The following is a 143873-nucleotide window of genomic DNA, read 5'->3' as shown; positions in this document are numbered from 1 at the left end:
GGTATCATTTTGGTCCAATTTGTGTTTTTAGACCTACTTTGTTCTTTGGCTGTGTGTCCAAAGGTAACTTTTCTGATGATTTCTGTCCCGGGGCATTCGCTTTCCTCGTAGAGCTGCTGGTGGCATTTTTATTCGTTGCTCCCCTTCTTAGCTTGACACCTAGAGACACATGTAGGAACAACAACAAAAACACCTTTGCAAAAAACGGGTCCACCCACAGTTTTAGATCTTTCCCTTCATGAGTGCTTTGCTCCCATTACCAAGGAGTCTACGAAATACTTCCCTGGTTTCGATAGTAGAGGGATATCAAGCCATATGTACTCCTGGTTCTTTGGCATTCACCCAGAGAGATGTTCTTACCACACCACCTTGGACCTGACGTGGTGAGAGCCCCTCCTGCGTTACATTTCTCTAACGGGTGGAAGTCAGCAGGCTTACTCTGTTTGCGGGCATATTCTGCTGCTTTGGGTGCTGTTAACACGGCAAAAGGGTGCAGGGAGAGGCGGAAAGGTGGAGCTCGGGGAACCTGAAAGGAAAACAGTCCTCCTTGGACACGCTGCACACACTGTGCTGTTAACACCTGCCGCTGTGGCACTCGGCCTGCTTACCCCACCCACCATCCCCAGACATTCCTAAGGGCCCCCTGTGCAGCTCGGGTTTCATTTCATGCGCGTTCACACATTGTCTTCTACTCCCACGCTTGGTTCCTCCTGCCTAGAATACCTCTTCACACACTGCTGCTCCCCAGAGAGTTCCCTTTACCTGGAAGGGCTGCTTCCTTCCTTTCTGCCCAGGGGCTCTTTTCCTGAAGGCCCCGACTTTTCCTCTGAGATGGGGCTCCCATATCACCTTTTCTGAGAAACGTGCCCAATGTCTCCACACCTTCACTCCCCTGTACTGGCCTTCCGCCCACTCCCCCACGCCAAGGCAGAATGACCGACTCTCAGCTGTGAACTCCAAGCGTGTTGTCACATAGAACAAACCCAGTGTGTTGTGATTGTAACCCGCTGTCTGCTGCACGGCGCTGGAAACGTATTCAAGGCTAGAACTGTCCAATTCATTCATTCAACAAGTTTTCAGTGAGCACCTCCTGTGGTCCAGGCTCTGCTTTTGGAGCTGGGTGAGGAGAGACACTAACCTATTAGGCAACCAGGGTAATTATACATCATGATAAGTTTAACAAATAAACTAAACAGATGATGTGCTAGCGAGTAACTGGACAGCCACCACGTCAGACAGAAGGGACAGAGGCAGCGAGGGAAGCCATTGAAATATTTTTCAGCAGTAGGGTTACAAGGTCTGGCTCAGGTTTTTAAAAAGATCAGTCTGGCCCAGCTGTGTGGCTTAGTGGTTGAGTGTTGACACATGAACCAGAGGTCACGGTTCGATTCCCTGTCAGCGCACATGCCCAGGTTGTGGGCTTGATCCCCAGTAGGGGTTGTGCAGGAGGCAGCTAATCAATGATTCTCTCTCATCATTGAGTTTTTATCTCCCTCTCCCTTCCTCTCTCTGAAATCAATAATCCTACCTTATAATAGACAAATATGCAAATTGACTGCACCTTTGCTACACCCAAGCCACGCCCACCAAACAAGCCACGCCCACCAACCAATCAGGACGAGTATGCAAATTACCCCAACAAAGATGGCGGCTAATTTGCATATCAAGACAGCGTAGAAAGAAGCCAAGAGATGCTGACGGGAGCAAAGCTGCGGAGAAGCAAGCAAGCCGGGGGGAGGAGAAGGGAGGAGCAGAGGCGGGGCGGGCTGGTGGAGAAGGCAGGCCGGGGGACAAGGGAGGAGCGGAGGCGGGGCGGGGTAGAGTGCAGCAGGAAACCCTATTGCAGGATTTTTCCTGCAACGGGAACACTAGTAATAATAATAATTTTATATATACATAAAAGATCACTCTGGCTGCTTTGTGGAAAATGGATTAAAGTATGGAAGGAGAGAGGCTGATAAACTAATTTAACCTTTTATCTCTAGTGCCTTAGAGAGTGCCTAGCACATAGTAGGCACTCAAATGTTATTGACTAGTTGAACTATAATTCTAGGCAAGACAATAAGTGGTTGACAGCATGGACTTTGATGTCCAAGTGGATGTATCAGAATGCAGGCTGAACCGTGTATAAGACATGTGACCTTGGGCATGTCTTTTAACTTCTCTGTGCCTGTTTCTTCATGTGATAATAATGATACTGGTACCTACCTTATAGAATTGTGGTAGGGATGAAAGCGTTAGTGTATCTAAAGTATTTAGAGTAGTGTTTGGCACATAGTACAATACTATATAGTAGCTTTAAAATTAATAATAATAATAATAAATATTTATATTTATCAGCATCATCATTTCTCTCCCTGACTCAGTTCTCTTTTTTTGTGTAGAACTACCCATGGCAACAGCTTGGCCACCAATTCCTTTAGGGAATCCTGCCTCATCTACCAGAAAAAGGTTGAGTAATTGCTGACAAATGACGTATCAGAGCCAGGAGGCCTGAAATGATTAACACCCCCCGCAAGATCAACAACTTTCTGCTTTCTCACTGATAGAGATTCGGGTTTTAGGTTTACAGGAGTAAATCTAAGGAGTAAAAGATGATGACACAAGTCTTTTTACGCACGTCAACAAAGATGCCATCTCATCAACAAGACACCCTTGCATGATGTATGACCGAGGCAAAAACAAAAAGACAAGGACAACAAAACAAATAATCGGTTTTAGATTTCCAGGTCAGTGGAAAATATTCTGCTCTATCTTTGTCATCCAAAACTCTTAATGACCACACCCTAATGAGCAAGTTCCCACATAATTGGTATCATCTTCGAAGTAGGTAGAAATTTGAACTCCAAGATAATTGTGTGGTTTATATATAGGTGGGGTAGTCTTTTTTTTTTTTTTTTTAAAGAAAGGGACTACATTTATATATTATTTTGTCCTTTTCAACAGGAATGACTGAGCAGAGAGCTGGAAGAAGCCTGCTTCCTGACCATTGGGTGGAACTGTGGTACCAGCCCCTCCAGACTCCGTTCACCTGAGAAGTAAACTTCTGTTTTTCACTATTATTATGGGCTTTTGGTTTCCCACAGGAAACCAGTATTAAACAATAAAAGAGGACGCGTTCTCTTTACCGACGGAACAGTTTAGAGCCACCTCAGCAGGGGCACTTTTATTTTTGACCTCAGTCTTCTATTCAAATGGCAAAAATATTGATTGAGAGTTCACTTCATATCCAGCATTGTAAAGAATTAAACATAAATTATGGTCTCTAACCTCAGAAGCAAATCATCTATTCAGAAAGGTGACCCTAAAACAGTGGTCGGCAAACTCATTAGTCAACAGTACAACGATTGAAATTTCTTTTGGGCCACGAAGTTTCAGTCGCACTGTACGTGCGCGCCCACACGTGGTATTTTGTGGAAGAGCCACACTCAAGGGGCCAAAGAGCTGCATGTGGCTCACGAGCCGCGGTTTGCCGACCACTGCCCTAAAACACTGAAAGTAATTGAGAGGAGGCTTTATATAAGTATGGGGCAATTGCAACTATAATAGCAATAGCCCTTCAGGTTAACGTATGCCAGGCACAAAAAAAAAGAGAGAGAGAGAGAGAGAGAGAGAGGGGGAGAAAGATTGGCTCATGTTTGTTTGTTTTTAGTGGTTAGACACCTATATAACTTATGAAGTGATCCCCTTGACAAGTTTAGCCATACATCACTCTTTTAAAAAATATATTTTTTTATTGGTTTCAGAGAAGAAGGGAGAGGGAGAGAGAGATAGAAACATCAATGATGAGAGAGAATCCTTGACTGGCTGCCTCCTGCATGCCCCCTACTGGGGATCCAGCCCACAACCCGGGCATGTGCCCTTGACCGGAATCGAACCTGGACCCTTTAGTCTGCAGGCTGATGCTCTATCCACTGAGCAAAACTGGCTAGGGCAGTGGTCGGCGAACTCATTACTCAACAGAGCCAAATATCAACAGTACAACGATTGAAATTTCTTTTGAGAGCCAAATTTTTTAAACTTAAACTTCTTCTAACGCCACTTCTTCAAAATAGATTCGCCCAGGCCGTGGTATTTCTGTGGAAGAGCCACACTCAAGGGGCCAAAGAGCCGCATGTGGCTCGCGAGCCAGTTTGCTGACCACGGGGCTAGGGCAAGACATAAATCATTCTTGGTGCACTTAGAAGATACAAGACGGATGCTTTTCAAGCTCCAGTTGCCCTATTTACTGGGGCAGATCGAACCTGATGATTTTAAAGGTCACTTCCAGCTCAGATATTCTCTGAGTCCCGATAATCTGATGACTCATGGAAGCAGTTAATGTAGCTTTTAAATATAGAATGAAATTCAAATCCTAAATCTAGAGTTAATCATATCTTTTTTACTTTAATGCTACTTACTAATAGTTTCATTGTGGCATAGTAACAGTATTATTATGATTGTTATTTCTCGATTCAAGTACTTCTTGAGTGCCAAATTATGTCCAAAGCACATTCAACAAAAATTTCTTCCAATAGAAAGGAGTAGGGGGAGGAAAAGAAGGCAGATGTGTGTAAAGGCCTCTCTTTTCTTTTTCCCCCTTTCTCCATCAAATAGAGTTGAAGAATATTTGTATTGCTTGCTTTATTTGTTGAAGGAAGACCTGTGCTCCTTTTTCTCCAGTTTAAACTTGAGCAGGACAGTTTGTATTTGTCTGAAGCTATTTCTGTAACCCTCACTTACTTGGCCCTTGGTTGACTTCTCTGGGTCCAAGGTCCTGAGCAGAAAAATGGTTCCCTATCAGCAAAAACAGTTCCCTATCAGGAGTAAAACCTGAAGCTATTAAAATTGGCGGGCCCATGATGCCTTTCTGTCACCAGGTGGCAGCAAAGAGTCCTGGAGAAAGCCATCCGGCCTGTGCACAGTACTCACATTGTATCATGTGGGCAGTTCTGGTGGCTGGAAATTCGACATAATCTGATTAGTATTCAGCAGGGCTTTAAAAGCTCTTGCTTGGGAAGGATTTTAGTTGTTGCTTAGGTCCTAAGCAACAGGAGATATTTTATCTGAAGGAATCAAAGGTCATTCAGATGTATGCAGCAATTAGAGAGGAACTTTTGGCAATAACTTTTTTTTTTATAGCAACCCATCTCCTAGTTAAATTTTTTGAAATTATTAAGCCCCAAGGAGCGTTTTAAAATAGCTCCTACAATTTTACTATATTTGAAGTGCTATATGTCCATTGGGAAGTTCTGCTAATTCCTTATTTAAGATGCGGAGGGAGTCCTCACGGCAGCTGACCTGCCCACAAGAGAAAGGCCTGAGCAGGGAAGAGCTTCGGAGGCCCACAGGGGGTAGGCGATCCTCAGAATCTTGTATTTGCAGCTCAAAGCATATCATACCTTTTGTGACATCTCATGGTTTGAAATAGGCACAGTGTTGCCCAGCCAGTGTGGCTCAGTGGTTGAGGGTCTACCTCTGAGCCTCCATGTCAGGAAAGCATTATACAAACATTTATTACCCAAGTAAGATATGGCTACATCTGGTTTTGTACATTTTGATATAAAACTGTTATTTGATGCCTAAAAGTACAACATTAAAAATGTGTCAAATAAATTTTTTCTTAAAATCCCCCGAATTGATAGACTCAGGTCACCCCTACCTTGGTAGCACCAGAATTGGCAGAAGAATCCGCCCCATAAATTTTAAAGACTTCCTCGATTGGGGTGCTGTTCTGTGAAACAACAACAAAATGTATTATCGTATCATGGCTTTTGTTTGGGCACAAGACAAAGCTGTTATAGCTCCAGGATGCCCAGCACTGTGCCTGTGTGGCACGGGCACTAAATAAGCAACTTCTGAATAAGTTGATAAATCAGAATATGCTGAATCCAATTAGTTATGCATTTCATTCTGGGGTCTTTTGCCCCTTAAATAAATGTTTTCGCAATACAATATAGAAGCCAAAATCTTTTTATTATAACTTAAAAAATGAAACATTTAATAGCAGTACATCTTACACATTTATAAGCATTGGTTAAAGAGAAAGTAAATATGCATTAATATCAAAATGTGCATAGAAAATATAGCATCTTCATGTATACAAATAGTGTTCTTTTCCTTACCATTAAGATTCCAGCATAAGATGATAAGATCATTGCTTCTCTTTCTCTATGGTTTGGGTATATGGGTCGGCCACGAAAGGGCCTTTTCCTAAGGGGGAACATGAATAAATAGAATGGAGGGTTTATTCTTTTTGTTTTTGACACCTGCTAAGGTTGTGATAATAATCCATAAGTCATCTCCAATGGCCACGTGCTATCTGCTATGCACTTGTTCACAAAACTGATATGATGAACCCACCATCTCTGAATTTTGAATCTTCCAGCAGTGGTGATGAATTTGCCCTCATCTATCCAAGTTTTCACAGCTATCAAACATGGGCTGACTGGTCACTATGGTGGACAATTATGGATTTGCCAACCAGGATCTTTTCCCTTCTTGTGGCAGTTTGCTTGGGGGAACTGCCTTACTCCACTGTAAGCCTAAGTGCTTCAAGGGGAGGTGAAAATACCCCCGGACTCCAAAGATTGGAAAACACACTGTGGACTAAGCTAGTCACGGTCTTCCATCCCCCACTCCACCCCCAAGACAAGTCAGAGCTATTGAGACACAATTCTGTGACTTTTAGGAATGCATTTTTCCCTGGACTGAATTTTGCAATAAAGTAGAGTGAAACTAAGAACAGTGTCTAGCCAGAGGAAATAGTCAAGAGGTAGGTCTTGATGACATGGTTTCAGTTTGAATTAAGTCCTGCCTCAGACAGAACTACTCATGGATATTCAAATACAGAAGCAATAAATCTCCTCCCCCCCCCCCCTCCTTTTCTCTCTCTCTCTCTCTCTTTTTTTTTTTTTTTTTGCTTAAGTCTGCTCAAACTGGATTTTCTGCTTATTATAACTGCACGCTAACTGATACAGCCATCCAGGGCCAGGTGTGTGTTCTAAGGCCATGGAACGGAGAAAAATAACGCCTCTGGAATAAGCTGTTCAATTCTGGTCTCATTAGTTCCACGTTCTTGCCAATTGAGTGTGTCTGCCTGGCACACAGGGAGAAAATGCTGATAATCCTGGAAAGAAAATTATTCTACAATTCAAACAGCTCAACTCAGGTACCTATCTGGTCAAATGCTTAAGAAGTTGCGTTTGACAGTCCTTATGAAAAGATCACAGCCTTTGCCCACAGAATTGGCCCTCTGAACAATCCTGGCCTGTGCACAATAAAGCACCATCTTATTCTAAGGAGAACATTCTATGCAAGAAAGATTTTCATGTGATAGAAACCAATTAGGCCCTAGCCGGTTTGGCTCAGTGGATAGAGCGTCAGCCTGTGGACTAAAGGGTCCTGAGTTTGATTAAGGTCAAGGGCACATGCCCGGGTTGCGGGCTCCATCCCATGTGGGGTGTTCAAGAGGCAGCTGATCAATGATTCTCTTTCATCATTGATGTTTCTATCTCTCTCTGCCTCTTCCTTCCTCTCTGAAATCAATAAATATATATATATTTTTTTAAAAAGGAAACTGATTAGCAGAGATGTAACAAATGTAAACACTATGTGACTTCCCCAAGTTGACAGCTGTGGGGTTTCTTCAGATTTCTGGTTGCAGAGGGATACTCCCCTGCAGTGCTTTCACATCAGAGCTCATGGTGGAAGACACCAGTTAGAACTTCCTCTTTCGTTTCTCATAGTCACACATTAAAAAAACAATAACTATTTCAACTTACACTTTCTCCCACTCCAGCCAAGTTAAGTCTTCTGAGCGATCCAGCCACTGCAAAGCAACACTGATGGCCAAGTCATAGTGTGCCTGGAAGCAGGAAGCACAGAGAGCAAAGGAATCGGCTTAGACATTGGCCAAAGCCCTCCCTGGGCCCAATGACAATGGCTCTGCTAAACCTGTTCTACTATTTTGTCCGCAATGCTGAGGATCATTAGCTCTGTCCAGTAACCTGATGCTCAGACAGAAATCATAGAGATCTTCAGGCATTGCCTTCACCTCCCACTAGAGGAGGGGTTTTTGTTTATTTTATTTTATTGTCTTTTTGTTTTGTTTTGTTTTGTTTTGTTTTGGCTTCTGTGGATCAAAAGAGAAAAGAGAGATTATTGGAAAGAATATTACACTGGGAATCAGCGAATCTGGACTCACATCTATGTATGGCCAATAATTGGTAGTGTATCCTTAGGTGAGCAATTGGTGTTCTGTGGGCCTCAGTTTTAAGTTTTGTTGGTTGTTTTTTGTGGTTTTTGTTGTTTTTTTTACTTTTTAAAAAAATTATTTTCATTACCATTTATCCCCCCCCATACCTTCTTCCACCTCCACCCACTCCCCTCCTCCCTTCACAATCACCATACTCTTGTCCCTGCTCATGAGTTCTCTTTTTTCCCCTTTTTGTCTCAATCCCACCACCCCCTAGCCCTCACCCCTTAAAATTTTGAAATAGAGAAAGTTGCAGGTGGAGGAAGAGGGACCCAGAGAACAGTTTCTAATTCTGTAAGTAGAGTGACAGAAATGTGCTCCCGGGACACAGGGCAACTGATATGTCCACTGGGAAATCCTGGGAGGCTTCAGAGAGGAGGCTGTGGTGGAACTGGGGCTTGGAGGGGAGGGTTTATGGAGGTGGGGAAGGACCTCCAGGTGAAGGGGTGAGCATGAGCAAAGGGCTGAGGTAGACCTGATTAAGTGACCTGCTAAGAGACTCATACAGAAAGCTGAGGACCAATTCCAGTGAAGGTCAGTTTGACTTGGGCATTTTCAGATGGGTTCTAAGGTTCTATCTCGCTCCCATATTTTCTAAAACAATGTGATTATTTCTATTTCTTCCAGGGGCTGAACCAGACTGAAAGTGAATTTAAAGAAGAAGAAGAAGAAGAAGAAAAAAAAAAGAAAGGAAAGAAATGGACCGTGATCAGTTGTTGAAACTTAATCCAAAGACTGAAGCGTGGACTGGTAACACTGGCATCATTTATTAGAAATGCAAATTCCCAGCCCCACCCCCGACTTCCTGAATCACCACGGCCTTGTAATAAGACCTCATTAAAGTTTGAGAAGCAATTATCTAATTGACTTAATTTCTCCATCTAATAAGTGCACTGAGAAGCACTTACTAGTAAGAAAACCAAGGCCTGACCGCTTCTTCAGCCCCAGGGAAGTCAGATAGAGAGAAGGGGAGGAGGGAGGGATCCTTTCTTCCCTACTAGTGCAAGGACAGTAAATGGGAGGATAAAAAAGCTGAGGGTTTACTAGTTTCTTTTGAATTAGATCTTCACACAGTTTCTTTCTTAACTTATGGGAAGTGAACTTTTATTACATAACATGAACCCAAGGTTCAACACGAATAATAATAGAAAGGATTTTAGGATTATCCAATTTTTTGTTTTCTCCATTAATGCACATGGTAAAAAACAAAACAAATAAACAAACAACAACAACAAAACACACCCAGTATTGCCCTAGCTGGTATGGCTCAATGGATAGAGCATCAGCCTGTGGTGAAGGGTCCCAGGTTTGATTCCGGCCAAGGGCACATCCCCAGTGGGGGGGGGGGGGGGGGGGGAGCGTGCAGGAGGCAGCCAATCAATGTTTCTCTCACATCATTGATATTTCTATCTCTTTCTTCCTCTCTAAAATCAATAAAATATATATATTTTAAAACCACCCATTATATTTGAGAACTACATGATAGCTAATTTTGTCCAAAAAATGTTAACATCATATGTAATATTTGCCCTTGCACCCATTTTGCTTTTTAATCTTTTCTAATGCAAATAGCAAAAGTCACATGACTTTTACTTTCTCATTTTTTTTTTCTTTCAGTTTACTCTCTCATTCTTTTTGCTTTCATTTTCATGAGTTGAGAAGACCATGTGGAGAATGCTAGGATGAGATGAGAAAGAGGCCATTCTAGAGGACCAGGGTCAGTGTTGTTTATTATATACATTATATACATTCTGTCCCCTTCATTAACATGTAACACAGATGTGACTTCCACCCGCATGCCTTTCTTTACCATATCATCTAGAAAGGTGAGTTGCCTTCTTCCTTTTGGGTCAAATTCCTTTTCTCGAAGTCTGATGCCAATATAATCTCCCCTTAAAAGCAAGAGAGCAGGATTGAACCACTGGGAATGACACGGGAGTTCCATCTGCAGATGGGGGTTCCTGCCCAGCCCCTCCCTCCCGCCCAACACAAGAGCAGTCACTGACAGCTGTGGGAGCCGGGTTCATAATTCCTCCTTTTTATCTGGAGGATTATTTGGCTGCTTTATTACCCAAATAACACTATTTTGATTTAAAAGGCAATTCTGCAATGCTGTAGGCTTAAAATGTCTCACCATAGTGAAATTAAACCACATTTATCTAAAAACTAAACGCACATAGCGGACACAGAATTTATAGGAAAGCAGGGAGTGTGATAAATCCCCACATGCAGAAGAGGTTCACAAAAATGAAAGGATTGAGACCCACGGTTTACAATAAAGATTCCCTTGCTAACCATGTTAAATTCGGGCAAAATGTCAAAGAGGTTGATACATTTCGGTCCAGATGTATTCTTTGCTTTTCCTCGTGGAATGCAAATACCCTCAGGAGGAGTTAGACATAAAAATGTATTAGTAAGTCCAGATCCTTCCAGAGGACAGAATGAGGGCCCTGGAAGGAGAACAGAGGGGCTGCTGTTCTGAGAAGTCAGGAAGAGGACTGGATGCAGGGTAAGGGGCCCTGGGGTCCATCTCCACACACCTCTGGTCTTCCCAAGAGGCCACACTTCCGGTCGTCAAGGTCTTTGGCACACACTTTGGGCAAGTAACCTTGCGAGGGGTCAGTCTGTTTCTGCCTTCTCAAACTCTTCTGGTTTATTACACTTAGATTGATAAAAATCCTCCATTTTTTTCTCTTTGTAATTCCAAGGTGCTTTATTTAGAGTGCCCTAAATGTATTCTTTGGCTATAACTTTATGTTTACATCCCTTTTGAAATTCCAGTTCTAGGTGGAGGAATTGGCATTCCTGATTTTGGTTTGTTCTTTATTACAGTTTGGCCTCCAAACACGTACCTGTAAACATCTGTGAATTCACACATAGTTTACTCCAGCTTTCCTTAGGACTTCTCCCAAGATCATTATCTTAGCAGCTGAGAGAGCACATTGGATGGGGATTGTGACAAAGTCTTTGATGAAAAGGGTATTATCATTGTGCCTATAATACAGATGAGATAGGACATAGCTGCCCTGCCCCCCGGCCTTTTTATATCGTCTGTTCTTTTCACCAACCTCTTAACAAAATACCAAGCCAAAGAAAAGCTAGCACAGAAGGAAAACATTTTTTCCATGGGGAGACTTAATATTTGCTTTTGTTTGTTTAAAAATAAAAGTTCCGATGGCAAGAAACAGGAGATGAATTATTGAGTTGATCGGGCTGACCATAAAGAGAGGCAGAGGCTGCAATTTCAATGCTGGGCCCTTGGGCACATTTTTCAGAAATCTCCCCTCTATCTTTTCCAGCAGAGCCCTCTCCAAGGCACACCCTGCCCAGCACAGCTGGCAGGGCTGCGGTCCCAGATCTTAGGCTCCGGAACAGGGATGCCTCGGATGAGCATGCTGCTGGCAGACACAACCTCCCAAGAGATTCAGCATCGGGCTTTGCACCACGTGTGAGGCCTCTGGTGCCGGAGGCAGAGGCCAGATTGTCTGGCTTTTTTTCGATGGTGCAGGAATAAAATTTTCCTGAGATTTTTTACCCTCCTGCCAATGTCAGACCATCCATGACAGGAAACCCACCCAATGCTGAGTGTGGTAAGTGAAAGTGATTCTCAGTCTTACTTACAGGAGCCTTTTCATTTCCTTCTTTAGGAGCCTTCTTTCCATGATGAAAGGCTGACCCAGCTGCGCAGGTATCTGCAGCCTGCACTGCACCTGGTGTCTGTTAGGAAGATGCAGTCTCTCTGAGCCTAGGAGCTACAGCAGCAAATCAGAGAGAATTGGAGTTAGGGACGCTATCACTCCAAATACCAGTCATGGAGTCCCAGGCTCTGGAAGGGATCCGAGAATGTGCAGGGCTCAGGCCTCTGATCCGGCAGGTTCCCGGGCAGAGAGCTGTCTGGCGGCCGGTGCACTGTACCTTGAGTGTACCCGGCACTTCTCATTCCCTGCGAGTTTTTTCAGCATTCAACATTTACCTACCCGTGCAATAAACTAGCAAGTAAACAGGCAAGGCTTGTGTAATAGTGGATGAGACTATTTGGGGAGAACCATCCAAATGGGGATGGTTTGTGTTCTGAGTATGTTTGAGCTCTGAGCACATTCGACCTACCGACTCCCAGTGAATTCGCCCTGGTGCAATGGCTCGTGATAGAGTTTTCTATAGAATCCATGCACAACTTCTTTTTTTTTTCTCCATGCACAACTTCTATGGCCAGAAGGTCCTTGAAAGAACATGTGGTTATGGCAAATGTGAGACCATGTCTTCAGTTCCTACCCCAACACTGAACCGGAAATTGGAGTTTAGGTGATAGGGTCAAAAGGGTTCTGAAGTCACAAAAAAAGTTTACAAAAAAAATTATCAGTGTCAATTGATAATAGCTAAGATTTGGAAACAGCCTAAGTGCCCGTCAGCAGATGAGTGGATTAAAAAACTGTGGTACATCTACACAATGGAATACTACGCTGCTGTAAAAAGGAAGTAACTCCTACCATTTGCAACAGCATGGATGGAACTGGAGAGCATTATGCTAAGCGAAATAAATCAGTCAGAGAAAGATAAATATCACATGATCTCACTCATTTGTGGAATATAATGAACAACATAAACTGATGAATAAAAAACAGATCCAGAGACAGAGAAGCATCGATCAGACCATCAAACCTCAGAGGGAAGGCAGGGGAGGGTGGGGAGAGACCAACCAAAGGACTTGTAACCAATGGACACAGACACTAGGGATGAGGGCAGGAGTGGGGGGGAGGGGCATGGAAGGATAAAGACCTTAATAAAGAAAAATACATATTAAAAAAAAATCAGTGTTGAATGGGTGCCCAGGGAACAGTATAAATGGCATATCAACTCTCTGCACCTGATATCTGTTAGGAAGATGCAGTCTTCAGTTTTATTTCTTAGTTTTATTTCTTAAACAAGATTTAAAGCAAATTGTGATGATCAATTTAATATAGCAACCTGGCTGGGCCATTGTGCTCAGATATTCGATCAAACATTATTCTGGGTGTTTCTATGAAGGTGCTTTATGGATATTAACATTTAAGTCAGTGGACTTGAGTGACACAAATTACTCTCCATTATGTGGGTGGGCCGAATTCAATCAGTTGAAGGCCTTAAAAAAACAAAGACTGACCTCTCCCAAGCAAGAAGGAATTTTGCCAGCAGACAGCCTTTGGACTTGAATTGCAACTCCTCCCTAGTCTTCAGCCTGCTAGCCTCCCCATCAGATTTTGGACTGGCCAGGCTACCACAGTCATGTGAGCCACTTCCTTAAACTAAAACTCTATGTATATTTGCTGTTGGTTTTGTTTCTCTGGAGAGCTAAGACTAGTAATAAAAATGTTAATCTTGGTTGATTATAGGTTTATGGATATTTATTACGTTACATTCTGTACTTTTGAAATCATGCACATGTTTTTAAATCACTACTATAAAAATGGTGGGGAAAAAACTTTAGAAACCTTTTTAAAAAAAATTGTAGCATGCCCTAACCGGTTGGCTCAGTGGTTGGAGTGTCAGCCCATGGATTGAAAGCTCCCAGGTTTGATTCCAATTAAGGGCACATACCTCGGTTGCAGGGTCAAGCCTCAGCCCCAGTCAGGGCATGGATGGGAGGCAACCAATCGTTGTATCTCTCTCATATCGATTTTTCTCTCTTTCTGTCTCCCCTCCTTCCTCCCTTCCACTCTGTCTAAAAATCAATGAGAAAAATATCCTCTGTGATGATTAACAAAACAACAAAATTGTAGTATATAAATGTGGTAGGCAGTTAGACAGACATGACCAGAGCAAGGACGATGGGCCAGGTACAGAACATCACCAGGGCGGAAAGCCATGGGTGCCTAGCAATGGTCAAAACTGGGAAAACAAGGACCTTACCCCCAGGGTAACCCTTCCTTCCCTAGCATATCACTGGTCATGCGGTTCAGACCCCCGGACCTTTCAAATCACTGGTCATACGGTTCAGACCTTCCCCTGACCCTCCTGGCATGTTGCTAGTCATACGGGTTAGACCCCCTTGGAGAGGAACATACAATGGGGCCAGAGAACAGCCCTTCACCATTAAGCCTCCAGGACAATGAGATTCTGACCTGCACCAACTACATGTGGTCCTCAGTTGTATTTCAGCTCCAGAAGAGGTGCCTTCTTTTGCCTCTGTAACTTGTTTCCTGGGCCCATTTCTTCTACAGCTCACTTATTCTACCTCTGTTACTTTCTAAATAAACTTTCTCTTATAGTTTGAGTCTTGGCTCTGAATTCTTTCTTAACTAGTTCTCAAGTACCGAGATCTCGCTGAAGCGAGATCGAGATCAAACTGCCGATGACATTCTGGTGCGGTTTGGCTGCTAGCATAAACATTAAGCTTCATTGGACTCAGCTTTTCGGCAACAAGCAGAAAGGAAACAGGATGCCCCTGGCTTAAATGAGTTCTTCACCAGACCAATTCAATTCTTTCGGACCATTCTTGCTGCTGCTACACCTGCCTTGGATGAGCTGTGGAGAAGGTGAAAGGGGTGAAGAAAGGAGCAGTCCATTGGAGATGAATTAATGATGAAGACAGTAATGTCATCTCTGCAGGAGAGTACATCCAGAGAGGACGCTGCAAGCCGAAGAGGTGGCCTCAGGGCCTGGAGAAAGGAAAGCTCTGGACCTGGGCCGGCCAGACGCTGGGATGTAGTATCTCCTGCACCACCGACTGGTGTGGCCATGGCCAAGCTTCTTGGCTCTCCAGCACCCCAGGCTCAGGTGTTGTCTGAAAAAATGAGGAGCCTGGTTAACATCACCAAGAGCGCCTTTTGCCCTATGTTGTACAACTCCACAAAGGCTAGCATTCTTCTAATTCAATAAGTTGTGAAAACACTGTCCTACCTCAGTTCCTTGAGTGTGTGTGTGTGTGTGTGTGTGTGTGTGTGGTATAGGAGGTACGGATGGGGTGGGTAGGGTGGGATGACTTAGCTTCCACGACTTTTTAAAAAATATATATATATTTCTTTATTGATTTCAGAGAGGAAGGGAGAAGGTGAGAGAGAGATAGAAACATCAATGAATCATTGATTGGCTGCCTCCTGCACACCCCCTACTGGGGATTAAGCCTGCAACCCGGGCATGTGCCCTTGACCAGAATCGAACCTGGGACTCTTCAGTCCTCAGGCCGAGGCTCTATTCACTGAGCCAAACCAGCCAGGGCTGTGCCTTTTTAAAAAGCAAAAGACTTAGCATTTGTTTTAACCTGTTTTGTTTTGTCATTCTGAGCCAGTCCTTTGAATTTCAGACTTACAAATTATAGATTTGCATCTCTTAGTTGCTGTGACAGCTTTCCCTTAGACCTACCTTCCACTGCCATTCAGTGTGGCATACTATGCAAAGGTATAAATCTTTAAAATATGAGCATCTTCCACAGCGGAGACCTGGGAGGCCTCCAGCTAACTGTGTCACCTTGGGTTCGTGGACTCTCCTCCCTGTGTCTGAGCTTCCTCCTCCGTAAGAGAAGCAGGAATGGCCAGAGAGGGTCCTTCCAGCTGCAGAGTCCAGTGACTGACGTGCGTGGAGCAGCTACGCCTGGTTGAAAGAGGGACATTTGTAGAGACCCTATTCAGTTCAGATTTGAATTCACCCTTCTTATCTGTCCATAGAGCTTTAACAAAAATAACGCTGGAAACACACAGAAGAGCTACTGGAAAGATGTCAGGGGTCTCAGGCGTTAGCTGCTTCATTAAAACCCCCGAAGGCACAGCCCCCATATTCTCTAGAAATATCATGCCCCGAAGAACATCTGCACACTCCCTTCAGGCCCCCCCTCTGCACCCTTACAGCGATGGTGCGGGTCTCTCAGAGTGCGTTCTATGAGATGCTGGGCTCTTAACAAAGTCCCCTTTCAGAGTCTCTCACTGAAGGAGACGGATTCCTTTGCTTTTGTTCTCTCCCTGCTTCAGGGGGCATCTGCTCAGACTGGTGCACTCCCATGCAGGAAAGCAGATTTTTTTTTGTGTGTGTGTGTGGTTGCTAGGAAACGGTGACTGAATGAAAATAATTTTTTTTTTAAAATACATCCCCAATGCCCCAACCAGGAGGGGGAAAAGTCATATATTTGGGACAAGATTGTGATTCTGACCTGGAGTTCACTTTTTTTTTTTTTAAACCTGAGTAGGATTCAGTTTCCCATCTAAATGATTAATCAGAAAGCAGAGAGGATATGAGAAATCCACCTCCCTCGGGGTTTTCATAGCACTTGGCTGCAGACCTAGGGGTCAACTGGCCAAGCAAGGATTTCTGGGGAAGCCAGGGAACCTCTGACCCCTTACACACTTAGGGTGATTCTACTTGACGTCTGTGGACACAGTGGAAATCCCGAAGGACCATCACCTCGGTGAAAGCAACCCCCGTTCAGGCACTGGCCTTCTAATCATAGTAGTCAACGCTTCCTCTTTTGCTTAAAGCTTGCTGGTGGTTTCCAGTTGCTCTTAGAAAAACGTCTAGACTCCTAACCATAGCCTGTAAGTGGGTCTCCTCCATGCCCCTGTACAGAGGCAGTTTGTTATTCTGGCCCATCTAGGCCTGGGTATCTGTTATCAATACCACTTTGGCTTCATTTCCCCTCCTTTCCATCCACCAAATCTCTTGGGGACTTGATGTCTCAGCTGGTCTATGAGTGACAGCAAAACTCTAGATTTGGATTTTTATAGATGAGTTGTTCCCTCCACATTGAATTTATATTGCACCCAGGAGGTTCCATCAGGTTTTGTTGAGCCTGAAATTTATAAAAATTGAATTTTATAAAATTTAAGAAAAAGAATGCAACATTGTGAATGCAGGATTAAGTGTTTGCTTAGAACCATTAATCACCACAAGTGATTGGAGTGATGTATCTATAAGCCATGGAAACTGCCCACGTCCAGGATCACTGCTGGCCTACTCTCTCTTTTCACCCTCTATTCCCTTGGCTAAGTCCTGTTTGCCAAGGACTTAATCAAATAACATCTGCATAGTTGGATGGATCTAAAGGGCATTTTGTGTAGTGAAAAAAAGCCAATCTCAAAAGGTTACATACTATGTATGACTCTGTTTATATAACATTCTAGAAATAATAAAATATAGAGATGGAGAACAGGTCAGTGGTTGTCAGGGGACAGGCATGGGGGTAGGGAAGGTGGGTGTCACTATTAAAGGGTAGCACAAGGGAGTCACTTTATGGGACAGTTTTGTCTGATGATTGTGGGGGTGATTACATGCATCTTAACATGGAATCAAATTGCATAGAATACACACACACAAATGAGTGCGTGTAAAACCCCGTAAAACAGAGTAAGTTCATAGTGTAGTTACCAGTGTTATGCAAATGTCAATTCCTGGTATGATATTGGTCTACAGTTATGTTGATCTCACCATTGGGAGAAGCTGAGTGAAGGGTTCTATTTCTATATTAGCAACTTCCTGTAAGTCTATAATGAACTTGAAGTGAAATTTGTTTCGTTTTTTAAAAGGTGATACAGCTTTTACCTGTTCCTGGGATGCCTGCTTGTGGAGTCCAGCTGTGATTCAATGAAGTCCAGGCCACATGGAGAGGTCATGTGTGGGGTTCTGGGTGACAGTGCCACGTGGGGCCCCAGCCAGCTGATATATGAGTGAGGAAACATTCAAGATGACTCCAGCCATAGCCATGATCTGACTGTGAGAATCACCATGTGAGAACTGCCTAGATGAGCCCAATGTCAAGAACCATAAAGTAATTATTGCTGTTTGAAGTCCTTAAGCCATTAAGCAACAACCAATGACCAGAGCACCATCAGTGTGATCTGGGTACCTCTGTTCCCCACTTCATGTATGACATGAAAGAAATAATGGAACTGTCAACAAATCAACAAACGACAAGTGTTGGCGAGGATGCGGAGAAAAAGGAACCCTCGTGCACTGCTGGTGGGAATGCAGACTGGTGCAGCCACTGTGGAGAACAGTATGGAGTTTCCTCAAAAAACTGAAAATGGAACTCCCATTTGACCCAGTAATCCCACTCCTAGGAATATATCCTAAGAAACTGGGAACACCAATCAGAAAGGATATATGCACTCCTATGTTCATAGCAGCACAATTTACAATAGCTAAGATCTGGAAACAGCCTAGGTGCCCGTCAGCAGATGAGTGGATCAGAAAACTATGGTACATCTACACAATGGAATATTATGCTGCCATAAAAAAGAAGGAATTCTTACCATTTGCAGCAACCTGGATGGAATTGGAGAACATTATGCTGAGTGAAATAAGCCAGTCAATGAAAGAAAAATACCACATGATCTCCTCATTTATGGATAATAAAGAACATTATAAACTTGAACAAAAAGATAGATACAGAGGCAGTAAAGCATCAAACAGTCTGTCAAATTACAGCAGAAAGGTTAGGGAGAGGTGGGGGAAGATAAGAGATCAACTAAAGGACTTGTATGCATGCATATAAACATAACCAATGGACGCAAAACTCTGGGGGGTGAGGGCATATATGGGAGTGGGGTGGGGGGGGCAATGGTAAGATATGTACACATATAATACCTTAATAAAAAAAATTGAAAAAAAAAAAAGAAATAATGGAACTGGCACCCCAAGGTGCAAGCATGAAGTAAGCAATCAAGTAAAAAATCTAGGTCAGTGTTTATATGAGGCTAATAAACGTTAGCTACACTTATTATTATTGATTTTTTTTTTTTTTTTTTAGAGAGAGAGAGAGAGAAACACCGATTGGTTGCCTCCCGCACGCACCCTGACCAGGAATCGAACCTGAAACTTTTTGGTGTATGGGATGATGCTTCAACCAACTGAGCCACATCAGCCAGGGCAGCTGAATTATTATTATTGTGTATCTAAACTATAATCAAAGGACAAACAAGATATGGAATAGCCCATTTAGCTCTGGGTCAATTCCAAAATGTCACTAAGTGACTCATCTCTTCTTATCCCCAGACACTGGGAGTGAGCACTAGAACTTGGCAATAGAGTGACTTCTATATTGAGCACATCCTTGGGTGACCTCTGTCCTCTGGTTTGCCCGTGGGGTAAATGTACATTCTAAATATAAATGATGGTTCTACTAAGTTATCCCCTCCCTCTCAACCCCAGAGGGAGTAACTGTTTTCTCCTGTGTGGGTAAAAGCCTTCAGAGCTAAAGGTATCTGTGGGTACTAATCTGCTGCTTGCAGTCAAAGAACATTCTTTTATGGGAAACATCTGTTGTTCAAACAACACTTGAGCTTTTTTGGAAGTCTATTGTGTAATACATAGCTTTATAAAAGACATTATTTTTTTTTCTAGTGTTAGCACAAAGTGCACTAAATCAAATTAAGGCCCCCTTTTTACTATACCAGTTATTTATATATTTTAAATTATCCTTTATCACCCTACTCTTTTTTCAAATATATTTTTATTGATTTCAGAGAGGAACGGAGAGGAGAGAGAGATAGAAACATCAATGATGAGAGAGAATCATTGATCGACTGCCTCCTGCACGCCCCACACTGGGGATCGAGCCCACAACCCAGGCACGTGCCCTGACTGGGAATAGATCCGTGACCTCCCTGTTCATAGATCAATGCTCAACCACTGAGCCATGCTGGCCCGACTATCACCCTACTCTTAACCTCTGGACCACATAGTTATTGTCAGCGTCCCTATGGGTTGGGCCAGCAGACCATCTTTGGAAGGAAGAATCTGCGGGAGGAAAGCAGAATTGCTGAGGAGGAGCCTGGGGTCCTGAGACCACCCCCAGGGGGTCTGAATTTCCCTCAAGGATCAGTGCCTCATCAGAGCCAGGGGGAGGTGCTCAGTGTGGCTGCCTGGCTGCCTGGTAGGGCAGGGATGTGCTGCTGCAATAGAAGCCCCCAGGCAGTGCTGGAAAAACACTTAGAACTTCAGACGTTGGAAGATGCCCAATCATTAACCCTTAGGTTCCAGTTCTTGCCCGGATCTGTATGTTTCCTTTGGAGGTTGCCTTGGAATCTGGATTCACAATGGCTAACTCAGCACAGTCAACCTTGTCTGCAATAATCCCTAGACAAAAAGAAACGAGAGAAAATTGATGTGTGGGATGGGGGTGGGGATGCTGAGGGAAAAAGCAAAGGCCTAAACACACACACACACACACACACACACACACACACACACACACACGATGAAACAATTTCTGCATCATCAATGTGAACTCTGAGTTATCACAAAAAAAAACATTAAAACATAACCTGGCTCACTACATCTTCCAGCTGCTGCTGTGATAATATTATGATGGCATATTTCCTGATGGCCTTTATTATTAAGGTCTTCACATCCAAAGTGGCTTTGAGTGCAAATATGCATTTTATCCAATAGATTCTGGGGAAAATATCATGGAGTTGCCTGAAAACTAGGACAAATATTGCAGCAGCTAGAGAATCAAGAATTCCTGCCTTGCAAATGACCCCAGTTTACAAAGGGACACAGCTGGCCTTGCCCCTCTCCTGACCCCACTACTGCAGTGTCTAAAGAATGACAGCAACAACAAGCCACTTTTAAGTATTTGAGAGAGTCTATGGGTTCAGAATTGGGAGGAAGAATGTTGAAAAACACACACACATTCTTGCATATAGATTCAACTAAGTGTTTCTGGGCTATTCTATCCCCAACCTCTCCTCCCCACCCCACCCCCCGTCTTGCCTAGAAATATGAATATATCATCCCACTGCTTCATGGACTCCATGGTTTCTGATGAGATATCAGCAGTTAATTTTATTGAGGATCTCTTATACATGATAAGTAGCTTCTCTCTTGCTGCTTTCAGGATTTTCTTCTCATCACTGGCTTTTTAAAAAAATATATTTTTTAATTGATTTTACAGAGAAGAAGGGAGAGAGATAGAGACTTAGAAACATCAATGAGAAAGAAACATTGATCAGCTGCCTCCTGCATGCCCCCTACTGGGGATATGCCTGCAACCAAGGTACATGCCCTTGACCGGAATCAAACCTGGGACCCTTCAGTCCGCAGGCCGATGCTCTATCCACTGAACCAAACCAGTTAGGGCTCATCACTGGCTTTGGAAAGATTTTTCTTAGTAGTGTATGATAACATCTATTGCAAGATCAGATTACCTCATGGTTAAAGCAATGGCTTCATAGTTTTATTCCATGGCTTTGAACCCAGTGAAGTTTATCAAAGAAAACACATGATATTAACTACATAAAAGATAAACCCATTGACTTGATTTCTACTATGCCATTTATAGGCAAAACTAGAGGCCCGTTGCATGAAATTCGTGCACTGGGGGGTGAGGGTAGGGGCGGGGAGGATTTCCTCGGCCCAGCCTGCGCCCTCTCGCAGTCCAGGAGCCCTCGGGGGATGTCCGACTGATGTTTGATGTCCGGGGAGCGGGCCTAAGCCATCAGTTGGATATCCTTAGTGCTGCCATGGAGGCAGGAGAGGCTCCCACCACCACCGCTGCGCTCGCCAGCCGTGAACCTGGCTTCTGGCTGAGCAGTGCTCTCCCTGTGGGAGCACACTGACCACCAGGGGGCAGCTCCTGCATTGAGTGGGATCAGGCCAAAATCAGCTCTCCAACATCCCCAGAGGGGTCCCGGATTGCGAGAGGGTGCAGGTTAGGCCGAAGGACCCCACAGATGCACGATTGGGGCCGGGGAGGGACACGGGAGGTTGGCCATCTGGGGAGGGACTGTGGGAGGGCTCCAGGGCATGTCCAGCCCATCTCACTCAGTCCCAATTGGTCAGACCCCAGCAGCAAGCTAACCTACCAGTCGGAGTGTCTGCCCCCTGCTGATCAGAGCAAGCGGTTGAGCGGCCTTAGTATATCATTAGCATATTACGCTTTGATTGATTGAACGAAAGACCGGATGACTGGACACTTAGCATATTGGCTTTTATTATATAGGATAGTGGCCTGCCATATCTTGAAGGTTTCTGACACTTTATGCAATTAAAATAACCACCTGCAAACTACTTCAAGTGTAAAGGCTTATATCTTCTTGACTCTGAGAAGGTATCATAAGCATGTCTTTGTTTCTTATGGGAAGCTTTGAAAACATTCCAAATGCAACTGAGAATCTAAATGGGTTAATGCTTCTTGTACAATGCAAATGATAAAATTTGCATACACAATCACTAGTGAATCCATTGCTGGAGAAAAACAAAGTTGTGAGCTCAAACTACTTCCCCAAATGGAGAATTGGACTGGGGAAAAAATATGTGACTAGGAAAATTCCATCCTCTAATTTATCTTAAATTTCCTCCTGTGCTTTGCTGGGAGTTTGTGAAGCAGTCACACCAGACTTGATACTTTTCCAGCAACTATCTGAGGGCAGGGATTAAAGTACTCATTGTACAGATAAAGATGTTGCTTATCTTGCTATAGCTGTAGACATTTGAAGAATGTATTCATGCCCTAACTGGTTTGGCTCAGTGGATAGAGCATTGGCCTATGGATTCAAGGGTCCTGGGTTCGATTCCAGTCAAGGGCACATGCCCAGGTTGCGGGCTCAATCCCCAGTAGGGGGTGTGCAGGAGGCAGCCAATCAATGATTCTCTCTCATCATTGATGTTTCTATCTCTCTCCCCCTTTCCCTTTCTTTCTGATATCAATAAAAAATATATTTAAAAAAATAAAAACATTAAAAAAAAAAGAATGTATTCATGGCCTGGCTAGTGTTGCTCAGTGGTTGAGCATTGACCTATGTAGCAGGAGGTCATGGTTCGATTCCTGGTCAGAGTACATTTCTGGATTGGGGGCTCAATCCCCAGCGGGGGTGGAGTGCAGGAGGCAGCTGATCAGTGATTCCCTCTCATTATTTGAGGTTTCTATCTCTCTCCCCCTTTCCCGTCCTCTCTGAAATTAATAAAAATATTTTTTCCAAAAAAATATTTTTTCCAAAAAAAAAAATAATTTTTTAAAAAAAGAATGTGTTCATGGAAAATGAGACCCAAGCTAACTCCAAAGGAATTCTGAAAGGCATTTCCATCATAATAGTAAAGAATCTTATAGAACACTGTAACAGACCCAATGACTCAGAACCCAAGCCGTCTGGCTCTTAGGACTGGTACAATTCCAGTTCCTGGTGTAGCTGACTTGTAAGGGAAGCATCCGCATCTAGAGGTTGTGGGTCTTATGGAACACTGATATCCCCAAGAAGTGTCAGGATTAGAGGACATGCTCAAATCTATTTATTGGGCAAAGTATATTCAAAGTTATAAGAAAAAGTCCCCTCATATAAAGAATTTGATCCAGCTGGAAAAAACAGATTAAAAACTGTGGCTAAGATCCAAGTTGTAGGTTTTCATGGAATAGTACCATGTGTGGTAATTAATTTGCAGGAAAAAAACAAGTCACCAACTATTTCAAACAATAAAAATAGAAACATGTTTGGAAAAAAAAACTTCATTGAGTAATTCTAGTAAATGGAGTAACTATAACTAGAAAATATGGAAATTTTAAAATATGTGAGAGTAACTCTAAAATATTAGAATAAAAATTCAAAGTTTTCAATTTCTATCAATTAAACACTTTTCTTGGGAAAATTTCAGTATCAAAACCTTGTAGGGAAATGCTCCTGAAGTAAAAAAAAAAAAAAAAATTTGTGGCTTGAAAAGAGGAAAATGTGATTCAGTTAGAAAATATCTTGAAGCATAGTCTCTGGACATATAAAACATGCACAAGGCAAAACAAAGCAAGGCCAACTAGGAATAGAATAAGTCCCAGGCAAAAATCAAATGAAAGCTTTAAACAACCCAAATTCTCCTAAAGTGTCATGGGTTCATCAAGTGAGAGAGGAAGGTCCCAAAAGCTAACTAGGGCATCTCTACTCATAATTGTGTACAATCCAGGTGAAACCACAGGAACATTTCAGAGAGACACTTTCTCGCTTGTATTTGAAAAAGTGAAAGACCACGTGACTGGAATTGGGTCCCTCTCTCCGAGGTAAACCACAAGGCTTTCAGGAGAGTAGGCCAACGGTGGAGAGAAGTTCCTTGGATTTCATCCAGAAGAATGTGATTGGCCCAAAGGATTCAAAACAGATTTCCTAATATATTTTTAACCTTTTTATTATAAAGTAACATGGATACAGTAAACTAGACAAAACCAGAGGTAGATCTATTCATCTCTCCAAGGGATCAGTAACTGGTGATCCGAACACTCCAGAACCTTCATTGGCTTCTAACTCAGAACTGTCCTTGAAGGCCAGCATTGCCTTGTTACATAAGGCCCCAGTCTCTTATGGCATCCTCCAGCACTTTCTGCTGAGCCACCTGGGGTCTAATCTGGAAAGGAAGGCAAGCAGGAATTTGTTGTATTGGTAGAAAAGGAAGACTGAGCGTAAAGCTCCTTCTCAGAGGAAACCTCACTTAAAAATTGTCTTGCTACTAGGCAGCCTAATATACAAGATAGTATCTCTCTTTACCCAATTAACTGCTTGCAAAATACTCATGTTTCGATGCTGACAGGACCCAGCTTGATGGCTTCCCACTGGTGAAATTTGAGGCAATTTGAGCATCCAAATGCATGATAGCATAATTCATTGAATAAAGCAAGAAACCTTAAATCCATACTAACGTAAATGAGTAAATAAATGCAGAGATGGGAAAGTGGTTCTCTACAACTAGGAAGAGAATAATTCCCACTCAGAAATTAAATGAAAGCTTTAAATCCAATACATCTAAAAATAGACGATAAATACATAATATACTTAAATATAAATATATGTATATAATAACTATAGAAGGCATGATGGAATTATAAAATCACCAATGAATGTTAAAACTATGGGTGAATTTTGGTGACTGTACAGTATATTTTTACAGCATCCCCCCACGTTACTTAAGTTTACAGACGGGAAAATAGTAAATGCGCAGTGGAGAAGCAAGGCAGCTACTATCTCAACCAAAGGAGCAAAGATTGAGACAAACCATCCTTCTAGGACCTTGCCTCTTCCCACTATTATACACTGAGGACACAGTATCACTTCATAGTATTCCTGCCAAAAAATGCGAAACTTGAAATATAATTGCAAGGAAACACCAGACAAACCCAAGTTGAGGGACTTCTACAAAATAACCAGCCTGCATTCTTCAAAAATACCAAGGTCTAGAAAGACAAAGAAAGGCTTGGGAACTGTATCAGACACAAGAAGACTTCAGAGATATAGACAATGAAATGCAGCATATGACTCTAGATTGGGTCTTGGAGGAGAAGCTGTAGAGATGATTGGAGCAGCTGTCATGTGAATAGGAACTGTATTGGAGTGTATGGATTCAGTTTCCTCATTTTGGTAACTATGTTATGGTCATATAAGAGAATGTCATTGTTCTTCTTGGGAAATACACACTGGATTATCTAGGGGTAAAGGGTACACTGTCTTCAAATTACTCTGAAATGGTTCAGGGAAGAGAGGAAAACAGAAAAGAATATAGCAATGGTGTAAAAGTTTAAAAAAATGATAAAGGATTTTTCCATACTATTCTTACAATTTTTCTATAAATTTAAAATATCAAATTTAATGTTACAGACAATGCTGCAATGTTTGCAAAATTCACCTCTTTCACAGTCTGAGATACCATCCAAATTCAGTTGTTCAAGTTTCTTGTGCCAGAGCAACTAACAACTTGAAAGCTACATTCTCCCTAATATTAAAAATAGGAACTATGAAATAAAACCTCTAATAGGGACGTGATAAAAGTACAAATTTTAAATTAATATCTATCTAAATACTAACTTCCTTGGTATTTTTCTATTAGTTCCTCATCTCCTTCTTAACAGGAAGAGACAAGACCCTTAATTTGGGGGAAACTCTTATTATAGAAATATTCAAATGGAAGATGGGAAATCACTTGTCAGGAGCACCTCAGAAGGATTGTATGTATTAGGCAAAGTACAGCAAAGCTGTGACTCTAACTGCTAGGATGAAATTTTAAATATTCTGTTAAAAATTCCACTTAAGGAAGAGTGCTGGCAATTGAGAGAATTTCAAAGTCTAGAACTCTCATCTTCTCTGTCCCCAGATCCTGCTGTCTTCAGGGATGTGCTGAGCATCAGTCATTTTCCGGGTCAACAGCTCTGATCCTGAAGCTGTTACAAAATAAACCATCCGTCTCTGGGTGCATTGGTCAGCACCTGTTCATTTGCTGATCATTTCAGAACATTGGTTGTTGGGAAAATTCTGAATCCGATATTGGAGCAGGGCTCTGCTGCCACAAAAACGCATGTGATCAACTCCCAGGGCATTTGTGATCCTACTGAAGGATCACCCAATCCAATGCAGTCATTCTGTTTCATGTGATCCTTTCTTCTTCCAATACCACCTGAAAATGTGCAGGTGCAGTAGAAGAGCCCTAGCTCAGCTATCAGAATCCCTGGGTTCTAGGCCAGGACTCGTGTGTTGTGGAAGCTGGACCAGAGCCTCTCAATGCCTCCACTTCCTTCCCCAGAATACACCAATACCGCTGGGTGCGGACCAGCCTTTCTCCAGGCCTGCAGCTGGACAGGGGAAGCCAGACTTGTCCCCTTCTCTGCATCCCATCTCTGGGGACCCACCAATCCCACTGAGTCAATTTTCTTTTCTCAGGATCTACCCCATTCTCTCCATTCTCAGGGCCACTGTGAGTTCAGTTCGGATCTTCATCATTTCCCACCAGAAATACTACAATAGCCTCTCATTAACTGGTCTTCCTTCCCCAACCACTCCCCTCTCCCTCCCTCCACTACTGTTCTTCTTAAAAGCTGCCCAGAGGGCTATTTTTCAAAATGAAAATCTGATCACGGCCCTCCCTTCTTAAGCCTTCCCTGGCTCCCTATTAACTTACACAATAATGATGCCATAATACCTTAGCATGTGCACAGGTTTGACGCCCTCATATTCCAGTTACCCCTTTTGTCCTAGCTTTGATCTTCTTTCCTTTTCACTGTAGGATCCACATCTTACTGTCTGTTTACTTATCCCTTTTCCCCCACAGTAAGGGCAGAGATTTTTCAAAATCAAATTCCTATGGCTAGTACCTGGCATGGTGCCTGGCAACTAAAAGTACACTGGAGAAATAGAAACCCGATTAGTCATTAGCATTTAATTTTAATTAACAGTTCAGAGGAAGAACAGACTAGAATAGTGTTTACAATCAACTTCTGAAAAATCACATTTACATAAAGGAAATAAAAAAAGGCCAGAAATCCCCAAAAGGTGCAGCTCGTATTATTGCACTTGAATAAAAGGCGCTGTTCTGGGCAGCATAACGAGTAGGCCCCGAAGGCCAGGAGGAGGAGACAAGCACAGAGGACAAGCCCCCGGGGAGTATTTATGCTGGATTCTGAACTCTCTATCGGCCTCAAAAACATTCAACATTTCGAAACATTCCGTTGGAGCTCTTTACACAAGTGACTGCTATGTCTTCAACACGCGTTAGCTGCACCCACGCTCTTCGTTACAATTCTTGCGCAAGTTTGAAAGTTTGAGGTACGGCTGGACCTCACATGCTGGGACACCTGTTATACCAACAGCACCCGGAGCCCAGGCCGTGGAGAGTGGGGTAGGGAGAGAATTTCCACTTTACACACTTTTAGGGACCAAAACTGTGGCTCTCGTTTAATTCCAGCACTCTTCATTTTGGTCATTTATTTCGGAACACGAGAAAAAGTGATGGGGTACGAATCAATGCTAAAGTAATTCCTAAGCTATTAGTAGAAAATAAATTTTAAATTTAAAAAGTCCCAGCCACATTCTTGAAGTGGCATAACTGGATGTGTAAGAAAAAGGCTGTAAACTTATAGAAAAGATAAACTCTGACTTCTAAACAAATTACAAAATTGATTTTGCCCTTCCCTTGAGTGTTATACGGAAAAATGTAAACCAGTGGACCTAGTTACCAAAAAAAAAAAACAACACTTGTCCTCCTACGCCGAGGAACAACCTTAAAGTTTGGCCTGAGCTAGTTTTATCTTCAGGTTTTCTCCGAGTTTGTCCATGAACTCAAATGTATTCAAGTAGTCAGAACGCTGCACGCTGATAGAGGGAGAAAAAGAAAAGACAATTTAGTCTCTGATCTGTAGCAGGCAGAGGAAACATCCTAGGAATGCTAAAGTAGCATTCTGTTTACTTCTAGAAGAAAACGGATTAACACTAACAAGCTACAAGTTTGGGGCTGATGACTGTAACCCAGGCTACAGGCAGCTGGAGTCTGGGCCACACATACATTCTCAGGAGACTCCTGCCATGTGGCTTTGAGGGGAAACGATCACAGTGCTTTAGCTCAGACTAATGCCTTCATGCCTGGGAGAATGAAGCCATTCGGGGCATTGCCATGCTTTCACCCACATCCCCACAAGCTGTCGTATGTCCTTTAAAAGAAGTTTTAATGATCTTATTTCTGTGTCTTACTTAAAAACAAAAATAGAGCCTGGCTGGTGTGGCTCAGTGGTTGAGTGTCAACCTATGAACCAGGGGGTCACAGTTTGATTCCCGGTCAGGACACATGCCCGGGTTGTGGGCTTGATCCCCAGTGGGGGGCATGCAGGAGGCAGTCAATCAATGGTACACTCTCATCATTGATGTTTCTCTTTCTTTCTCCCTCTCCCTTCCTCTCTCTGAAATCAATAAAAACATTAAAAAAAACAAAAAACCACACCCAAAAATAAACACAAAAAGACAACAAAATCCTGCTGATAGGTGCCTATTCAAATAGGCTACAAAGGTACCATACTAATAAGGACATGTCAAGCGCTGTACTTTTGCTGCAACTTTAAGGTAAGAAAGATGTAGTGACTAAGTAAATCCTGGGGCATACTGACCCTAACTGAGATCTCCGAAGACACACATAGTTGGGAGATGGGATTGATGTTAAACTTAGTGTTTCTGGAGGTGAATCAGAGTAGACAACTCTGACTTTGAGGACAAAGTCTCTGATGAGCAGCTAATCCGGCTGGGATACGGGTTACCATGATCTCAGACAAATACATGGGCCCTCGACCATGGGACTGCTGGTTACAGATACCTAAGGAAGAGACTCTGACCAACTCAGCATCTAACGCCTGTGCTGCTTACTGTTCTCATCTGTAAAGTGAGAAAACAGAGGGTGGACTAACATAGCCTCAGGGGTCCCTTTGTTTCTGTCTGTAATTTTCTGGTTACACTAAATGGAACCTTGCCCCCGATGGCTGTCCACTGGATCAGGGGTCAGCAAACTACACTGGCCCCTGGACCCAATCCAGGCTGCAGCCTAGGTTTGTACATAGTCTGATTGAAACGTTGCCACACCCATTCTAGAGGCTAATTGTCTTCGACTGCTCTCAGGCCACAGAGGCAAAGTTCAATAGCTGCGTAGCTTTGAAAAGGCTGAATATTCACAAAGCCTGAAATGTTTATTGTCTGACAATTTAGATAGTGTCTGCTGACGCCTGAACTAGATGATAAGTAATGAACTCATCTACCTCCAAAACGCACTGCTGTTTTGAGCCCAGCGGGGATAAGCGGTCATCTGACCACGGAGCCCATGGCGTCTTATACCTACTTGGGTAAACCTTTAATACAAGCAGCCAGGTCCTTGGTCATGAAGCCAGCCTCGATGGTCTCAACACAGACGTCTTCCAAAGCCTTTGCGAAGAAGCCGAGCTCTTTGTTGTTATCAAGCTTAGCTCTGTGGGCTAACCCTCTGGTCCAGGCAAAAATGGAAGCTGAGAGAGAAAAAAGCACACACACACGCTTCAGTCATACCAGCTAGACATATCCCCAAATGTTTCAGTTCCCAAAGATAGAATTGTTTTTTGTTTTTGTTTTTTTAAATTTAGGTGACTGACTTCATCAGATGCTCTCCTCAGGCACTCTAAATTTTAGGAGAGTTAGAAATATTTTACTGAACAGAAACTTTTAAAAATCTGCATGTTTGTAGGAGAAATGCTTTGGGTTTTGTTAGAGCTGCAAGGAAGCACATTTTCTTTGTGTAGAAGTAGCTTGAAGCTTAAAGGCACTTACTAATTTGCAGAAGGTCACAATCTCTTCCATCTCTTGTCTATATTGGTCTCCCCTCCCCTTTCCCTTTTCCTATCTCTCTCTCTCTCTCTCTCTCTCTCTCTTACCCTCACCCGAGGATATGTTTAGAGAGAGGAAGGGAGAGAGAGAGAAACATTGACTGGTTGCCTCCTGTACGTGCCCTGACTTGGGATCTAACCCCCAACCTGTAATCTCTTTTGAATGTGTGCTATCCTTGAAGCTGGGTTAGAAGGATCTATTTGTGTGGCTCCTAGATTCTCAGCCACGTGTGACATTCCAATGCACCAGAGGAAAAGGAAAATGCTGTTGATAGCATTCTCCTCTATGTGTACCATCCCTCCAGATGAAAAAGCATGTGTTGCGTGTATTTTAAGAAGCACATTAAAGCAGCTCTCGTCAGGGGAACAAGTCAGCCGTGTGGTGGTGGTTTTACACACAAAGCATCTGGCGGCCAAAGGAACACGTACGTCGGAGTCCCTTTTGGATCTCCACTCTCTGGCTGTCAGTGCAGCCGTGAATCACTGTCTTACCAATGGGATTGGTAGACGTCTCCTGCCCCTTCTGGTGCATGCGGTAGTGACGTGTCACAGTCCCGTGGGCAGCCTCTGCTTCCACCGTCTTGCCATCTGGACAAATCAGCACGCTGGTCATCATGCCGAGAGAGCCATAACCTGTAAGTGGCAGAGCATGAAGTACTGGCTTCAACTGCACGGAGAGCCCTGGGTCGCTCAGGGACGAGAGCAAATGACCTCATCTTCACAGGTCCCGGTAAGCCACACAAACATCATAGTCCTTCTCCCTCACTTACTGATCTCGGAGGCACCTGCTCCAGGGCTCAGGGTCTGACTGCCTGCCTTCCACCCTAGTTCTGTGACTTTCTAGCTACTGTGGCTCAGTTTTCTAACCTATAAAACGGGAATAATACAACACCGACTTAATTGGCTTATTGTACGAATTAGATAAATACACCTATGTGCAGGAATAAACATGAAATTTATTTATTCCTGAGGATGGCACCTGCCACAGAGTAAGAACCCAGCACCTTACTGCTATTCTTACATGCAGATGCCGCCCTGTGCTGGGAGAATAAACACCAGTGAGCCGTCTTGTGCCATCAAGCTGCTCACAGACTCACTGGGTTTGGTAAGAAAAGGCAGGTAAAGAGAGGATGGGATGGATCCAAGAGCATTCCTCTCATCCTTACTCTCTCTAGCAGCCCCACCAAAATAATTATACTCTGTGGTTTCCTATTCTGGGAACCATATTATAACTTTTAAGTCCATGCAACTGATTTTCCTCCTTTTATCACTCTTTTACACTTGATTTCAAAGAACACATTTCTCCACTTTTGCTATTTCCCCAAAGCACCTGAGAAGTTAATGCAAATTTATAATGGGCCGTTACTTTATTTTTTCTAAATCTGAGAATAAGTAAACAAACGTAAATAATTCCTTAAGCTCATCTTTGACGCAGTTAGGAATTCCTGTGTTTGGGGTTATGAGTTCCTTTCATGTCCCTGTGTTGGTCTGAGGCTTCAGCAAATTCTCAAACACTGACTGACTGGAGAAGTGGAGGACACTTCACTCTCCACGGTGAGTTTGCCTCTGAGCACGGCTAGGAGACACCAGTTGGTATCACTGTCAAAATAGAAGCTGTCTAAGTGAAATGTCTGGTGTGAGGCCAAAGTAGTTCATTCCCCCAGAGGAGAGTAACGTGAAGACAGCCCGGCTGCCTTTTAATCTGTTTAGCTGCCTTGAGGTCACACTTATCTAGGGCCTCTGCCCAGACAGCCTTGGTTCCAGGCATCCTATCAGTGTGCTCCTGGCCACTGCCCTTCACAACTCCTATTTCGGCCTTTTGAGCCTCTGTAACTGACATTTACCGTTGAAATTTCACCCTCAATACGCTCTCCTGGTTGCCAGGAAGGCTACGTAGAAACGATGGAATGATCTGGGTCCCTAAGGAGAACGCCGAGGACAAGGACGTTCCCCTTACCCACCATGGAGGCATCACAAAGCACCACTCCTCCCTCTCCTGCAGCCCGAGGATTGGAGCTACAGGGGAGCAAAGGGTGTGCAACTCACTCATCTGACGTCACAGTGGCCTTTAACTGCGTTGACCTACTGATTTTAAAACTGATAGGAGGTGTTTAACTTTTTCACAAGGGAAAGGAAAAGTAGTACTTCCTGGGAAAAGCAAACATAATTCAAGTCGACACAAACACTCACCAGGGGAGTGTCAAGCTGACACTGGAAGGGAAAGGCAACGTGGTTTGAGGAAATCAAGGGAAGGAGGGTCTGCTGGTTACACCCGACACGTTTCTGAATTTCTATGAACCTGACTTCGCTGCTCAGTTCCTCTGTGTGTCAAGCTAAGCAGCGAAGGCGCAGAGCAGCCTTCAGGGCTGGCTGGAAGGGCCTGAGTGGCTCCTGTTGCCGGAAGAGTGAGCCCTTGGATTCCTTTTCAACCCTCTGTTCCCTGCTGTGCTAGCGGATGCCAATCCACTGTCGAGAAATGAGGAATGGTGGCTAGATTCTGTCTCCCCTCTAGTGGTCTTACGCACCCTCAATACCTTCACCTTAATAACAGTTGTTATTGCAGCAAGACCACGGTGGTTCAAGCTCAGCGAGTGCAGTGAACAGGGAAGGGTCCTAGAAAAGCAACGGGAAGACCTGGATCTCGCACCCGGCTGTTTCTCACGGGATGTGTGCCTACAATGACTTCACCTCCGGCCTCAGGTTCTTCATTTGTGAAAGGAGGAAGAGAAAGAGAAGAAGAAAGAAGAGGAAGAAATAAAGAGGAAGGGAGGGAAGGAAATAGAAAGGGAGAAAAAGAAAGAGAGAAAGCGGTTGGACTAGGTAAAAGATTTCAAAATTCCCTTCTAGCTTCCAGCTTCATGTATTTCGAGGCTATGTTTTTAGGGGAATAAACATTTAGGATTGTTTAAAAAAATTAAAAAAGAACAGTGAGCTCTTGGAGAGACCCTCCCCCCTTGGTTATTAGACAGCCCAGGCCCCTCACTTTACTCCTCCTTGCCAAGTGGCCTAGCTTTTCACGTTCTCAGAGGGGAAATAAAGGCAGGAAAGGGAGTGATAACTTCAAGTGGGGAAACTGTGTTAACACATCCAAGGCTGGAGCCCAGGGTCTCAACCACTGAGCTACTTCCAGGGCGACCCTGCAGAGTAGCTTCCCCAGTCGGAGCCCAACTTCCTCTTTGGTCGGCGGAGCAGAGGAGCCTGGATGCCGGGCAGCACTCACATGTCATGGTTTTTACAGACAAGGGCTACAGAACCCTTCTTCCTAAACGGGAAGACGACCGTGGCATCGCCCACCTGCCGCAGGACTCGCTCCACCTCTCCGTGGTGCCCCCGCTCCTTACCTTGGGCCACGGAGTCGGACTGCACGTCGCCATCGTAGTTTTTACAGGCCCAGATGAAGCCTCCCTCCGACTTCATGGCTTGGGCCACCATGTCATCGATGAGCCTGTGCTCATACCAGATCTTCTGGGCCTCAAACTGGGATTTGTACTGCCTGAGAAAGAAGAGAGACAAGAACACAAAAGGAGGAAAATTGGTTTTGTGAAGGACGTCAGGTGCTTCTCCGAAGGGGGGCTGAGGGGTGGGGCTGGAAGCAGCATTTTCGGTGGCAGCAGCACAAGCGTAGGAACCTGACACAAGGGCTCAAACCCCTGCCCAACCATTGTCAAGCTGTGCAACCACTCTGGAGAGATGTGAGAATTAAGCAAGACAGGGGTTTCCCCAGCACTACTTTCACAGTTTTCAATACACGGCTGGTCAGATTCTTGGGATTCGGCTTACTTTAAGAATGTAAGGGGGGTGGGGGGGCGGGGGGAAGACCATTCTACTGCTTGATATCATTCAGGAAACTAGGACAGCTTCCAGGCGTAGGACATGGGCAGCAGGAAGAGGGATTAAAACGTCTCATGAGGAGATGTCCAGTCTGTGCCCTGGCCTGAACACCTGCACCTAAAAGGGAGTTGAAATTTAACCCATGCTCACATGCTGTTGAATCTACAGCTGTTATAAATGTAGACGTCAGCCCACGAGGCTACACTAAAGCAGAGTTTTCAATCACGGCAATGGGTTTCAGACAGAATAGAAATGGGCCCAACTCAGAAACTCATGCTCAAAAAATCAGAACTCTCTATCAGGAGCAGGGCACCTTTCTTCAAACAATACATAATTCTGGCTCTGAAAAAAAATGTGGGACCCGGATTTGAGAACATATTTATCTTCGAAAAGCAATTTATAGAGTGATTTTGTTTCACTCCTATTAAATCTGTTTCACTCTTGTCTTTAAGGGATAGTGATGGTTTTCACTCAATTTTCCCCAGAACCAAAAGGACAAGCATGCAAATTCTATACTACAGATGCCAGCTTGAGAAAAAGGAAGGAAAAAAGAATGGTAGTTACTTGTCGTAGATCTCCTGAAAGATGTCTTTAAAACGCCCATCATATTTCTTCAGAATAGTGTTTTTGGTGCTCAGGTACAAAGGCCAACTCTTGGATAAAGCCATCTGGAAAGAACTGTGTGCAAACTCTTTGATTGACTTATCTTGATTGTACATCCCCATGGCAACACCACCACCCTCTGTTGGGGTTCACCAAGGAGAGAAAAAAAGAGAAATGGGGTACAGTTGTAACAAGTTTAAATCCACCCACAACCACAAATCACCCAATTCCCAGCTCCCATGTCTAAGCCCAGGCTTCAAAAAGTCCCAGCCAGGCTCCCAACTTGAATATCCCATGAGCTCCTGAGGCACAGAATAGGCGGGAAATCAGGCATAGTTATGGACATTCTAAGTTATTTTAAAAGGGCAATAGAGATGATATAAAGAGATACGGTTTTTAGGATGCTGAAGATACTGAAATACGAAAATCCACTATGAACCAGAGCTATACTCAGAAAGGATGAATAATTTTTAAACTGTCCTTTCATACTTTTAAATTTTCAAACCTGTATTTTAAACTCTAAGTGTGCATTCAATCCTCAGCCAGAGAATGAAAATTCTAGTAATTCCCTGGACGATACGGACAGTTCACACCGTCATTGGTAGAAAAAGTTAGGCTACATGTAATCACTGGTGTTTCACAACTCTTGTTAGTTGAACTTTGTTATTGCTGAAAGACAGAACTTGAATTCATTCCACTGTCCACAGCCAACATGGGCACAGACTGTGAAAGGTGCTGAAAGCAGCAGAGCTAGATCCCATGAAAATGACAAGACCCATGGATACAGAGAACAGACTGACAGCTGTTGGAGGGCAGGGGGTTGGGGGCTGAGTGAAGGGATTAAGCAAAGAAAAAAAAGAAAAACTCATGGACACAGACAACAGTATGGTTATTGCCAGAAGGAAGGGGGCAGGTAGAAGAAAGTAAAGTGGGGGATGAATAGTGATGGAAGGAGACTTGACTTGGGGTGGTAAACACACAACATACAGATAATGTATTGTTAAATTGTACACCTGAAATCTGTATAATTTTATTAACCAATGTCACCTCAATAAATTCAATTAAAAAGGATTATTATTTAGAGGAAGCAAGGAAAACAAAAGCTAGGTAACTTTTGCACTTTTGTTTGTGTGATAGCTTTTAATAACTTCAATAATGGAGAAAGAGGGTCCCCTGTTTTTAGTGGAATTCACCATAATAGACCTTTTGAGGCAGGAGAATGTTGGGCAAGAAAAGGCAAAAATCAAATGTTCTACTCCCATAGAATAAATACGCAGATGGGCAAGAAGAACATTTCAACAATATATAACATAACCATTTTTTAATACAAACCCTACCAGAGCAAATGGTAGGATTACTTGACAGGTGAGTTGGAGATATTCACATATTTTTGTCTTTTTTTTTTTTTCCAGAGAGGAAGGAGGAGAGAGAGAGATAGAAACATCATTGATGAGAGAGAATCATTGATCGGCTGCCTCCTGCACACCCCTCCTGGGAATCAAGCCCACAACCCAGGCATGTGCCCTTGACCGGAATCGAACCTGGGACTTTGGTCCGCAGGCCGACGCTTTATCCGCTGAGCCAAACCAGCTAGGGCTATTCACGTTTAATTTATATAATTCGTGAACAACAGACTCCTTCGTGATTTCAGAGAAATGCCTATTTATCAACCTGTCTTTGCCTATAAGCATTTCCAATTGGGTGGCTCATCCCTTTTGTGCCCTTATCCAGGCCACAAGAAGGCGTGGAAGCCAATTACTTTTTCATTCAGATTTTAGGTCCCGTAGTCATGTTGTAGATTCAGGTTGCACTTTTAGGCAGCCACACAACAAACTTTAAACAACCAGAAATAATGCTTGCTGCCTAAACGATCTGTGAAAATATGACCATGATGAACTTTAATGGCATACCTTCAAAGTTATGCACCACGTATGTCTTTTTTTGGGATCCATCACTTGGCGTGTAGGTTATCTCTACTTTTCCAGGCCCGGGAACAACAAAATCAGTTGCTCTGTACTGTGTAGGGGGCAGAGAGGGAGAGGTATTAAAACAACGACAACTATTCCAACAAGTGTTACAAAGAATAGGGAAAAAAATCAGAGGACAGAGCTGGAAGACACCTGGACAAATAGCACAGTGCAGCTCAACCTTCTTTTTATTTTAGAGATGGGGACGAGGAGGTCCAGAGAGTCCCTGAAGCTAAACAGTGGTAGCACACGTTAAAGATCAGTATTTATTGGGTGCCTACCAGGCACAGGGCAGTTTTCTGAGCACTGGTATGGAGAGGAGTGAGAATTAGCCTTAAGTATTTTCCCTTACCAAAGTGGGCATACACCAAGAGTGCTATAGGATGGCAGAGGAAGAGAAATGACATGACCTGGAGGTTAGGGAAGTCTTCCTATAGGGGGTGATGTATACTAGTTGTGGTACTGAAGATGATCAAGAGCGAATGCCTTGTCCTCGCTATAGGACAGATGCTTTAAGTGAGGAACCAGTTCACATTATTATCTCATTTGATTCTTCCATCACTCTTACAAGGAAGGGACTGTGGTGTTGGGGAAATACGCATCTAGGGTCAAAAGACTTGGGATCTGGTCCTTCAGAGCTGTCTCTTCATGATTAACGTCACTGCTAATGCCTAGCCCAGAACTTGTCCATATGAAGCAACCTCCTGGAAGCAGATGCGAAGGTTGGTGGTCCTTAGAAAAGGGCCGTCTGAGGAAAGCCATCTCTCTCATGGGCATGAAGCTACGCTAGTGGGAAAATGTGCGCAGCCTGCACTAGGCACCTGTTAAATCTTGGCTGCATTGTGCCTTCTTCAATGACAGAGACTAGTTTCAGAGTCAGGTGTCAGCATCCTTTGGTTGTTTGCAGAGAGCGATACTAGTGACAGCTGGTAAAAATGGTCAGGTAACGATGCAGGCTCACTATCTGGAACACTCTGACATATAAAATCCTCTACTGTGGTCCTTTATTCCGTTCTCAAAAGGAAGAAACCAAGGCTCCAAAGCACCATACATGCTTTGTAGATGTTTATGCACATTCACACGATCAGGGAATCGACCAGAGGTTTAGAGTTTTCAATCTGGACTTTAACAAATAGGATGACCAATCATTCTTCCACGTGATTGATACCAAAGTAGTAGTAATAAGAACAACAGACAAAAATGACATCACTGGACTCAAAAGAGCTTAGAGGGGTGTTCCCAGAATTAGGACATGTGTAGCACTCCCATCTACACGCCCTCTCCTGGCCTCTGGGAGGTCCCTGTGATGGGACAGGCCAGGCTGGAGGCACAGTATGAGCCACAAGATAGAATAAAGGGAACGACCCGTCAAGGAGTGGCCTGGTGACCATGTCCCAGGAACAGATGGAGGTCTGCCCTGGCCAGACTGCTTTCAAGGACAGCTGTATACACCAAAGCCTCTGGATTTCAGAATTAGGGACGCTTGTTTTCAGGGTCTTTTAAGACACACATGACTTTCTATGAAACTCGGCATACCTCAGTTTCAACATGAAATTTTGATTTTGTTTGGTTGGCTGGTTTTCTGTGTAATTTGGCAGCCAGCCTACTTGTACAGAAGTACAGAAATGAAACTTTCTTTTCCAAGTAGGAAAAAAACTGTTTTAAAGGGACTGTTTTCAACTACTGGGTCAGTTTTTTCCTTTTATGTATGAGATGACCACGTTTCATATAATCTCTGGTGGTTCCCAACCCTGCCTGCACTTAGGATCACTTGGGGAGCTTAAAATGCCTGAATCCCATCGGATTCAGATTCATCGGATCTCAAGTATTGGAATTAAAACAGAACAACACATTTTTTTAATGCAAAATAAAACAAACACCAAGAAAACCTATAAAAGGATCATTTTAGAGCCAAGGTTGAGGATTACTGATTTTGTTGAAGCACAGGAAATTATCCATACAAAAAATGTCAATATTATGTGGTTTAAATTAACAAAAAGATAAAGAAAAAAATACTTCTGGAAAAAAACCATGTTGAGACGGATGCCTGTGAGTCTTTCTGTATTTACTTCTACCTAAATGTGTAGACAGATATACATATATGCACTTCTCAATTGTGCGCTTTGTTTAATGGAAGTAGTCACCAAAAGATAAGCATAAAACACATGTAATTCAGAACTGCTGGGCAGCCAAAGGCCATGAGGAAAGAATGGAAAATCAAATTATGCCACATGACTTACCTGATCCCCATACGCATGACGACCTATGATGATGGGTTTCACCCATCCGCTCACGAGCCGGGGGATGTTTTTGCAGATAATAGCTTCCCTGAAGACAGTGCCACCCAGAATATTTCGGATGGTGCCATTGGGCGACTTCCACATTTGTTTCAACTTGAACTCCTCAACCCTCTTCTCATCGGGGGTGATGGTGGCACACTTGACGCCAACGTTGTACTTCTTTATAGCTTCTGCGGCATCCTTGGTGACCTGGTCATCGGTGGCATCACGATTCTCTATGCCTAAATCATAGCTGGAAGGAAAAAACCCAGACAGAGTGATGGGTGACGGAGGGTGCTACCATTCTGTCTGTCTCTGCATGGTGCTGGCACGCAGAGCTTGCCCTGCAGAAAGTGAAGGCTCTCAGTATACCTACACCTGCCACGTTTCACCATTAATGTACCCTTGACACGGAAGATGGTGCCAACTGAACACAGCACTGAGAGGCTGCACTGCTGGGCCCTGGCTCCCTGTGCTGCAGTGGGAAGCTGTCTGGAAGGAAACTGAATGGAAACCATTGTGCTTTGCACCTTTGCTAGCTTTCACCGTATAGAGGCAATAACAGCGCGGGAGCAACCCTTGGGCAGACTTCCATATAATTAACATAAAAATGCAACACTAGCCCTGGCCGGCTTGGCTCAGTGGATAGAGCGTCAGCCTGCGGACTGAGGGGTCCCGGGTTCGATTCCGGCCAAGGGCACATGCCTGGGTTGCGGGCTCCATCCCCAGTGGGGGGTGTGCAGGAGGCAGCCGGTCAATGATTCTCTCTCATCATTGATGTTTCTCTCTCTCTCTCCTTCTCCCTTCCTCTCTGAAATCAATAAAGAAATATATTTTTTTAAAAAAATGCAACACGAAGCACCACCTTAGCACTTTTTTCCTTAGTAAATATTGTGTTCTAAAAATAAAGGGGTCAGAGGGTTAAAATTTTTGTTTCTTGTATTTGATATTCAAGTAGTGGGATTTATAAATGTGACATTTAGTGACAAAAATCGAATGAATCCTTCATTAATGCCAGGTAATTATAGGATGGACCTTTCCCTAATTCTTGGGTAAGTTTCTCTGTTCTGGACACAAGCCTGCAGTTTATTGGATAAGCAATGGAATCAAGCAATGGTTTTATGTACCCCAGAGAGCTAGAGTTTGGTACCCCAACACCCAGACTGCCACTGATTCAGAGCTGAAAAGGATTGGTTGTTCACAGAGTGTTATCTAAAGTTTTATCTAAAGTATGGAATAGTTTGTCCAACATAGGAAAAACAAAACAGCAGTGCGATTATTTTGTTCTCCAAGGTTTTAAAGTTCTTTAGCTTTCATAACATGCTGAACCAAGAAGCCTCTAGATTTCGTTTTAGTTCTTTTTTAAAATTTATTTTTATTTATGTACTGTCTAAAGTTTTACATATGTCTCCTTTTCCCCCCAATTGTCCCCTCCCCCCCAGCCATTCCCACCCCGGGCAAGCCCCCACCACCCCAGTGTCTGTGTCCACTGGTTATGCTCATATGCATGCACACAAGTCCTTTGGTTGCTCTCTAACCACCCCCCTCCCCTGCCATTTGTCTCTAGATTGATCTATTCTTGTTCATCAAATGATGTTGATCATTATATCCCACATATGAGTGAGATCGTGTGATATTTATCTTTCTCCGACTGGCTTATTTCACTTAGCATAAAGCTCTCCAGTTCCATCCATGCTACTGCAAATGGTAAAAGTTCCTTCCTTTTTACAGCAGCATAGTATTCCATTGTGTAGATGTGCCACAGTTTTTTAATCCACTCATCTGCTGATGGGCACTTAGGTTGTTTCCAAATCTTAGCTATGGTAAATTGTGCTGCTATGAACATAGGGATGCATATATCCTTTCTGATTGGTCTTTTTAGTTCTTGTATTTCCTTTCCTTAGTTATCCCAACTCATGATGCAAATGCAGAGGCAACAATCTTAAATTGCCAAATAAAAACAATTCCAGCTCTGGCTGGTGCTGCTCAGTGGTTAGAGTGTTGGCCTGTGCATCGAAGGGTCTCAGGTTCAATTTCTGGTCAAGGGCATGTACCCCTGGGTTTTGGGCTCACTCCCTGCTCTGGGTCAGGTGCGTGTGGGAGGCAACCAATAGCTGTGTCACATTGATGTTTCTCTCTCTCTCTCCCCCACTTCCCCTCTCCCTTCCATCCTCTGAAAAGCAATGGAAAAAAATATCCTTGGGTGAGGATTAACAACAACAACAAAAACTCCAGGCTGCTTTGACCTTAGCTAATTCATATAAATGTAACAACAGAGCAAAACTTTCTTATCTCCTGGCACAGGAAGTGCTGAGTATGTGCAAACATCTACTCCTAACTCAAACAAGAAATGCAGTCAGCAGTGCCCATGTTCAGAGGAACCCCAAGAGAGACTAGCAGTACATGCCTGCAATTTTTGTTTCTCTTCTTAACATTTCTGTGTGTGTGTGTGTGTGTGTGTGTGTGTGTGTGAGAGAGAGAGAGAGAGAGAGAAAGAGACATAGAGAGAGAGACAGAGAGAGAGAGAAAAGAATGGCCTGAACCACAGTCCAGCCTGCAGAAAACAAAACAAATTCCTCCACTCCCTTCAAAAAAGAACCAGTCGTGTAATAATAGCAATTTTAGAACAACTTACAACTTGTTTGAGCCTCTAACCCTTCTTTGGTCGATAGCCAGTGACAGTTTTTTCTGGGCCTAAGGACTATCCTTCAAAACGCCTTATGTCTCTAGGCTAAAGAGGCTCAAAGCATCTTTGTAACTATTCTACTGGCAAGAGCTCTGCACACTCACCCATTGGCTTGTAAAGCTCTGAAACTGGAGAGTGCTGGTAAAAATGCTTCTTTAACCTACTTGGATGATGCTTTTTAGGCTTCATTTCCTGTATGTTCTGTTGACCTCTGCAGGTATTTGCTCCATCTTGTGGTTGCAACCGTGATATTATCAACAGCTTAAGCTTAGAATAATTAAAAAGGGTGTCTAAGGATACCATGCAAATTAAATGTCTACACCCAAGCAAATAAAACAGGTCCTCGGGACATAGTCTAATGCATAATTCTGGGTCAAGGCATATACACTTCCAGGTGCCACTAGGTTGGCTAAAATGGGAGTCCTCAGCCACTGCACCCTTGTAAAAATTCTGTCTCTACCTAGTTCAGATGCTCAAAAAGCATGAGCAAGTTTATGAAAAACACAGGGAAAAAATGAGGGCATTCCATAGAGACTTTCATATCTGTCTCTGAACAATTTAAACACAGGCAAAGGTTCAAGTCTTTAGGACACTAATGTTTAAGGGCACTTGTAACACAGGTCGGTGTTTTATTAAAATAACTTCAGGGGTTCTTTCTGTACTATAACTGTATGAAAAGGGCAAAGGCAAGGAATAAAAAGGGGAAAAGGTCCACTGGCTAGTTAAATAGAAGGATAGAAAATAGGGCATGGCTCAGTGGTTAAGCATCGACCTATGACCCAGGAGGTCATGGTTTAATTCCTGGTCAGGGCACATGCCTGGGTTGCAGGCTCGATCCCCAGTAGGGGGCTTGCAGGAGGCAGCCAGTCAATGATTCTCTCTCATCATTGATGTTTCTATCTCTCTCTCCCTCTTTGAAATCAATAAAAATATATTTAAAAAATAATAAGATTCATTGGCATTTATTCAGGCACTCTTCCCAGGCTTTATTCACAGGATTTAGCTGTATCATTGTAAAAAAGCTAGTTATATCCCGAAATCCCTTAAGATTATATTTTCTGAGTTTGCTATGTGGAGGAATAGTCATGGGCCACATATCCAGCAATGGTCCCATAAAATTATAATAGAGATGAAAAATTCCTGTCATCTAATGATGTCGTAGCAGTGGTAATGTTGTAGTGCAACACACATAACGTACCATTGTTACAACTGCCTTCAGTAGTCAGGACAGGTGTGTGGCAGGGGAACAGAATTGTCTCCCAAAATATGTCTCTTTGGCCTAAGGCAGTGGTTCTCAACCTTTCTAATGCCGCGACCCTTTAATACAGTTCCTCATGTTGTGGTGACCCCCAACCATAAAATTATTTTCGTTGCTACTTCATAACTGTAATTTTGCTACTGTTATGAATCGTAATGTAAATATCTGTGTTTTCCGATGGTCTTAGGCGACCATGCTAGCGGTTCTCAACCTGTGGGTCACGACCCTGCTAGCGGTTCTCAACCTGTGGGTCACAACAGGTTGAGAACCACTGCTGTAGAGCCTAAGACCATCGGAAAACACAGATATTTACATTACGATTCATTAACAGTAGCAAAATTACAGTTATGAAGTAGCAACAAAAATAATTTTATGGTTGGGGGTCACCACAACATGAGGAACTGTATTAAAGGGTCGCGGCATTAGAAAGGTTGAGAACCACTGGCCTAAGGATTATTTTAGGCTGATTGATGTTCGCACGACAGAACTGCTTAACCACACATTTCTCAGAATGTAACCCTGTCATTAAGTTGCACACGACTGTAATTCATTTACCTGTGCAGGTCCAGTTCCACATAAGGAAAAATGAGCTTTTCTTTAATCAACTCCCAAATGATTCGTGTCATTTCATCTCCTTGCATCTCGACCACTGAACCGCCATGGATTTTTTGAGACATTTTGACTTCACTAAACCTTTAAAAAGAAAAAAAAAAAGATAAAATACATATCTTGTCATTTATTTCATTATAGTGTTACCAGACTAAAGGATCCCTTTGTCTGCATGTGCAAAGCCCAATAAGAAGCGAACTGGAGTTTGCAGCCAAGAAAGTAAGGGTTTATTACTTGAGGAAGTGGCCCACACCGGGAGTCACAGTCTTTGCTTAAAGACCCAGAACCCACATGTACTTCAGGGGGTGGATTATATAGGGGGAAAATCATTCATCACGGTGACTAAGGCAGTCAGGGTCATGGTCAAGGTTGTGGTCTCTACTGATTGGTCGGCGCTAGGGTAGAGGGTGGTGATCAGTGCATCTGGTCCTGATGTCAGCTATGGCGTCGCTTCATCTGGTTTCACCACTTTTCTGGGTCTGGAGCTAAAACACAACTGAGGCCTAGATGCCATCTTCAGTTTAATTGAAACTCTGTCTCTGTGGTCAAAAGACCCGAGGCTTTGTTCTTAAGATTATTTGATGTTGACCAGAACCTCATTGTCCTGAGGGCTTCATGCTTAAGGGAGTGGACATGTAAGGGAGAAGGTGAGTCAGGTGCTGGATGGGGTCAGTTTGAATGAAAAGGAAAGAAAGAAGGAAAGACCATAGTAAAGAAATGAAGTTTCTGCACAGTATCACTAGCATAAAAACAAAATAGAAACATTTGGTGACGACTAAAAGAATAACTCATAGTAGCATGACTGCATGAAAAGCTAATAATTACAGTTACCATTAGAATTGAGCACATTCTCTACATAAAGCATTATGTTACATGCTTCATGTGTGGTTTGAGTTAGCTCTCGCAACAACCCTGAAAGACGGAATTATTTCCTTATTTTACGTTGATATAAGAGAAGTAGCTTTCCCAAGGCCACCTGCTAGAGCATCTGGAACCTGCTCCTGTGACATGCCCTCAATAACGTAATCATTATTCGTGACTATCAGTTTGTCCTAGAAAATAAGATTATTTCCACAATATCATGCTTATTTGAACACTTCTATTCAACTCCTCACTATACTGTGCCCTCAAGATGAGCAGAATGATGAGAGCTAATATTCCCCCGCTTTTACGAGGCTGTTTTTGGTTCAAATAACTACCTTCGAGGAGATGTGACAAGTTCTTGTGACTTATGTTTAAAGAACTTTAAGTCTAAAAGTGAAAGATGAAGAATTCCTGGTTGAACTGTTTTCCTAAAGACAATCTATATATATAAAAGCCTAAGCAACCATTTGACAGGTAGCTGTGATGCACACTGACCACCAGGGGGCAGATACGCTACGCAGAGGCATGGAAACATGGAACAGACTGATGAATCTCAAAGGGAAGAGGGGAGGGGGGAGGGTGGGAAGAGATTAACCAAAGATCTTATATGCACACTAGAGGCCTGATGCATGGATTCGTGCACCGGTGGATCCCTCAGCCTGGCCTCTAGTATTAAATACTAAGGATGTGGAGCTAAATACAAGAGTGATTTCTCAATCAGAGAAATCTGTTTATACAAGGTCACTGCTCAGGACCCAAGCATATCCCTGTCTTCTTCCTCAGTAACCCAACTCCGGTACTGTTCTGCTGGCTGTTCGTGGGCAAAGATAAGCTGTCAGTGTGTGGTACAGGGAAGCAGAATTGTTCCAGGAAGAGATGCCATTTTGAGGAACAGGGTGTGGGGGTGCATGCTTTGGAAAAGCAAGACTATGAGGCTTAAAGGAAGGCCCTGTCCTATGAGTGTTCTGAGAGGCAGAGGACACCCTGAGCCTGCTCAAGGTATCTGTTCCCTTTCATGATGCTCTAATGGGAAGTTCCCCTCCCCCAGCAACACAACTGCAAATTGCTTTTCTTCCCCTGAATGTATAGCTGACTTTAAAAATTATTAGGTAAAAGGCCTGTAAACAGTCTCTCTTGAAAAGTTGAGCTCAAGTAACTTGGCCTTCAAATGAAAGAATGTCATGATCAGTAGGTGGTAAGCCTCAGTTTGTGTGACAAGCCAGGATATCATTCTACCCCCAGCCCCATTTTCACTTCCCAGGTTTGCAATTCTAGAATCCTGCTGATGTTACTGTTACTGGGGAACCATCTGGAACTCAAGTGGAATAAAAGAAATGAACAAACGGGTGTGGATGAGTCAATTACTTCCCACTTGTAATTTGAAGTATGATTTACAAAGCTTAGCTCAGGTGTCCTCAAACTACGGCCCGCGGGCCACATGTGGGTGTTTTTGCCGTTTTGTTTTTTTACTTCAAAATAAGATATGTGCAGTGTGCATAGGAATTTGTTCATAGTTTTTTTTAAACTATAGTCTGGCCCTCCAACGGTCTGAGGGACAGTGAACTGGCCCCCTGTTTAAAAAGTTTGAGGGCCTCTGGCTTAGAGTATATGATTCAGTCACACTGATCCCACTGTGACACCTGTTCTTGCATTTACTACAAAACAAAAAAGAGGCAGCAAACTTATCCTGTTCTTAATACTACATTTCCACGGCCATATTTCTATATAGTACTATGCAAGAGTTATTACTTGGTTATTTTTTTCCTTGCTGGTAAATACAATTAATAGAAGGTCATACTCTATAGTTGAAATTTCTATACTGAGTGACAGTATTTTTTAGTTAATTATTTCCTTCTCAGTTGAAGTAAATGTTTTGAGCAGTGATTGTTCTATATTCATGATGCATAATTGAAGTGTTTCAGGTTTTCCTCACATTACTTAACTAAAATTTTATCACCTGTTAACTAAACAACGGAAGCTTTATTGAAGACCCTGGCTTACTACAATATAGGACATTATTTTATTTCTTTTAGACTTGAATTCCATGAGGTGGGCCTTAGGCCCCAGTGGATTCACTTGTCTACCCTTGCCTCTAAGATTTTCTATCTCCACCCAAACCCCAACTTCAGAAGGAAGGACTTTTCCACAGGTTGGTTCTTTTGTCTGAAAGCAGCCTAATTCTAATCTGACACACTTGTGTAACTCCGGAAAACAAACCTGGACTAATGTCGACTAGTGTAAGAAAAAAGCTGCTCACCCCGTTTAATTTTTCATAAACCCCACGTTTTTTAGCCATATTTTTAAAAGCTGCTTTCATGAACTACAATCATCTCTGGGCAAAAAAAAAAAAAAAAAAAAAAAACCAGTCTCCTGCAAAGAAGACGCTGGACTGAAAGAAATACGGAAGCAGTTGCAATTTATTATTGAAAATATTCCTGACTCACTCCCTCGCAGTGCCTGCCTCTAAGATCTCCAAAACCAATTAAAAGCAGTATTGCCACATCAAAGAAAATACGGAAGGGGAGACATTGCTAATTCTTACCTTTACAAGTGAATCAATTTCTAATCACTCCAACTCCTCTCGGTCTTGGGAACTCAGCTGAGTGCCGTTTATCTCCTAAGGAAAAAAACAAACCCCCACAAACCAAACAGGGAATGAAAACGACAGCACACAAACCCCTCTTGCCGGGAGGATTTAGACAGCCCGGTTGATCTGGTTTAAAGTACAGTGCCGAGTGAACCCGGAGGGGCGAAGGGCAGGTGCAGGTCTGCAGACACCGCACAAATAAAGGTTAGGGGAACTCCGATCTCTATGCCTGTACACACTGGAGGGTGCGTCCGGGGTTCGCCGTCCCTTCGCTGGTCTTGAGGTTTGGGGTTCGCCGTCCCTTCGCTGGTCTAGGGGCTTGTACGTCCTTAAGTGACGCAGCGACCAGCAGGTTCTTGGCCTGCCCACGTCCTTGTGGCGCTTGTGCAAGAGGCTTGCACCGGCAGCTGGCCCCGATGCTCCTTCCTGGTCTCCACGCCCACGCCTCCCCTCCCGGGTGCCGGACCTTTAAGCGGGCGCCGGGAAGCGGCCAGGGAACGCCTACCCCAGAACTTGAGATCCCTCCATCCCCCACGCCGCCCGCCCGCCCGCCCCGCAAACCGGTGCCGGGGCTCCTCCCCCTCCACGCCCCACAAGCGGGGGGCATTCTCCCCGCCGTCTGAGTTCGCATCACACGCGCCCTAGTCCTCGGGTCCCATCTTTCTTTGTATTCAGTGCCCGCGGCCGCACGTCTTCTTTCCCCCTAAACCCAAGACAGTCTTCTACGTGTCTTTGCAGTTTCCCATCGCTCGGTTTGCCTTTCTGCATGCAGACCTGGGCTTCCATGGTCTGGGCTTCCACGGTAGACAACTCTCCGCCGCCCCATTTCACCCTCCGGTGCCCGAGAGCCACATCCAGGCACCTGGCACCCACTTCCCTTTCCCACGTGCAATACCTGGATTGTCCCCCCGCCTCGGCCCCGGCCCCCTTCTTGGCGACCAGAACTCGCCGCTAAGTTCCTCCCTCCAAACCTAAGATCTTCTCTTGCTTCCTTCTCCCCACTCCAGCCGTGGGCGGACTCCGAGCCTCCCCCAAAGCCAGGGCCCGGCCGCCTGCGGTTACCTGCAGGCTAGGGACGCCGGCGATGCACCGGGGCGGGGGCGGCGCCACAGGCACTCACGACCCAACTCACCAGTGCAAACACTGGCAATCCCAGCCGGGTCCCAGCTGCTCCGGCGTCGGACACAGCCTCCAAGACACCCGGGCACCGACCAGCCAGCAGGCGGGGCCGCTTTTCCTCTTCCCGGCTTTGTCCCCTCCCGGCCCTGCCCCCTCGGCCCACCTCGGAGCCCCGCCCCCGCCCCGCCACCAATCGCCGCGCGCTGAGCCCTCCGAGGTGGGCGTGGCCAGGGGGTCAGGGCCGCTCCCGGACCGGAGAGGGGAGCAATCTGCAGAGCGTGCTTCTCCGCGCCGGGGCCGGGAAAGGGGCTGCAGCGCCCCCCGCAAACTTGGCTACGGCTTTTCCTGGTGGAAGGACGCGAATGCCACCTGCAGGCCGGGGAGCAGGGCGCGCTGGGGCTGGTGTTCTGAGACCCACGCCGCCCGAGAGCACCCTGGGCTTTGTGACACCCTAGGGGCAGGAAGCGTGTTTCCAGGGCCACAGGAAAGGCAGGCGGGGAGCCGGAGAGCCCTTCCTTCCCGGCGTGCCCCGAGGTGCGGTAGTCTGGAACCGCCTTTGGCCCAAGGAAGAGGGGTCCAGGCGATGAGCGCGTTGCTTTTGGGGGCTACTCCACCCACAGCTAGAATGCAAAGGACTGGCCAGTGGCACAGGCAGGCATGCCACAGGACATATTTTCCGCCGCCACCAATGACTAGGTCTTTAGAGCGTCTGTACCTATATAGTAACACCCACCCCCCCTGACCCGCGGTTTCACTTTTTTTTGGTGGTTTCAGCTACCTTTGGTCAATTGCAGTCCCGAAAACATTACATGGAAAATTCCAGAAAAACACCGTTCAAAAGTTTTAAATTGCACACTGTTCTGAATAGCATGATGAAACCTCTACTCCTCCGGCTCTGTTCCTCCTGAGAAGTGAATTATCCCTTTGTCCAGCATATACGTGCTGTATCTGCACAGCTACCCACTCCTTAGTCACTTAGTGGCCTGCTGCTCAGTGATCAGATCGACTATCTGATGCTGCACCATCCCAGTGCCTTATCTCTAATAATCTATAATAATAAAAGCGTAATATGCAAATCGACCAAAAGGCCGAGCGGCAGAACGACCGTCCAGATGACCACGCTATGACACGCACTGGCGCCAGGCCAGCCAAGGCGGGTGCTATGCGATTGGTGTGGGTGGCAGGGGGCGCCATTGCCCTACGATCACCCGGCAGAGGGAGGCCTGTGGGGCGCCGCTACAGTGTTTGGACAGGTTCAAGCCTCGGATTAATGAGAGGGCACAGTCCTCTCGTGACCACGTGCAAGTCCCAGTTTGGAGGGGAGAGCCCTCCCAGCACAATTATAGCCAACAGCTGTAGGTGTAAGCTTGAACCTGTGGTCCGAACACGTGGCCCCACGTGCCTGAGTGATAGAGTTCAGGTGCATGTAGTTGAGTAGGACTGAAACCCACCAGAATGTTGTAAACGTCTTGATCACGCCCTTACTCGTGGCATCTGTTATAAAATAAAGACACGGCTTGTGGGGTGCGGCGCTGTGTCTCAGGAAGCAGCGACCCCCGGAGACCCAGCTTTCATTCTCTTGTCTGTCGTTTCTAAGCCTTTCAGCCGCCCCCACTCAGGTTCACCCTTGGCCATGCCTGCGCGGCACAGAGGCCCAGGCAGAACCAGGGAAAGGTGGGTGCGGTCAGGTGATGAGGCAGGATGCGGGCAGCGCCAGGGCAAGGTGGGTGCGGTCAGGTGACGAGGACTCGAAGCTGGCAGCCAGGGCTGTGAAGCCAGCAGCTGGGGGAAGGAAGGCCTACCCTTGCATGAATTTTGTGCATTGGGCCTCTAGTTTATATAATAATGCCCCCAAAGTCATCCGCTTTGGGGGCATTATTACATAGTATATTGTTATTGTTCTATTTTATTATTAGTTGCTGTTAATCTCTTACTGTGTCTGATTTATAAATTAAACTTTATCATAGGTATGACTGTTTAGGAAAAATGTTTGGTACAATCTATGGTTTCAGACATCCATAGGGGGTCTTGGAATTTGTCTCTTCTCCTCCTATAAAAGGAACTACTGTAATTATAATTACTATTACATTACTAGAGGCCCATTGCACAATATTCGTGCAAGAATAGGCCTTCCTTCCCCTGGCTTCGCTCCCGGCCGCCAGGGAGCCTGCAAGTCCTCACTCCCGGCCAGAGCACCGCTCCTGTAGCTCCCTCTGCCGCCCACCTCCCCCTCATAGCAGGCCCCACCTCCCCCTCATAGCAGGTGTCCCACCCCTCTCGGCCACTCTGTGCCTGCATATGCAAATTAACCTGCCATATTTGTTGGGTTAATTTGCATATCACTCCTGATTGGCTGTGGGCATAGCAGAGGTATGATCAATTTACATGTTTGTCTATTATTAGGTAAGATTACAAATAAATCTAATTGTCATTGCATTAGAAGATAAAGATAATGAGATTACTGTTAGGGTTCCAGAGAAGTTAAAGATGTGAAGCCTAACCGAAACCGGTTTGGCTCAGTGGATAGAGCGTCGGCCTGCGGACTGAAAGGTCCTGGGTTCGATTCCGGTCAAGGGCATGTACATTGGTTGCGGGCACATCCCCGGTGGGGGATGTGCAGGAGGCAGCTTGTTGATGTTTCTCTCTCATCAATGTTTCTGGCTCTCTGTCCCTCTCCCTTCCTCTCTGTAAGAAATCAATAAAATATATTTAAAAAAAAAAAAAAAAGATGTGAAACCTGAGAAACCAGTGGGTTAAAAAAAAAATCCGTCCTCTTCAGGGAATTATTTTTTGTGTATTCCTTCCTCTTGAAAGCATGGGAGTAAAAGAGCATTTTAGATAGCGATTTGTAGGATAATAACATGCTTGTGTATTGCTGCTGGGATTTCATGTCCCCAAATTTATTTTTTAAAATTATCTCTAGCATAGGATTATTACAATTACTCTTGGAAGATAAACAGATATAAAAGACACTGCAAAAGAGGCATTTTTGACACTAGAGGGCACTGGTATTTTTCCTAGGAGAAAATGAAGACATGGCACTATGCTTGATTTTTGAGGCAGATTAACGGGAAGTAGCTGTCACCTCCATTTATTCCTGTAGAAATGATCATAGAGGTGTCTGAGTGTGTATTTCATCTCCAATATGAGACCCAAAGTCACCTGAGATTGTAGCTTTACTCCATATTATATTGGGTTCACATTTTAATTACCGTTTGGCCACTACTACAAGTATTTGCAGAGAGGATTTAGGGCTGCCTTCAAGATACATACAATATCCTATATAATAAAAGCCTAATATGCAAATTGACCAAACAGTGGACCGACCGGTGGAACAACTGGTCGCTATGATGTACACTGACCACCAGGGGGCAGATGTTCAATGCATGAGCTGCCCCAGCCCGCAGGCCCCAGACCAGCCAAGGCAGGTGTCAGTGGGGCCCCCCACTCTGATTTCCCTGCTGGTCGCCCCACAGATCTGCCCTGATTGCTGGCCAGGCCTAGGGACCTTACCCATGCACGAATTTTGTGCACTGGGCCTCTAGTAGCATGATAAAAGCCATTGAATATAGGTGAGGAAAATGAAGAAAAGAGAGAATACAGTAAATAACCTATGTTTGAATTTAAACACAAAAAGTATCACAAGGCAAATTTAATCACAAAATGTATTCCATCAAATTCTAAACACTGCTGAAAATGGGCTGCAAATTTGGCTCTAAGCCAGTGTGGGAACAAAGGTAACACTTATGGGAGTGTGAGCATCTAAAATAGCGTTTCCTAAGCCAGTAATATAGGAACTCTGTTATCATTGAAAACATTTTTTGTAGATCCCTAGAATTGACTTATAATATTACTGTATATGCATAAAACTAGATATATGCTCCTTATGCTGTTACCTCTTATACAACTATAAAATAACAAATTTATAGACAAAATTACTAGAAACAAAACTATAAAAAATACATTACCTGGCAACAATAAATAAATGTAATAAATGATGTTTGGCTGAAATTAAATTACTGTTTGAAATGTGAATATGAAACCATAGATAAGTGGGGAACTGCTGGACAGAGTAAGAAAAAATGTCTATCTCAGCAAGAACTCCATGAAATACTTAACATATTTAAGAGCCAGGTCAAGGAAAAGGAGCCCCCAAAAGAAAATGAGGCCCGGCCAGCATGGCTCAGTGGTTGAATGTTGACCTATGAATCTGGAGGTCATGGTTCGATTTCCAGTCAGGGCACATGCCACAGTTGTGGGCTTGACCCCCAGTAAGGGGCATGAAGGAGGCAGCCAATCAATGATTCTCTCTCATCATTGATGTTTCTATCTCTCTCTCTCTACCTTCCTCTCTGAAATCAATAATATATATATATATATACTAGAGGCCCGGTGCACGAAATTCGTGCACGGAGGGGGGTTGTCCCTCAGCCCAGCCTGTACCCTTGCCAATATGGGACCCCTCAAGGGATGTCCGACTGCCCGTTTAGGCCTGATCCACCGGGATCGGGCCTGAACGGGCAGTCGGACATCCCTCTCACAATCCAGGACTGCTGGCTCCCAACTGCTTGCCTGCCTGCCTTCCTGATTGCCCCTAACCACTTCTGCCTGCCAGCCTGATCACCCCCTAACCACTCCCCTGCCAGCCTGTTTGCCCCCAACTTCCCACCTCTGCCGGCCTGGTCACCCCTAACTGCCCTCTCCTGCAGGGTTGATCACCTCCAACTGCCCTCCCTTGCAGGCTTGGTCCCTCTCAACTGCCCTCCCTTGCAAGCCGGGTGCCTCCCAACTGCCCTCTCCTGCTGGCCATCTTGTGGTGGCCATCTTGTGTCCACATGGGGGCAGGATCTTTGACCACATGGGGGCAGCGATATTGTATGTTGCAGTGATGATCAATCTGCATATTACTCTTTTATTAGATAGGATAGAGGCCTGGTACAGGGGTGGGGGCCAGCTGGTTTGCCCTGAAGGGTGTCCTGGATCAGGTGGGGGTTCCCTTGGGGCATGGGGCGGCCTGAGCGAGAGGCCTGTGGTGGTTTGCAGACCGGTCACGCCCCCTGGCAACCCAAGCGGAGGCCCTGGTATCTGGAATTTATTTTCCTTCTACAATTGAAACTTTGTAGCCTGGAGTGGAGCCACGCCTGGGGCTTCCTCCGAGGCCGGCAGCCATTTGTGTTGGGGTTATCATTGAAACCTTGTTGCCTTAAGCGGGTGGGCCCGGTCAGGGTGTGCAGAAAGCTTTGCTTCCCCTGTTGCCGGCAGCAACCCTGGCCTGCTCTCTCAAGCTCCATTCTGCCACCATTTGTTTGAATTTGTTTACCTTCTATAATTGAAACTTTGTAGCTTGAGTGGAGGCTTAGGCCTGGCCAGGGCAGGCGGAAAGCTTGGCTTCCTCTATTACCTAGGAAACCTTGCTCTCTGTGGCTGTAGCCATCTTGGTTTGGGTTAATTTGCATGCTCGCTCTCATTGGATGGTGGGTGTGGCTTGTGGGTGTGTCGGAGGTATGGTCAATTTGCATATTTGTCTATTATTAGATAGGATTATCCTACCTAATAATAGACAAATATGCAAATTGACCGCACCTTCGCTATGCCAAACCATGCCCACCAGCAAAAAGCCACGCCCACCAGCCAATCAGGGCGAGTATGCAAATTACCCAACAAAGATGGTGGCTAATTTGCATATGCTGAGGGAGGGAGGAGTGAAGACTGAAGACAACTTAGAAGGAAGAGGGAGGAAAAGCGGAAAGCAAGGTGGCTGCCAAAGGGAAAGCCTGGGCGGGGTGGAGCGGGGCAGAACGGGGCGGGGCGGAGCGGGGTGGAGCTGGGTGGGCAGCAGTGGCGAGCGGGTGCAGACGCGGCGGCCTGCAAAGGCGGCGGCAGCGGCAGCGCACGCGGCCCCAACGGCCGCTTGCAGGATTCTTCCTGCAAATGGGCTACTAGTATATATATATATATATATCTATATATCTATATATATATATATATATAGATATATAAAAAGAGAGAGAGAGAATGAGAAGGACTCTCTGGCGATAGTAGAAGAATCAGCAGAGTCTGATGGGAGCCAAAGCAAGAGAAAGTTTCCAAAAAGGAGGAGGGTACTACAGAGAGGGCAAGAAAGACAAAGCCTGAACATAATTTTGGCAAGTAAGAGGACCTCAGGAAAGCACTTTAATAATAATAATCCTATCATAATGATGCTGATAGAAGCCAAACTAAAGGGGATTGAAGTGTGAATGGGAGGTGGGGAATTTTGAAGACAAGAAAACTGTTTTCAGAAGGTTGACTGTGAAGTGAAGAATCCTATATAATTACAGGCTAATATGCAAATTGACTGCATGATGGAACTACCAGTCGCTATGACTCACTATGACCACCAGCTCAACGCAAGAGCTGCCCCCTGGTGGTCAGTGCACTCCCACATGGGGAGCTCTGCTCAGCCAGAAGCCCGGCTCATGGCTGGCAAACACAACTGTGGTGGCGGGAGCACTAAGGATGTCCGACTGACAGCTTAGGCCTGGGGAGCAGGCCTAAGTCATCAGTGGGACATCCCCTGAGGGCTCCCAGACGGCAAGAGGGCGCATCCAGGCTAAGGGACCCTCCCCTCCCCGCCCTGTGCACGAATGTCATGCACTGGGCCTCTAGTCCTATATAAAATCTTAGCCAACATAATTTTTGATGACTGCATAATTGTTCATCATTTGATTGTATTACTTTCATATGGTTTATGTTGATTAAAAATTTGTTTCCTTTTTACTTATTTTTACAGTTTTAAATAACTGTCACAAACATATTTAGATATACTTTAATTTTACACTTGAATCAGTTTCTTTGGCTAGATGATTAGAGTTGGAATTGTTGGATCAAGGAGTGTAAACACTTTTAAGGTGCTTAACAGAGCCATCAAATCATTTTCTCAGAGGGATACACTTATTTATGTTTTCCCATGAAGCATAAGAGAGTGCCAATTTCATTGTATCCTAGACAGAACTGAATTTCATGATTTTAAAAAACATCTTTGCATTCTTTATTAAAAGGGAACTAGGATTCCTTTGAGAACTGATTGATTCTAGTCCTGGGGTAAAGACAGTTCAAGAAGAGCTGGTATATTTTAGAGTCAGAAAGTAAGGAAGTGGCCTGGCCTGCATGGCTCAGTGGTTGAGCATTGATCTATAAACCAGGAAGTTCATGGTTCAATTCCCATTCATTGCATATGCCGGGTTGCAGGCTGGATCCCTAATGTAGGGTGTGCAGGAGGCAGCTGATCAATGATTCTCTCTCATCATTGATGTTTCTATCTCTCTCTCACTCTCCCTTCCCCTCTGACATAAAAAATTTATTGAAAAAGAAAGGAAGTGCTCAAAAAGTGATGGAGGCATGTGAAATGGATGCAAAAAAAGTAAAATGAAGCCACACATACTTCTTTTACATTGATGGGTACGGGACAGTTAATAAGCAACATTTCCAGCATGTAGAGGGGACATGATAATGAAGGGTTCTGTGGTCTGGTGCTGCGGTTGTGTGCTGAAGAGTCTGAAAAAGGAGAATACGCTGACAGTTCAAAATGTGTGCTATTTTAGATGCAAAGAGACAAGATAGGCTCACTGAAGGTAAAGATGAACTGGAATCAAGGAAGCTACAGCCCTAGGAGTGAGTACCCACCGTGACTTGCTTTTAGTTAGGCATTTTTATGGTTACTTTTGGTCTCTGAGTTGGTAAGACCCGTCCTACTGGCCTCCCCTGAGCTTGTCAGGTTTATTATGTTGGCCTTTTCCCTCCCTGCGTTAGACACTGTGCCAAATGCTTTATGTGCAATTTTCAGTTAATCCTCAAAAAAAAAAAGTCTATTAAGTGGGTACTATTATATCGGCCCTATTTTACGGATAAGAGGTCTGGGGCCTAAATAAATTAGTCATTTGTTTAAGGTCACATGGCTAGTTATTAGAGTCACCCAAGCATAACAGTCTGGGCTATAGACATAAGTGCTCTCCATTGCACAGGTCAATGTCAGTCCGGGAGAGCACCGGGCGCAGTTACAAGTTACGAGCGCCCGCATCATCGCATACAGACGACAGCCGCCGTCCAGCCCGCACCCAACTGGTGACCTGGCGCGCCTGATGCTCACGTGCGCAGTCGCCCTGGCCGCTTCCAGGAAGGCGGAGGCCGCCTGATCTTAGCCAAACTGTCCGGAACGACTCTATCTGGGCTCGACTCCCTCCGCCTGAACAGCTGATCCCAGCGCCGCGAAGACCGGGCGGAGGGGGGCGGAGCCGGCGGCCGGGGCAGCTGCGGATTGGAGGGGAGGAGAGACAGGGGGCGGGGCCTCGGGGGGAAGCGAGGAGCCGCATCAATCATGTAAGCAGCTCTGCTTCCTGCCGCAACTGCCCGCGGCCGGAGTCCAGCGGCCCTGCGCCCCTGCGCCCCGAAGCCGGCTTCCTGCGCCCGAACGGGGTGAAGCGGCGCTGGGGTGGAGGGCTCGGCGGCCCGGGCGGGAGGTGCAGGTAAGGGCGGGCGTCTGGGCGCGCCGCCTGCTGGGGCTGGGGATGCGGAGGAAGGCCGGTTTGGGGCGCTCCGGGGTCCGAGCCGAGGGGAAGGCGAGAGCTGGGGTTCCCTTACCGCGGCTGGAGGCCGGGCTGCGCCCGCGGCTGGGCAGGGGCGGGCAGAGGACCCGTGCCCGCTGGTAGCCGGCTCCCCCGATTCCCGGGCCGCCCCTGGTCATGTGAGGATGCAGGGGAGCCGGGTGGGGCTGTTCGTGAAGAGGTTTCCTCGGGAACGTTGGAAGTTCCCCCGTCCTGCGCCCCTAAGCCAGTTGTGGAGGTGCACAGCCCAGGTTCCCCTCCCGCCGGCGGATGGGTTCCGTATTTGTGTGTTAGGGGTGCACCCGCAGACTCGGAAAGAAAGTTCCTGAGCCACAGACCGAAAGGACAGCAGCAGGGGGGTTTCAGTGTGTGGATGTCCCCTCCCGTGCTTGCCTCTGCCCGTGTTTCAGTCTAAGAGGAGGAGACTTGATTTCCCAACTACTAGTTGTTCCCATCAGGAGGGTGAGACTGGAGCGTGATGGACATTTTGAAGGAGTGAAAGTTCTTTTGTCTAATATAGAGACTATCCTTTTTTTTAAATTTAATAAATCTTTATTGTTCAGATTATTACAATTGTTTCTCCTCCCCCCCATATCTCCCCTCTACCCGGTTCCCACCCTCCCTTCTGCCCTTACCCCCGCCCCCCCCCCCCGCTGTCCTCATCCATGGGTGTATGATTTTTGTCCTGTCTCTTCCCGAACCCCCCACACAGACACCCCTTTCCTCCTGAGAATTATCAGTCCACTCCCATTCTACGCCCCTGATTCTATTATGTTCACCGGTTTATTCTGTTCCTCAGATTTTTAACTCACTTGACTTTTAGAGTCACTTGTTGATAGATAGGTGTTTGTTGTTCATGAGACTGTTCTTAAGACATTCCAGAAATATGAGAAGTGCTGGACTTCTGTGTAAAGCAAGTTATTTATCTGATGCCCGTATAAGTTCAATGATCATGTATTGATTCAGTGCGTCCTCTGTTGTAAAATTAGTACGCCATGGACAGTACAGGTAGTTGCTTGGAGTATTGCACTGTCTTAATTCTGATTTATTTGCATCTTATTTGAATCTTATTTCTGACTTACTTGAATCTCATTTTCTGCCACTCCAAAAAATTCCCCCTCCATCAGGATTCTTGGAAAAAAATATTCTTGGTTTCTTGCCCTTGGGTTTGGGTTTGTGGCAAAGGTTGAGCCGGTTAAGTCTCTTCTGTAGAGCCAGACTGCTTTCCTGAATGCTCCCCTTTTCCTTTAGGGAAGAGTAACAGGGATCACGTTGTGGTTTTCCTTTGGTGTTTCTGTTGGCATGGCGATCGAAAGTTGAACAACAACAACAATCTTTGTTAACGAAGACTAACGTGTCTGATATTCATTTGTCTTAGATATGTTTTGAAAAAAACAACTTAGAAGTCCTGGCCGGATTGCTCAGTTGGTTAGAGCAGTGGTCGGCAAACTCATTAGTCAACAGAGCCAAATATCAACAGTACAACGATTGAAATTTCTTTTGAGAGCCAAATTTTTTAAACTTAAACTTCTTCTAACGCCACTTCTTCAAAATAGACTCGCCCAGGCCGTGGTATTGTGTGGAAGAGCCACATTCAAGGGGCCAAAGAGCCGCAGTTTGCCGACCACTGGGTTAGAGCGATGTCCTGATACTTCAGGGTTTTGGATTCCATCCCTGGTCAGGGCACATACAAGAATCAACCAATGAAAGCATAAATAAGTGGAACAACAAATCTCTCTCTAATCAATTTTTTAAAAATTTAAAAAATACTTAGAAATGACTTGACTGATATTTGGATCTTTTTTATCAGCAGAAATTTTGATAGTGGCTGGCAGATTGGGTTATTTTCTACACTGTAATACCTGATTAGCTTTCAGGTTGGCTTAAGCAACAAGAGAGTGTGAAGTGAGTGGGCCTGTAAGTAATCAATAGCAGCCTTCAAATGAGAAGAGGCAAAGCAAGTACTGCTGATATATGGATGAATAGGTTAATACTTTTAATTTCCTATCAGTCAGGAAAGAGTCCCAGTGCCAGTGTATTTCAGAGATAGTTGTTAAGCTACCAGAGAATAAGAGTTGTAAGATAGGTGTTTTTTTTGTGTATGTTTTTTCAGAATCCTTATGCCATTATGTGGTTTTTAAATTAACTCTATATGGTTGTATTTATATTTCAGATACTACGTTTGATGAGTGCTTTCATGGTAATTTTTATCCTCACACTTCTATAGCCTATTAAAGAGTGGGTGACTCTTTTTAAAAAAATATTTTTATTGATTTCATAGAGGAAGAGAGAGAGAGAGAGAGAGAGATAGAAACATCAATGATGAGAGAGAATCATTGATTAGCTGCCTCCTAGAGGCCCCCTACTGGGGATGGAGCCTACAACCCTGGGCATGTGCCCCTGACTGGAATCGAACCTGGGACCTTTTCAGTCAGGCCGACACTCTATCTACCGAGCCAGACTAGCTAGGGCAAGAGTGGGTGATTCTTAAAAGTAATGCTAGGATTCTGGGCAGATTGCTAACTCTGCTTCTGATGTTACTTTTGTCAAAGTAGAATGCATGCAGGCTGATTTCAGAGGCCTGAGTCTTATTGCCATTTCATTATTCTTTTTTTTCCAAGTACTTCCACCTCCCTGTTTTTTGAAATTTACATTTGATCAGTCTCCAGCTTACTTACTAACCCTCTATGGGAAAATATGGATTGTCACGACACTTTGGAAGGATTGCTGACTGGGCTCCCAATAGAAGATGATGATAGAGAGGTTCCTTCCCTCTCTCCTTCCTCCTCTTCTCTCCCTCCTCTTCTTCCTCTGCTCCTTCCTCTTCCTCCTTCCCTTTTCCGCTCCCTCCATTCCAATAAACATTTACTACCAAAATTCCGTTCAAGTCAGTGGTTTCAGTTCTGTTTTGTTTAATTTATTAAGTAAATGATTAATCAGGCAACATTTTGAGTAATTAGAATTCAGATAGGCTAGATTTGGAAGTCTGTGTGAGCTACACAGGTCATTTTGCTCTAAAGAAGTACTCTGGGCTGAAACCTGGGCTTTAGTTACAGCTCTTCCACTGACTAGTTGTGTGACTCTCAAGAAAGTTGTTTTAGGCTCAGTGTACATCAGTTCCTTCAAACATAAAATACTGTAATAAGGCCAGTTCTGTGCAACTTTCAGGATTTTTGTAACAATTAAATGAGATTGTAAATATGATTTTGAAAGTGAAAACGTTTTATCCTATCCTATATAATAAAGAGGTAATATGCAAATTGACTGTCATGCCCTCACACAAGATGGCTGCCCCCCTTGTGGTCACAAGATGGCCGCCACAAGATGTCTGGCAGGGGAGGGCAGTTGTGGGTGATCAGGCCAGCAGAGGAGGGCAGTTGTGGGCGACCAGGCCAGCAGGGAAGGGCAGTTGGGGGCGATCGGGCTGGCAGGGGAGGGCAGTTAGGGGTGACCAGGCTGGCAGGGGAGGGCAGTTAGGGGTGACTGGGCCAGCAGGGGAGGGCATTTGGGGGCGACCATGCCTGCAGGGGAGGGCAGTTGGGGGCGATCGGGCTGGCAGGGGAGGGCAGTTGGGGGCACTCGGGCTGGCAGGGGAGCAGTTAGGCGTTGATCAGGCTGGCAGGGGAGTGGTTAGGGGGTGATCAGGCTGTCAGGCAGAAGCAGTTAGGGGCAATCAGGCAGGCAGGCAGGCGAGCGGTTGGGAGCCAGCAGTCCTGGATTGTGAGAGATGTTCGACTGCCGTTTTAGGTCCGACTGCCCGGGCCTAAACGGGCAGTTGGACATCCCCCGAGGGATCCCAGATTGGAGAGGGTGCAGGCTGGGCTGAGGAACACCCCCCCACCCCTGCCCAGTGTACGAATCTTGTGCACCAGGCCTCTAGTAAGCGTATAATGTCCTCTTTGTAAAGTTTAAATTAGATGACAAAACTACAGCACTTCAATGACTAGAGTTATGCATAGTTCATGGTTCTTCTCCTTTATGTGAAGTATTAATCATATGGCAGAAAATAGACACCAGTGCTTTTCTGTAACTTCCATCTGGTGATGTGGTTACCTTTACTGCTTTGGTTTAACTAGGAATTTTGGTTAGTGCCTGGGAGGAAGATGATGGGGAACAGTTTGTTGATTTGGTTAGTTCCAAGGTGTGGAGGCATAGCTTGAGGTAATTTTTGAGTTGTTTTCTTTTAAAAAATATTTTTATTGACTTCAGAGAGGAAGGGAGAGGGAGGAACATAAATGATGAAAGAGAATCATTGATTGGCTGCCTCCTGCATGCCCCCTACTGGGGATCGAGCCCACAACCTGGGCATGTGCCCTTGATGGGACCCTGTATTCCGCAGGCTGACACTCTCCACTGAGCCAAACCAGCTAGGGTTGAGGTTTTTTGAAGTGTCATTATGGGATGGTTATTTCATTTTCTTGGAAATATTTACTCTTTATAGTTTTTATTTATTTATTTATTTAAAATATATTTCTTTATTGATTTCAGAGAGGAAGGAAGAAGGGAGAGAGAGATAGAAACATCAGTGATGAGAGAGAATCACCAATCGGCTGCCTCCTGCATGCCCCCTACTGGGGATTGAGCCCGCAACCCAGGCATGTACCCTTGGCCGGAATCAAACCTGGGACCCTGCAGTCCGCAGGCTGACGCTCTATCCACTGAGCCAAGCTGGCTAGGGCTACCCTTTATAGTTCTTAAAAGAAAAAAATTGAAGTGAGTCAAAGCTTTGAGGAATTTATATGCTTGTGTAAAACTGTTTCCCCCCATAACTTAAAAAAGCTATCAACTATCTCTCTTTCCAAAAAATTTAAAAATGAAAAAGATAAACTATATAAAAATGCATTTTATTTCTTTTTACTTGTTCACATTTATGTCCTACTTCTAATTTTTAAGTACTTTTGATAATTTCTGTAATTTGAATAACAATGTTGAAATTAGATTGGCTATATAATCATGATTTTAGGTGATTGAGACTTATTTATGATCTAGATCATAGAGTTTTCAAGCTTTAATTTGTAGTTTGTGCTAAGCTATGTGATTTATTTATTCTTTGGTTTTTATAGTCTGAATTTTCAAATATTTAGGGATGCTGTCTGTAATTAATGCTTGGGCTTCCTGAGGAACCTTATATCTTGGTGTTTCTTTCTTTCATTTTTTAGACTCATGAAATGGCCACAGATGATAAGACTTCCCCAACATTGGACTCTGCCAATGACCTGCCTCGATCTCCAACTAGTCCCTCGCATCTCACACACTTTAAACCTTTGACTCCTGATCAGGACGAACCTCCTTTTAAATCAGCGTATAGTTCTTTTGTAAATCTCTTTCGATTTAACAAAGGTAAGACTTATTCTTAAAGATTAGAGAACCTACAATTTTGGTTCTCTGAAATTCTCTTGTTCAGGTTTCATCTTGTGTCTTTGCAAGAGGGTAAATTATTAACAAGGAGAGAGCTTTAATCATAGGTCACAGATTTACTGCCTAAGAGAAAGCTAGAATTTTCACTGTAATATTATTTACTAGGGGCCCAGTGCACGAATTCATGCACCTTGAAAAGAACTGTGGGCCTCGAGGCTGGGGTGGGCACAGGGGTGGGTCTCAGCCCATCCTCCACGCCCCCACCAGGCCCCTCCCGCCGCAACCCCCAGTCCCCTGTCTGCTGGCAGCCTCACTCCTGCCACCATTGCTCCCATGCGCTGATGGTGCTGGTCCTGCTTACACTCACTGACGGCGCAGAGCGATTGGGGCTGGCGCCAGCAGTACTGATCACCCCTCAGGAGCTGGGGGAGGTGGAGAAGCCCTTGGGCGATTGGGGCTGGCAACTGCCGCTCACACCCACTGACAGCGCCGAGCAATTGGGGCCAGCGCCGGGTGCCAGCAGCGGGTGCAAGCGGGGCCATCACCAGCAGCGGGTGTGAGCGGTGGCTGCTGGCCCCGATCGCCCCTCAGGAGCAGGGGGAGGTAGAGAAGCCCTGAGGGGCGATCGGGGCTGGCAGCTGCCACATGCACCCGCTGACGGCACCAAATGATTGGGGCTGGCACTGGGTGCCGGCAGCAGGTGCAAGCGCCAGGTGGGACTGCAGCTTGTGGAGCAAAGAATTTTCAGTAACCACCAGAGGCTCGCCCAGATCACCTGCTCTACCATCCTGCAACAGCCGACACCTGCCATGTTCCCTGCTTTGCCGCATGCTGCTGATGCCCGCCATGTTCCGCGCCTGGCCCCTTGTGGTCAGCGCATGTCATAGCGAGTGGTTGTTCGGTTGTTCCGCTGTTCTATTTGCATATTAGGGTTTTATACACTGAGTGGCCAGATTATTATGATCTTTGAACGCATAATAATCTGGCCACTCTGTGTGTGTGTGTGTGTGTGTGTGTGTGTGTGTGTGTGTGAGAGGCCTGGTGCATGAATTCGTGCATGGGTGGGGTCTGGCAAGCCTGGCCAGTGGGAGGGGACATGGGTGGTTGGCCAGCCTGCCTACTGGTGGAACTCCTGGTCGAGGGGACAATTTGCATATTAGCCTTTTATTATATAGGATATACACTGAGTGGCCAGATTATTATGTGTTCAGAGATCATAATAAGCTGGCCACTCAGTGTATATATAGATTGATAAGTGAATATCTGAATAAATGTTAAAAGAAGGTCCCTTTTTAAAGTGTTCCCTCCCCCCCCCCCCTTTTTTTAATTATGTTTCAACTTCTTAAGTTCACAGAATGGACTTTGTTCTTTTAGGGATTAATAGCCAAAATACTTTTAATTAAAGCAATGAAACTAAAAGAATCAGCACCTGGGAAAAAAGTTCTTTTTTTTCCAAAAATGGAAACCATCTTGCCCTAACTGGTTTGGCTCAGTGGATAGAGCATCAGCCTGTGGACTCAAGGGTCCCAGGTTCGATTCCGGTCAAAGCATGTACCTTGGTTGCGGGCACATACCCAGTGGGGAGTGTGCAGGAGGCAGCTGATCGATATTTCTCTCTCATCGATGTTTCTAACTCTCTATCCCTCGCCCTTCCTCTCTGTAGAAAATTAATAAAATATATTTAAAAAAAAAAAAAAAAGGAAACCATCTTAAGGCCGATTGTTGACTTAAACCCATTAGGTAAGGTGAAAATGTAATGCTATCAAATTAAACGATACTTTTAAAGCAAACTCTTTTTATATATTATTTACCTGAAAGAAAACTTAAGAAAACATGACCTACATTTTTTGCTTTATATTTGGCTGTATTATTTGAAGTGGATTAGGAAATAAACCCTTTTATTGTAAGGAATTTGGGGGGTTAATAGTTTAAGTAGAAATGTTTATAGTATTAACTGACTTTTATTAGTAGTCATGTTTAAAGCTCTGTAAAACATGCTAGCCCATTTTAATTTTTTTAGTTTTTATTTTTTTAAAACCTAAAGATTTATTTATTTATTGTTAATCTTCTCTAACAGATAAATGGATACTTTTCCATTTATCTGTTAGAGAGAGTGGAAGAGAGTGAAAGACAGAGAAACATTGATGTGAAAGAAATTCATCAGTTGATTGCCTCCTGCACGTGCCCTGACCGGGCCGGGCTGGGGAGGAGCCTGCAACCAAGATACATGCCCTTGACCAGAATCGAACCAGGGACCCTTCGGTCTGCAGGCCGACACTCTATCCACAGCCAAATTGGCTAGGGCCTAGCCCATTTTTTAGACAGTTTAGAAAAATAAACTATTGTTTAGAATAGTTTTAGATTTATAGAAAAATTGGGAAAATAGTACAGAGAGTTCTCATATACCTCACTCCCAGTTTCTCTTATTATTAACATCTTACGTTAGTGATACATTATTAAAATTAGTAAATGAACAATTATTGATACATTATTAATTAAAGTATGTATTTTACTCATATTTCTTCATTTTTTGCCTAATGTCCTTTTTTTGTTCCCAGATTCCTTTCAGGAGACCACATTATATTTAGTCATCATAAGACAACAATCTTTTTAGTTAGCAAATGTTTATTGATCACCTACTATCCACTGGGTACTGTTTTAATAGCACAAGGGATCTGCTCTATCCCATAAACAAAACAGACCCCCTCAAAAATCTATGCCTTTGTGTGAAGCTTGCATTCCATTTTCTTTAATATGTTCAAGATATTTCTTTTTATTTTATATATATTTTATTGGTTTTTTACAGAGAGGAAGGGAGAGAGATAGAGAGCTAGAAACATCGATGAGAGAGAAACATCGACCAGCTGCCTCCTGCACGCCCCCTACTGGGGATGTGCCCGCAACGAAGGTACGTGCCCTTGACCGGAATCGAACCTGGGACCTCTCAGTCCGCAGGCCGATGCTCTATCCACTGAGCCAAACCGGTCTCGGCTGTTCAAGATATTTCTAATGAAAAGTGAAACAAACTGAAGATCACATATACCCGGGATGTGAATATTGCCCTGTAATTTTGCCACTTTGGATTTTTTTTTAAATCCTACTTTTTAATTATGCATGTAATACATATATACATTCCTTCCTGAAAGATTTCACCTATTTCCTTCTCTTTGCTGAACTCTGACGTTAGTTTTTCGAAATAACGCCAAGCTTTCCTTTGCTGCAGAGAGAGCCGAAGGGGGCCAGAGCGAGCAGCAGTCTCTAAGTGGAAGTTGGACCAGCCCTCAGCTCCCTTCAAGAGCACAGTCTGTGAGGTCACCTACACCTTATAAAAAACAGCTTAATGAGGAACTCCAGCGGCGATCTTCAACAGTATTAGGTAAGACAGCGTTCTTACTTCCTCTCTGTGCATTAGATTTTCCACAGTCATTTTTTCCCAGGTTGTTTTTGACTTAACTTCTCTGCTGTTTTCAATAGTCTGGTACACTTCAGAATTAATGAAACTGTTGCCTAGATAGTGAAAGAATTTGTAGATACCTAAAATAATTTCTTAAACATTTTATTAAACTTTAACTTAGGCTAGGCAGAAACCTCTTGACTGTTTTTTGATTAATTACTTGCTTGGGTTTCAGCAGAGAACAGTTTGCCACATCCCCAGGAGAACACAGGTTAGTTTCAGCTTTGTGAATGAGCACTGCAACTGTTCGTGGGATGGCTAGTGTCATGTGATGTGCATGCCTCGGCTGCAGAACTCTGCAACTCCATTAATGGGCTGCCACGGGCTCTTGGCCTTCTGTGTTTGGGGTGCAAACTGTCAGTGTGGCTGGATAAGCTGAGCTCCTCTTGCCTGTATGTTGTCCATCCTGGTCTACTCCATAGTCATCTCATTCATTTTCATGCTTTTCTGATGAGTATAGGCTGGGAATCAGTGCCTGAATTGAGAGGCTATAGATAAAGTGAGTTGTTTTATGCTTTATTTTTGTTGGATTATTAAACTCAGTGAAATGGTTTGCCCAATTCAAGGAGACAGAAGAAAGGCAGTGAGAAGTGGCATAATAGAGGAGAAGGGATGCAGCATTGGAAATCAAGTGTCTTTGAATGTCAGATCCTCGTCTTATCTGCCAGCCTCCTCCATGAGATCCTCGAGTGAAATATAGGCTGGTGCAGGTAATGGTGGTTGTCAGGAGGATGTTTTATTGCTAATTGGGACTTGGTTTAGAATCTTCAGGTGGGACAGGAGGAGGAGGAGAAACCAAGCAGAAGAGTTTCTCTCCAAGGACTGGAACAGAGCTGGCTGCATCACCCCGAATATTTCCCAGGCCAGAGAGCCTCAGCCTGGGTTACGGCAGCCATTTGGAAGGAAGAATCAAGGTGGGAAGGGGGAGAGGGAGAATGGAGCTCTCCTTTTACCTCAAGGAATGGAAGGGAAGTGACTATCCCCACTTTAACCTCTAACTCCGTCAACTCCCCTTAGCTCTTGAAGCTGACCACGGCAACACTCCTGTTCTTGTTGAGGTAGCACTTTTGACTAAAGCCTATGCTGAATTAAGCATAGGATATCTTCATTTGTAAAATTGAGGAGTCGGACTAGAATCTAATCTGTTAGGGGTTACAAACTGACAGCCTACCAAATCTTGCTTTGGTGTTTTGTTTTTAAAAAAATACATTTTATTTATTTTTTACAGAGAGGAAGGGAGAGAGATAGAGAGTTAGAAACATCGATGAGAAAGAAACATCGATCAGCTGCCTCCTGCATACCCCCTACTGGGGATGTGCCCGCAACCAAGGTACATGCCCTTGACCGGAATCGAACCTGGGACCTCTCAGTCCGCAGGCTGACGCTCTATCCACTGAGCCAGACCGGTTTCGGCGCTTTGGTGTTTTGATAAACTTGAATTTAAATACCAGTAGGTAGAGCCTGTAATGTCCGGTTTGCTGCAGTCCCCACCATTCCTTATTGTTTTGTACCAGGTGCACTTGATTCTTTTATTCTCCCTTACCTGCTAGAGCAGCGGTCGCCAACCTTTCGGACCTCACGGACCACCAGTGGTCCGCGGACCACCTGTGCTAGAGGCTCAGAAACCTGGGACTGTCTGACCAACCAAGTTCCTTTTCCTGTTAAAAGGCTGTCGTTCCACAATATACCAGCTCTATGACCAAGGAAAACCATTTATTTTCTAATACTGGCTTTACAAGAGGTGCAGCTAAGATGGTTTACCTAATGGCAGAGTGCTAGACCAGGTTTTCCCTCAGGGCTCTTTCATCTGCATCTGAGATCTCTGATTCTCTTGGTTTCAGGAACAGACCTGCTGTTCCTTTTCCAGTGGCCGATGCCTTTAGTACTCTCTTACACTCCTAACTGGCTAAATGCAAGGGACTTCACAATTGTTTGTTGCCTGTGCATGAGAGCATAACTGTTACGATTCTAACAACTTCATCCGTCTCTTTTTCAACTAATACATCATGGAGAGTTGCTTTATATTGTGATACTCAAAAAAAGTGATCATTCTAATACTCATACTAAACCCCCAAGAATCTTTTTTTTAAAAAAATTACTTATTGATTTAAAGAGAGAGGAAGAGAGAGAAACATTGGTTTGCTATTCCATTTCTGCATTCATTGGTTGATTCTTGTATGTGCCCTGACTGAGAATTGAACCCACAACCTTAGCATATCGGGATAGCACTCTAATCAACTGAGCACCCAGGCCGGGTTCAGACTCATACATTTTTATTGTAGTAACAACACAGGTATCTGCTGAAGTTATGACATTATTATTTATAGAAAGAAAAAGTTTTCTAACATAGGTGCTGTTTAGCTAATTATTTCTGTATTTAAATTACCTAGGAAAATTCTTTGTCAATTTGGATTTATATATGGACCTTTCATTTATTGTAATCCTTTTTTTCCTACTAACTCAAAGCACACCTAAAACAAATCAAGCAAATAAGTGAGTTAAAGAAAAATGTAGCATGGGTATTTTCCATTTTACTTTGTCAAGATTATTAGGTTAATAAGTTTAAATTAATAGGCATGCTCATTCTTTTTGTCAAGCCACCTCCATTTCATCCTTAGGTTTTATAGCTGCCAGAGCCAGGACTAGTGATCTTGCTCTAAAATAAAAAGGAATAATATGACAGCTTTAGTGAGCACACCCATCCTGGCCACAGAACTGGAATTTGGACTTTGGTCATTGATAGGCCTGGCTCTAGTAGTGCTATTTTAAGTGTAAGTGGTGCCCTCCAGTTTGGAGCTGTAGAGGCACGGAGGTAGCAGAAAGGTTGGCATCAGCATTCCAGTAATCCTTTGGCAGTTTTAATCTGCTTGGACACTGGTGAAGGAAAGTGTTTTATATAGCAATATAAAAACACCCTTGAAAGAAACACTTATGGGTAAGTGACCATCCTGGATGTTCTGAAGTCTGTCAGGCTCTGGGATTGGGCTATTCAAGTCCTTTCTGAGCATCTGCTGTGAGACTTTGGATACGTGGTCTGCAGACTGAACTGAACTGTTCAACCCTGTTGCTATGTTGTTGTTTTTAAATAATTTAAAAAATATTTTTATTGATTTCAGAGAGGAAGGGAGAGGGAAAAGAGAGATAGAAACATCAATGATGAGAAAGAATCATTGATCGGCTGCCTCTTGCACACACCTCACTGGGGATCCAGCCCGAAACCTGGGCATGTGCCCTGACCAGGAATCGAACCCTGACCTCCAGGTTCATAGGTCAACATTCAACCACTGAGCCGTGTTGGCTGGGCTGTTGCTGTTTAACTGTAGAGACTAAGCTAAGTTAACTCACTGGGATTGCTTTTTCTTCTGCTAAATTTCTAGCTGGTGTTTACTATGGCTGGGGACCAAAGGGCCCAAGAAATCACTAATGAATTTTGGGCCATGTAAGCAAGTTTCCCATCCCAGGCCTCAAAACCACCAGTGGTCTCGGACAGTGCTTATCTTAGGTAGCCTTATTTGCTTGTGAAGTAGTGTTTTATATAGCAATATAAAAACACCCTTGAAAGAAACACTTTGAACGCCTCTTACCTTTCTTTATAAAGACTAGTTTTAACTCAATCCATATCACTGGCTGTGAGAACATAAGTATATACTAACTAGAGGCCCGATGCATGAAATTCATGCAAGAGTAGTCCTTCCTTCCCCCGGCTGCTGGCAACAGCTTTCCTCTGGCACCCGGGACCTGGGCTTCCCTCCAGCTGCCAGCAGGCACCGGGGACCCGGGCTTCCCTCACAGCCCCGGCTTCATCTGGAAGGTCATCCAGAAGGATGTCCAGTCTAATTAGCATATTACGCTTTTATTATTATAGATAATATGAGGCACTGCGCATCACATATATACCTTGTTTTGCATAGATACTGAAGACTGTTTACAAGGTTCTTTTTATTTTTTTGGTTAATCTGACTCAGAAACAAGAAGGAAAGCAGAACCTACCTTTGGAGGTCATGACCCTCGTACAGCCGTTCAGCTTCGAAGCCTCAGCACAGTATTAAAACGCCTCAAGGAAATCATGGAGGGGAAAAGCCAGGTACAGTCTAAGGGCTTTAGAAGATTACTTATTAAGCCCTTAGATGGGTTCATGCCATACTCACTGAAAATGACACAATGTCCTTGAAATCAAGTTCAGTTAGTACTTACTTTTAATTGATTACTTTCCCCTCTTTATAGTTAGATGTTCTTTTGTGTTCTGTTCAAAACACAAAAACAGCTTTATTATTTGTGTGAAGTTTAGGGGTCAAGCTCCTTTTATTTCCTCATTGCTGTCCAGTGGGACCCAGCATCGTGTTTGAAAAGACCATCCTTCACTGAATGCATTATAAATCTTGTCAAACCCATTTATATATATGTGTGAGGATGTGCTAGGCTCTCTTTTCTGCTCCAGAGCTTCATTTTTTTCTATTCTTGAACTAATACTCTAAAATCATGTAGCTTTAGAAAAAGTCTTGATGGCTGGTCATGTAAATCCTTCAGTTTTGTTCAAGAGTGTCATGGTCAGTTTGGCTCTTTCCATTTCCATATGAATTCTAGGAATAGCTTTTCAATTTCTGCAAAAGAAGCTGTATAAAATTTTGATTAGCATTGCATTTGCTATTGAATCTTCATCAGTATTTTCAAGAAGCCTTCACCTATTTTGTTACAGGATAGTGACCTGAAGCAATACTGGATGCCAGATAGCCAATGTAAGGAGTGCTATGACTGTAGTGAGAAGTTTACAACCTTTAGGCGCAGACACCATTGCCGACTGTGTGGGCAGATATTCTGCAGTCGTTGCTGTAATCAAGAAATCCCGGGAAAATTTATGGGCTATACAGGTAAATGCGTTTTATTGACAGTTTTACAACTTTTAAACATTCATTAGTATAAAATAGTTATAATACAGTCTGATATTAAGCTAATTTTTATTTTAATGTGTGAGCCATGGAGAACACAGAGGTCAGAGAGACATAGCTTTGCTTTTAAAGGCTTCATAGTTGAACAACAAAGTAGATGGTGATGTTTATAAATAAGTAGAGTAACAGACGGTATCATAGATGCTATCACAAAACCCTAGGGGCATTAACATTTATTACACAAGCTGGTTAGAGAAGGTTACTTACGAGTTTATATTACTATGAGAGTTTTCATTTTACAAAATACAGATTTTCTTTGAGTATATGACTATGCTTTAGTAAATTGCATCTCTCATTCTTTCATAGTTTTAGCAATGTAGAAGTTTTAATTATTTGTTGAAACAGAAAAAACTAAACATTGGTGTGTGGATTTATACAGTGATTTTTGAAAGTGGAAAGTGGGCAGACAGTACTCAAATGAAAACACTCTAAGCATCTCATGTTATTTTTATTATCATGCAGATTTTCCTTTTGGCTTTATTTACTTCTTTTTTCACCTAAACTGCTACAGCGCTTTAGACCTGAATTATCTTTCATCCAGATTATGGCTATAGACTTTAAAAAGATTTTTTTACCATTAGTTTTTTTCTACATGTAATTCACTTTCCATACTCTAGCTGGTATTCTTAATTAAATTAAGTTAAATGCTAATTTGATCATGTCAGGGTATTCCCCTGCCTAAAACCCTTTCAGAAATCCCATTACCCTTAGGATAAAATCCTGTCATCTTAATATGGTTTGTGTGTTAATTTTCTAGGACTGTAATAACAAAATATTACAAACTAAGCGAAATGTTAATTTTGTTTAAAATACATGCATAATTTAATAAAACTGAGTATTAGTAGCCTTAAAATGAAAAAAATAAAATGAAAGAAATAAATTATACTTGGTAGTAATTATGGTAAAAGTTGACTGTAAGAAATCTTTTTGTTCTCTCGTAGCACTTTTCTAATGTTAATGCTAAAAAATTTAAGGTTGAATTATTAAATAACATGTTACTTGTAAAGTTTAATTATCTCACCTCCTTTTTTAGTGTACTAAAATGTAGAATAACACAAATAATTGTTACAGAAAAACTTACATTTGGGCAGAACTGTACCCTAAATAAAATTACAACATTTAAAAGTATTCAATAACCTAGTTGTTTGTCCTCCCAAGAATATTTTATTTCCAGTCTAACTTTCACTATAAGAATTTTCTTAACAATCCCCCTTCCCCATATTTCCTATTATTTGTTTTAAAACAATGCCCCCTTGTGGAGGCTACTCTTCAGGGCTTCACAATAGAGACCCAAGTAGCATTTGTTTCTTCCTTACTTTTTGCCTATGGAAAATATGTTGTTTCCATTTGTGTTGGTTTATTTACTTTATTTAAATTTTCTTTTCTTGAACCTTCTGTCCCTCATTTTACTTTTTGAACCTTGAAAAGTACTTTTAATCAGAGTTTTCTATCCACTATTATTGAGTGATATTTTCTTAACTTGTTACAAATACTTGAGATAATTTGTATACTTGAATGAATTTATCATGGTGATTGTTTTTAAAGTATATAACTGAGCTAACAGAATTATTTTACTTTGTTAAAAATATTTTTTGGTCCTTACTTGGAGACATTTCCCTTTTATTAGATTAACTATTGACCCAAAGATTTAATACATCTGTTAAGTAATACATTGTTGTTACGTTTTACTTGATTTTTTCTTTTTCCTTTCTAGGGGACCTCCGAGCTTGCACATACTGTAGAAAAATAGCCTTAAGTTATGCGCACTCCACGGACAGTAATTCCATTGGGGAAGACCTGAGTGCTCTTTCAGATTCTGCTTCCTCATTGTCTGTACTTGATCCTGGTGAGCCCCGAACACCTGTTGGGAGTAGAAAAGCCAGTCGCAACATATTTTTAGAGGATGATTTTGCCTGGCAAAGGTACTGTCACTTAAATATAATTTTATATTTGAGAAATACTGATAGTCTTGTGCCCTGTGGTGCTTTTAGTTAACATTTACCTTCTTTGAATTGTTAACTAAAAGCACTTTGGATTGTTTCCTGCGTATTACCCATTTTATCCTTTTTGTTTGGCTTGTCTCCAGAAGGATCACAGAGGGTGTTTATGGTCAGTGATTATAATGACTAATTAAAATGTCAAGAGGAGAGATTTTATATTTTACTCATTCACTGTTCTGTTCCTGACACCAAGAACAGTATGAGACCTATGTATGATCTAGATAATATTTGTTGAATAGACAATAGAAGTTTTGATCAATAATTTCTATTGTAGTCTTCTAATGAGAATGTTCATAGGATTAATAGTTAAAATATTTCAAATGAAATTAGATTATTTTCTTTCCTAGGGAACAGTTCATGTTTTTCCATCTGTCTAAATATGCTATACTGCCTGGTAGTGGAGGAAGTTACCAACTCTTTTTTGGAAGTTATCTGGAATTGTTTGAATTAGAATGCTAGATTCATCAGTTTCTGATTGTTTTCTTTAGTTAAATTGTTTTCTTGTGCATAATACCAATGTGGCCATGTTAAAGAGCTTAGAGTTTTAACTAATATCTTTCTGATTAGTGATTATTATGTTGATTGCCCCTTAAGGGAATGAGGAATTAGTATGTAATCAATGAATTTAAACAGTGGTCAAAATGAGTAAATTATAGCTACATTCCACATATATGTACCTCAGGGACATAATGTAGAGTAGAAAAGAAAGTCACATTAATATCCAGTAATTACTCTATTTACATAATGTTAAAAAATATACAGAATAAGCACACTGTCTAGGGATACCAACATTGGTTAACTTAAAGAAAAGGAAGAGACTGATAAATAGAAAATTTACAGTGGTAGTTTCATTGAAGGCGGGGGGGGGGGGGGAGGGGCATTGGGTAGGAAAACACAAGCACTTGAAAGTCAGTGGTAAAGTTCTCTTAAATTGCTCCATGGTGCATTGGTGTTCGTGGCATCATGATTTTTTTTTTAATACATATATATTTAATATTTGTTGATTTCAGAGAGGAAGGGAGAGGGAGAGAGAAATAGAAACATCAATAATGAGAGAGAATCATTGATTGTCTGCCTCCTGCGCACCTCACCCTGGGGATCTAGCCTGCAACCCAGGCATGTGCCCTGACCGGGAATCGAACTGTGACCTCCGGGTTCATAGGTTAATGCCCAGCCACTGAGTCACGCCAGCTGGGCCATCATGATTCTTTATATGTTTCATGTACTTTATAAATTTTAAAGATCGATTCTACATTTAATAAAACAAAGCATAGGAATTCTTTAGTTCTTGCTTACTCCAGTTATAATGTCTTTTAGTTGTACCTGGCCCTGTTGTGTGAACCCAGAATTAGCAATGCAGTTTAATAAACCAGGTTTGAAAGCATCCTGAGAGATGTAGGATAGATGTTAAAGGTGGGATGATTTTAGGTTTTGTGCTCATTGTTAATGTTCACTCTTTTCTAGTCATCATATCTCTGCAGTAGACACTACTTTCTCCTCTTGACAGATGTAGATGCTGAGGTTCAGAGAGATGACGCAGTGTGCCCAAGGTCACACAGCTAGTAAGAGGTAGAGCCTGCACTTGGACCTAAGTTTGTCTGGCTCTGGAGTGCTATTCCAGTGGGTAATGGCGACTGAGAATAAAATATTTGAGCTCAGGATTTCCCCGTAAGTCACTTCAGTATTGTATTATTCATGTGAGAAGGAGTTTTCTAAGTAGCTATCCAACCAACTTATTATTTTAATGGCATTCCATATACTTAATAAATTCTATTATCAGTCTTTTGGCATTTGATATACTTATTATAAAAACCATTCTCTTCCCACTTTAATTAAAGGAAGGAAACAAAAAATGGCTCATAATCTCATTATTGCAGTAAAAACAATCTGTTTTTCAGTGCTGAAGCATTTCATAGAAATTGGGTTAGTTTGTTACTGTCCCAAATCATCTCAAGTTTTTCCTTTTTTATTTATAGTTTGATTCATCCAGACTCCTCAAATACTTCTCTTTCAACAAGACTTGTATCTGTGCAAGAGGATGCTGGGAAATCTCCTGCTCGAAATAGGTAAGCTGCCAAGTGAAAACGCTGTATTCTGTGTCTGGTTTTCCTTCTTTTCATAGGAATGAGAAGAACAAACAAAAAAAAAGGGCAGGGATGATTGCTGCACACTTTCTTAGCTCTAAAATCTGAATTAAACTATCATTTCCTTTTTGCTAGTCTTCTCTCACTGTCTGAGTGGTTATTTCTACCGTTTTCCACTGGCTTCAGATCTTGGAACCAGGACCCTCCTCTTCTAGCTGGTGCAGTAATCCAGACAAGAGAACAGGAGTAATGGGTGTGGCTGGTCATATTCCAGATATACTTTGATTGTAGTGAAAACAGGACTTACTAAACAATTGGAGGTAAAAGATGACTCGGGTTTTTGGCCTGAGTGGTTGGGATGATGGAATTGTCATTTATTGAGACGAGGAAGACTTGGAGGAACAGTTTGGTTTTAGACATGCTGAATTTGAGATACCTTCTAGACATCCATGTGAGATGTCAAATAGTTCAGGTGAGAGCTGCAAGCTGGAGATATAAACTTAGTATTTAAAGCAATGAACCAGGATGGAGATCATGGAAAGAGTGAGTGTGGGAAGGGAGGAAATAAGGACCAAAGACTGAGGTTGGGGAAGTAAAGAGGAACCAGAAAAGGAGCCTGAGAAGGAGGGAGCAGCGATGAGGTGAGGAAACCCTGGAAGTGTGTTGTCTTAGTAGCGAAGTGAAGACAGTTTTTCAAGGAGGGGGTTATCCTGCTACTATGTCTGGTGAGACGAGGAGTGAAATATGCCCATTGGAGTTAACAATAATGTGCTGACCTTGATTGGCAATTTCAGTGGGTCCTCTGGGCTTCAAGAGAGATTGGAAGGAGGATTGGAGATAGGAGTTTTGATATAGCGAAGGAGGAAAATGCAGAGAGATTTGGAGTAGAGACAGTTTTATAAAAGATGGGACAAATTAGTGTTCCTGTTGGCATGTGCACAAATAGTGGTAGCTGTGCTAATTTACATTATGTCTCCATGTGTTTTGAATTAATGCTAAGATTGATGTAAGTCTTTAGGAAAGATGTAATTTAGTCAGTGAGTACTACCTCTAAGTAAAATTTTAGTCAGCATTCTTACTGTTAGGCTACTTATTAGAATATTTGACAACAAAATTGACTGATTTTCCAAGTTATTTTTGTTGTCACTATATCAGAATATGTGTAGGGATGGTTAGAATGTTAGAGAAGCAGAATGCATGGGTAATGCACACATTGGAAAAGAGATTTTAATTAGTCGAATAAGGCAGTGGCCAATTTTCACTTAAAAAATATTAGAAATGAATAACTGATTATTTTAAAAATCTTGCTTATAGCCCTAGCCAGTTTGGCTCAGTGGATAAGGTGTCAGCCTGAGGACTGAAGGGTCCCTGGTTTGATTCCAGTCAAGGGCCCATACCTCAGTTGCAGGCTCAATCCCCAAGCCCTGGTCCGTGTGGGAGGCAACCAATCAATGTTTTTCTCTGTCTCCCCCCCCCCCCCTCCCCCAACGATTCCACTATCTCTAAAAATCTGGAAAAATATCCTCAGGTGAGGATTTAAAAAAAAAATCTTGCTTATATTTTCTTATTTGACATCAGTGGTTTCTTTTTTTTTTCTTTTTTTTCAAAATATATTTTGATTTCAGAGAAAAAGGGAGAGGAAGAAAGATAGAAACATCAATGATGAGAAAGAACCATTGATCGGCTGCCTCAAGCCTGCATGCAGCCCAGGCATGTGCCCTGACCAGGAATTGAACAGTGACCTTCTGGTTCATAGTTTGATGCTCAGCCGGGCTCAGTGGTTTCTTATTAACCATTAAGAATTACTTTTTACTAAAGCTGTTACAAACCTGTGCATAATTTTAAAAATTATTTTAAAAGTATCTTTATCTTCATGCTGGTTCGAGTGAGACCTCGTTTTGAATGGCAGCCCTGTTATTTATTAGCTGAGTTACCCTAGATAAATGACTTACTCTCTGATTCTTCAATTTTTAAATCTGTAGAATGAATCTAGTAGTAGTTACTCCAGAGAGTGCTGTGAGGATTAAATGAGAGAAGATACATATTCAGTAGACACTACTGAATGAATATATAGTGTCTACTATACCATAGAAGCTTCTGCTTTTTATTCTTTATATGGAAGCTAAAATTGGGTTTCATTTTTTTCTAGGTAAAAGCTAACTAAATTTCTAGCTAAAATTTTTTTATAAAAACTTGCTTAGTGCTATTGATACTCCACTTACAAGTCATTTATTTGGTAACTTTGCCAAAAAGCAAAATTAAGGATATTATGTAAGTATTCATACAAAAAGAGAGGAAACAAATTTTCACTAATTTTTTTAATTGATTAAATTCAAAATGTAATAATTGAGGGCAATATTTTTAATATAGGTCTACTACTGAGAAGAAAGGAATTCTTTCTGGGGGGGATAACATTTTGCTTAGTTATGGTTCAAAGTTAGTGCTCCCCGTCATCAGAACATTAGAGATGGTTAACTAAAAACATTCTTATTTCACTTAAAAAGTTTTTATGCAAAAACTATTGGGCCTGTGGGACATGTTTTCCTGTCCCTGATCTGCAAGATTACTTCTGCATTTAGACTGTGATTCTCTATATTTCTCAGTTAAATAAAAATACTAATTTTCAGTATTTTAACAAGAAGAGTTTATATCTATTTCCTTTCAAATGTTACTGATGTATGAACTACATCTATAATTGTTTTCCTGTAATCTTTCCATAATGGCTCTCTTTTAAATTTATCTTGTAATAATTTTAGACTAACATAGAAGTTGGAAATATAGTATAGAGAATTTCTGGATGCTCTTCTCCCAGCTTTCTCCAATGATAACAGCATACATAGCCATCAGAATTACTTTTACAAGTACTCTTAACATTGGCAAATAAGCATTTATCTAAAAATGAATGTATTGATGACAAATTTATAACTGTGTTTTCACTTTGTGTTTTTATTTCCAGATCAGCCAGCATTACTAACCTGTCACTGGATCGATCTGGTTCTCCCATGGTACCTTCATATGAGACATCTGTCAGTCCCCAGGCTAACCGACCATATGCGAGGACAGAGACCAATGAGGACGAACGCAAAATTCTTCTGGTACTGGTTCAGTATCTTTGACCCATAGCTAGTTTTGATCATAAAGAATGTTTATCTCTTTGATTTTTCTTTTTTCAAGAAACATACAACGACATAGCCAGTTAGCATATAAATTACATAGGGTAAATAATTAGCTAAAGTTTTTGTTAGTATCACCTGAGAAATTGGTCAAGCATTCCATGCTCATATATTGCATTAATATTTTCTTGACCCCTTTCATCTGGTAAGATCAGAATTCAGGTGCCTACACAATGAGAGAGCTTAACTTTTTGTTAGGTCCTAGATTGCTATTTAAACTTTAAAACATGTTTCTCACGCACATGGAATGCCTTCAGACATTTAATACTGTATGTTTATATGCAATAATAATCAGTTGTTTATTGAATTTATCTGTGTGTAAAATACTATGTTCAATCATAAGAATGACTCAAAGAAATGGAAGATATGGCTTCTGTCCTCAAGCTTGCAGTTCACAAGGTAGATAGGAGATCGGTGGGTAGGTCCTTAATAGTAAAGGAAGTAATACTTTAATTATAAAAAAAAGAAAGATCATTAGTAGTGAGGGAGTCAGGAAAGAACTTAAACTGAAAGGCTTGGACTGGACTTGGAAGGATGGAACGGACTGGGGAAAACAAACCTGATTTAAAAGAGTGAGGAAGGTATAGAGGTGAGAATAAGCATGGCATTTTTCATGGATTGAAGTAGGATTTATTACTTGGGAGAGGGATTAAGTTGGAGTCTGTGGACAATGAGAATGGAAAGTTATTTGGGGCTAATAAGTAACTTACTTATTAACTGGTGGAAGGTGGTGAATTCAGTCTTTACAAGTTTAGATTTGAACCTGCAGGCACTGAGCAACATTGGAAGGTTTTCTGAGATAGGAGTAATCCATTGAAGGCCTTTCTTTAGGAAAAGTCACCTGGCAGTTGGGCGTAGGTGAGAATGGTGGGAATCTGGTGAAGGCTGCTAGAAACATTTACTCTAGATTAGTGTTGCTGGCTGGTCAGTCCCCTCCTTTGCCTCTCTCCTCAGAGGAGTATGAAAATGTGTACTTAGATGACTAGGAAACTGATCATATATGCCATTGACTGAAAACACTCATTTGGGATAGTTGTTTTTTGGGGTGGAGAGGGATGGGCGATAGTAGGTTTTCAAGAGAAAAAGTTTTATTTGGAATTAGATGAGCTGAGTTTAAGCTTGCCCCGTGCAGGTGGCATTTCTATTAAATCGTGTAAATTAGCTATAGAGACACCTAAATCGAGTTTTTTCTTCTTAATCTAAAAATCACAAGAAAGAATCTGAAAAGGTATACAACATCCTACTCAGGAGTAATTACTTGCTTACAATGTGACTTCAGGACAGCGTTCAGTTGAAGGACTTGTGGAAAAAGATCTGCCATCACAGCAGTGGAATGGAGTTTCAGGATCACCGCTACTGGCTGCGAACGCATCCGAACTGCATCGTGGGGAAGGAACTAGTCAACTGGCTAATCCGAAATGGACACATCACTACAAGGTAATGCTATCTTAAGAAAGAAAGCCCTTTTGATACTATGTATTAACTAGAGGCCCTGTGCACACACTTGTGCATGGGTGGGGTCCGGCCGGCCCACCCTGATGGGGGGCCGATCAGGCCAGGCTGGCGGGGGAAGGGGAGTGTCGTGGGTGGTTGGCCAGCCGGCCTCACCCCCAATTGGGGTGGAGGGGGCTGATTAGGGGCGGGGCAGCTGGGGGAAGAGGCCGCAGGAGGTTGGGTGTGGCCATTGAGTGCCCTGATTGGGCCGGTTGGCCTCTGCAGTGCATGTCATAGCAACTAGTCATTCAGGTTATTCCGTTGTTCCGGTCACTTGGCTTTTATATATATAAACTAGAGGCCTGGTGCACGAAATTCGTGCACGGGGAGGGGGGTGTCCCTCAGCCCAGCCTGCACCCTCTCCAATCTGGGACCCCTCGAGGGATGTCAACTGCCCGTTTAGGCCCAGTAGGATCGGGCCTAAACGGGCAGTCGGACATCCCTCTCACAATCCAGGACTGCTGGCTCTCAACTGCTCACCTGCCTGCTTTCCTGATTGCCCCTAACCGCTTCTGCCTGCCAGCCTGATCACCCCCTAACCACTCCCCTGCCAACCTGATTGATGCCTAACTGCTCCCCTGCCAGCCCGATTGCCCCCAACTGCCCTTCCCTGCAGGCCTGGTTCCCCCCAACTGCCATTCCCTGGAGGCCTGGTCACCCCTAACTGCCCTCCCCTGCAGGCCTGCTCCCCCCCAACTGCCCTCCCCTGCAGGCCTGGTCCCCCCCAACTGCTCTCCCCTGTAGGCCTGGGTCCCTCCCAACTGCCCTTCCCTGCAGGCCTGGGTCCCTCCCAACTGCCCTTCCCTGCAGGCTTGATTGCCCACAACTGCCCTCCCCTGCAGGCCCGGTCGCCCCCAACTGCCCTCCCTTGCAGACCTGGTTCCTCCCAACTGCCCTCCCCTACTGGCCTGATCGCCCCCAACTGCCCTCCCTTGCAGGCCTGGTCCCTCCCAACTGCCCTCCCCTGCTGGCCTGATCACCCCCAACTGCCCTCCTTTGCAGGCCTGGTTCCTCCCAAGTGCCCTCCCCTGCTGGCCATCTTGTGGTGGCCATCTTGTGGTGGCTATCTTGTGTCCACATGGGGGCAGCCATCTTGTGTATTGGAATGACGGTCAATTTGCATATTACTCTTATATTAGATAGGATTTTCTTTAATGAGGACACATGGTTGTAGATATAAGGGGAGCAATGCTCTTTTTGAGTAGGGTTTGTTTTCTGCATTTGGTGTGTGGGGTGCCAATGAGTCAACCCTCCTCCCTTCTGGGTTTTCACGGGTAGAGGACAGGTGCAAGGAACCAATTGGGGTCACCAGTCACCTAATTTATTAAAAGCAGAAGTGTGCAGTAATCCCCAAACACAGAGCTCTTTAGCTAAGCAGGATTAGGAATGTAACCACGACCACAGTGGCTTCTCTTGCTGCTGATCCTTAATCTGGACATTGCAGTCTGTCCTGAGAATTGGGTCCATACGCTGCACCTGGAGGGCCCCAGAGAGATTTGTTAAAATCACACAAATCATTTGTAAAAGAGAGACAGACAGGTCCTTTTGCCTTTCAGGGTAACATGTTCCCTAGCTTTTCTCCTTGCTGGGATTGGCCACTTTTCTTCTCATGGGAAGAAACAAGAATGTAGGAAGAGAGAGAAATAGCTTTAACCAGTGAAGCTCTGGGTTCCAGTTTTGGTTATCTCTCTTTTTAGCTGTATGCTTTTAGTCAAGTTATTCAATCTTGTTGAGACTGGACCTCTCAGTTCTAATAGGAGGAATATGTGCAGTTCTGTGAAGAAGCCGTAAGGTTGAGATGAAATGATATGGCTAAAGTGTCTTATACATTGTGAAATGCCATATAAATGCAATGTGTTAATAAGTGTCTGTGTAGGTACAAAGCACATATACATAATATTGTAATATTTGGTATTGTCTTCTCATCAAGACTGTGAACTCCTTGAGGGCAGGAGTCATACTATTCTCAACATTTTTTTTACTCCTCTTGTAAGTACAGGGGTATGCATGCATTGAGTACTTAAAAAATGCTGAAATTAAATGGAGTTTTGTTAGGACTGCCTTGCCGGTAGCTTCTCCTATACCAGTGGTCGGCAAACTGCGGCTCGTGAGCCACATGCGGCTCGCGAGCCGCAGTTTGCCGTGCTGTTGACTAATGAGTTTGCTGACCACTGTCCTATACTGTGGTACCTGGGAAAATCTTTCAATTTAGCTTTAAGCCTCCCTTGTTTTATCCCTTACCTATCCAAGGACCATTTAAAATTGCAACTCTGATGGGGATGGAAAATAATTCAGTTTATGTCTCAGTTTGTACCTGTAGAGTTATTCTGACTGACTTTTAAAGTTTTCATTGTTGTTGTTGTTGATGCAGGGCACAAGCTATAGCAATTGGTCAAGCCATGGTGGACGGACGCTGGCTGGACTGTGTCAGTCACCACGATCAGATCTTCAGGGACGAGTATGCCCTGTACAGACCACTGCAGGTAGTTTCCGTGTTAGCGCCAGTGGGAATAGTGCTGGCTTTTGGTGAGGTCTTTCTTCATCAGCAGGAATAAAAAGTAGTTGAATTACCCAAAGATTCATTTCTCTAACATGTTTTTTCCTTGCTGTTTGAGGAAAGTGGAAATGTTATTTTTACTTGATAGGTAGTGGTGATAAAAAGTAAACTATTAGAATCAAATAGTATTCAGTTGCTGTGGCTTTTCTCAAGCTTGGCCTTGTGATGTTATTGCTTGTCATTTATCTTCAGTGGTTTTCAGTTTTACTATGTCTGTGTTTTTAGGGCTAAGAGGGAGTGTATATAACAAAGTGATTGAAAAATTTAATGTAACCATTGCAGTAGGTATTGATGCATTAGCAGTATTAAATTGTACAGCAGTGATAAAACCATGAATATTCTTTTTTTCTTAAGAAAGTGAGAATTCTTTAAAGATAGAAATTTTAAAAAAGAGATTTTCACCCTGGCTGGGTAGGTCACTTGGTTAGAGCATTGTTTTTATATGCCAAGGTTGTGGGTTTGATTCCCGGTCAGGGCACATAGGAGACTCAACCAATGAATGCATAAATGGGTGGAACAGCAAATTGATGTTTCTCTCTCTCCCCTTCATCTCGCTCTAAAATAAATCAATAAATAAAAAATGTAAGAGTGGAATTGTCAGCATGATGTTGGTTTATAACTTAGTTGCTTTTAACTTATTTTTATATAAATTTATTTAGTGCTTAACGTAGTAGAAATATTGGGCTGGGAGTCATTTGCAGTGTGACAGCCTCGATGTTGCTATTGAAGGTGCATTGCTCAGATCCTGTGTTGATCCTTGCAGAGCACAGAATTTTCCGAGACCCCTTCTCCGGACAGTGACTCAGTGAACTCAGTGGAAGGACACTCTGAACCATCCTGGTTTAAGGACATCAAGTTTGATGACAGCGACACAGAACAGATAGCTGAAGAAGGTGACGATAATTTAACTAGTGAGTTTGACTTTCTAATATTTTAGTTATTATGACTCATTACTGTATATGTGTGATAAAATGAATGTTTGTTTGTTTACTTGAAACGATACTACTGTAAGATTTATGGCTCCAACTAAATGTAAACATCTGATAGCAATCTTTGTCCTAGATACAGTATTTTCTAAAGAAACCTACTTGTTAAGCTACTGGCGTGTTTAGATTTTGCCATAGTCTCTAGTTTGCAGCAGCTTAAAAATAACTCTGAGCTAATATCACAGCAGACAACTTTCTCACCTCTTCACTATGATATCAGACTTTCTGCAGAACCTCCAATATACTTCTTCCTTTAAAAATTCATTTCACATTTAATTTGATCAAATTGTATTAAGTCTACACAGAAGTACATGAAAATACTGTATCCATTTTGGTATTGCACATTGGGCTTGTATATTAAAAAAACATCTTTCTCCTTTCCTCCGATACCCTGATGAAACCCATTTTTTGCTCCCCTCCTCTCCCTATATTTCTTTCCCCTCCCCAACACTAAAAGATTCTGCCAGTCCTAGCAAGCGCACCTCAGTCAGCAGTTTCCAGTCCACAGTGGACAGTGACTCAGCCGCTTCTATCAGCCTGAACGTGGAGCTGGACAACGTGAACTTCCATATCAAGAAGCCCTCCAAGTACCCACATGTGCCCCCTCACCCTGCTGACCAAAAAGGTAGGAGGTATAGTCACCATCTGGAATCCAAACGCAGGCTGGAGAGCCGGGCCATAGGATCTCGTGCCAGCTGGTCCCTCTGGCTTCCTCTGTCCCTTATGGCTGAGGGGATTTGGTGTGGGTTTTATTCCACCCTCTCTCATTTTCCCCACTTCCTCCCCACACCTTTTTTGGTTGGTTCCTTTTATTTCTTGTCTTCGCCCTCCGTACCACACCCTCCCTCCTCCCCCCCAGTTGAAAGGAACTACATCTGACTGCTCTTCCCTTAATGTGCAACTTCCAAGGTGGTATTTCTTTGCATTTATAACATGGATGTTCTGCTCTATTCATTTCTCTTTCTTCATTTAACATTTTAAAGCCTATTTGCTTATGCTATTACCCAATAGCTTATTTCCCTAAACCTTTTCAGATGCTTGAACTAGATTGTGGGAAAGTCATTAACATATTCCAAAACATCTTTCTACTATAACTTAAAATGCTTTTTATGTATTTACTATATTTATTAAAAAGTTTTCTTCTTTACAAAAGGAATTCATTCTTCATTTTTAGTTATCTTATTTGAGACTTTACTAACTCAAAAATAATAATGGCCATGTTAAAAGAAATTTTGTGTAAAAAGGAAAATAAGGTAAACTCTAAAATCTAACATAGCAATTCATGAGAAATGAAATGCTTTTAAAAAATGGGTGAAGAGGTTTACACTTTTGGATGTAATTAAAAACCAATTTAAGATTTAATCCTAAGGTAGCATTATATAAAAGTAAATACATTAGTAAATAAATAATTGTGGGATTTCATTATGTTATAGTAACTGAAAAATCATAAAGATGAAGCAGCATACTCCATGATGTTTTCTGGAGTGTGAATTTTAACAATTAGCTCACTTCTCAGATGAGAAGTGCCTGCCGAATTCTTTACTACTTCCTATTTTAATCAGGAAAGAGAAGCTTTTGAACTTTAACAGCTATGCTAAAATAATTGGAAACATTCACATTTCTACAACAAATTTCTCATAATTGTCAGTATTATCCATTATCTATAAGATATATCTTACTTAACAATAGAAATTTGACAATAGACATTTAGAGAGGGTGTGGGCAAAGAGGAGACTTGAGCGGCACTGACATGAGTAAGATACCCATCTTTATGGGCGTCCTCAAAACGGAAATTAGAGAAATGGTGAACATTTGGGTGAGTATAATAGGGCAGTGAAGCAGACGTGACATTATGTGAGAACTAACTGTGGACTGTGGTCCATGGAGGATATTGGATAATGCCTTCGTGATACAAATTACAGATGTGCGGCAGAGGTGGGATCTGTCATGACCACTGATGTCCATTCTCTGGACATGTCAGCAATTTCAGCTTGCTGAAAGTAGAGTGCGAAACCCATTTTGCGGATGATTTCACCTCTTGGAAAGTTAAGGTTTTGAAAATCATGAAGAAGGTGACCTGTCATGGAAGTCGTCATTGCAAAAGGTGGATGCTGAGAAGTCAGTTACTTTAGGAAGCTTACCTTCCTGGTGTTGGGAGAGGACTGGAGCAGGAGGCCCCAACAATGACATGTTTACAGTCAAACCTCACATATGTCTCTAAGGAAAATTAAAGGAAGCACCTGCAGTTAAAAACCATCACAACTCTTTTGGAACCTCTCTGATTTCAACCTTTTATTTAATTTTTAAATATGTTTTTATTGATTTCAGAGAGGAAGGGAGCGGGAGAGAGAAATAGAAACATCAATGATGAGAGAGAGAGTCATTGATTGGCTGCCTCTTGCAGTCCCCACACTGGGGATCGAGCCCGCAACCTGGGCATGTGCCCTTGACCAGAATTGAACCCAGGACCCTTCTATCTGCAGGCCGACGCTCTATCCACTGAATCAAACCAGGTAGGACTGATCTCAGCCCTTTAAGAGGATTGCCTACAAAAGTTGTAAGGGGTGGCCTTCATAGAAGGATGAATCTGAAAGAAGAGTCAGCACTCTAAAAAAATGGCAGGCGAGCAAAAGTACAGATTTACTGAAGGAGGGAGTAAATGTCAAGGATATCTTAGAAAAGATATCTTAGAAAAGGTTTTAAGAATTGTGATTAAAAAAAAATTAGGCCGGTTATTGGAGAAGTTGATATAATTAATATTAATTGGGGCTCTGTCCCTCCTCATAAGGATAATCTTACCGGGAAAGACCACACATGGTTAAGAAGAAAGTGAAGTTCAAGATTATGGAGAAATAGAGAATGTCTGGTTATTTTAAATAAGTCTGTTGTCAGGTTCAGGTACACTGTGTACCAGATGATTGAAAGAATTTGGACCTGTGATCATGGGGCCATAGTTTATTTTTGAAGAATTGTGGAGAATTGGGGGGAGTTTAGATGACTGTGTTGGTAGATGAATTGAAATTTTTTAAAAGATGGGTTTTTTTTATGTGACCTGGGAAATTTGCCAAAGAGTAGAAAAATTTAATGAACAGAATGTACTGTAGTACAGTCACCTCAGTTTTCAAACATCTCCCATTTCCAACAATTTGGTTCTCGACTAAATTGCTCACAGAAAAAATGTCTTGGTTGTTTAACCAAACTTCGGTTTTCTATCTGACAACCCTTTCATGCTGATACCTCAGCAAGACAGAAAGTGTCTTCAGGCAGTAAAGGAGAGAATACTTTTTTGCTGGTGAAATCAATGATTAGCACAACTTTAAAACATAAAGAGACCATCAAGAGTGCTAATATTGCTAAGGGAGTGAAAGAAGCAATGATCACAGACAATTGAAAAGGTAGAAAAACTTGTTGATTTGGATAAACGAAAGCAGTTAGCCAGTGACAGCATTTTGGAGGCGAGATATATGAACAAGCAAAGATGCTGCATGCTAACCTGAAAGACACCCAGGGAAAGAGTGCTGAAAGTGATTCCTTTAAGGCTAGCGGGGGTGGTTTGATAAATTTAAGAAAAGAAGTGTTTATATATTAAACAGTACATTAGACATGTGCTGTATATAAGAGAGGTTAAAACAATCATTTGGGGATCTGAAATGGATTAATTCCATTTATATTACTTCTAATGGGAAAAAATGATTTGGTTTTCTAACAAATTGCTTCTTAAATAGCCTTCCTGAATGAATTAAGTTTGAGAACCGAGATTCCACTATTTAAAAAAGGGGATTGGTAGTGACTGGGCACCAGCATTGGTTAACTAAAGTAAGTCATTCATTCTAGCCCTGGCTGGGTGGCTCCGTTGATTAGAGCATCATCCTGTACACCAAAAAGATTGTTTGTTTGATTTTGGGTCAGGACACAAGACCAGGTTTTGGATTTGATTTCCTATTGGGGTGCATGAAAGAGGCAATTGATTGATGTTTCTCTCTGACATCAATGTTGCTCTCTCCTCCCCCCTTCCTCTCTCTCTAAAAATTTTAAAAAATTCACACAAAAATATAAAAAATACAATGAAAACAAAAAGTAAAAAATCCTCAGGTGAGAATAAAAAATAAATACAAAATAAAATAAGCCAGGTGGTCATATTATCTTGTTAAAGTACAGGCTCTAGGGTCTCTGTGAGCCTCTTTATATAAAAAACACATAAAGAACTTAGTGTGCTTGGCATATGTCAGAACTCCTGTTAATGTAGCACATGGGTTTGTAGTTTGTTTAATGGTTGACCAAATATTGAAAGAGTAATTAATACGGTAATTTGATGGCAGCAGAAAGGGGGTGCTTCTAGGTTATACTGTAGGGCTTTTCTGTCCATATTTCAGTGTTCAACTTTTTTGGTCAGTATTTTGTTTTTCAGAGTTAAAAATCACTAAAACGGCTTAAAAAGTTTACTATTAATACTATGGAGGGAGCTATTCTTAATAGTTCACTCGATGTTGCCTGAAGTACCTGAAGAGTAGCTGAAAGACGCGTTTATTTTGTATATGGCTGGAGGGAACGCTAAATTTGGTAGTTAGGAGGAGTGAACCTTTGCTGCTCTGCCCCGGAGGTCCAGGTGGTGTCTGAATGTCCCCCTTTCAGGGTTATTGAGGATCCGTGGTTACATTGGGTGAGAGCTTAGGTGACTTCCAAGTTTGCTTTTAATTCTGACTCTGTGAAATGAAAAATCGAGATCTAGAACTTTAAAAGGATTATAGGGGGTGTAAGGAATCCTTTAGCCTACTCAGTAAAATATAATAAAGGAGGTCCTAGCATCAGAAAGAAGGTAATTATTAGATTGATCTCTTGGGTCATTTGCAACCTTGAGAGTCTATAACTTAAGGACTTTATAAATCCCTTAATAAATGTTTCTGGCTTTCACAGTTCTCTCATTAGATTTTAGCATACTGACAAGAATGATTATTTTACTGTTTTTCTTGTGAAGTTGAAATTCAGTAATTGACATTTTCCTGTGTTGTAGTTAAGATAAACACTGATTACCGAAAGTGAAGATCATCAGAGCGACCTGGTAGTGATGGTCTTCTCCTGCCTGTTTTTCATTCCTGTTAAAATGCAAGTGGGATGGGTGGTTTAATCTTTTAATTGAAGTTAAAGGTAATACTTATTAAATCTTTTCTTTCGGATTAAATCTTATCTTCTAAGGCTGAGGAAATTTGGATTTTTAAAATTCGTTGAAATATCTGCACTTTGAAAGTCTGTTTTTAATCTTATATAAGCAAGCCCCTCATTTTCAAAAACTTATAAAGCTGATCAGTGTGATCTGGCTTAATTTTTCACTGTTGGTCTTGGCGAGTTATACAGTTAAAATGTGTTTTATTCTGTGTTGCAAGCAGGATTCTGAAGCATTCTTGGAAAGTTAATAAGTAGAACCCGGAGAAGAGAGTGAAAAAAAGTATGGCTTCCACAAGCCTATAGAGCTAACTTCCCAGGAAAACATGGGGCACAGGAGCAAGTTAAATAGCACCGTGAGGAAGCAGTTGATCAAGTCGAGAATGTGGGACCTTCCATAGGACATTTGGCCTGGGTACTTTCAAAATTCAGTATCACGAAACAGAAAAAAGGCAGGGGGTCTGCTTTAGATGAAAAGAAAATGATGAGAATGCAATGTATGAGCCTTATTGGATTCAGGTTTGAGGGGGGAAGTTATTACATTTTAGGGACAGTTAGAAAAATGGGAATATGGACTAATTCAGTGATATTAATGTGTAAGAGAACATGTACTTGGTAAATTACAGAGGTAGACGAAGTAATTCCTAGAAGAGATGGGCTTAGGGAACAAGCTATGAAGGTAAAGGAAGGGCCCTTGGAGCTTGGGAGTGAGGGAGCTAATGGTAACGTGTGTGTGTGTGTGTGTGTGTGTGTGTGTGGTGGGGGGGGGGGGGGGGAGCGGGGGATGGGCAGGGAAAGGCATGGGAGTGCTCCTGGGAGGGAGAGCCCTTGGCTCTCCTAAGAGTTTTGAGGGTGGAGATTTTTTTGGGGGTCCCAGGGAAAGATCTTAATAGAATATTCAGTAGCCTTCCAGGTTGTCCATTCAGGGTTGTGGTCGTCACTGATGGATTGGCTGGCACCTGGGCAGAGGGCAGTATTCAGTGCAGCTGGTCCTGATATCAGCTGTGGCTGATTTTGTTGCTTATCTGGGCCTGAAATGCAACTGAGGCCTAGATGTTATCTCCAGGGAGGAAAGGTCAGGGGGTCCAAACTGATATGCTAGGGGAGGAAAAGTTACCCTGGGGCAAGGTCCCACCTACAGTTGACAGTTCATTGCTAGGCTAACCTGGGGCTTTCCACCCTGGTGACCTATACCTGGCCCATTGACTTTGCTCTGCTTATGTCTGTCTAACTGCCTATAGCTTCAAGACATTGAAAATAAATGTGTAAATGGTATTATTGCTATAGAGAAGAATGAATGCCCTTATTTTTTAAGAGATGCATGCTGGAGTATTAGTGGTAAAATGTATGATGTGAAATGTAACTTCAAATGGTGTGTGTGTGGGAAGACTCTATATAATATGTAGAGAGAAATCAGATTTTGGCAAGTTAACAGTTACTGAATCTAGGTGAAGGGAATACAGGATTTTCTGAATGTTTGCAATTTTTCATTTAATGGGGAAAAGTCATCACTCCTGGAATTTTCATACATATATAAGCTTTAGTATGAAGAGTAAAGCTTTGAAAGCCAATACGTTACTTGAATGAACAGGGGTTGGCATTACTCATTTCTGTGAGTGAGGTGTAGGAATAAAGGGTAACATCTGTTTTTACTTGTCTATGTACTTCATTTTATTGTAGACTAGTGGCCCAGTGCATGAAATTCATGCACATTAAAAAGGATTAATTAGAGGAAATAATTTAATATTGCTATTTGCCCTTTCTCTATAATAGAAGTGTCAGAGATGAAAGAAAATTAGTAAAATGTATATGAAAATCTTCCTCCTGTCAGAGTCTGGGGCACACCACGGGACCCAGAGTCAAGTCCCCGCCCATCCACATGTGCCTCAAAATCGTGTGAGATCCAGACCCGGCTGGCCCCCCCGCCATTGAGCTAGATCCAGACTCGGCCAGTCCCACCCTTGTCAAGCCCTGCTGGGCAGGGGACGTAGCCTCAGGTCCCCTGGCCTGGCGCCAGGACGGGGGGCATGGCCTGAGGTCCCCCAGCCCAGACCGTGGTGGGGGGCGTGCCTTGAGGTCCCCTGTTTAGCCCCGCCAGGTGTGGGACATGGCCTGAGGTCCCCCGTCAAGCCCTGCCAGGCAGGGGGCACAGCCTCAGGTCCTCTGGCCCGGCACCGGGAGCGGGGCACAGCCTCAGGTCCCCTGTCAAGCCCAACCGGCAGGGGGGGTGCAGCCTTAGGTCCCCCGTCAAGCCCCTCTGGGCGGGGGGCGCAGCCTGCATTCCCCCGACCCAGCATTGAGGGTGCACCTTGAGGTCCCCCGTCAAGCCCCGCTGGGTGGGGAGCACGGCCTGAGGTCCCCTGTCAAGCCCCGCCAGGCAGGGGGGTGCAGCTGCAGGTCCCCTGGCCCAGTGCTGGAGTGGGGGGTGCGGCCTGAGGTCCCTCGGCCTGGTGCCGGGGTGGGGGGCGCGGCCTGAAGTCCCCTCTCAAGCCCCACCTGGTGGGGGGCACGGCCTGAGGTCCCCCAGCCTGGCGCTGGGGCGGGGGGAGTAGCCTGAGGTCCCCTAGTCCAGTACCAGGATGGGAAGCACATCTTGAGGTCCCCTGTCAAGTCTTGCCAGGTGGGGTACATGGCTTGAGGTCCCCTGTCAAACCCCACAGGGGCGGGGAAGGGCATAGCCTCAGGTCCCTGCTGATTGCTCATTAAGGCTCCTTATGGGAACTTGGCCTCATTTGTGAGTGCAGCCATCTTTGTGATGGAGTGATGGTCAATTAGCATATCCCCTCTTTATTAGATAGGATGGTATGGCACACTTGAATTTTCTAAATAAAATAATTCCTTAAAGGCTTTTAAGTAGAATTTAAAATATTTTCTCTGCTTTCTTGTTTGAAGGATGAGCGTATTGGCTTATAAACATTGACTTTTGAAGTCTATTTGTTTATAAATGAAATCTACTTAGAAAGAAGTTTTTGGACAACCTATATCTTAAAGCCATGGTCAGCAAACTGCGGCTCGCGAGCCACATGCGGCTCTTTGGCCCCTTGAGTGTGGCTCTTCCACAAAATACCATGGCCTGGGCGAGTCTATTTTGAAGAAGTGGCGTTAGAAGAAGTTTAAGTTTAAAAATTTGGCTCTCAAAAGAAATTTCAATCGTGTACTGTTGATATTTGGCTCTGTTGACTAATGAGTTTCCTGACCACTGTCTTAAAGCATTGATATTCAACTGGTGTGCTGCAAGAATTTTTAAAACATGCAATACCTGACTGCTTAGGGCACTGATCTTTTTTTCCTTAGATTATCAAATAAAACAATGACAACAGCCAGTACAATAGCCCTTTGGTGTGAATGAATCAAAATTATACCTTTTTTTGGTCAGATCAGCAAAAAATATCATATTTTCTGGTGTGCTGCAGAATTTTAGTAATTAGTTTGTGTGCCATGAGATGAAAAAGGTTGAAAATCGCTGCCTTTAAAGGACTTAAAATGCATTGTGGTTTAATTTGCATGGTAGAAAGAACCCCACTTGAACTATGCTTGGCCACAGACCTACAGAAAAGTTCATGGGGAAGTAAATATTAAGTTTCACTTGTAAGAAAAAGATTTCATATTCTAAAAATCTAAAAGCACATTCATAGTGTGTTCAACAGTTATTACAAACAACTATTTGATAGTGTTTGATTAGCATTTTTGTAAAACTAAACTTCTAATTAAAAAAACTAAAAAAAATCCTGAAGAATTATATCTTTATTTCCTGCCAGTATTACTTTTGTATTATTTTATAGCTATTTTGTGAAATACAAAAACACCATGTATTATTTTATCAAGTAAGTTCTCTCTCTGTGAACTACCGTGTGTATAGACAGTCAATATTTGTTAAATAATGCAGTTCTACATGAGAAAAATTATGTAACTTTTAGGCTTGTTATGCAAATTACTGAAGATTTCAATTTTCATAAACCGGTTCAGTTTTGATAAGGGAAAAAAATCTGTTACAGATTATATCTAACATTACTGTTTCAGGGCTCTGGTGAGTGTTAATTCAAATATATTAAGTTTAGTATGCAGTGGGTGAAACAAGTTAAAAGATCCATTTTAGCCTAAAGCTTTCTTCAGTTGGCCGGGCGGTGATGGGTTTAAGTATGAGTAATCCTTCGTGTGGGTGTGTTCTCTACATAATTGTGCTGGCATGTCCTAAGTCCCTCCTTTCCTTGCTCCTCTCTCCTCTCTCCTGGTATGCAGAGTGTCTGATTTCTGACGGTGGAGGACAGCAGCTCTCAATAAGTGACGCCTTCATCAAAGGTAATTTTATCCAAAGCTGTACTTGCAGTGTTGTCTGTTTTGTTCATGAGGATATACTTAGGCCTAGCACATTGATTGGCGCAAAGTAGGGACTGAAAATATGGTTATTTTAATGTCATTGGAACAATTTTTATTGGACTTGGTTTGAGAGAAGGTCTCTGATCTGAAAAGTAATTCCTTAAGAGGCTTTTAGGTAGAATTTGAATTGTATTCTTTTATAGGCATAAGTAATTTATGCTCTCCTATAGCATGAATATAATATTAAGTTTTGACCTATATATTGTCAAACTTGTCAAAAAGCCCACAGGCAGACCTCATCCAGTTGAGGATGCTGCTTGCCCTGTGAAGTTGGGAAGGGAAGTAGGCAGAAGGGGGAATAAGAACTAACTCTGCTGATCAGTTTTTGGGAGACAAAAGGAAGTATTGAAGAATGCAAGCCTTTTCCTACTTAGCTTACTGTGGAATAAAGACATCCTTAACTTTCTTTTACATTTCACATTTAGGCCTCAGGTAATGGGAGGGTTTCAAATCAAAGAGAAACTAGGATGAGCTGATACAAGGGAGGCCCCTTGCAGCTGATCTTATAACTTAGCAGTGTTTCTAAAATTCACCTCCAAGCGTCTGGTTCAACTAGAAGTTTATTGATCAGCCGTTTACATAATTGAAATGTGCAGTTCTTGTACCTTACGTGTCATGGATGCAGGCTTTACTGTGTAGTCTGTGGGACTGTTTGGTTAAAAGTATTTTTGTTTGTTTGGTTTGCTTTAAGAGGGAAAGGATTAGAGAATTTTTGTAAGCATTTCCCACCTCTATTTATTTAATCACATTTCAACATTAACTTAGCATATTTTTTGTAAAACACTTAATATTTATTATTTTTTTCATCTGGATCCATTTCTATTCTTTTAAAAAATGTAAGGATTGTACAGCATTTTAGATAAATTGTTAGTTATTCTGTTTCAATATGTCTTCATAGCTAATTTTGGGGTCTCACTTGTAAAAGTTTTGCTAAAGAGAAAATCTGTCCCCACATTGAAAAAGAAGCACTCTCCGGGATGGTCCAAATAGACTTCCTGCACTGTCCCTGCTGGTTCAGCCCCCACACTCACATGCTGTTCTGTCACCATTCAGATTTCTGCTGATTGTAGCTTTCCGTTTGTAGTTTTCTAGGGAAGATTAACCCCCTCCCTTTTTAATGTCCCAAAACAAAAGTACTATAAAAATCTCATTTTATTTGCTGTTCAGAAGCTGTACTTATAATTATTGGCTTGAGAGTCCTACTTGCTTATGTAAATTTCCTTTTCATAGTTCTGTTTCTGATTTTAGCTGTTGCAAATATTGATGATCTCACAGACTTAATTCTTTATTTTTGTATTTGTATATGTCTGCCTTTTTACACCAACAATTTGAATTGCTTAACTTAAAATTTTTTTAAAAATAAATTATGTGTAGAATCTCAGAGGGAAGAAGGCAAGGGAGGGTGGATGGGTGGGAAGAGATCAACCAAAGAACTTGTATGCATATATGCATAAACCATGGACACAGACAATAGGGTGGTGAAGGCCTGGGGCAGGGGCGGAAGAGGGCTAGAAAAAGATTTAGAAAAAATAAGAAAATTATGGCAGCCTCTAAATCATAGGTTGATGATATAAAACATGATAATAAGTATAATTTCTTACTGTACACTTTACTTAGAGTCCTTATTTAATCGCCGAGTGGAGGAAAAATCCAAAGAGCTGCCTTTCACGCCTTTGGGCTGGCACCATAACAACCTGGAGCTACTGAGGGAGGAGAATGGAGAGAAGCAAGCTATGGAGAGGTTGCTGTAAGCAGTGAGCTTTTTTATTTTAATTTTCTACTTCAATAATCTTCAGTGACTTGATAGGCATATGTGTAGTTCTTTTTCTTTATAAAAACCGAAATATTTTAATAAAACAAGAATCCTAAACTGCTTGTTTGTCCCTTCTGTAATCTATGTGTTAAAATTTTTATTAGATTAAAGGGGTTACCTTAATTGAAGATATTCACAATTTTATTTATGTGTAGATCATTAAGGTGCAGGTATAATGAAAGAATAAAATTGACCAGGAAGACTTTATCTGTGAGACTTCCTTTATATGCTTACTAGAGGCCCAATGCACGAAATTCATCTAAGAGTAGGCCTTCCTTCCCCCTGCTGCCTGCACCGGCTTGCCTCTGGCACCCGGGACCAGGCTTCCCTCGAAGCCCCGGCTTCATCTAGTCTAATTAGCATGTTACACTTTTATTATCATAGATTTCCCTGTAGACTGCCTATTGCATCTTCAGAATTATTGCCTCCGTCAGTATTAACCATGCAAACTTCTTTTTTGTAACATTTTTGTAGTTCAGCTAATCATAACCACATGATGGCACTACTCCAACAGCTGCTCCATAGTGAGTCATTGTCACCATCTTGGAGGGACATCATTGTATCGCTGGTCTGCCAGGTCGTTCAGACAGTCCGACCTGATGTGAAGAACCGTGATGATGACATGGATATCCGTCAGTTTGTCCACATCAAAAAAGTGAGTGGAGTCCCAGATTGGAGAGGGTGCAGGCTGGGCTGAGGGACAACCCCCTCCCCCCCCCCCCCATGCATGAATTTCGTGCACCGGGCTTCTAGTAATACTATAAGTATGCTAGTACATACCTCCATTACAATTTGTGGTATGCATCACATATAATATTTTTCCTGAGTTGGTTATAAAGCGCATTTGGAAACCAAATTAGCCAGATGACGATTATGCAGTTAGAATGATGTAATGTAAGGTTTAATTACATAATATTTCACACATGGCTGTGACAAGTTACATGTGCACTTCCAAGATTTATCAACTAAGCTGAAATGGAGATCTTTTGAGAAGGTGATCAAAGTGGGTTGTAAGCAAGAACATTTTCCAAAGCTGGCCCTTCTCTGGGTAACATTGTTGTAGTTTTTGAGAGTTTATATGTCCCAAGGCTTCTTTCTTAAATACTCAAATGCCACCAAGTACCTTTGAGAGAACAGATAAGCTCTAGGAATATTTTTACAACAAAGCAGAATGAGTAATACAAAACAAAACAGTCCATCTGAATCCCCCTGAAAAGCATCATGAGTAGTTGGTGAGCATTCCCTACTTTAATCCTCCTGTGTTTATAGAAGCTTTCGATTTTTGGTATCTAATTGGTAGTAAACAGCAGATAATAAAATGCACTCATCAAACCTAAATAAAAGAAATAAAATTAATTAATTCATTAAATAAAAGGGTCATTACCATGAGGTTGCTAGACGAGTAGGGGGAGGTTTTTCTGTCTGCTGTATTTGTTAGCAATGCACTTACAGGGCATGGAAGACACTCAGGAAGTGAGAGGTGAATGGGCTAGTGAGTTGGGTGTGGGATGAGTTGGGAACCAAACAAATATAGTTTCTTCCTTTCTTGTTTCCTCTTCTGTGGTGTGTCATCTATGAGAAGGCTTGCTCTCAGATTACTGTCACTGTTCTGAGGAAAAGCAGTGGGTAATTGCTTTATTTAGATGGTAATGGAGTCTTTATGTATTTATTACCAATGGTAACAAATGGGAACCAGATGTATAATAGTGGTTTTAATTGCCAGGTTGCACCAATTTGTTCACTCAAATGGGTATTTTAAAGTACCAGATAGTTCTTTGGAGAGTGGGAGGTGTGAAAATAGACAATTGTGTTAGATACCATTAATTTTTGGTTGAAAGGAAGAACTATATCCTGAAACTTTCTGTGATTTTATTATGTAATAGATAAAATAAAAAATGGAAATAAATAACAGCATCTATCTGACTGGAATCTAAGGATGTATAATTGAATTTTATTGTTTTCTTGTTTCATCAGATCCCAGGTGGAAAGAAGTTTGATTCTGTGGTTGTCAATGGATTTGTTTGTACCAAGAACATTGCACATAAAAAGGTAATATGATTTTGTTCAACAGTGAAGTTCAGCCTGCTATGACTTGTGCCAAGCTAATAAGTTGGAATACCCTCATCATGGACATAAAGGAGAAGGGGCATTGAGGAGCAACTTGGCAGTGTCTACCAGAGGGGTCAAAATTTTGGAGGTTCAGGGCAGGTCCTCCAGAAATGATGATGATTGGGATTTGGAAATGGAGTTCATCAGAAGAAAGAAGGGGAGGGAGGTTTAGGCTTCCAGACCAGCACAATGATAGGATACTGGTGTCATTGCTCTCCTGACCCTGCCTCAGTCTCAGGGAGGAGGTTTCTCTGTCACCCTGGAGTCTTTTCAGAGGACTAGGGCTGAGCTGCAGAGCTGTCACTGGTATTTTGTTATCTTTCTCACTTATCTCACCTTCAGGCCCGAGGCCACTTTCTGGCACTACACTGAGGAGTGGGGTGAAATAACTTGGTGTATTAAGGAAACTCAGAGATCCCTAGGTGCAAGATGGGAATGCAAAGGGGCGGAAGGAAGCAGGCCAAGGGCTTTGTAGCCCATTAAGTGTCTTACACTTTATTCTGAAGGTCACTGATTCTCAAAGTGTAGTGTACATCAAGATCATGGGTGGACCTTGTTAAAAATGTAGATTCCTAAGCCCCTCCCCTAAAGATTCTCACTCAGTAAGTTTAGGGGAGTGAGAGTGTGGGAAATAGGGGAAGGGCGGGCTGCTGTTAAAGTAGGCATTGGTGGGGGGGTTCCCTTGTCATTTGTTGATACTTACCTTTTGAGAATCCAGTGATCTACAGTAGAGTCCTCAAACCTTGCTGTGCTTCAGAACCACTAAGGAAGCTTACTGAAAATCTCTGTACCCTGACCCCACCTCTGGGAATACTGATTTGGTTACAGTGAGAACTCAGGCAGATATCTAGCCTGAGGGTCTAGATGGATGAGCTATAGCCCTGTCTTCACTTTTCTAAGCAGAGACTAATACTTTATTTTTTGTAAGGCATTAAGTCTCCTGAAAATTGTTAGTCATAGTAATAAATAAAAGTATGCCTGGATTTGATATTTCATAGCAGTGATCCAAAGTCAGTATTTCTACATAGACTTTCTAAAATAGTACATTACCCATTAAAGTAGTCCTTTAAACCAGAGTAAATGATCTCTGTTGAACAAAGTGGTAAATTTGTTGCGTTCTTCCCCGGAACTGAAAATTGTATGAGGGTGTGGTAGAAGCATGCCTGGATGACTGTCTTGCCCCACTGCCCTTATTTAGCTAGTCTTTACTTTGTAGTTTCTGAAAGAGCCCTGACTGTAGTTCCCTCGATGGTGAGTCACTGTTTTCAGGACCGTTTGTCAGTTGGGAGTCTATACACTTGGTCAGTCTGAAACTCCACTCCATTGGAGCATTCAGGCTTTCTGCCCGTCTTCAGTTGCATGGTTAGGGTATATTGGTTGACTTTCTGCTTCTGGGGATGCTTTAAGGTGTTTTTTAAACTTGTTACTCAATTGGCTTGCCAATATATGATGCTTTGAAATTTATTCTTTTAGAAATATATTCAGGAGGCATTTTAACTAACTCATTTCTCCCTCCTCTACACTTCTTGAGTCTTTACAAAGTTAACTTATGGTCTTTAAGCCCCAGACTTGGTATCTCTTATTGCAGTGTTAGAAATAAGATTATAGTGGATTAGATTAAAATAGCATTAGTGAAACAAAGCCTAATTTTGTATTGCTTTGAACTAACTTATTTGCTTTGAAAAATAAAAAAGTACCACAAAAGAACTAAATGAGAGTATTTTAATACAAATATAAGAGGAATTAAGAACAAAATAAATTTAAAGTTATGATTAAAGAACGTCTATAAAGTACAAACTTTAAAACTTTAACAGACTGGTATGTTTTTTTTTTTTTTTTTTTTGTAGATGAATTCTTGTATTAAAAATCCCAAAATTCTTCTATTGAAGTGTTCCATTGAGTATCTCTACAGAGAAGAAACTAAGTTTACTTGCATTGACCCTATTGTGCTGCAGGTAAGAACGTCCAACTGGAACAAGAACCTAGAAGGGTATTTGTGCACTGTGATGCTGTCAACTCTTACAACTCATTCCAGCTGATGAAATTTGACAGGCAAAGACACTTGATTGCTCTTGTTTTATTTTAAACATTTATTAGAAAAGACATTTCTTGTATTACACTTTAGAAGGTTACCAAAAACCTGTCTCTTCTTTAAAAGTTCAAAGTGTTAAAGGGAACACATGACTTTCAGGGAATATGTGAGGGAAAAGAGTGAAAATCCAATTCCTGGTTTTCCTTCTCACTTGGATCATTGATTTACTTTAAGGATTTCTCTATTTTACAAGGTTTCCAATAGCAATACCCGGTTTTAATACAGCCTTTTCATTCATACACATGTTCTTAGAACATCAGTTAGTTTTATGTGTAATTAGTAAATGGGCATATGTCAGATGGAAGTTGTGTTGGTTTCCATGTGGTTTTTCATAAGTAAGGGGGCCCAGAAAGCTGTAGTCGGATTATAACCCTCAGCTCTGTGGCTACATAGGCACAACCCTTTTGACTCTGCACTAGGAAATTAAAAGTGAGCTGCTGCTCAAAGGGCTGCCTCCCAGGGAGGCGCACCCCCAGCCCTGGGGGCTGTTACTCCTCTGCTGCTCAGAGCTCCATTGGCAGCTATGCCGCTGCAGTTGCTTTTATACATTGTGAATTTCCCTGAAGGCAGCCTCCAGCTATGCTGAGCAGCCTGCCTAGGCTGTCCAAGTTCTCTCTCAAGGTACCAATCATTATTTTTGTTAGTGCCCTGCATATGAAGTTGCATAGGTTTTAAAATTTTCTGCTCCAACCCTTTTTATCCCATAAATGGTATTGGTTTTAATTTGTGATTGTTCAAAATGGGATGCTTTCAGAAATGTGTATATCTTATTATAGCAGAAACACTTATATTCCGTTCCGGAAACAATTAGGAAGAACATTACTTGAAAATTCATAGGTGATAGGCACATTTTTCAGAGAGTGGAAGGAACAATCACTTTTGAACTGAATCCATAGACACCACCAGAAGGCACTGCCTTGTGGTGAAAGGCACCAGGGTTATGTAACTTTGAATCTCTGCTCTGTTGCTTAATGAACTCTGTTACCTGGGCTGTTTCCTGTTTGGAATTTAGCCATGTATCAGTAAAAATGAGAGGCTTTGACCAGATATATACCAGTTTTCTAGCTCTGACTCTGTGGCTTTTCAGAATAACTGAAATAAGGAATAAGGGGAAACACAATTATCATTCATGGTACTTTGAGGCTGGTTTTCTGGATCTCACCAACGGTGTTGGCAAAAGACCATTGATCGTAATACACATCCTGGTTGCAGAGATGGTACAATGTGTAAAATTGTGCATCTTGAAATTGATGAACTAGGTAATTGAAATCCACAGTATAATTTTCAAAAAAGTTATACTTAAATTTATATACTTTATTTTAACCCCATTCTTGCAATTAGGTTAACAGACTAAAGTCTTTACATGCTAGAGAAGCATGCTCTGAGCAAATATGTACTTAAGCAACATGGCTTGATTTGTATAGCCTAAAGCATCCTGTTCGTAGGTGCTTTAAGACATAGTTTATAATAGCTTTAACTCCTGCCCTATTACAGTTTTTAGTTGAAGTTGATAGAAAATATCAGCTGATTTGAGTTTTTCTTTCCTCCCTACTCAGTTGTGGAATAACCAAATAATCAAAGAAGCTGAAAAGTAGATAGAAGGAGGAGGATGAGAAACCAAGGACAAGGAGGAAATTAGCCTATATCTTTACACTGTTTTCACCAGGCCCACCCTGTAGGTCTCTTGGCACTGCTCTCTTCCATGCTCATGACCTACCTCCTGATACTCTCTCATTGTGGTCTTGGGCCCAGGCTCTTTTTTTTTTTTTTAATGGTGTCTAACGTACAATCATTATAGACTTAGAGGCCCGGTGCACAAAATTCATGCACTGGTGGGGTCGTGGGGGGGGGGGTCCCTCAGCCCGGCCTGAGCCCTCTCACAGTCCGGGACCCCTTGGGAGATGTCTGCCTGCCGGTTTTCTTCTGACTACTTTTAAGATGTTCTCTGCCTTTGTTTTTATTTTGTTTTTTGTAGTTTCCCTCTAATGCACCAGGTATTAATTTTCTTTCTCCTCACAGTCCTCACAGTCTGGGACCCCTCCGGGGATGTCCGACTGCCGGCTTAGGATCAGGCTGAAGCTGGCAGTCGGACATCCCTCTTGTAATCCAGGTTCCCTCGCTCCTTACCACTTGGCTTGCTGCTCCTTAGTGGCAGGCCCTTTACCACTCGGCTTGCTGCTCCTTAGCACTGCCACGGAGGTGGGAGAGTCTCCTGCCACCGCCGCTGCGCTCGCCAATTGTGAGCCCAGCTTTCTGGCTGAGCGCTGCTCCCCCTGTGGGAGTGCACTGACCACCAGGGGGCATCTCCTGCATTGAGCATCTGCCTCTGGTAGTCAGTGTGCATCATAGCGACTGGTTGTTCTGGTCGTTCCACCCTAATGGTTGCTTAGGCTTTTATTATATAGACTAAGAGTCCAGTGCACGAGTTCGTGCACCTTGAAAGGAACTGTGGGCCATGTGGCTGCAGTGGGCACAGGGGAGGGGTCTTGGCCCATCCTCCACGCCCCCGCCTGGCCCCTCCTGCCATGCCCCCAATCCACTGTCTGCCAGCAGCCCCGCCCGCCACTGCCGCTCCCACGCACTGATAGCTCCGGCCCCACTCACACCCACTGACAGCGCGGAGCGATTGGGGCCAGCGCTAGCAGTGGGTGCCAGTGGCGGCACTCACTTAGGAGCAGGGGGAGGTGGAGAAGCCCTCAGGGGAGATCAGGGCCTGCAGCCACCCCTCGCACCCGCTGATGACACTGAGTGATCTGGACCAGCACCAGGCACCGGCAGTGGGTGCGAGTGGTGGCTCCAGTGCCAGCAGCGGGTGCGAGCGCTGGGTGGGACCATGGCACGTGGGAGCAAAGAATTTTCAGTAACCACTAGAGGCTCGCCCCGATGACAGCGACCGGCATCCCGCCTTGGTCTGGCGCCCCCGCTCTCCTGCTCCAACATCCTGCTGCAGCTGACACCCACCATGTTCCAAGCTCTGCCGCTTGCTGCTGATGCCCGCCATGTTCTGCATGCGCCCCCTGGTGGTCAGCACATGTTATAGTGACTGGTTGTTTGGTTGTTCTGCTGTTCGGTCTATTTCCATATTAGGATTTTCTTTATATAGATGATTGGAGTTGGAGTTGGAGTAAATGTATTTGCCATTCCCGTACCAGAGGGCAGAAACTTCAATAAAGTCATCTTATACTTTATTGGAGCTCCACAAATAAATTTAATTATAATTTTGTTAAGAATGGGAAATTAGGAAATAATTTCTATCAGTGAAACAGTGAGGTGAGAAGAAATATAATAGGGCAGGTTCATTGTAGTGACTAGTCTCTTCCATTGTTGGTGGCACTGACCAACCATGAATACAATCTTGCTCAGCAAACACTTTGGGCAGAAGTGACAAACATGCTCACAGGTTGTTATTTCCTGTCTGAACCTAGAAGTTTTAAGAAACAAATAATGAATTGTATTGTTTTAATTCTGGTATTTATAATATTCATTTGCTTTGAAAATAAGCCTTTGTCATGAAAATTGTATTAAGAATTACGTTTTAATTTTTAACTATAACTGTTCTAGGTAGAGTATGATCTGTTGAAAGACTGAAATTAGGAAGTAGCTGAGAGTATGTTAGAGTTATTTATACAGGTACTAAAAAAATAGATGCTCTGGTTACTTTCAGAATGCAAAAAGGGGGAATATTAAAAACACTAGAAATTGCTTTCATTTTAGGGGTCATGAGATTAGGGTTTTTTTGTTTTGTTTTAACCTCTGAGAACTAGCTAATTGGATTCTTGGTTTTTATATACAGGTTATTAAGAATTAAAAATCTTTCAAAGTAGTACTAGTGAGTTGAAGAATGGAATTTCTCCTGAACTCTTTTAAACATAATCAGCAGTTTGGAAAGATGAATAATATTCTCGGTTGTGTTTGAATGGACTTGCTTATAGACTTATTTATGGATGAAGAAAACTTCAACTAAGATTGATATTAATAGGCAAACCATGCTGATATTTTAATGTGTAGATCTTGAATTGTACCAGGTATAATATTTCTGATTTTTGTTCTTTAGGAAAGGGAATTCTTGAAGAATTATGTTCAGCGAATAGTTGATGTTCGACCCACCCTGGTTCTAGTAGAGAAAACGGTATCTCGGATTGCCCAGGACATGTTACTGGAACATGGCATTACTTTGGTCATTAATGTAAAATCAGTGAGTTTTCTTATTTTTCTGTTACTTAAATCACAGCTTTTGATTGTATTTGCATGTGTGGTAGGGATGCAGGGACCACTGATTATTCGTTTCTTTGCTGACCATGAGCATTGAAAGGAGGACAGGAGGCACGGCAGCTGTTTCATGATTTCAGGCTGGAGCTCTCGGGCTGGAAGAAAGTGTGACTGATTTTGTAACACTCATCATTGGTGTCTGCAGTCGCCATTCATTAAGTGGTATTTGTTGGTTCCTCAGATTGTTTGGGGATTGTACAAGCAGAAAATGTTGTCTCCCTTGACAAGTGACTCTCCTCAGAACAGAGGCCAGTTCCAGAAGTCCCCGCCCCCAGCGCCTGTGCCAGGGAACGATGCTTAAATGCCTTTAGATAATGTTTTCGGTATAAGTACGGTTTATTTTATGGTTTTTCCTGAGCAACTACGTGTAGGCTCATCTAGGATCAGAAAGGGTCATATAAGTATTAAAATGAAAGAAATTCATTGTAAAGGTTATTTTAAAATGTTTCTATTTTCCAGATTAAATTTACTAAGAATTTTTTTTCTCTGATTTTGTAATATAATGTTTTTCTGTGTTCTAGCAAGTTTTAGAACGAATCAGCCGGATGACCCAAGGTGATTTAGTGATGTCGATGGACCAGCTGCTCACAAAACCTCACCTGGGCACCTGTCACAAATTTTATATGCAAATATTTCAGTTGCCTAATGGTGAGTGATCCTTTTTTTTTTTTTAATCTTTATTGTTGAAAGCATTACATATGTCCCCTTCCTCCCCCCCCCCCCCCCATTGACCCCTTCTAGCCCGCTGGTGAGTGATCTTTAGCATAGATTCACCTGAGATTGGGGCCTGAGGATATTAGTAACCTCATCAGTACTACAGTGTTCACCTGCTAGGAAATGCCTATTAGCATTGGTTAAACGAGGACAGGCAACTGTGACCTTTTTCCTTGTAGATGTTGTGAATTCATTCTGTCTGAACTTCTGGATTTCCACCTACTCTTAATTTTTTGTTTGTTTATTTGTAGAACAAACCAAAACACTGATGTTTTTTGAAGGCTGTGCACAGCACCTGGGCTGCACAATCAAGCTTAGAGGAGGCTCTGATTATGAGTTGGCTCGAGTTAAGGAGATCCTAATATTTATGATCTGTGTAGCTTATCATTCTCAACTCGAAATCTCCTTCCTCATGGATGAATTTGCTATGCCTCCTACGTTGACACAAAACCCTTCCTTTCATTCTCTGATTGAGGGACAGGAGGATGAAGGGGCTGCGCAAGAGTCATTCAGCGGAAGTCCCCTCCCCCGGGAGCCCGACTTCGCCTCGGAGTTCCTGCCCTGTGATGGTAGCAGTCTGCTGGAGTCCGGGCTTGTGTTCGAGAAGGGCGACCAGGAAAGTGACAGTGTCCCACAGGACGTTGCCCCCGTGAAGCCCCAGGAGTACGCCACGGCAGCTTGCCCGGCAGGCGTCCCCTGTGCGCTCTTTCCATCCGTACCCGAATCTCTGTTGCTGCTCCATGTGGACGAGCAGCAGGGTGCCCCAGGCACTGAGCAGCCAGAGACTTTGCAGCAAACAGATGAGCTGGAGGATCCCAAAAGCCAGATGAAAGCCTTCAGAGACCCGCTGCAGGATGACACCGGACTCTATGTTACAGAGGAAGTCACCTCTTCGGAAGATAAACTAAAGACCTATTCTTCGGCCTTTAAACAGGAATTGAAAGATGTGATCCTCTGTATCTCCCCAGTCATCACATTCCGGGAGCCCTTCCTTCTCACTGAAAAGGGGATGAGATGCTCTACCCGAGATTATTTTGCAGAGCAGGTTTACTGGTCTCCTCTTCTCAATAAAGAGCTCAAAGAAATGGAGAGCAGGCGGAAGAAGCAGCTGCTCAGGGACCTCTCCGGCCTCCAGGGGATGAACGGCAGCGTTCAGGCCAAGTCCATTCAGGTCTTGCCCTCGCATGAGCTCGTGAGCACTAGGATCGCCGAGCATCTGGGTGGCAGCCAGAGTCTGGGCAGAATGCTGGCCGACTATCGGGCCAGAGGAGGCAGGATTCAGAAAAGTTCAGACCCTTTTGCTTATGCAAAGGATGCATCAGGTACTCCAAGTGTCAAATCAGGAAGCAGAACTGAGGGTGATGAAGAGAAAGGCTTGATTCCAAGTGACACAGTGTGGTCGTCAAAGGTAAGCAAGCATACTTTGGCTGCTTGTGTAAATTTAGAATGTGCTGAAAACTGTTATGGCTGGGTGAAAAAACGAGTGTGACAAATTGCATGCGGATTTATTTTTTTCTTTTACGCCTTTTGTGGTGTCAGGTCTGTTGACTTATATGTTGCTTTAAAATGTCTGAAGTAGGGGTATAATGCAATGAAGCTATGTTTTGAGGATTTCAAGCTGAGCTCATGATAAACTAGGGAGAGCTGTGAAGGAGGGGGAGTGTGGAGCTGCTTAAAAATTTTGGCAGGAGGACTTGGGTATGGTGTGGGTTGGTAATGAGTGATGGAAGGTTGTTGTAGGAAATGAATGTGTTTTTTAAAAAAATAATAATTTGTTCATTTATAAACATGAAACACCTTACATTGTTATTTAGTTATGGCAGCACCCTTTATCTTTTCATTTAAAAAAAATTGAGGTTAAATTAAGGAAGATCCATTCATGAGCACATTATTGATAATGGTGGCAATAAAACTTATGAACAAATCCATCTCTAGATGAGGAAATGCAGTTGTTTAATAAAATGCATGGAAGTGCCAGATAATAACGCTACACCATGTTTTATTTGTGAGATTGGCTGAAAGGAAAGTGGTAAGAGCCATGCTTAATGAGGTACAGAAAGTACTTATAATAAACATTATATAAAACTGGAGGCCCGATGCACGAAATTCATGCAAGAGTAGACCTTCCTTCTCCCAGCTGCCGGCACCAGCTTCCCTCCGGCACCGGGACCCGGGCTTCCCTCCGGCACCCGGGACCCGGACTTCCCTTGCAGCCCCAGCTTCATCTGGAAGGATGCCTGATCTAATTAGCATATTATACTTTTATTATTATAGATTATGTTTATATACATTTATGTAATATATACAAAGATAGGGAGGTCTCTATTAATTTACATGAGCATGCATATACCTTGGATTCAGGATTCCTATCTTTTATAACTTGATTCCTATACTAATAAGTAAGTGTTTTGTATAAGGATGCTTACAATTTATTAGACTATATGTACAAGGATATTTTTACATAATTTCTGAGGCATAATTTTTAGTTGTTTGCTATAAAAAGAATGAATTGTATCTTATTTAATGGCCCAGATAGAACCTGTGGTATGCTTTCAAGTGTTAAAAGGCAAGTTCTATTTTAATAGATGTAGCATCATCCCATTTTTATAAAAACAATCCCCATTGTATACTTATGTGGGGGTTTCTATGTGTATAGTGTGTGAGCTAATAGCAAGAATGTATGGTCTTTAACCATATGGTCAGATTTGCCCATTTGTGGGGATCAGGTGGCCTCAAAGGAGGAGAGGCTTTATGTATTCCATGGGCTTTTCCATCCACCTCTGTATTATCTGAATTCAAAAGAGAGTGGGCATTACTTTTGAAATGATCAAAAACAGGTGTAAAGTACAAATAAGTAAATACCTTGGAATTTAGATATCTATTTTTCTCAAATTGTTATATACAGCCATTAGTTCATACTGTTTCATATATAATTAACTGTGTATTTCCAAAAACAATTTAATGCAATTTTGTAAAAATAAATAGTATTTAAGATTAAACAAGCTATTTAGACAACCATTTGTATTTTTAGCTCGAACTTTTTGGATTGTTTTATCACGAAAACTAATGGCTCTTCTTTATATTTAGTTTCTTTTAAATCTTCAGTTGAACCCTACAGATAGGAGGCTTTCAGAATGGAGTGGGATGTGTTAGGTTTTAGAAGCGAGCACTGGGCCTGGAGTGTATTATGACTTGTGGGCGCTCATCCTCTCCTCCTGCAGGTGGACTGCCTGAACCCCGTCAACCACCAGAGACTGTGCGTGCTCTTCAGCAGCTCCTCCGCCCAGTCCAGCAACGCCCCCAGTGCCTGCGTCAGTCCTTGGTAGGATCCCTGTCCCCCTGCACCATTGCACTTTACCTGAGAACAGAATTCAGTAACTTTAAGTAAAACTTCAGCCCTAGGGTCTGTTTTTAGGAATATGGCATGCTGATGGTCATATATGAGTTGATAGAACTTCTAAAACTTGTGAGTAAAATATGAAATTTCCGTTTGTTCATGGCTAGAAGTGAATGAGAATATCTTAAGTCAGAGTGAACAGAATGCAAGGCTGAAAGAGAAGTTATTATGAAAGTGAGGAAATTGATACAAAAGCTAGTTTTCAGCATTTTGACAATAATGTAATTTAGGCCAGTTGTCCTTTAGGCATTATTTTTATAAAAACAGTCAGTCTTTGCCTTGAGTTTTACTCTAAAACTTAATTCTAAGTAGATTGATAGAAACATGTTTTATAATGTTACACATACACACACACACACACACACACACACACACACACACACCCTATCTAATAAAAGCCTGATATGCTAAGTGTCTGGTCAACCGGTCGGCTGTTAAACCAATCAAAGTGTAATATGCTAATATGCTAAGGCTGCTCAACCACTCGCTATGACATGCACTGACCACCAGCGGGCGGACACTCCGACCAGTAGGTTAGCTTGCTGCTGTGGTCCCGCTGATTGGGACTGAGTGAGGTGGGCCGGAGCGAGGTGGGCTGGACACACCCTGGAGCCCTCCATCGGTCCCTCCCTAGCTGGCCAACCTCCTGTGTCTCTCCCCGGCCCCGATCGTGCACCAGTGGGGTCCCTTGACCTGGCCTGTGCCCTCTTGCAATCTGGGACCTCTCAGGGGATGTCCGAGAGCTGGTTTCGGCCTGATCCCACAGGGAGCACTGCTCAGCCAGAAGCCAGGCTCATGGCTGGCTAGTGCAGTGGCAGTGGCAGGAGCCTCTCCCGCCTTTGCAGCAGTCGGACATCCCCCGAGAGCTCCTGGACTGCAAGAGGGCACAGTCTGGGCTGAGGGGACCCCCCCCCCCCGACCCCCCACCAGTGCAGGCATTTCTTGCACCGGGCCTCTAGTATATTTATATTTACATAGAAATGATTTGTTTGAAATGGTAGCCCCAAAGCCTAGTTATTACATAGTTATCTTAGTTTTAAAAGTACTGTGGAACATAACTGCTTGTTTTTGGAGCACTGTTTCCCTGACAAAGTGTGTCCCGTATTTTCACTTTGGGCGTCTGCCAGTGAGACCAGGGATTCTTCTAGTATCAGCAGGTGACAGGCTGAGGGAGCCCAGGGAATGTTCTCTCCAGGTGTCTGGACTGACTCCTTAGGTCAAGACTGGGATGAGATGGGGCTTCACCCCTGGTCAGTAAACTGGTTTGTGGGCATTTGTAAGTTAGAATTGAAGTGAGGAATTGGCTCTCCTGGAAGAATGTGAGCTGCAGTTCACCAAGCTCAGTAAGGTGTGGACTAGAGAGCAGGAGGCAGGAGTCCCATTTTGTGTTGACAGGGCTTAAGGCTTTGTAAATAAGATGTGTACTCATTTAATATTATAATCATCCTGATTAAATAGTTTCATAAGATACTAATGGACTGGGCGTGGATAAGATGCTGAAGTGTAGCTAGTCCAAACTCGTTTTATCAGCTGAAGCAAAACCTGTTCTGTAACAAGAGAATATTACCTGCATTAGTACTATATCATAAGCACATCTAGTAGACAGTCTGTGTCTCATGAAATCTTTGCTGTGTGGTAAGTCTCATGAAACATTACTAAGAAGTAATCTCTTCCTTTAGGATTGTAACAATGGAGTTTTATGGAAAGAATGATCTTACATTAGGAATATTTTTAGAGAGATACTGTTTCAGGTAAGAATATATTTTCTCTTTATGTTCCACTTGTGCTTTTTTGATGCCCGGAATTTCAACCTAAAACATAAACATGAGTTTGTTGTTGTGTGGCCTTCACTTTCATGCCACATGCAAAGAAGTAGTCTATTTCATACACTATCCGGGGTGTCTTATCCAGTTCATTCCTCAAATCTTTGCCCATCTAATTATCCTGCCAACCCTACGGCTTTTTTCTTTTTCTTTTTCTTTTAATTTTTTTCAGGATTTGTGTTTTTACAGTGATTTCCAGTGAGAAGCAAAAGAAGCATAGGATCTCAATTTTAAGCCTTAGTGCTATCACCTGCCTCACCTGCTATTTATATTTCAAAGAGCGAGTAATTTGATCTTTACCAGCCCCCTTTATAGGGAATAACAAGCTCCAGAAATGGAAGGAGTTTTAGAAATGCTCAGCAAATAAGAGGTGCTTACCCAGTGGATTGTAGTTGAAGGCGGATGTTCGGCTGTCGGCCCCAAGCAGTGCTTTTAAGTGGAGCCCCACAGACCGTCCACCAGTCATTCTTACTCGAGAGAGGACGCTGCACTTTCTCCACAGCAGATTAGACTGTATTTATTCATTACACATTGCCTTTCGGTTTTATGGTTAATGTGAGGACTTTCTTTTTTGTTAAAGGCCTTCTTACCAGTGTCCTAGCATGTTCTGTGATACCCCCATGGTGCATCACATCCGGCGCTTTGTGCATGGCCAGGGCTGTGTGCAGATCATCCTGAAGGAGTTGGATTCTCCAGTACCTGGATATCAACATACAATTCTCACCTATTCCTGGTGCAGGATCTGCAAACAGGTAAATGTACCCTGTGGCTATATTTCATAGGATATTTATTTCTTTATTGTATAGTTCTTTTTTGTGAGGGAAGGTGGTCTGTTATTTTGAATGTGTTATTTGTCATTGGGCTCGTATTTATTTACCTTCTAGTGCTGTATGTTCCATTTCATGTTTGTTTCTTGAAGATTTTATTTTAGGATTTATCCGTCATTATGAAAAATATAGGTACCTTGTCTAGTAAAATATATGGAGATTATGTCTTGACAGTTCTCAGTTATGTTTGTTGATTCATTCAGCAAACACTTATTTGGCACTATCTATGTTCCCGATACTATGATAGGCCCTAGGAATGAAAAAGAGCAGTGTACAGGACTCCTTGTTCTCTAGGGGAGGAGACAGACTGGTAACTGTTTGTATGCTGGGATGTTTATATTGAACTGATAGCCACATTTCTACTACAGAGGAGGCTGTGTTTAAATTCATCTCTACTGGTTTTTCATGTACATTCTTAAGAACAACATGTCTTTTTCCTTCGGTGTGTGTGTGTGTGTATTTTATAACTCCAGAGGAAGTATTTGGTGTCAGTATTGGTTTTAATATATACTTTTAATCCAAATTGTTTGCATGTGCCAAATTTAACTTCATTGGTATCTTTATTGGCTTATTTTGGAGTGTGCTTTGGAAGGCACATGTGGGAATTCCAGGTAAATTGACAGTGTGATCTACACTGATGTCAGTGTTGAGGAGGGCAGAATTGGTTAGTTCCTTCCGCAGTAGCAAGCAGACAGCAATGATATAATTCCTTGCAATATTCAGTCTTACCTTTAAAAATTTTTTTTCTTTTATTAATTTCAGAGAGGAAGGGAGAGGGAGAGGGAGATAGAAACATCAGTGATGAGAGAGAATCATTGATCAACTGCCTCCCGCATGCCCCCTACTGGGGATCGAGCCCACAACCCCGGCAATTGCTCTGACGGGGAATTGGAACTATGACCTCCTAGTTCATAGGTCCAAGCTCAATCCCTGAGCCACACCAGCCAGCCACAGTCTTACTTAAAAATGGGCAAAAGGCATGACAAAGCAACTTAATACAAATGGCCAGTAGTTTGTGAAAATAAATTTTGTGTATTAGTAGTTAAAGAAGTATAAGTAAAAACCAGCAAAGTGTGTTTCTATTTTTGTTCTTAAGAAATCACATTTCAAAGGTTTGTAATTCCTGGGATTGGTAAGAGAGTGGGGAATTGGTACTCGGATTCTGTTCGAGGTTGTATAAACTAGTAGTCCTGTTTTGGAAAACAGTCTGGCAAAATGTGGCAAAGACTGTGTAAATGTCCATGTTCTTTGAACTACCAATTACTACTTTCTTCTATATATGTGTGTGTGTGTGTATGTATATATATATATATTTCAGAGAGGAAGGGAGAGGGACAGAGAGAAAGAAACATCAATGACGAGAGAGAATCATTGATTGGCTGCCTCCTGCATGCCCCCTGCTGGGGATTGAGCCCACAAGCCGGGCATGTGCCCTTGCCTGGAATCGAACCTGGGACCCTTCAGTGTGCAGGCTGATGTTCTATCCACTGAGCCAAACCAGCTAGGGCCCTATTACTACTTTCATTCATTTATTCCAAGGAGATAATTATGGATATGTATAAATATTTATATACAAGGAAGTTTATTAGAGCCTCATCAAAATAAAGAACAACTTGTAAATGACTTAAATGCCCATCAGTAAGGATTGGTTAATATATCCATATAATGGGATATTCTGCAGCCATTAAAAATCAAGTTGTAAAAGAGTATTTGATGTGGGAACGTATTTATGACCCATTGCTAAGTAAAAAAATAAAAGATTATGAAACTACAGGAAACAATTTTTATATTGATGTTGGTGGTTGGGTTACTGGTGATGCTGCTCTTCCCAGCCATCCCTAACTCCACCCACCTCTTAGCACTTCTTTTTCCAAGTTTCTGTAGTCAGAATATGCTACATTTGTATTAAGAAAAGAAAATACATATGTTTAAAAAAGAGAGATTCTTAATATGTGATTAGATAACAAATGATTTATGCTAAATTTCAGGTAACACCAGTTGTTGCTCTTTCCAATGAGTCCTGGTCCATGTCATTTGCAAAATACCTTGAGCTTAGGTTTTATGGGCACCAGTACACTCGTAGAGCCAATGCTGAACCATGCGGTCACTCCATCCACCATGATTATCACCAGTATTTCTCCTATAACCAGATGGTGGCATCTTTCAGGTAAGAAGTCCAAGCACCTTCTTCGCACTCACGTATTCCCTGGAAGGCTTTGTAACATTTCCGCTGGTACTAGATTGAATTAATTGGTGGCATGTGTTCCCCCACCTTTGCAAATACAGAGGGTCATACTCTTGTGCTAAGCTGCACTATTATTCTGTTTACTCCTTAACCTAAGAGATAGGTATTATTACCCTCCCTTGTATTAGCTCACTTAAAAAGCTAGCACACGGTGGAGTCATGATATGAACTAGTCAGAATGATCCTATTAAATGAAAATCAGCTCAGGCCACACCCTCTAATGGGTGTCTGTTTCACCCTGAGTGAAAACCAGCGTCCGCTATGGACCTGTAAGCTCCTACATGCGCTGGCTGCCCAGTACCTCTCTGTTCTGACCTCCTACTGCCCTCCCCTTGCTCACCTTGCTGTAGCCGCACCTGCCTGGGAGCCTTGCACTTGCTCTTCTCTCTTTGTACCTCCTGCTCCCTAGCTATCTGCCTGCTTTCCCTCTCTCCGCATGTCTTCGTTCAGAGTTCACCTGCCCTGACCCCTTCTCGCCTTTGGCATTTCCTGCTTTATTTTTTACATAGCACTTACCATCTGATGTATACATATTTTAAGTATTTATTTGTCTCATTTATTACTCAATTCTAAATCCTGAGGGCTGGAATTTTGGCCCTTGTTTAGTGCTTTATCTTCAGCACCTAAAACAACACTTGACACATAGTAGGAAATATTTGTAATTGGACCTTATTTCCTTTTTAAGCCAGTCCTTCTGGCCATGAACCTAGGGCCTAGGTGGGATATAGCGTTTACTAGTGGAAAGACTCCTGAGAATCCTCAGGAGCCAGGAAGGTGGTGAATACCTGTGTCTGAGCCTCCTGTAGGGAGGATATCTCCTCCCAGTCATTTTGTTTTTAAAGCACAGGAGGGTGGCCTCGGGGAATAAAAGAGGGCATCACGGTGCAGTGAAAAAACAAACAAAACCAAATGCTTCCAAAATTGGGGAGAATATTTATAATGGCTGAAAATGGTCTTCAATATTTTATGATTGTTTTAAAACACCTTTTTATTGAAACTTTGTTATCTCTTATGCCTCATAGGATTTGACCATCATGAGATGCCTTTACTCAAAATATTAACGTATTATTCACTTTTCTACTATTACTTGTGTTTTCTTTTCTCAGTTATTCTCCCATTAGGCTTCTTGAAGTGTGCGTTCCACTCCCCAAAGTATTCATTAAACGCCAGGCCCCATTAAAAGTGTCCCTTCTTCAGGATTTGAAGGACTTTTTTCAAAAGTAAGTTTTAGTTTCTTTGATCTTCTTTTTTGTTCAGAACTGCCTATAATCTACAGATATTTTAAAGATCAAGTTTATTCATTTAGCTTTCTTTGAAAACAAATAATGGCATCTTCCTAATTGTATGTTAAATATGCTTGGTATAAAAACTTAAAATGTAGACAGTATATAAAAGTATTTAAAAAGAAGACAAGCCCTTTTAGACATAACAGTTAAAATTTTGATGTACATCTTTTCAGGTCTTTTTTTGTTCTGCAAAATGGTAAATGATTCTTACTTAGATAAAACATTAAAAGTTTTGTGTGTGACATCTTTTTTCTATTTTTATGAGATTAGAAAAGTTGATTCCACTTTTCTAAAGTGTTTACCATTCTTTCTATTGTTAGAGTTTCACAGGTATATCTTGCCATCGATGAAAGACTTGCATCTTTGAAAACTGACACATTTAGCAAAACAAGAGAGGAAAAAATGGAAGATATATTTGCACAGAAGGAGGTAATTCATTTCTTGGACAGAAACCCAAAAGTTAACTATTAACCCAATGGAAGATGCGTTTGGGGGTGTGTTTCAGATGGCTGGGCTGGCATTGTTTTTGTTTCTCGTAGATGGAAGAAGGTGAGTTCAAGAACTGGACTGAAAAGGTGCAGGCGAGGCTCATGTCTTCCTCTGTGGATGCCCCTCAGCAGCTGCAGTCGGTCTTCGAGTCCCTCATTGCCAAGAAGCAGAGCCTCTGTGAGGTGCTCCAGGCCTGGAATAGCAGGTGGGACTGGGCATCCAGTGCGTCTTCACTGTTACTGCAAAACGGGCTCTGCCGTGATGTCTTCAATTTAAGTGTCTTGATTAATTATGGATGTTTTATTTTACTCTCAGTTTGTTGAAGCTTTTATTTTCTGTCACTACTATTACCTCCACATTTTTTCATATTGTGAAAAATATATATGCTAATCTTTAGGTAGTTTTTGAAAATTAAAAAAGAAAACAAAAATGAGAGCAGCCTTTAATGTTGTTTCAAATACTTATAGTGTGTGGGCTTATTGAATCTCATCTCAATCATTGTATATTGTATTCCTGTATTGAAATACTTATTTTGGGAAATATTTCCCTTTAGTACTTACTTATATGTCCAGTTAGATGAGTATAACATTCATTTATTGAGCACTTGGGTTATGCTAGGCACTAAATAAACACTAGATGGACATTTACTCTTTATTTGGTCTTGTGAGTCCTACAATGTATATACCATTTCCATTTTACAGAGGAGCAAACTATGGCTCTCAGAGACTAAAGGGTGTGCTCAAGTTACATAGGTGCTAATTGTCAGATGTATTGGTCTCTAAAGCCCATGTTTTTAATACTATGTTATGCTGTCTCTTATAATAATTTGCTGTTCCTTTATATCTATAGTCAAATCAGTAACAGCTCTTGATTATTTGACTAGAAAAAAAACAAAAACTTCGTCTTAGTTATGTACAATCTTAAAACTCTTGAAGTCGAAACAGGAAAATCTAATTACTGTGTTTTCGAAGCTGTAAGGAGAAAATTTGTGAACGTTATTGAGGATATCAGAAACAAAACCATTTTCTTTGTTTTCTTCTTTTCCTTTAACTGTAGGTTGCAAGATCTTTTCCAGCAGGAAAAGGGTAGAAAGCGGCCTTCAGTTCCTCCAAGTCCTGGAAGACTGAGACAGGGGGAAGAAAGCAAGGTAAGAAAGGGTCGTTTTGGAGCACACTGTCCCTTTCCACCGAAGACTGCATCTCCCTGGTTGAGCCAAAACACAGAAGATGTCTCACCAGACAGAGCAGAGCAGAGCTGTCTAGCTGGAGAGGGGCCTGGCCCCAGGGCTGCCTCGCCTCAGCACTGTTCTACAGCCATGTTGTTTTCAGCTGTGCTGTATCATAGTTGAGCTGTGTTGCACTGAATAAAGTTTCCTTCTTCACCAAACCCCAAATGAGGGATTCCTTTTGGCATTGAATTGGTGCCAACAACCATTGGTTGACAGAATGAACATGAAGCTTTTAAAGAATGAGCTATGGAAGAGGAAGGATGACCTCGTAGCTGGAGAGAAACCAAGGGTTATGGACAGATTTTGTTTTATGATATAATAGCATATTTACATGCAGTGGAGAAGGTGAGAACACAGGGAGAGAAGATATTCCATGAGCAAAGAAAGACTCAGAGGAGGCAGACAGAGGGAAGTGCTGACCTAAAATAGGTTGGAAGAAAAGAAGAAGTGCAGATGTGGGTAAATATGCAAGTGAGAAGGGAAAAGTTTCTGGTCAGACAGAAGACAGTGGTATTCATCTCTGGCTTCTGCATTTAACCTGTTGAGCTATTAAGCTAGATATTCAAGTATTTGTGAAAGTGAAAAACAATGCCTCTATTACCAGTTTTTTGAAAAGAGCTATTTTTAATTAAAATTTGTTATTTATGTTAATATATAATGGGTTTATTTTTAAATGAATTAATAAATGCATATCCTAAAACTTTCAGTTTTAATTTCTAATAAGGTAAAATTAGAAGATATAACTTACATAAAAGCTGAGTGTCTTAATAATTCTTAAGAGTTGAAGGGGTCATGAGACCAGAAAGTTTAAGATTCACTTGGTTAAACATTTTTAAAATGTGATTTTAGTGTTCCCTTAAGAACAAAGTGTTTTCTTCTCTACAGATAAGTACGGTGGATGCTCCTCCACGGAATGTTTCTCCAGGGCTTCCGAATGGAGAAAAAGGTTGGTCCTTGAGCCTAGTGATCACCTGCCATTAGATTTTAAGACATTGTTATTATTAGTCTAGTGGTTGTTTTTTACTGCTAATTTTGATAATTACTTTGATTTAATTGTTCATAGGTTTTTTTCCCTTACTGTAGAGCATTTGTAGCTTTTATCAGTTTAAGATTATTATAAAGTATATTTCAAGGAGAGAAATTAGGAGATCAAAATAAACATTAAGTAGAGAAAGCAGCTGTTAGGGGAAGAACAGGAGGAAAAAGGAGTCTGAATGTCTGCTTTGCTAGTTCCAAAGTCAGGCCCCAGGTTTCAGTGCAGAAGTCTTACAAAGTTTAATTAGGTTTTTATGTCAGTAAATTTTTTTCTAGATTTTAGCTGTTTTTCACAATATTCATTGAATAACTTGGGGATATCTTAGCAAATGTGTAGGTTCTTACTTAGACCATCTTTGTAGAATAAGAGCTCAGCTCACATAGTTCTTGGCACTTTTCTATTATAATTAAGTGAATTTTCCCCCCTGAGAATGTGGCATATAATTTTTTCCAATAGTGTCATAATTTCATTCCCTATTAAACTGAACTAATAAACATAACTTTGCATTATTGTCTATTGCAGAGAATATTGGTAGGAGTCTGACTTGGTTAAGATCTGATCATAGTCAAGTCATATAGCCTGTCTGAATTTTTGTACCCATATCTAAAGTATGCACAAAAATGGCCTAAATAATTTTTAGGAAGCTAAAATACTTTGGTTTCTGAAGTAAAACTGTGAGTTGGCTTTTTAAAAGCATTGCTATCAGGTAGAAATGGACTTCATGTTTTTACATGACTCATCTGAGCTGTGCTTTCTCTAGAGGACCGCTTCCTAAGCAACCTGTCCAGTCAGAGCTCCACCAGCTCTGCCCACCTGCAGCTGCCTACTCCCCCTGAAGTGCTGCCTGAGCCGGCGGGGGGCGGGCCGCCGGAACCAGACTCAGCCAGCGTTTCCGAAGGTACAGCTCCAGTCACTTTCCCTGCACTTCATCCCAAAGAGAAAGGCACTCTGAATGCTTTGACACAATGCTCTCTTATCCCTTAGAATTTACGCATTTTATACTATTGAATGTGATCTTTTCGATACAGCTTTTTACCATGTCACCTCTTCAGTTCTCTATTTGACATGTAAATATCTCAATAACAAAATATTATTCAGCTTTATCTACCTTCTGGGGATATTACTTTTTTAAGTCCTATAAAAGCACGTGATTGTTGCCTTGTAAGAAAATCAGAAAAATTGCAGCCATCTCTCCAACAACAAATAGGTGTTTCACTAATAGCAAATTTATGCATTGCTTCTCTCTTTCCTTGCTTTCTATTTAAGCAGCAACTACTTACTTGTAGTGCATACTTTAAAAATAATTTTTTAGTTGCAATTAAACTCATGTGTAATAGCCACAGTGCACAGAATTGAGTTGAAGTGGCAACATGAAGAGCTGAGTTGATGCTCAGGCAGTAATTCCATTGTGACTCCTGTCTGGCCTCTGCCATCGCTTGTAGGTGGATCTCAATTTCAGAAATGTTAAAGGCTAAAAACGTGAACCCCTTGGAGTCAGTGCTGTGTGTGTTTCATTGTTGCTTTCTGATTCATTCTATAATAATTGTTATTCCAGATCAGAAATTTACACCATAATTGGTAATTATTGTGTGCATATGTCTGAGTTCCAAAAAGGAAATGAAATTGATGCTTTATACTTTTTTTAAAACTCTTTTAAATATTAACATATAAGTAGAACATTTTTCATCCTAGACGTGTTTGATGGACATTTGCTGGGATCCTCAGACAGTCAGGTGAAGGAAAAATCAACCATGAAAGCCATCTTTGCAAATTTGCTTCCAGGAAACAGCTATAACCCCATTCCGTTTCCTTTGTGAGTATTATAAAGGCCGGTGGCTGTTGAGTGGTTTTGTTTTTACTTCCTTAAAAAATCTACCTAGATTTACTCTCTCTATATTTAAATGTGCTTACTTAGCTGTATATCTGTATTTCTCAATCCTAAAATACAATTCGTCATAGTAAAAGAGATGTCTTTTGGTATAATGTAATTTGTACAACCTCTCCTATATAATAATCCTATACAATAAAAGGGTAATGTGCAAATAAGCCGAATGGCAGAATGACCGGTCGCTATGACACGCACTGACCACCAGGGGGCAGATGTCGACGCAGGAGCTGCCCCCTGGTGGTCAGTGCACTCCCACAGGGGTAGCGCCGCTCAGCCAGAAGCGAAGCGGGGCTGATGACTGGCGAGTATAGCGGCTGTGGCAGCAGCACTAAGGAAGTCCGACTGCCCGGCCTAAGCCATCAGTTGGACATCCCCCAAGGGCTCCCGGACTGCGAAAGGGCACAGGACAGGCTGAGGAACCCGCCCCCCGAGTGCACGAATGTGCACTGGGCCTCTAGTTGTTATATAATAGATGAGTAGATGAAAAAGGATTAACTAATGTTGCTTAATGCTTAAGATTACTGGTTCTGAAAATAATTGTTTATATATTTTAAGATATATTGCTACATCTCATAATTCTAAAAACATATTGCTGATTATATACAAGGATATTATTGATCCAATAAGTTACTGGGACACAGTTCTTTTCTAACGGGTGATGAATTATAATGGCCCATGAAGTGTTCATGTGACCTTGTTTGTACTGGGCTTGCTCACTGGAAAAATATATAGACTGGCTGTGAGAGTTTGTTTTTCTTCTGCTCATTGACCTGTTTGGTTGTCAGATGCTGCTTAATAAGGACTTTTCCTTAACGGAATTACGTATTTATTAAACTTCTCTCAGGAGCGCTCACAGTCTTGGGGGAGAGACAAGCAGAGACTCACGATATAGTAACCTTTCTACAGGGAGGGGCAAAAGTAGGTTTACAGTTGTTCATGTGGAAAATAATACAATAAATAATACAAGAATAAACTCTGCATTTCACGTACAACTCTACTGTAAACCCACTTTTGCTTCCTCGCGCCCCCCTCTCCCCCCCGGCCCCCACAGATAATAGTAGTGTGTAAAGGTGCTGTTTTCTCTGTTTTCGACTCAGATATCTTAGTTTCTTGACAGGGTTATGGTCCCTCTCATTTTATGGCTGTTGCACATGCCCTCACTTTCTTCTTAGTCATTAACTCCTCTGCATTGTTTCTCACGAAAACCTTAGTAGACCCTCCCCCCAGCTCCCTGATCCAACCAGATTAGGTCTCTTTGTTGTACACACTTATGATTCCCTCATGGCACTTATCACAGACGGTAATTATATTTTTTATAGAATTACTTGTTTCTTTACCTTGCTATACTATAAACTCTACCATCCCTATTTTTTTCACTGCTGTACTGTTAACAGCTTGCACAAGTTAGATGCTTAGTAATAGTTTTTCTAAATATTGTGTACCTGGCACATTAGTGCTCAGACAAATGAATGAATGTTTCTATAGGGGGTTTAGGGTAGAAGTTGGGGAAGCAAGATTAGGGTTGAAACACCATTGAGTTCCCACATGCTGATAGGAGAGCAACGCTGTTATTTATTTCTTGTTGGACTAGTATTACGTTTCCATAATTCCTAGCAGACTTTTCTTTCAAGCTTATAGTAGAACAAAATCTTTTACACTTCTGCTGTTCATTGTAAACTCTATTTGAGATAAATATGGTCTAAAGTCTTGGCAGTGTGGAAAAGCTTATTTTGGAGTGACTATTCCGAGCCCTCTGATTTGAAAACTAATTCTGATAATTTTTAATTGCCTTCAAAACTTTTCTGTTGATATATTTTCTTTCGCTCTTTTTAGTTTTCGTTTCCCGCCCTCCGCCCCCCCACCCCCTTTTGGGTCTTTGATACAAGTTTTATATACATTTTGGCTTTACTTAATTATATTCTTATAATCATGCAGTGTGTAGTTAAGACTGTCTTGAGATTTACTTGCAATGTGTTAATTGTATATTTTATTTTTTGCTAATTTTATTCTTACTTATGTATTTGAAAATCTTGAACAGCGATCCAGATAAACACTACTTAATGTATGAACACGAACGGGTGCCCATTGCGGTCTGTGAGAAGGAGCCCAGCTCCATCATTGCTTTTGCTCTCAGGTATTATTCATAAGGCTTTTTCACCTATGGTTATATTTTTATATTTTGTGTATATTTGTTAATTGCTTTACTGTTGATATGTCACATAGACTAGAGCAAAAGATGAAATATAAGTAAAAGCATATACTCTTTGGGTGAGATAGCTTATTTTCATTGTATCTGAAAATGTACTCTTTACCCAGCTAATTTACAGGATGACTCTTTTAAAAAAAATCTTTTTGTTGATTTTAGAGGAAAGGTGGGAGAGGGATAGAGAAGAGGGGAGAGAAGGAGAAAGAAAGAGAGAAACATTGATTTATTCCACTTATTTATGCATTCATTGGTCTAATCTTGTATGTGCCCTGACTGGGGATCTAACCTGCAACCTTGGCTTATTGGGACAATGTTCTAACCAACTGAACTACCCAGCCAGGGTATTACTGGATACTAGGCAAGTTATTTACTAATCCTTCTATCCTCTAACCATTTTCTGTCTTATAGTATGTAACTGTTGTATCCCTTCCTTCAATATACTTATTGACATAATACTTAGAACTTATCTGCCATTTATCATCTGAGTATCTTTTTTATACTCTTCATTCGTTTCCTTCCTGCTTCCCACACTTAGCAGGTAATGTTTCTTAAAATAATACTTTTCCTATGCCTTAACCCATTTATGTGCCCACAGTTATCATGGGTCTTAAAGAAGCTCTTGTTCCCTGACATTTGCTTTCATCTAAATCAGGGGTCCCAGACTTCTAGTCCAAGAGTTGGATTTTTTTTCGGTCAATGCAACATAAGAATTTTTCTGGGTAAAGTTCAGTACCTTTAACTAGAAAAGCGCTCTCAAGTTTCTTTCCTCTCTATTAACTAAACCCTGGAGCTTTATACTTTTAAGTCAGCTTTGAGCCCCTACAAGTGTTTGATAAGAGTTAGTATGCAGGCTTTCACAGTCTTTTTTTTTAGGATATTGATACTGGTTGGTGTGTTGGGTTGTATTTTGTATTCTCTCTGAAGACATTGACCTTCATGAAGTTTCTACTTGATAACTTTGGTTAGTTAAGTGTGTTTGTTTCATTAGGGATACTTATAATGGTTGTGTTTTCATAATGCAAAGCTTATGTGAAAGTATATGATTTATTTTAAAAGGAGGGCTTAATGTTTAACATTTCTCAATCTGTTTCTACCCTAAGTTGTAAAGAATACCGGAACGCCTTAGAGGAGTTGTCCAAAGTGAGCCCGCGGAGCAGTGCCGAAGAAGGGCCTCCCACCACCAGGTGACCTGTGACGGAGTGGAGTCTGTTTTAATGTGGCTGTGCCGTCACTTTCTAAACTCTCATACTTCAGTTTTATCAATATGAACGTTTCTAGGATACACACTTACATTTTAGCTAATAATTGATAAGACAAAATTCAAATGTGGCAAAAGATCTTAAACTGTTTCTTTGGATACTGTTTTCAGATGATTGTAATAGAAGTTCAATGTATACTGCAGTTTTAAACTTTTAACATTTTTAATTCTCTGTTTTCATTTAAAAAATATTAACTTGTGAAATTAGTAACCAACTGTTTGTCTTTATAACTTAAAAATATTTGTGAACTTTCCATAATAATTAAAGATCCTAATAGTTAAAACAAAACAGTATCCCCCCAAACCAATTCTGACATTTGGACAGAAATTGTCATAGGTTCATTATTTTTATTCTTATTGGAATAGGTTTTCCAACTTTACTAACGTGACAGTTTTACTTGAATTATATATTACGATGACTAGCATGAGAAATGGGAAATTGGTATTTTCTGTAATTGTTTGACTTATAGATGCTAATATAACTCTGATGGACTTGGGCAAAATATTACTAAAACTTATGCCTTGTATTTTTCCACGCATACTTATAGTTATAATATTTTGCTTTCTTTTTCTGAAGTCCAATAGACATTTCAAGACTTCTTTTTCCATAGTCTACCAAGTGTGTATATAAGTCATGAATCAGATTTATGCTATTGTGAGTGAGGTAGGTGGGGAATAGATTAATGCAGGAATCAGAGTACCTGCTATTTTCTGTCTGAATAGTGTAAAACCAACTTTTCTTCTGTTTTTTCATTTTTAGTACTTTAGACAGCAGACCAAAGAGCAGCAGCCCCATTAGGTTACCTGAGAGCAGTGGAGGACAGACAAACCGCACAGCAGAAGCAGATCCACAGCCAAGTAAGATTGCAAATGGAGAAGGAGTTGTTATTAGCTTTGTTTGTAATCGTGGGCAAGGATTTATTACTTCTGGTCTTTGAAATACATTATGGGCTGGGAATTTTTGTATATCCTCCTTTATCCATGTTTTGCTATTCTTTGATTCTTGTTTATTGACTTTGGAACTCCTAGAAACTCTTAAGTCTATGTGAAAGCAAGCAGGACCTCCCTTCTCACCTAGGCTTTCAGTTTAAAGTGTACAACCTAAGAAATTTAACAGCAACATATTTGTCGTTTTATAGTGTTGTTGGCATTGTGCAAAGAACTTCTTATGTATTATCTCCTTTAATCCACACAATAACCAAATAAGAGTTATTTACCATATCCCTATTTTCCCGAAAGAAAGTTTAAATTAAATTAAGCAATTTGTTCAAGATTACTATACAGCTAGTGGAGAACTGGAATTTGAACTTGGGTCTTTGTCAGTTAGGAATGTATCCACTGCAAGTAACAGAAAACTCATGGCGATTGGGGTTTAAACAAATGACAGTTTATTTTGCTAAAATAACGTCTGCAGGTAGGCAGTTGCTGGCAGTGGTTCAACTAGTCAGCATTGTCATGACAACATGGGGTAGTTAGTTTTTCTATGGTTCTCTCAAGTTTTACTCATGGTTGGAAGTGTTCCACTTAACGTCTATATTTGAGGCAGAAAGAAGGGAGGTATAAGCTGCAGCCGTTCCCTTTTACTAGGAAAGCAGAGCCCTCCCTTTCAGGTTCATTAGCTAGGACTGCTTCCCATGGCCACCCCTCCCTGCAAAGGAGACCGAGAGAGTGATGCGCATTGTCCTAGTCGCTTATACAAATCACTCCTCTCCTGGGGCTGTTCTCCTGGCTGCCCCAACTCCCCTCCTTGAATTGAAGTTCAGTTAGCAAGGAGCAAGGTCGGATTAGATATGAAGGAGGCCATTCTGATTTCTAACATCCTAAGCACTTTATGATTAAAATTGGATAAGGATTTTGTAGATTGTAGATGTCCAAGATTAAAATCATTTACACTAAGCTCACAGATCATATGTATTAAGCTCAAAACTAAGAATAAAATTATAGAGCAAACTTTAGTAATATTTTTGGCCATCCTATACTACCTACTTTTTGAAAAATGTTAAAAACAAACTCTTATATTTTGTTGTGTTAAAATGTAAGAACACAAATGATATAATGATGTTAACTTTAACTTTGAATTGTCATAGCTCATAATGTTGTGTTGAATTAGTTTTAGTTGTAGTGCTATAAGAATTCAGCCCTAACTTAATCTTGTTGCTTAAAATATTATGACTGCCTTGGAAATATATTTTTTCAAAGGTTTTATTAGAATTTCTCATGTTTTGATACATAGCTATCTGACCATTGTTCTTTTTCTGTTTCTGTTAATAAGAGTGCTTGACTGTCCCCTGCCCCCCGCCAAACCCATAAAAACTGTGGAATAATAATCTATACAAATGAAAGTATTGGTATTACTAATATTTATTATCCTTAGAAAATGGTTACTGCAAATAAAGAAATGAGTTGAAAATTTTAATTTTTCCACCTGTAGTGACCAGTACTTAATATATTGCCTCTTATTTTTAGCCAAAAAGGCTTCTGGAATGTTGTCCTTCTTCCGAGGGACGGCAGGGAAAAGCCCTGATCTCTCCTCCCAGAAGAGAGAGACCTTACGTGGGGCAGATAGCGCTTACTACCAGGTCGGGCAGACGGGCAAGGAGGGGACAGAGAATCAAGGCATCGAGCCTCCAGGTGTGTTAAAGGGAGACCGAGCATGCTTACTCTAGGCTTTGATTTACTTAGTTTAGTTGCTTATGTTCCTTAGAACCATAAGTAGATGATTCTTACTGCTGAAACCAGGGCCCCCTCATTCCTCACCCTCAGTGTCGTAGAGTGGAAAAGCGTGGTGCTTGGAGAGTCCGCTGGTTTCAGATGTCATTGCAATCACTTACTGCGAGGCAGAGTCAGAAATCCTTTCTTCCCTACCTGTAAAGTGGCAAAAAAGCAATCAGTGTATCCCAAGGTTTACATGACATTACACATGTAAGACATGTGTCTCACATGCAACTCACAGTATATATTCAAATGGTTTTCTTCCGCTAATCCCTTAGATGTCTCCTTTTTTTTTCCAGTCCCTGCACGGTTGAGGCTATTGCTGTCCACCTTCGTTTTGATAGTTAGAAAATATGTCTACCTGATTACCTGTTTTTGTAACTGAAGTTGTATTGGAACATAAGCACACCCATTCAGTTACTTACTGTCTGGCTGTTCTTGTGTATGTGTTGGCAAATTGAATAATTGTGACTGAGTAAAATACTTAACATCTGGCTCAAATAGATTGGCAATAGATTAGATCATGAATTAGTAGTTTATTTTAAAAATAGCAACTGCATGATAAATCTTCATTATTATTTTAAGATGCCTGTTTAGTATTTTATAGGCTGCTATTGAGCTATGATCCTTGGGTTTTGGTGCTTTCAAAAAAATAATTTTGAAATATGAAACTTCAAGGATGACTTATTCTAGGTGTTAAAAATATTCCAAATCTACAGTAATTAAAGTGGATCTGGCAGTAGGTTTGCCACACAGATCAGTCAAATATAAAACAAAAGTAGCTCTGAAGAAGACACTAGTATATTTTATGTATTATATAAATATCTTAGTATTTGATATAGAAAGAATCACAAACTATTGGGGAAGTATTATTCCACACATGGGGGAAACTGGTCATAAACTCTGAATAGAAAATCTTGATGTAAGAGCTGAATTAGTATATTGCTATTATAGGAATCACTTAAGTATAAACAAAATTATTCTTTACCCTAAAGTCTCTATTTTTTTAATTTGAAAATTGATCTTGCAAAAGGTACACACATTTTTATTGTAAACTATTATTGTAATACCTTGCAATAAAAATTGTATACAGTGCTTGCATGAGAGCGACTTGGCTAGGATAAAGAGGGTCAGTTTTTATTGTTATGTCAGGGGAGAAAGAAGAGGCAAAATGAAGTGATAACTGAAATTTTGGCTTGACTAATGATCTTAAACCTTTCAGATGAAGTAGATGGAGGAGACGCACAAAAGAAACAACTCACAAATCCTCATGTGGAGCTCCGTAAGTATGAGATAAAACGCTATCGTGGAGAAAATTAAATGGCTGTGTTTGGTGGGAGGTGTGGAATTGGGCAAGAAGGAAAAGAGATTTTTGATTCATAAAAGCTTTTTTTACCACTTCTGTTTATAGAATTTTCCGATGCTAATGCCAAGTTTTATTGTCGGCTCTACTATGCGGGAGAATTTCATAAGATGCGGGAAGTGATTTTGGGCAGCAGTGAGGAAGATTTCATTCGATCCCTTTCACACTCGTCGCCCTGGCAGGCCCGTGGAGGCAAATCGGGGGCTGCCTTCTATGCGACTGAAGGTGAGTCTTTTAGTTGTTTACTGATTCAGTGGTATCCCTCCTTCCCTCAGGTAATTCATGAATGGCTTGAACTGAGATAGTATGATAATGTCAGTTGGCAAACAGAGTTTTCTGTTTATACTTTATGCTGTGTCAGAAAATATTTAAAAGAATATACACATATAGGGTGTGTAATTAAAAACAGACATTGATCAAGTTCTTATTAAATTCTCTCTAGTCCTGAGTTTTCCAAATGCAAATACAGAGCACTTCCAGAAAATTCAAAAGAGTACCTCAACCCTGGCCTGTTTTGCTCAGTTGGCTGGGCATTGTCCTGTGCACTGAAAAGTCACTGGTTTGATTCCCGGTCAGGCCACATGCCCAGGTTTTGGGCTGGATCTCCGTTACGGGGCATGCAGGAGGCAGCCGATTGATGTTTTGCTCACATCGGTGTTTCTCTCTCTCTCTCTCCCTTTCTCTAAGGGCATAGAGGGGATAAATGGTAATGGAAAATATTAATTTATTTTAAAAATAAAAATAAATAAAAATTCCTTAAAATAAAAAAGGATTTTTATCTCTGAGCACTGATGAGAGAAAGATAAAAGTAGAAACATTTAACCTGAGAGGGGGAAGGCCATTGTCCTCACTCACCAAGGCTTACAGAAGGCTGTGACCATTTGTACTTCACATTCCAGTCTCCACACCCACTGGGCAAAATCACTGGAGATAATTCAGTCAGATTACTTGATAAGAGCTTTTATAACTACTACTTATGGATTGCTAACAAGGAAAAACATTTATAAAATTTTATTAAAAAGTAGATCACCTATGAATTTAGGGGTGGTGCTTTCAAAAGAGGCTTCTTGACTACATAAGAAGCCCTTCCCTTCAGTTACTTGAGAACTGTGTTCTGATGAGGATTTTCTCTGTGACATCAGAAAGCATCTCTTAAAAACAGGAAGCAAGTAAGTCATTTGGAATGATTTATTGTAGATCACCTCAGTGAATAATGGTGATTGACTAACCATGAGATTTTTGCCTTTTAGATGATAGATTCATTTTGAAGCAAATGCCTCGTCTGGAAGTGCAGTCTTTCCTCGACTTCGCACCACACTACTTCAGTTATATTACAAATGCTGTTCAACAAAAGGTAGACATCCCAAACCTTGGTCTGTCACTAGAGTCTACTGGGCCTTTTACATCCTCAGAGCTAGTCCTGATGAGAGTTTCTCTGTGGTAAGATGTGGACAGGACATGCTGGCTCTCTGGGGTGCTGCAGAGATGGGATAGCAGTGATTTCAAAATCCTACCTTGCCACTGAGGAACCAAGAGATCTCAAGCAAGTTGCATTTAATTAGTATATATGTTAATTAAAAACATCAAGACTGGATGAAAATAGCTGAACATTTAGTAATTTGTAATTTTGCTGAGACAGAAATTTGAAGCGTGTTGAAAAATGAGGCCATGGGTTCCTCAGGCAGAAAGAGAGGAGGAGCCTGCGGCCAGGTTTGTCCGTTGTCGTTGAGGAGTGACCCTGCTGGGAAAAGTGTGGGGAGTCACGTGAACCTTTTTCCCTTTTATGGTTTATTGCAGTCACCGGGGAAATTCAGTGTCGTAATAAAACTTGTGGATTTGAACATTTGTGGAGGATTATCCCTTGGAAAGATGTGGAGGATCTAATATTGGCATTGCTGCTTTACTTGATTCTGAGATTCAAGTTTTTTTTAAGGCCCTCAGACTGTTCATATTAAGAAAAGATCGTATTTGGATATAACATGAAAAATCCAGATATTGGTATTAAATTTACAAATAATCCTTTTTGATAAGAATTTACTTTCATTTTTTCTTGATTAGAGGCCCACTGCATTAGCCAAAATTCTTGGAGTTTACAGAATTGGTTATAAGAATTCTCAGAACAACACTGAGAAGAAGTTAGATCTCCTTGTCATGGAAAATCTTTTCTATGGGAGAAAGATGGCACAGGTAAGGATGTTGGACTATGCAAAGCATTTAGCTACTGGAACCCTTTGTTTTTCTGGTTTGTGAATATAATGAATCCGAGAAGAACATCTTGTTGGATAGTACATGTTAGATTTGGTTGCTAGGTCAAATTTAACTTTGGGTTTGTTGAACCCTATAAGGGAAGAATAAAGAGGAATATTGTAGACTAGTCCTAAAATTTAGCATCTCCAGTGTCCTAGAGTCATAGAATTAGAAGGCAGACGTACTTCTGCCATTTCAGTTTTAAACATGAAGAAACGGAGGCCCACAGAAATGAAGTACCTTATGGCAGTCACAGATATTTCTAGAACAAGGTTGGTCTACATTCCAGAACATTAAGTACTCTTCAAAGTGCTGGTCTTTGAACTGTTTCCAGTCTGTGATGAGATATGGAGCTTGTACTGGAATGCAATTCGATGCACTGCTTTCTTCATTGAGGATGTCTTGCTATGACATGAGAAAAACAGCTGCTGAACTAAACTATGCTTCCTGATGTCATTGATGTGCATTACATCACCTCTAGCCAGGAACCTACCAGCAGTGGTCTGTCCAGTACACTTCAGGCCGCACTGGTCTAGTCCCCAAGTCCCTGACCTTTGCCACCACCCCAAAATTCCTCAAGGTGGGCTGTTGCTTCTCTATTGCCATAAGTAATCACATAAAGTTTTGTAATCAAAACTTTTAAGTTTCCTAAGACTGTTTGCATCTGGTTTCTAAACTGCCTTTCAATCCAGTGATGTGCTTTTGGAGTTACTTATTGATGTTAAAGTTGATTAATTGGGTCAGTTATTTTTGAAATGTTTCAGTAACTGAGTACTTGGTATTAATTTCCTATGACGTAATTATATCACATGTATTTTATGTATTATGCAATTATAATGCATGCATTTCATGACATAGGTTAAGTTTTTGAATTAAACGTAAAAGTGTATGTAATGGCAGTGGCCATAGGGAAGCCTTTCTGGCTTTTACTTTGATGACATTAATCATTTGTAGCAACTCTTCTGTGACTGAGTTTTCTTCCTGCCAGGTGTTTGACTTAAAGGGTTCACTTAGGAATAGGAATGTGAAAACTGATACGGGGAAGGAGAGTTGTGATGTAGTGCTGCTGGATGAGAATCTTTTGAAGATGGTCCGAGACAACCCTCTGTATATCCGCTCTCATTCCAAAGCTGTGCTGAGAGCCTCGATCCGCAGCGACTCCCACTTCCTTTCTAGCCACCTCATCATAGATTATTCTTTGCTGGTTGGGCGAGATGACACCAGCAATGAGCTGGTTGTTGGAATTATAGGTAAGTCAATAAGCGTACCTCACTTATAGTTCATGATTGAAACCAGAGTCAAATTTGAAGATTATGCTGAACCTGGTCTACTAATAGCTTATTGAGTATTTTTATCAAGTTTCATTTAAAAATTTCAGAATAATAGATTTTAAATTCTGGGATATAAGTAGTACCTCATTTCCATTTTTATTATCTTTACCCAAAATATCTGTATTAAAAAAGTCATTTATTTTTATTTTTTGTTAATCCTCACCCAAAGATATTTATTCAATTGATTGTTAGAGAGAGTGAAAGAGAGGGAGTGAGGGGAGGTGGAGAGAGATAGATCAATGTGAGAGAGACATCGATTGGTTGCCTTCCGCCTGCACCTCGACTGGATTGAACCTGCAATTCAGGTATGCAACCTTGACCGGGAATCGAACACACAACCCTTTGGTGCATGGACCTACTCTCTAACCACTGTGCAACGCGGGCCAAGGCCAAAAAGTCACTTATAAATGAAGGCCTTGTGGTTGTGACGATAAAATGGGGGAAAATATGGGGGAAAATCCTTAGGAGAGTACCTGGCATATTGTGGGCACATCACATACTGTCAGCACTCGGTAAACGTTAACTATTATAGAGGTAATAGTAATTACTAGTGTCCTTTGCTTATATTTATTGATAAAACTTCATTGCTGATTTGCTTTCTGCAACAGATTATATTCGAACATTTACATGGGACAAAAAGCTTGAGATGGTTGTGAAATCAACAGGAATTTTAGGAGGACAAGGTGAGCAGTTTTTGTTTTATTTTCTCTTTATTCTCATGCTTTCCTTATCAGTTAACATTTTAAAAAATGGATACTTTTTTAATTCCAAAAAAATTAGTGCTTATCTCTTTCTCATAATTTCCAAGATGATTAAATTAATAGAAGGAGTTGTAGGTTAGTAAATATTGAGTTTTAATTTGTGTTAAATTGCTAGAGGTTCTTAAAATAGAAAGTTAAAAAATGGGGGGGGAGAGCAGAGGTTCTGAGTAAGGTTTTTTTGAATTAACACTTGAAATAGTCTAAGATCTATGAGCACTGTTGGCCCCTTTGTGCTTTATACATCTGTCTAGGCAAGAGCTCATCTTTTAAAATAGAAACTCCTACCAAGAAGGACCTGTCCTATGTTGTGGCTCAGATTGCTGGGGGGTATGCGTCTTACGGCAGTTCACATGAAAGGACCGTTTTTGAAGTGAGTTGCCTGATCACTTATATGACAGTTTTCTTTTCCCTTTTCTCTTTCATAATTTTAGGTAAAATGCCAACTGTGGTCTCTCCAGAGCTGTACAGGACTAGATTTTGTGAAGCAATGGACAAGTATTTCCTGATGGTACCGGACCACTGGACAGGTTTAGGTCTGAACTGCTGAAATGAAACACTTATTTTGAAGTGGACCATGAAGGAACGGGGGCTGGAGCTAAGGACCACAAATAAGCTACATTTTACTTCTTTGTCACATTCACCACTATTTGCCAAGGCCTTTCAGTTCTGCGTCTTTGCAGGCCATCTGTAACTGAGGGTTAAAATTCTGTGAATTTGCATTTTGGTTTTTGATGTCTACAAATTGGCTATCCCTGGACTGAAAAGTTGCATGGACATTTTTTTCACTTAAGCAAAAGTATAGACACATTTCAAAGGGCTAAGGACAATACATGGTTAGAGGTGAGGAGCTAGGGTGAAAAATAGGTTGTCGAATTTGCTAACAGTCCTAAGAAAACAATGTCTCATAGACTGTGACTCTCGGCCTCACATTTGATATATTCTTCACTTAAAAAGCATTTGTAGAGCTGGTGATATTTTTTTTTTTTTTGGTTTGTTTATGTAATTTAATGTTGCCTAATATCAGAATTTTTGAGACTTAAAAAAAAAGAATTAATTCTATGAATGGCCAGTTAAACAGATGGACCCAGCCTGTTCTTGTTTTACAGAAGAATGTGACTTAAATCAGGAATCCTGCCCTGCTCTGTATCTTTCCAGTATGTTTGATGTTTCTCAGGTTCTGTCTTTACTTCTCTGTGGATGGCAAGAGGCCGCTGCTATTAACTTTAAGCCTTTTTTTCTGGAGCTGTTTTTCAACTTTTGTGCAGTTAATATGTTAAACAGCACTTACTTGCACATGCTCGTATTCTAGGTTTTTTCTCTTAACTTTCTAGGACAACATTAGTAAATGAGTCTATAATGACTAAACCCCCAAAGGGCGAATGGTTAATGAAGGAGTTTTTTAAATGTAAAAAATATTTTAGGCCCAATCCAAGAAGTTGGGTGAAAGGGAAGCACTTGATCATTTTTTTGTAGAGGTAAAGTGTCCATTTCAATATAACCAGCAATTTAAGTGACATCTATCTAAGAAATAGCCAGGGTGGCCCTAGCCGGTTTGGCCCAGTGGATAGAGTGTCGGCCTGCGTACTGAAGGGTACCTGGTTCAATTTTGGTCAAGGACACATGCCCGAGTTGAGGGCTCCATCCCCAGTTGGGGGTGTGCAGGAGGCAGCTGATTAATGATTCTCTCTCATCATTGATGTTTCTCTCTCTCCCTCTCCCTTCCCCTCTGAAATCAATAAAGATGTATTTTAAAAAAAGAAAGAAAAAAAAAGAAATATCCAGGGTGGACGTGCCTGTTTCCTAGCTTTTTCTATACTGGTTCCTAGGATAGTTCTGACTATCAAGAAATGTTAAAAGAAAGTATTCTTAGGAATTTCTTGTTTAATAGGTTGTTTAAAAAGTGATCCGAAGTACTAAACATAATAATAATAACGTAACCTGAATATTTCCTCTTGGCTTCTTTGCATAATAAGGATAATTTGGGGCATTTATAAAGTTGTGAGAGTTCTACTCTTTTCAGGCTTCCTGTAATAGCACACTTCTCTTGTACTTTCACATAGGAAGACAAAGAAAGCTAGACACATTGCAGCTACAGAGACTATAGGCAGGAAATGGGAACATTTTGGAAAAGTTGCTTTAGAGAATGAAAGCATTAGTTTGGTGTATGGTGCTTATTAAAAACATGGTTTGTTTTGAACTAGAAACAAGTTGACCAAGGACTTATGACTGATCTGATGAGAAGCATTTAAAAAAACAACACGTGGTGTGCCTTGCCTTTTGAAAACATACAAACACTGGTAATTCTAGTTTCCATATCAAAGACTAGTGCAGTAGGTACAGGAGTGACACCTGGGGGAACTTCAACGTCCCTGTCCCGGAGCAGTGGATTTTACATCCCACTTTGAATGGAATCACTGCTTTGACTCTCTGATGATTTTTCCTGTCAGGATGCCGTGGGTTATTTGTCCTGTCCATTTCCTGCACCCCCAGTCATGAACACCTGGGATGGTGTTGATTCTTTGTTTTGGTCTCAATACCACCTGTGTATCTGGGATGCTCCACTGGAACAGCTCCTTACAGTAATTATGTGTCTTGCTGATTATGTTTTCCTCACCCATGACTTTAAGAACTATTTTTTAAAAAGTACTGCTGCCTCTTAGATAATTCTTTGGCTAAAAAAAATTCCAATATAATCTGAAGCAATACTTGCTGTCCTTGTAAAACTGTCTTAATGAAGGGCAAATATAAATTTGTTGCTGCTCCGTGTTAAGCACTGGATGACTTCACCTCCCTTGAATTCACTTTCGAGGCCTGGAGAATATTAAGGCTGAAAAGTTAAGAATATGAAAGAAATCTTAATACTTTCTTCCTTAGAATTAAATATGAATCCTGGAAATAATTGATAGTAGCACAAGAAAATGAAACATGTTGCATTATATAAAAATCTTATTTATACATTTGAAGCCTTTTGATGCCATCAAAACTTTATTAAAAATGAAAAAGGATTTACTTTTTTCTTACCCAAGCCTAAGAAAAATAGCTGTTACAAGCCCTTTTACAATTTATTGAGTATTTTAAACTTATAGATATTAAAAATTTCCTATAAAATGTCCTGCTTATAATTTTTTTCCTTGGTCCAGCAGAGTGGCTTTCTAACTTTAGCTTTCATTGGAGAGTGTAAATAATAGGGTTGTGTTGGTTTTTGTGGCATCAGTTTCTCCTGGGCATTTTACCCACTAGCAGTGGGCTTGTTATAACTGCCAAGGAAAGGAATCTATCTGTAGAAAGTCTGCTTAGTTAATAGAGTGGAAGCTATTGTGAATGGGCCTGATAGTGAAACAGATCGGCCATTCATTACTCCTCAAGTGTTAACATACTGACTTACGCAGTATTCAAAGCATCTAGTGCAATGCCTTTTTTTGTTTGTTTTTGTAACACGGGTGCAGTGTATTATAGAAAAATTAAAATTACAATCATGAGCATTTTTATTAATGCTTCTGTGCTGGTTTTATAAAAAATGTACATTCTGTCTTTGGACAGGTTTAATTTTAACTAGAGAAATGATATTGTAAATCATAATAGCCTCTTTTAACTTAGTATGAAAATTCAATGAATAATACTGAAAATACCTAATGTATTATATTGTATATATTTCGCTACTTTGGTTCCAGTTGTTTTATATGATTGACATGTTATTTAAGAGATAAAACTGCCTTGACCTTTTAAAGACTTATACTGTAAATAAAGAAGACTCACAGTAAACTGAGAATTGACTTCACTTAATTTTGAATCTGCTGGAGGAAATTAAGAAGGGAAGCTGGGATTTGGCCATGCAGGCCTGGCCCCTGGCCCCTCGCCCCTCGCCCCGCGCCCCTCTGTTCGTTCTCTCCCCCTTTGCTTTCTGAGAATTTAAATCTCTCACTAATAAATGACCCTTCTCCTTACATCTCAGAAAGGGGGTCTTGAGTTTGTGGGTCCCTTCCACCAGTAAGAAGCTGCCCAGCCTTTTCTGCCAGGAACCCTGAGTTTGCCTTAATTTGTTCCGCATGTTCAGAGCTCTCCTAAAGTGTATCCAGGTGTGGTGCAACCTGCAGCTGTGGGCGCCGCTGCCCATCTTAGGGTGCCTGGACTCACCTGGCAAGTGAGAGCCACTGGGCTGGAGGCGGCGCCTCTTCCCAAGGGCATTGGGGTGGGGTGGGGGGGGCAGCACCTGCCTGCTTGCCCTTGCAGTGAAGGAAAAGGCACAGGCGTAGGTACCACGCACCCAGTTAGTTTTCTGTCCTTACTCCCCTCGCAGCCTCTTGTGTCGGAAGAGGCTTATGACATTTCTGGAGTAATGCTTAATGCAACTAAGTTTTTTAAACCTAATTTTTAAAAAAATTATGGTTAAAAAAATAAAATTATTCATCTTAACCATTTTTAAGGGCACAGTTCAGTAGTGTTAAATATATTCACATCTCCAGTACTCTCATGTTGCAACACTAACTGTTCCCATTAAACTCCTCTTTTCACCCCTCGCCCCTGCCCCTGGTAACCACTGTCCCACTTGCTGCTTCCATGAATGCGACTACGGTAGAATCTTCATTATAGGTATTTGTCTTTTTGTGATGAGCTTATGGCACTCAAGGCAATTTCCTCAAGGTTCATTCATGTTGTGACATTTCCTTCCTTTTTAAGGTTGAACGACACTTTGTTGTATGTATGTACAACATTTTAAAATTTGTCATCAGCGGACATTTGGATTGCTTCTATCTCTTGGTTGTTAGGAACAACGCTGATATGAATATGAGAGTGGAAATATGTCTTTAAGATCAGTTTTGAAATTTGTTAAATAAAGTGGGATTGCTGGAAGATTCCAATTTCTCTACATCCTCTCCAGCATGGACTATTTATTTACTTATTTAATGGCAGCCATCCTCATGGGTGTGAGGTAATACCTCATGGTTTTGATTTGAACTTCTCTGTTGACTGATGATGTGGAGGATATTTTCATATGTTTGTTGGTCCAAGTAAAAGGTAGTTCTCTATTCCATGACTTTTAAAAATCCAATTTCTTCTTCTACTTGAAGTCCTGTTAATTGCAACAAAATAGAACAGACAGTAGCATAGCCAGGGAGAAAAATTTTAATTCAATTTGAAAAAATATGCCTCAAGGTACCACCAGAGAGTTGTGACCCTGTACACAGATACACATTGCCCCTGGCCGGAGCACAGCAGCCTGAGCCGGTGTCTGGAGTTGCCATCATTGCCTCTTAGCTTCTCATCCACCACTCCCTTCGTAGGACAGAAATAGAAGCCTTGTGCTTTAAAATATGGAATAGAGAAATTTGTGATTCTCCAAGTTAAATGACTACCTGATAACGTTAACGTTTTTGTTTAGTACCCTTCTTTAAAAAATACAGGGAAACAATCTGTTCCAAGAAATGGCCTTTCATTTAATTGTACTTATGCTATGATTATTTTAAAAATGGCCTATTGAGTAAAAGGAGATGAACAGGCCATTTAAAAAACAAGCAGTAAAATGGTTAATAAATACATAAAAAGTTTCCTTACTAACATTTAAAGACATGCAAATTAAAATAATGAGATATAATTTGCCTCTCAATACTTTAAAAATTGTTACATCAATTTTATGGATAGATTGCAAATCAAACACACCTGTTTTGGCAATGGATGCACATAAATAGAAACTCGAAAAATGTTCTTAATCTTTGACCCAGCATTTCCACTCGCAGGCTTTGCCGCATAAAGCTCTGGCCATCTGGAGGGAAGCAGGATGAGGACTAGAGGGTCTGAGCGATGTAAGTCAAGGAAACGTCTCAATTCTCTCCTTGGCTGAAGTCTTCCTGCCAGTGGCTCATTCTCTTAATTTCAACCACAATATACCAAGCAGTCTCCTAAGTCAAATTTATCGGCAGGGCTCTGGATTTGAAATGGAATCCTTGATGTGGCCTCTCCCAGCTTGGTATTAAAAGACCTATGAAGACCTAGACAAAAATTAAACAACAAACAAGTTTGACAGATAACTTACTGCCCTAATTAATAACTACGAGGTCAACAGAGCTAAGCTGAGGAAAAACTTCTTTAGACAAAGTAGCTCTACCCACCTTAAACTCATGAAGAAACTGCCCTCCCTACCCTGACCCAGATGAATACCTCTAGGCATTCATCTTCACCGTATTCTGTGATTAATCATTTTAAGCAGCTAGATTACGGTTCCCCACTCTCGATTTTCCCAAGTCTCTTCAGATACAGCAAGTCTGAGAAAACATTGGAATCATCTAATCTTCAATTTGTTCCATATATCTGGCACAAGAAGGTGTCTGATTACCTTATGCCAGGGAAGGTCAGATATAGACTATGTTGGTTATCTTCATCTTCTGAACATCAATCATAGCTTAAGCTCTGATGAGTCATGCTCCCATAACTCACACTGCTATGTGTAGATATATCTCACATTGTGTTGTGATCAAGAGATACAAATGGCTGCAGATAATAGTAGTGACAGATACAGTACAGCTATATAATTGCATCTATATTTCATATACATCTGGACTCTATAGCAATGCATTATTGAATTGTGAGGCATAAATAAGTTAATACAGATGAAGAGATACAGAGAGAGACAGACACAAAGACAAAGAACCTGCTAATAAGCATAATGTATTTGGATAATGTCTTAGTTCAGGCCACTGTAACAAAATATGGAAGGGATGGCTTATAGGAAAGACATTAATTTCGCACAGTTCTGGAGGCTGGGAAATCTAAGATCAAGGTATCAGCACCTGGGTCCTGGTGAAGGTCCTCTTTCTGGTTTGCAGATGGCACCTTGCCGTATTGTCATGAGAGAGAGAGAGAGAGAGAGAGAGAGAGAGAGAGAGAGAGAGAGAAAAGAGCTCTTGTGTCTCTCCTTCTAAGGACTAATCCCATCGTCATTCGGGGGGTGGGGGGGGCAGCTCCATCCTCATGACCTAATCATCTATCAAAGGCTTTACCTCCAAATAACATTACACTGGGGTTAGGGCTTTAATATGTGAATTTTTGCGGGGAGGTGGCCAGGGGTGTGTGGGGGCACAAGCTTTCATCCCATAATAGGTAAGGTACAAAATCTCAGGAATTTATATTCTCCATATAAGAATCCTATCTAATAAAAGAGTAATATGCAAATTGACCATCACTCCAACACACAAAATGGCCGCCCCCATGTGGTCAAAATGGATGACCCCATGTGGACACAAGATGGCTGCTACAAGATGACCTGCAGGGGAGGGCAGTTGTGAGCAATCAGGCCAGCAGGGGAGGGCAGCTGGGAGGGACCAGGCTGGCAAAGGAGGGCAGTTAGGGGTTACTGGGCCAGCAGGGGAGGGTAGTTGGGGCCGACCAGGCCTGCAGGCGAGGACAGTTAGGGGCAATCGGGCCGGCAGGGAGCAGTTAGGCGTTGATCAGGCTGGTAGGCAGAAGTGGTTAGGGGCAATCAGGCAGGCTGGTAGGCGAGTGGTTGGGAGCCAGCAGTCCTGGATTGTGCGAGGGATGTCCGACTGCCCGTTTAGGCCCGATCCTACCGGGATCGGGCCTAAACGGGCAGTCGGACATCCCTCAAGGGGTTCCCGATTGGAGAGGGTGCAGTCTGGGCTGAGGAACACCCCCCCCCCCCCCGCCATGCACGAATTTCATGCACCAGGCCCCTGGTGTATTAATAATTGGCAGAATTTTATTTTTAAATGGCAATTTGTAGTCTCATGTTCTCTTTTGAAAGTTTCTTTTTTTTACCAGGTAACTTTTCAATTCTTGAACTTCCATATACAGAGAAATAGCAATTTGACTAAATGCTCTCTGTTTTTGAGATCTGGATTGTTATTTGCACTGTTATCATCATGAACATCCTATAAACTTGTGTTTGCAGTGATTGCACTTTACATTATTACATTACAGTTTTATATGCAGTTTCAAATTTTATTTTCCAAAACACATTCTCTGAGATAGCAAGAATATATATTTTTATTTTTCAGATAAGTTCCAGGGAGATTCTGAGATATTTATATTATACAGCTAGAACATGGTAGTGCTAAATCCTAAGTAAACAGTCCTGTTTTATCAACTTCACATTTCAGTATCCATATCACATCACATCACATCACATCACATCACATCACATCACATCTCATCACATCTTATCACAACACTCCAACAGGTAGTTCCTGCCATAACACTGTACTCACAAATGGCACACCCTCCTCAAAGTCTCCAGCATACTATATTCTTTGTCCCCACCTTCCCAATTGCTGAAGCTCCTCATTTGCTGCTTTGACTCCTTTAAAAAAAAATTCCTGGGGCTTCAGAAATGAAGAGCCACTTAGTTAAACTAGAATTTACCCTTTCCTCTTTGAAAGTGTGGCTCTGTTCTTTGCAATTATCACTTGCAAAGTGATGATCACTTTTCATGATGTGAATGACCAAGGCAAAATAACTTGAGGATGATTTTGCTTCTTTATTCTATTATTCTGCTACTAGAGGCCTGTTGCATGAAGATTTGTGCAATAGGCCTTCCTTCCCCTGGCTGCTGGCACCAGTTTTCCTCTGGCACCTGGGACCCAGGCCTTCACTCCGGCCACAGTGAAGAAGCCAAGCCTCTTCAGTCTTCAGTCTTCGCTTGGGCCGGAGCCTGCGGTCTTCGCTCTGTGCCTGAGTATGCAAATTAACCCACCATCTTTGTTGGATTAATTTGCATACTCACACCTGATTGGCTGGTGGGTGTCTCAGAGGTATGATCAATTTGCATATTTCTCTTTTAATAGTGTAGATTAGAGGCCCAATGCATGAAATTTGTGCAAGGGGCTCGGCCCTCAAAGCCCCGGCTTTGTCTGAAAGGTCGTCTGGCTGTCCAGTCTAATTAGCATATTACGCTTTTATTATTATAGATACCTACAGGACATTTCTATTATAATCTTTTTATTGGTTATTCTCTGAAGGTCATTGACCACACATGTCCCAGCCACTGATTACATCATTGCAACAATCCTCCAATATAGGTACCCTCTTCATGATTTTGTTTTACAAAGAGCAGGAAACTGGTGCTCCAGGGTTAAATAACATTTCAGGATCACAGATAATCCTGGCAGGTGGCAGAACCTGGCTTTTTGGGTGCAGGGCTCTCTCAAAGTCAATCCAAATGGAGTCATGAATGAATTTGCAACAGCTTAAGATCGTCCTCTAATTACATTGGTCCCAACACAATTAAAGCTATAATTCCACCCATTATTTCGGGAAGATCCTGCCTTGGGTGACATTACATGCTCTCCTTCAATACTGCCATGAGATCTCTTTCCTCTGTTGTGCCCACCTGTGAGTCCCATTGCATTAAGACTTGGGATAACTTGTATTTATCTCCCTACTAGAGACCTGGTGCAGAAATTTGTGCATGGGTGGCGGCTGATTGGGACCAGGCCAGTATGGAGGAGGGGCCACAGTAGGTTGCGGGGTGGGGGTGGTAGGGGGACAATCAGGGCGCCGATTGGGCTGATTGGCCACTGCAGTGCGCGTCATAGCTACCAGTTGTTCTGGTTGCTTGGCTTTTATATATATAGATTCTTCCTACGTATTCATTTACCGCCTCTGTGTTGGAACATAGATATTGTGACTTCTGAAATTATCTTTGCATAAAATGCATCTTAAAAAATTGTGTAATTTGAGCAGTGCTCACTCCTCCTCTAGAGCATGCCTGCTTGGATCTTCTCGTCTCTCCTAAGCTCCAAGGGCCCTTCTTTTACCTCTTTAAATTGTCTCCTGAGCCCATGAAGCCCAGCTGGCTCACTTCTTTCACCACTCACTTCTTCTACCTCTGTAACTTTCTAAATAAACTTTCACTACAAAAGAAGTTTGTGTCATTTGAAATACCAAGTAATAGGAATTGCTTTGGAATACACATTGTATAAGAATAATATTATAAGGCAAAGTAGAGGTGGTGAAATAAACACAACTTTAGAAAGAAAACTGTTGAAGACCATGTCCAAACTATTAGGATATGAGACATAACAGAGCATGGCCCATAACCCTGAACTCTGTTTTCCTGATGTTTGGTTATAATTCTACCCCTAGGATCTTCAAGCACAGCTTTTAGCTGGCACCTACACCATGGGAGAAAATATCAACCTAGGGTCTGGTACCCATTAAGCACTCATGGATGAAAGTAGCAAATATCCTTTAGACCAAGACTCATAGAACATACATAAGAAAGCAATGAAAAATTATTTAAACACTAGAGGCCCAGTGCACGAATTTGTGCACAGGGAGGGAGGGTCCCTCAGCCCAGCCTGCACCCTCTCACAATCCGGGACCCCTCAGGGGATGTCCGACTGCCGATCCTGCAGGGATCCCTGCGGGATTGAACCTAAACTGGCAGTCAGACATACCTCTCACAATCTGGGACCACTGGCTCCTAACTGCTCACCTGCCTGCCTGCCTGATCGCCCCTAACCACTCTGCCTGCCTGCCTCATCACCCCTAACCACTAGCCTGCCTGCCTCATCACCCCTAACCACTCTGCCTGCCTGGCTGATGCCCCTAACTGCCTCTGCCTCAGCCCCTGCTGCAGCAGCTTCTTCTGGAAGGACGTCCGGAAGGTTGTTCAGCTGTCTGGTCTAATTAGCATATTACACTTTTATTATTATAGATTGCATGAATATGTTGAATTTCAAGTAACTTTAGCATAACATCTTTTCCTCCTTCTAACAATCAAGATACTCTGATTAATAATCAGAGGGTGTTTAGAGTGTGAAGATGCTGTCATTATCTCTGAATTTAAGCATTAAATAGTATTACACATTCAAGGTATTGGAAAAGACTAAATTTCTAATAATTTATTTTCCATTACTTTGAACATTAGGTATATGCCACACTTTACAGAATAATACATTAAACCCAAGTGTGTTTGAGTACACACGCACACACATACTTTATTAGGGGGAAAATCTTCAAATCGATTGCCTGCACTCCTTGGCACAGCTCTACAGCATTATGCACTGTTTCCTTAAAATTCTTTCTTATTATTTTTAGCTCTTGACAATTGTTTTACTTAATTAATTCAATCAATTGTAGATTACTGCCAGTTATGTATGCAGAAACCTGGGAAGTTTATTAACTCTCATAAATGCCAAAGTAGAACAGAAGCACTGGAGGACTGATAATTAAATGCATCTTTTAATTTCTAACCTATTAAAAAAATTTAGCTCATGTTAGCTTGCAGGATTTTGTCATTGTGTGGACTCTGGATTAGCACCTTCCCTTCAAGTCTAAGCTGTGTGTGACTCAGGAGGGGAAGTCATGACCCTTTCATTCCCTCTAATATAGTGTGCCAGACATTGATATTTCATTGCAAACCAGCAATGAGCAAAATATTAAGATCCTTGAAGGGAGATTTATATTTACCACTATATCGCTACAACCTAGAAAGGTATCTGGCACGTAGTAAGTGTTCGATAAATATTTGTCTAAAAGATGAACAAATTGTTTTTAGCTCTGTCTTTGAGAGGATACTTATATATTTGTTCTCCAAATACCACATAGCAGAAGATATTTATTGAAAGTAAATGTTTATTATCCAATAATTAATTATAATACATGTGATTCATCAGACTAAAAATAAAATCAAACAATAAAAAATTACTTTTTTGGCTTTTTGATTCTTAATATTCTTCAAGCCACAGAAATCATGGGGAAAAAAAACTGAATTTACTACCTTAGACATTTAGTAAAAAAAAAAAAATTTAGTTTCTTTTTCTCTCAGAATGAAGTATTCTAAGTCCTAGAACAGATAAATTTTCATTATCTTAAATGAAACAGTGATGTTTCTTACTTTTCAGTATAGAGTCACACTTAGCCCTCCGTGGTTTTCTCTTTAAGGTTCTGAGGCCAGAATGTCCTTATCAGTCAAACACAAGTCTCATGCAAAAATTAGACCAACAGGCTCACTGCGGGTTTATAGTAATTGCTGGTTGGATGTGTTTATTGTTTGTAGAAGCCATGACCAGTACTCCACCCATTTCCAATTACCATTATGCTTTACTGAATGAGTTGAATGGGTGTTCTTAGATGAGAACCTGCAAAAGGGGAGAAGAAAGACAATCACACACTTGTGTTCAGAATGAAAAAAATTCCTTAGGGACATTCTATCATTATTTAGAGAGTCATTTTAGAGTTTATATATGGGGTGTATGGATATGGTTGGAAAACGTAATCAGACTGTCTCGTTAAAAATATTTAAAGGGACTTCTTTCTTCCCCAAAGTTGTTATATTACCAATTAACTTATTGCTATTTTGATTTTGGGCCATTTGATACATGCCTCGAACAATTTGAGTCTGAAGGCAAAGTAGAGTTGTCGGATAGACCTATGTCCTTTAATTAACAAATTAAACTCTCTTGAATTCTAGCTCTTGACCAGCACTAAATTTGACTGATGATTCAAAGATCAGGCAAACACCAGGCACAGATAAAGCCATCTTTTCTTTTTAGATATGTTTTTATTGATTTTTTTTCTTTTTTTAGAGAGAGAGGAAGAGAGAGGGATAGAGAGATAGAAACATCGACGAGAGAGAAACATCATCGATTGGCTGCCTCCTGCACGGCCCCCTCTGGGGATGGAGCCCACAACTTGGGCATGTGCCCTGACCAGGAATCGAACTGGTGGCCTCTTGGTTTCTGAGCCGACGCTCAACCGCTGAGCCATACTGGCTGCACAAGCCATCTTTTCTTGCGGAAGAAAAGAGGCCTGAGCAGCTTCCTAACATGGCCCTATTCTCATGCAGTAGGATGAGCTTTGGTTTTAGGTTTAATAGACAAGTTTCTTTCTAAGCAATGCCTGCAGATACATTGTTCAGGCTAAGGGAGTAATGTTGGTTATGGAACAATGCTTCCTCATACCCCACTGATGGACTGTTTGCATGACCAGCCCTCATTTTGTAGCAAACCATAACCCATAAATCTGAAAATTCTGCTTATCTACAATGGACAATGGACATAGTCAAGATACATCCTCAAAACAACACTTTACAGATAGGGACTCTCCATTATCTTTCCAACCCTAGTAAACACCATTAGCGAGTTTACCGGCGAGTCTGGTCATTAGCATGCGTGCAGGAAAGGGTCAACTCAGCAGGCCTGGGGTGCTCAAACCCTGCACATTCCCAAGAAAGCCAGTCTTCAGGATTGGCCTTGGCTGGCTGGGAGAGGACCTACAGAGAGCTCTGTTTGGAAGAAGAGCACACACACACACACACACACACACACACACACATGCCACAAAACCTTAAATCTTTGGTAGAATCAGTGGAAAGTGAACTTTACTTACTAATTTTGCAGGTGTGTGCCTATGAGTGTATGCTGTATAATTTAGATCTTGCTACTTTCAAAAAGCATATGACATAATGCAAAGAATGCTGTTGAAATAGAGATAGGCCTGGGCATTTTCAGACATGTAGAAATAGAAGCAGAAGCCACCCCTTTCTAGTGTCTTAGAGCTAGCCAGCCATTAATAATATAGACGTTTTAAAAGCAAACCCTGTTGGCACTTTGACACACCAATGAAAGCCCGCGGTGACAGATCTCATTCTCATTGTCAAGAGGAGATTAGGGAACTGCTGTGCTTCACCTATGGGAATGGTTCCTTCCTAATTGTATCAGGTCCTGGGAGACCCAATGTTCTTCAGCTCAAATGTCTGCAAAGCAAGGTCTCTGGCATCTTGGTGATTATGCCTCCAAGAAAAAGAGGAACAGACATTGCCCCAAACGGAGGTGTTTACACATACACACACACACAAAAAAAAACTGTTAAAGAATATTGGTTGTCTTTCTTCAATGCCTGGATCCAAAACTCACAAAACAATACTAAGAGTTTTGACTCAGATTTCTAGTGGAGTAGAATCTCTCTCTCTCTCTCTCTTTCTCTCTCTCTCTCTCTCTCTCTCTCTCACACACACACACACACACACACACACAACTGTTAAAGAATATTGGTTGTCTTTCTTCAATGCCTGGATCCAAAACTCACAAAACAATACTAAGAGTTTTGACTCAGATTTCTAGTGGAGTAGAATCTCTCTCTCTCTCTCTCTCTCTCTCTCTCTCTCTCTCTCTCTCTCTCTCTCACACACACACACACACACACACACACACACACACACACGCTCACACACACAGTATTATTAGTTAGGAGAAAAGCTATCAGAGAACTTTAGAGGGCTGTATTGACTGTTGAACACAGAGCGGCCTCGGAAACCTTGAACCAGCCTCCGGTGGCTGGTGATCAGCGCACGTTAGACAGTAGGGAACGTGGGGACCACTCCCCAGGGAGGGGCCTAGGGCGCCCCCTAGGGACCGGGCGTTGGGACCAGGACAGAGTGGAGGGTGACACAGACGGTGCGAGTGGCGGGTGGCAGCTGCGCTCTGCATCCCTCGCCCTCGGGTGCTCTGGGCCGCGGGGCGCAGGGACTGGGAGGAGCGCGAACGCCTCCCCGCCGCTCCAGCAGGGGGCGCGGAGG

General features: G+C 42.0%; 3 protein-coding genes across 6 annotated transcripts; 1 reads left to right on the top strand and 2 right to left on the bottom strand.

Annotated features, from left to right (window-relative positions):
• Positions 1 to 4: 4 nt before the first annotated feature.
• Positions 5 to 11898, bottom strand: C11H2orf80 (chromosome 11 C2orf80 homolog). Its single transcript, XM_008145286.3, has 7 exons — positions 11858 to 11898; positions 10047 to 10128; positions 7764 to 7846; positions 6105 to 6192; positions 5642 to 5713; positions 439 to 526; positions 5 to 159 (listed from the first exon to the last, which is right to left on the bottom strand). The coding sequence occupies exons 1-7, from the start codon at positions 11896 to 11898 to the stop codon at positions 5 to 7; spliced, it is 609 nt and encodes a 202-aa protein (XP_008143508.3).
• Positions 11899 to 27304: 15406 nt separating this feature from the next.
• On the bottom strand, positions 27305 to 48208 carry IDH1 (isocitrate dehydrogenase (NADP(+)) 1). 3 transcript variants are annotated; one of them, XM_008145225.3, is made up of 10 exons: positions 48019 to 48208; positions 46912 to 46986; positions 43452 to 43589; positions 38914 to 39205; positions 36617 to 36722; positions 34668 to 34845; positions 33614 to 33765; positions 30765 to 30905; positions 29756 to 29918; positions 27305 to 28251 (listed from the first exon to the last, which is right to left on the bottom strand). In XM_008145225.3, exons 3-10 carry the CDS (start codon positions 43571 to 43573, stop codon positions 28161 to 28163), a joined length of 1245 nt encoding a protein of 414 aa, XP_008143447.1. In that variant the 5' UTR covers positions 43574 to 43589; positions 46912 to 46986; positions 48019 to 48208; the 3' UTR covers positions 27305 to 28160. The 3 variants fall into 3 exon arrangements, with proteins under 3 accessions (XP_008143447.1, XP_054579055.1, XP_054579056.1); XM_054723080.1 differs by having other exon boundaries at positions 48089 to 48208; XM_054723081.1 differs by lacking the exon at positions 48019 to 48208 and adding an exon at positions 47196 to 47459.
• An 8221-nt stretch (positions 48209 to 56429) lies between these two features.
• Positions 56430 to 132097, top strand: PIKFYVE (phosphoinositide kinase, FYVE-type zinc finger containing). Of its 2 annotated transcripts, XM_028151123.2 has the most exons (43): positions 56430 to 56579; positions 61817 to 61997; positions 65239 to 65391; positions 65645 to 65680; positions 69435 to 69553; positions 70166 to 70337; positions 72130 to 72337; positions 74392 to 74481; positions 77456 to 77594; positions 78952 to 79109; positions 81538 to 81649; positions 82487 to 82634; positions 83167 to 83334; positions 92109 to 92168; positions 93864 to 93993; positions 94534 to 94714; positions 96034 to 96108; positions 98016 to 98123; positions 102315 to 102455; positions 103051 to 103177; positions 103495 to 104651; positions 106465 to 106565; positions 108320 to 108391; positions 109044 to 109215; positions 111279 to 111457; positions 112642 to 112755; positions 113142 to 113250; positions 113361 to 113515; positions 114367 to 114457; positions 115424 to 115484; positions 116335 to 116472; positions 117267 to 117387; positions 119501 to 119596; positions 120769 to 120852; positions 121687 to 121784; positions 123393 to 123557; positions 124861 to 124920; positions 125050 to 125226; positions 126252 to 126355; positions 127060 to 127188; positions 128237 to 128498; positions 129188 to 129262; positions 129772 to 132097. In XM_028151123.2, exons 2-43 carry the CDS (start codon positions 61826 to 61828, stop codon positions 129885 to 129887), a joined length of 6333 nt encoding a protein of 2110 aa, XP_028006924.2. In that variant the 5' UTR covers positions 56430 to 56579; positions 61817 to 61825; the 3' UTR covers positions 129888 to 132097. The 2 variants fall into 2 exon arrangements, with proteins under 2 accessions (XP_028006924.2, XP_054578854.1); XM_054722879.1 differs by lacking the exons at positions 65645 to 65680; positions 69435 to 69553; positions 70166 to 70337; ... (28 more) ...; positions 129188 to 129262; positions 129772 to 132097 and having other exon boundaries at positions 83167 to 83853.
• The last annotated feature ends 11776 nt before the right edge of the window (positions 132098 to 143873 follow it).

Source organism: Eptesicus fuscus, chromosome 11, assembly GCF_027574615.1.
Source record: "Eptesicus fuscus isolate TK198812 chromosome 11, DD_ASM_mEF_20220401, whole genome shotgun sequence".
Taxonomy (NCBI): domain Eukaryota; kingdom Metazoa; phylum Chordata; class Mammalia; order Chiroptera; family Vespertilionidae; genus Eptesicus; species Eptesicus fuscus.
Note: the sequence above shows the minus strand (reverse complement) of the source record. Positions and strands in the feature narration are given on the sequence as shown.

Bases quoted from the DNA above. Each gene is read 5' to 3' on its own strand.
- C11H2orf80 (XM_008145286.3), bottom strand. From the start codon at position 11,898: ATGGAAAGAAGGCTCCTAAAGAAGGAAATGAAAAGGCTCCT. The intron at 10,129-11,857 runs GTAAGTAAGACT...CTTGCTTTTAAG, and splicing joins AAGGAAATGAAAAGGCTCCT to GGGAGATTATATTGGCATCA. The intron at 6,193-7,763 runs GTAAGTTGAAAT...GTTCCCCCTTAG, and splicing joins TGGCTGGAGTGGGAGAAAGT to GAAAAGGCCCTTTCGTGGCC.
- IDH1 (XM_008145225.3), bottom strand. From the start codon at position 43,573: ATGTCTCAAAAAATCCATGGCGGTTCAGTGGTCGAGATGCAAGGAGAT. The intron at 30,906-33,613 runs GTAAGGAGCGGG...TGCCACTTACAG, and splicing joins GTCCGACTCCGTGGCCCAAG to GTTATGGCTCTCTCGGCATG. The intron at 28,252-29,755 runs GTAGGTATAAGA...TCCCTCTATCAG, and splicing joins TGTATTAAAGGTTTACCCAA to CGTGCAGCGTTCTGACTACT.
- PIKFYVE (XM_028151123.2), top strand. From the start codon at position 61,826: ATGGCCACAGATGATAAGACTTCCCCAACATTGGACTCTGCCAATGAC. The intron at 111,458-112,641 runs GTAAGAAGTCCA...TTCTTTTCTCAG, and splicing joins CAGATGGTGGCATCTTTCAG to TTATTCTCCCATTAGGCTTC. The intron at 112,756-113,141 runs GTAAGTTTTAGT...TTCTATTGTTAG, and splicing joins TTGAAGGACTTTTTTCAAAA to AGTTTCACAGGTATATCTTG.